General features: G+C 40.2%; 4 protein-coding genes across 24 annotated transcripts in view; 3 read left to right on the top strand and 1 right to left on the bottom strand.

The window, feature by feature from the left end:
* BMPR2 (bone morphogenetic protein receptor type 2) overlaps positions 1-23,382 on the top strand; it is a 111,135-nt gene extending 87,753 nt beyond the window's left edge. The window contains exons 6-14 of one of the 4 annotated variants that reach the window (XM_063340935.1): positions 1,085-1,315; positions 5,335-5,449; positions 7,089-7,249; positions 9,004-9,151; positions 10,117-10,253; positions 14,892-15,064; positions 16,165-17,444; positions 18,833-18,913; positions 19,184-19,315. In XM_063340935.1, the coding sequence (XP_063197005.1) occupies positions 1,085-1,315; positions 5,335-5,449; positions 7,089-7,249; positions 9,004-9,151; positions 10,117-10,253; positions 14,892-15,064; positions 16,165-17,444; positions 18,833-18,882 (2,295 nt within the window). In that variant the 3' untranslated portion in view covers positions 18,883-18,913; positions 19,184-19,315. Of the gene's footprint in view, positions 1-1,084; positions 1,316-5,334; positions 5,450-7,088; positions 7,250-9,003; positions 9,152-10,116; positions 10,254-14,891; positions 15,065-16,164; positions 17,445-18,832; positions 18,914-19,180 lie in introns of all 4 variants that reach the window. The other 3 variants (XM_063340934.1, XM_063340933.1, XM_063340931.1) reach the window with 3 other exon arrangements.
* A 13,941-nt stretch (positions 23,383-37,323) lies between these two features.
* FAM117B (family with sequence similarity 117 member B) lies at positions 37,324-68,178 on the top strand. The gene is made up of 8 exons (XM_063341854.1): positions 37,324-38,130; positions 45,799-45,950; positions 50,858-50,950; positions 51,453-51,566; positions 57,676-57,819; positions 58,880-59,105; positions 59,945-60,065; positions 62,272-68,178. The coding sequence occupies exons 1-8, from the start codon at positions 37,527-37,529 to the stop codon at positions 62,588-62,590; spliced, it is 1,773 nt and encodes a 590-aa protein (XP_063197924.1). The 5' UTR covers positions 37,324-37,526; the 3' UTR covers positions 62,591-68,178.
* Positions 68,179-91,707: 23,529 nt separating this feature from the next.
* Positions 91,708-101,389, bottom strand: WDR12 (WD repeat domain 12). Its single transcript, XM_063340391.1, has 13 exons — positions 101,205-101,389; positions 101,021-101,115; positions 99,754-99,848; positions 98,927-99,033; positions 97,901-98,016; positions 96,961-97,115; positions 96,125-96,170; positions 95,226-95,311; positions 94,894-95,034; positions 94,684-94,789; positions 93,912-94,044; positions 93,006-93,078; positions 91,708-92,248 (listed from the first exon to the last, which is right to left on the bottom strand). The coding sequence occupies exons 1-13, from the start codon at positions 101,243-101,245 to the stop codon at positions 92,171-92,173; spliced, it is 1,272 nt and encodes a 423-aa protein (XP_063196461.1). The 5' UTR covers positions 101,246-101,389; the 3' UTR covers positions 91,708-92,170.
* A 98-nt stretch (positions 101,390-101,487) lies between these two features.
* On the top strand, positions 101,488-139,152 carry CARF (calcium responsive transcription factor). Of its 18 annotated transcripts, XM_063340385.1 has the most exons (20): positions 101,488-101,588; positions 106,292-106,412; positions 107,402-107,673; positions 108,779-108,899; positions 109,328-109,378; positions 110,393-110,522; positions 112,089-112,173; positions 116,695-116,884; positions 119,199-119,319; positions 120,220-120,363; positions 120,804-121,037; positions 121,437-121,599; positions 122,600-122,675; positions 126,088-126,218; positions 127,236-127,602; positions 134,189-134,232; positions 135,644-135,764; positions 136,256-136,309; positions 137,511-137,671; positions 137,799-139,152. In XM_063340385.1, exons 3-17 carry the CDS (start codon positions 107,464-107,466, stop codon positions 135,695-135,697), a joined length of 2,121 nt encoding a protein of 706 aa, XP_063196455.1. In that variant the 5' UTR covers positions 101,488-101,588; positions 106,292-106,412; positions 107,402-107,463; the 3' UTR covers positions 135,698-135,764; positions 136,256-136,309; positions 137,511-137,671; positions 137,799-139,152. The 18 variants fall into 18 exon arrangements, with proteins under 18 accessions (XP_063196455.1, XP_063196454.1, XP_063196445.1 ...); XM_063340384.1 differs by having other exon boundaries at positions 136,256-137,671; XM_063340375.1 differs by adding an exon at positions 129,133-129,828 and having other exon boundaries at positions 135,644-137,671.
* Positions 139,153-143,293: the final 4,141 nt, after the last annotated feature.

The following is a 143,293-nucleotide window of genomic DNA, read 5'->3' as shown; positions in this document are numbered from 1 at the left end:
TTAAATCCTAAGGAGCTGACTCCTCACCCCCAGTCACAGGGTGTTGCAGAACAAATTGTCTTATCCTGTGCTTGCCTTTTCACATCTCTGTGGGTAGAATACATTCCAGCTTTGTACCTTGAAGGGACTCACTGCCACTTTGCAATCCACTGACATGGAAGGACTAAGAAATGGAAAATCTGTCTGTTAATTGGTACTTTATTTGTTGAAAACTTTCCTGTTAGACAATTTTATCATCTTTAGAAGCATTACTTTTATAATCCCTTGTGCTTTCCATTCCTTCTCCATTTGTAAGTATTTAAAAGGTAAAGATACTGGTCCATGAAATCCTTACAGTTTCATGTCTAGGTCTTCCTGAAAATTATTTGAATTAAATAGATGCTTACATTCTTATATAGTTAGAATTTTTTGTGCTTTGGGAACTAGGACTTTTGCTGAAGGTGGTCCTACATTTTGGTGTAGGGAAGAGACTGCATCGTTCTCCAGTTGCTATGGAGATGGGAAAGGCCATTCTGTGAAGATGGTCTAACATAATGGGGGCTAGAATAAAGATTCACAGGTAGTAAGGAATTAATTATTCCTTTCTGTTAAAACCTGTTTACCTCCTTTGGTGTCTATTTTGCACTACAAATGCATATATTGTTACTACTAACCTAATAGGTACAGCTTGTAAAGCTATCCTAAACCTAAAATGTTTAGCTTAATGTCTGTGATCTCCGGAGTCAATTAAAATTGATCATAGAAAAGCCATAATATAAGAGAATTAGCAGCACAAAACACATGGATGTTATTGATTCCATATAGAAAATGGCTGAATAGGCTATTTATGATTTATTTACTGGGTATTTGGACCATAGATCAATTTAGTGAGATCTAAGTTGGCCTATGCTGAGGTTTCCAGCTCCAAAATAGCTTTTTATGACAGCATTCTAATTCTAGTTTTCAATACAAAATATTCACTATATTCACTATTTTTTGTAGTGTAAGTCAGTATAAAAGTTGGTGTTCAATCTTTGTAGATTGAAAACTTGGATTTTGTCTTCATTTATTACTTAGTGAACTAATTATTTACATTTTTTTGCAGTTGATTGGCCGGGGACGATATGGAGCAGTGTATAAAGGCTCCCTAGATGAACGTCCAGTTGCTGTGAAAGTATTCTCTTTTGCTAATCGTCAGAACTTTGTCAATGAGAGGAATATTTACAGGATTCCACTGATGGAACATGACAACATTGCCCGCTTCATTGTGGGGGATGAGAGATTCACTGCGGACGGCCGTATGGAATATTTATTGGTGATGGAATATTACCCCAATGTAAGTGCCTCAAAGAAATCAATTGGATTGGTTTAGATTCCCAAGAATAGCCACATAAAAAGGATGTACTTTAGCATTTGCTGTGTTTTTCGTTGCCGCTTCTTGCACAGTAATGTAAAAACAATCCATATAAATTACAATTTTAATGAACCTTAGTATGGGTTACTGTAAAACCCTTTAAGATTTCCCAGTTAGTGCTACTAAATGTAGTCTTACAAATTCTTAGCTGCAGTATTTGCTCTTGGTTATGGTGCAGGTTTTTTTAGTCAACTGTGCAATATTCAAGGACAGAATTTGAAGAGTTGTTTTTACTTAAAAATAATTGAATAAATTTAAAACTTCTTAGTTTTAAGACATTATATCTCTATTACAGAAGTTAGGACCTCACTCAGTAGCTGTAAATGGTGGGGTTTTTTTACAATGAAACATAATAGATCCAATATTGTTGTCAAACTGGTTTGTGGTACTGTAAATCATATTGGCTTTTTATCCTGTTATCTTCTTTAAAGCTTTCTGTGGCATACCATATTTATTTTGCTGTACCATGTATTGATGATGTAGGACAAGTGTTAAGAAAGCAGCTTTACTTTCCAGAACCATGTCTTCAAATCTCCTTAGCTAACCGAATGCTTACATCCCTCAAATTCATTAATTTGAGTTCCTGACGCTGTGTTTGGGTGTGTACACATGCATAGAAACAAAAAATGTTTTAAAAAATACACAACATAAATGTGAATTACTTTCATGAAAAATTATAAAATGTAATGTATGTGGGGATTATATATATGAAAATGCAAAAAAAATGTTTCACAGTTTGTCTTGAATGTTTGGTGGTTTTTTTGCTTGTGTATGGGAAAGGACTTCAACTGTTCAGTTAAATAATTTTTTTAATGAGCTTTTTGGTCTCAAGTGAGTAAACTCATATTGTATTTCCTCCAGCATGTAAAGGTGATAGCTGAAGCCTGATTTGTTATGGGGACAGTAGGACAAAAGCTGCTTATTCAAGTAGCAAAAGGAAACAGAACAGTAATAAACAGCAGTAATGATGGCCTGGTTTAGGGTGTTTTAGTCTCTACATATATGCTCATGTTGGAAGTTAAATGCATAGGTGTATATAAATATCTAAATATATATGCAAATTTAAGGCAACATAGCACTTCACAAATATGTAAAGAGTATCTTAACCTAAACTTTTAAGTGAGAGCACACTTGATCATGTCAGTCTGTAAGAGATGGGCATCTAAGAAGAGATTGCAGAGACTAGAAATGACCATAGAAAAAGCTCGGTTGTGCCTATTCCAGATGGACAGTGGCAAAACACGTCAGCTCTGGCCTGCTCTGGCAGAGTAGGCTTATTTTCAGCTAATTGAGTTGAGTGACATCAAGTGAGTATTCTACTCCTGGGAGGGCATAGCATAACTGTCTTAACAGGTGATCTGGTTTTGCTGTTTTCTTGAATGAACAGATTTTCAGCTGAAATGTAATTTGATTGAAAGTTGTGTCTTGTTGCTTATATAAACAGGATCTGTTAACAGTCTGATTAAATGCACAGATGAGGCTTATGACAACATATTATCAGGTTTTTTTCTCAATATGGTATTAAGAACAGCACTATTAGTCTAAAATCAATCCACCGGTGGCTTGGAAGCCACTGGAAAAAGTGCACAGCAGGTGTAATTAATGCACAGTGTGATCCTCAATTCAGTGAGCAGATGTTCTGCTGTATGTAGAGCCAACTGCAGAGAAGGAACCCTGCTGGGGCAGCCCTACTAAAAGGGAATTGTAGTGTTCAAATCGGAGCCATAAATCTTATTTCAATAAGGAGTAACCCATACAAGATGTGCAGGTGAAATACTTCCCATCCAAACATCATTCTCCTCGAAATACTTTCCTTCTTGGAAATACGAACACACAAACCAGAGCATTGTTCTTGGTGTTGCCTCAGTGAAAGCAAGACGGATGGGTTTGACTCAGTGTGTTATTATCTAAACATGCTTTCAGAGCGAAGAAAGTAGGTGAGCAAGTAATAAAAGGAACGATACGTGTACTTATCAATCAGCATGGAGTTCTGATGGTACTCTGAGGTGTGACAGGTGAATAAGCAGTAAGTAAGAATCATCCCCCCAGTAGTCAGACACTCCTGTCCTTTTAGAACAACAGAAAAATTGTTGTAAAACGCATAGTAGAATCTTGTGATTTGTTAAAAGAAAAACATCAGTTTTATCAGAAGTCATAATCAGAACAAATGTCCCCAATTTATCATGTAACTCTGACAAGAATAATCTCAATTACAAATATATATATATATCTCTCTCCAAATTTTGACTAAAAATTTTCCTGGTTATCATTTATATTGAAGTTCACTAAAAGCATAAAAACACAACCCTCAGCCAGCTTAAAAAAATATCTGGTGGCTAGCAAGCTCTGCAGCCGAAAGATCTTGAAGTTGGTTTGAGGTCTTTCATACAGTGAGTGTTTCCCAGTCACACCACGACAACGGAACTGTGTCTCCAGTAGAATGGGCTGGAATCTCAACCCACTGAGCTAAGATGATCCGTTACTGCACCCAAGTTTCTGGCAGATGGAGGCTAGTAAGAGTGTTTGTTTTTCCTAAAAAGCTTTAAACAAATTTAAAAAAAAATTAAAATTCTGTAACTCATTTTTAGGTGGATTCTCAGCTGGTTTGTTTTTTTTAATTACCCAAATCTATTTGAAGTTCATATAACAGCATTTTAAGCAACGAAAAAAAGAATGCTGATATAAACCTGTATGAGTGACATTTGGTCTGTGTTTTCACCGAGGAGGTTATCTGTTGATGGGTTCCTTGTTCTGTACAGGCTAAGTCTGAAAAGTCTGTAAGATTTTTGTAATTCTATTAAGAAGTGTCAAGAACATGGTTTTAGTTCTAGCATTGAATGTAAGAAAAAAAAAAAAGGCTAATGCTTGGATCATTTTAAATTACCTTATCTATGTGCCCCCATCTGAACTGTGCATGGGTTACCTACCTGCATGTCAACTCCAAATGGACTCGGATGGCACGTAGCAGAGTTTTTTGAACCAAATGTTACATAGCTAATTTTGCAATAAAGTGTTTTTAGTTGCAGCTGATAAGATGTTAGACATTGGTGCATCTTCAAGATTACAGATTTAAATAGGCAAAACCAGGGTAGTTTGTAGTCATAAATAAACATTATGTTGTAGTATGCACGCAGAGACAGCTGGACGACTTGTACTTCATGCATGGGGATTTAGTTTGTTTAAACTGAGTGCATTGTCACTGGGGACTATGTGCATAAAAACTGCTCAAAGGTGTCATAGTTTGCAGGATCTGGCTCTTGTTTCAGAGAGCCGTCTCAGTTTCTAGAATATTTCAGTATCATCACTGACACCCCTCTGGTTGTCTTGGAGATTCCACCACAAATTACTAAAAAATCCCCCATATTTCACATTTAACTTCTCTTTCAAGAAAAGAGGAACATGACATTCTTTTTTCCTGTTTTTCAGTGCGTGTGGACTTGCTCCTATTCTGAATTGCCTTTGGGTTTATTTTGTTTTGATATATAAATAGATTATAACAGGGGAGATGCCAGTGAGAGATGTTGAGTATTCTTCTGTACGTGCTAATGGTTTAAAGACCACTATTTAGTAACCCAGGCTGTTATGTCTACAGTTATATTTCTTCTGTTGTTCAACAAGAATTTTTTCAAAGAATAAATCAAGTGTATGCTATACTTTTGTTTTATAATTAATCTCATTATTCCTAAAGGCAGTCCCTGTTATTTTGTGATAAATTTTCTGTTCCATTTCTTTAGATAAACCAAATGGCAGCACTAGAAATTAATGAAACTTTGGCCCGATCTTGTGTTTCAGAACATCTGGGTGAACACAGAAGCAGTAGCAGGATTACACCTTTCAGAAGCAATGGATAAAACTGACTCCTAAAGATTTTGAGTTATTGAACTGGGAAATGGTTTTAATGCAGTATTTATGGTTTTGTGTTTTGTTTTTTGGTTTTTCAGGGTTCTTTGTGCAAATATTTGAGTCTCCACACAAGTGACTGGGTGAGCTCCTGTCGTTTGGCACACTCTATAACTAGGGGCTTGGCGTACCTGCACACGGAGCTACCTCGAGGAGGTAAGGCCAGGAAGGGATGCCGGGATGTTCAAGATACTCTTATTTCTATCAGGTGGTAGTTTCCTGCCTTTCTTTTTAATCCGTGACAGTACGGTAAGTAGGAAATAATGAATGCAAATAGAGATTACTCAGAACTTCTGATATGTTCTTTCCTTCTGAACAATCCCATGTCGTGGGCTGCGTCTGTGATGCTTGTATGAAAACATGGAGCAGGAGCCAGCAGAGCCCCAGAGAAAGGCAAGAGGAGGCGGCAGAGCTGTGCGGTGCTGCGGTATCATGGCAACAGATGACTGAAGACCTGGAGCACTGGGTGTCTGTCTAGCAGAGAGCAAACAGATGGGGTGCTCTGTTTGTTTGTGCAGTTCAGACACAAATCACCAAAGCAATTTTTAGTTTGTGTGTGAACTGTATACACAAAGAGAAATAATTAAATCTTCTAACTCCACTGTAGTTTTATTTATCATATCTCTTCATTTTTGTCTAAGGGCGTGGGCCTAGTCTTTGCTGTGTACAAATGATACTGCTGGACTTTTAGTGTTCTATTAGAGCACAGGATATGACAACGTATTGATTTATATCTTTATATCTCTGCTTGCATGCTTGCATTTCAGCAGCTGAAGTATCACGATTATAAAGCAGATATCCTGAGATCTGTGATGCATCAGGCTGCAGAATATGGCCTGGCACTGAAGCGTTAGCTTTTTGGCAGTAAATATAAGGGTGGTGATGTTAATTCTATGTTAAGGTGCTAATGTTTGGATTAAAATTCCAAACTATATATCTCAAATGCTAAGCATCAACTCTAGCGAAGAATGACAACTATGATTCTACGAACTCAAGATGCTGTTAAAAATGCAAGGCTGAAAATACCTAAATCAGTATTCCTATGTGCCATTGAAACTGCAGCTATCATCTTAACTTCATCATTCCGAAATGTGCAGACAGGTGTGTCCGTTAGCAGCCAGAAATTGTGTAAACTTCCCATCATAAAGAAGAGACAGCCATAGGCTGGTCTATGAATGCTAGGAAGGAACTCTTGGAGTAGAATAAATTCTACAGTAAAACTGGTTCTGTAGTGCTGGCTGCTTTACTAACAAAATAAATTGCTTATAAAATAGGAACAGCTGAGATAATTCTTTGGAAAAGATCAGATCCCTTGCAAGATGAACATGTTCAGACTCTCCGGAATAATATTACCTACATATCTTCTGAATAGGTTCCAAACCAATCATTATGTAAATAGTTGGTGCCGTATTTGACATAGGAGTGTGGATGTGAGAGCGAGCATTTGGAGTAGCTGTCAGGGCTGTGGCAGGAGGTCTGTGCTTAAGTACATGCTATCTCCCCTGCCAACGTCATGCTGAAATATCCCTTGGAAAGAAGCTTATTGGCAAACACTAAAACTGTATATAGCAGTAGCCTAATATATTGTATAGACACAGTGAAGCTCTGAATGCCAGTCAGTTTTCTATAGATAGCATACCGTGGAGCTCATTATAAAGAATCAAAAATGTTAGCTTTCTAAAACATAAGTTGATTTTCTGTTTATAATAACTGAGCAGACATAATGAGGTTCTCTCATTTTGCCAAACAGTAGAACTGCTCAAATAATAACAAGCACTTCCGTATGTCCAAATAGACCATTACAAACCTGCGATATCCCATCGTGACTTGAACAGCCGCAATGTACTGGTAAAGAATGATGGAACATGTGTAATTAGCGATTTTGGACTCTCCATGAAGCTAACTGGAAACAGACTGGTACGCCCAGGTGAGGAAGATAATGCAGCCATTAGTGAGGTAAGTACAAATGAAGATAAGCCAGTGTATAAAGGAAGACAAATTAGTATGGAGGTAACACTGAGAAATAGTTGGTTTTGTCGTTACAAGGTGATAACGTTCCTGTAAGGGGGAATTGCTGCAATATGGGTGAGAAGTGGCTGAAACCTTGATAGGATGAAACCGGTTTTAGTCTCAAAACACTCAAAACCAAACCTAGCATTTTGAAAGGTGATAGATTGGCAACCCTGGAGACTGAAGTTTTCTGTGTGAGATATGAGAAGATGCAAGGTAGTTCCCTGTTGTTTGCGATGATGTGGTACGGGTCCCTACGCTCTGGTACTGCAAGTATTAACTGAAGACCAAACATTCTTCAGTGGTTTTTGGTTTTAATTTTTCCGAAATGGTGACATAACATATTCAACACCTTACAACCATTTCTCTGTGTGTCATCTGCAATTTTCTGGACTTTAAATGGATACATCTGGGAGAGTAAGTGTACGTAGAAAGACATGGACCAAATAACAGGGGATGCTTGAAAAAGTACCTTTTGGGAAAAGATGAAAGAACAAGGATCGTTTAAGGAAGTAAAGACAGGGACAGGTCTTCAAATATGTAAACAGCTGCTACAAAGAGAAAGGAATAAACTGTTTGCATTCAGTGTGGATAGAACGAGAGGTAATGGAATTATGTTGTAGGAGGGAAAATTTAGGTTAGTTTCAAAGAAGCCTTTCTAGTCTGTAGAAGGCAGCCAAGGTCTGGAATGGACTGCTGAGGAAGGCTATATAGAATTTGCATCATTTTATGAATTTAAGGAACAGATTGGGAAAACATCTGCTAGGAGTGGGTTAGAATGGATTCTGGGCAAAAAGAAGAAACCGATTTCTTAAGCTTTCTTTTTTATGATGCTGTGATTCAGAGAATGGGTTTTTTGTTGTTTTCATTTTGTATAAGCATAGATACACTGTTACCTGAATATAGGCTACTGAAATACAGTGAGACTATTTTAAACAGAGAATAAAATTCCCTAATGGTTCAGTATATTTGTCATCTTTGTGCTTCTACAGAAAACCTTCACATTTCATTCAAAGAATGTGTTTCACAGTGATAGTCCCCTTCCCTTAGAAAGCAAGTGCTACATTAATAATGCCTAGTGCCCAGGTCCTCTTTTTAGGTCTCCCCTTACTGAACAAAGAACAGGGAAACCAGTTTAAAATGCGAGGATGTGGAATAGTTCTGTGACAAAATACTGTCCTCAAAGTACTGATGAATGATTGCTCTGATCTAACATATTTCCTAGTGGAAATGTATAGGTATCTTCTAAGGCTGTTAATAACCCTTGACCATGGAAGATGTAGGGGAGTGCTTTTCTGACAGTCTAAGAATAAAGAGAACAAGTTCCTTGTTCAGCAGCATCCTCTTCCATTATGACAAGTACCTTGGTGTTTAACAGAGTAATTTCAGGGAAAAAACAAACAAACAAACCAAAAACATTCCTGCTGTATCGTATTGCATATGAGAACATGGGAACATATGAGTAGGGGACAAAATTATTTTGTTTTGGTACATACAAAAAAGTGACAGAGTAGGGGAAGGGGTTTATTTTGACTATGCTCCTGATAAGAAGCTGAGGACATGGATTAGAAGGGAACTGCATTTCCCTTAACTGTAGAAAATATCAAGCAAAGTAGGGTACTAAAAGAAAAGAATCTTCATAATAAATTGAATTTGGAAATCGCTTCCTGATTTGAAGCTTTGATTTTATGTTTTTCCAGGTCGGTACAATCCGCTATATGGCCCCAGAAGTGCTTGAAGGAGCAGTGAACTTGAGGGACTGTGAATCTGCTTTGAAACAAGTAGATATGTATGCGCTAGGCCTTATCTACTGGGAGATATTTATGAGATGTACAGACCTCTTCCCAGGTAACTAAAAGAAGTGGAAAAAAAATTAGTAGTAGAAAGGTACCAGCACCCAAAGCTACCTCCTAGCCCTAGGTTTTTAAAGTAAAGAAGGGAAATAATTTTCTCAATTGTTTTTGCCATTAAGTCGGTGCCATCTAGTGTTCAAGATGGTTGTTGTCAATGCAGTGTATTGTATATGTCAATGCAGTGTGGTGAAAGATCTGTTTAAGCAGTTTGCGGGGCTCATAGTAAGTGCAATTTGAGCATTGTTATTATTATTGTCCAGAGTTTACAAACACTGGGAGTTGGGCTGATGGCAAAGGCAGTACTTTCAGTTCTTAAAACTGCTAAAAGTGCCTGAAGTGTCTTTCAGACTTTCTTTGTGAAGGAATGGATGGGAAAGTGCTGTGATTTAATGTAGTCTTTAGTCAGTCATACTTTTATTTATGGTAGTCAGTCGTACTTTTATTCATGCTACTGATATTGCAAATTCAGGGAAATCCTCCATACCCGTAACATAAAACAAGAGGAAGTAGACTTTTAGCATGTGAGATTGTGTCGCCACCACCGTCTTCTTCCCAAGATACAGCATATAGAGTTAATCTGACGTGCAGCATTCTCTCTGTAGTCAAACAGCTGCACTTCATGTGCAGGGACTTGTAATCTCACTGGGCTTCCTCCCAAATGAAGTACATGAATATATTCAGTCAGCGACGTTTCACAGAAATTAGGTGTCGTCCTCAGGCTCTAAGACATTCTGAATGTGCCACGCAACCAGCAAAGTTTGAAGATGCTATCCTTTGAGAGGCTGCTGAACAACGCTTAATTCATTTGCAGTTAATTCAGCTTTTTATGTGAAGTTAGACTTTGGGGGAACGTGGAGAACATCTCGATAGACAGCAACTTTGATACTGCCTTTCATCACCCGAAAGCCCTTGCTCTGCCTTTTAATCTGTGATGTTTTTCTTTCTTTCTTTTGCTAACAGGGGAATCAGTGCCAGAGTACCAGATGGCTTTCCAGACAGAAGTCGGAAACCATCCCACTTTTGAAGATATGCAAGTCTTGGTGTCTAGAGAGAAGCAAAGACCAAAATTCCCAGAAGCGTGGAAGGAGAACAGCCTGGTGAGATAGAATATTTTCAAAGAAACAATCATTTAACCAGCTATAGGGTATACTCATTTCTTAAAAGCAATTTTTGAATAAGTCTTTTTTTTTTTTGTCTTTTTTTTTTTTTTTTTTAATTTTTGTTAGTGTTTTAAGGATTGGGACCTGCTTCTGTCTGGACTCCTTAAATATTGAAGCAGTTTTTCAAAGGCCATTAACATGAAAGCTAGATTTCTTTTAATGAAAAACACTGTGATTCTTATCGAATGCTGAAGTGTGATACACATAAGATAACTTGTTATATTAATTGTTAGACAGTAGCTGTAGTATAATGCATGAAGTGCACATACGTTCTCTGTATGCTGGATGGAAATATAAAGGCATTTGCTGCCTTTTTGACATCTTATATACTAATAACACCCTGAAATAGTTGGCAAAAATGTAAATATACTCTTCCAAAACTAAAATCTATAAACACTGTAATAAACTTTTCTGAAGTTGTATAGTCCTCAGAATTTGCAGGGGCTACAGCTTCTAGCAATCATTTCATTATAACTACATTAGAAATTTTATATGGCTTCATTTGATCTCCAATTTTTATTTTCAAGACTATAAACATAGTAACGTTGTTTGTTGTTTTGAATTAGTATAGCTATGGCTTAGAGCCTTGCTTACTGCTGCAGGCCAACAAGTTCCAGCAAGTCAGCTGAACTCTGGTAGGAGTCTGTGTGCTTGCTTTCATCTGCAGCAAAGGCAAGGTAACACGAATCCACTTAGCTTGAAGGGGGTTGTTTGCCTTTTGTTACAAGCAAAGAGAAATGCAAACAGTTACTGGGTTCCACCTGATACATGGTAACTTGTTGAAGCTAAAATAGCTTGATTGGGACTAGGAAAATGACATAGAATCATAGGAGCATACAATGGTTAGTGTTGGAAGGGACCTTAAAGATCATCCAGTTCCAGCCCCCCTGCCATGGGCAGGGACACCTCCCACTAGAGCATGCTGCTCAAAGCCCCATCCAGCCTGGCCTTGAACACTTCCAGGGATGGGGCATCCACAGCTTCTCTGGGCAACCTGTTCCAGTGCCTCACCAGCCTCACAGTAAAGAATGTCTTCCTGATATCTAATCTAAATCTCCCCTCTTTCAGTTTGAAACTGTTACCCCTCATCCTATCGCTATACTCCCTGATAAAGAGTCCCTCCCCAGCTTTCCTGTAGGCCCCCTTTAGGTACTGGAAGGCCTCTGTAAGGTCTCCTCAGAGCCTTCTCTTCTCCAGGCTGAACAGCCCCAACTCTCTCAGCCTGTCCTCATAGCAGAGGTGCTCCAGCCCTCTGACCATCTTCATGGTCCTCCTCTGGACTCACTCCAACAGGTCCATGTCCTTTTTATGTTGGGCATCCCAGAGCTGGATGCAATACTCCAGGTGGGGTGTCACCAATGCAGAGTAGAGGGGCAGAATCGCCTCCCATGACCTGCTGGCCACGCTGCTTTTGATGCAGCCCAGGATGCGGTTGGCTTTCTGGACTGTGAGCACGCATTGCCAGGTCATGTTGAGCTTCTCATCAACCCACACCAAGTCCTTCTCCTCAGGGCTGCTCTCAATCCATTCTCCACCCAGCCTGTCTTTGTGCTTGGGATTGCGCCAACCCAGGTGCAGGACCTTGCCCTTGGCCTCGTTGAACTCCATGAGGTTTGCATGGGCCCACCTCTCAAGCCTGTCCAGGTCCCTCTGGATGGCATCCCTTCCCTCCCCCTCCAGCGTGTTGACCCCTCCACACAGCTTGGTGTCATCAGCAAACTTGCTGAGGGTGCACTCAATATTTGACTCTTATTTAAAAAGATAATTCTGGTTATTCCCTTGCTGAAATTACGCCCTTCAATCTTCAGAGACTTTGCTAGATGATAAGCATGTAGCTACTGTGCAGATAATGGGCAGCCTAAGGCCTCATCTATGCTGGTACTTGTAAATATGTATGAAACCATTTTCAGAGAGGAGCATAGCCTCCAGTATTAACACTGTTGTAAAACATGTTGTAACTGAGTTGAGAGCTTCATAGAGAGGTTCTTTTATTACATAGTTTTGGCCAACCAGTCAGGGGAAGGGGAGACAAAAAAGAAAAAATCCACGCCCAAATTATATAGGAAATCAAGAAGCAGCTGTTTTAACTATAGCCGTGTTGGCAAATGCAGTGTTGAAAGAACCGAGCTTGACAGCTGTTTTTGAAGACAGTTATAACTAAAACAGTTCAAGAAAGTTTGTTTTGTTTTGCAGACTACCGTTTTAAATGTTAATTATGTCCTAACAAGCTGATGGACTCCAGGATTATTAGACACTGAGCTAGTAATGATCCCTATATTTAAACTGCTTAAAACATTCTACGTGTCGTCACTAATTGTTTTAAAAAATTCAAAATAATAACAATAATGATGATAAGTCCAGCTGTAAGGATGGACCTACACCATTGCTTTAAGAAAAAAGAAGAATAAATAAACCATCTGTAGTTCTCTCGTTTATCAAACAACCCACTCCACCCTATGCCAGTCTAGGATAACAACTGAATGAGCGCTCTAGGGGAGATACTGTAGAAAACTAAGCTCCAGACAACCTCACCCTGGACCCAGGTCCTAACCTCCTGTGTCTAATACATAGGATAAAAGACTCTGTCTGTTATTTAAAGCTACGCTGACATGTTGGGTTATAACACTTTCATGCAAATTGATCTATTAGAGAAATGTTATTTGCCCTTTTCATGTGTGAAATAAAAGTAAAAGCAATGTTTTATTTTTTAGGTCACATGATTAAGGCACTCAAAAGATGTGGAATCCTAAATTTATGGTTACCTATGCAGTCTCAGTTTGCTGCTTGAACATAAGCATTACGATACAGACCTTGATTAGCAGTATTGTTTTTCACAGTATAAATCAACAATCCAAGCAGATGATGTGCATAAAATAATTCTGGGGCTATAAACTGAGTTGAGGTGTTAGCACCATTTTTGTGTCATTTGCCAAAGCCAAGCAGGGCCCAAGCTTGACTTCAAAGGTCAGGACTGAAGGATATTAATAGAACAATGCAGATTTCCTGTCCCTTCTGTCTTTTTTATGAGTGCTAGAACTTCTAAATAGCGCATTTTAGTATAGATATCTTTGAACCTGAAATTAATAGAAAACACATTACTGTGGTAAATGTGAAGCTCTAGGACGTCAGTTTTGTTAACTATCTGTACAGTCATCACTGTGCTCCTTTCATGATTCTTAAAACATCAAAAGGAAAAGATCTGCTAGAAGAGAGACAATATTCAATTAAACACTGGTTAAATTTACTGCTGGTGAAACCTGTAGGAGGGGACACTCTTACAGAGGGGCAAGACAGGAGATTAGGGTGTCCGCTGACTTAGATGCGTCTAAATTGTGGCTAAATCAAGTCCTAACAGCCAAATGAAGGCTTATTATTCTGGGAGGGAAAACGGATCCAGTACGCTATCCTGCCGTTGTCCTTGAGCGTGCTTTTAGACTCGTGTCCCTCAGCTAAGAGGGAAGTAGCTGCTTCGCCCCTCTTCGATCCACGGTGGGAAAGGAGAATAAAGGTTTGGTTGTGTGGGAGCCTGTCCCCACCTGTGCAGCCGTAGCTGCATCACGAAGCAGCAGTCACTTGCCAGATGCAGGTGATGCCAGGAGCCTGCTCTGTGGGCGAGGAGCTCTTGGCCGGCGTGCAGAGCTCGTCCTGCCTTTCCCTGCCAGAAGCGAACAAGGCAGTTCTGGCACAGAGGCAGTCGGAGGCCTTAGTGCCCAGCTGGAGCGATGCACAGTCATTGGTGCTGGAGAGGTTAAAGCTGGGCTGTGGATGTGAGATGTTCTGGCAAACCGCGTCCTATCCATGGGCCATAGATTGGCAGCAGGGGCCAATAAATGCCTGCCTGGTTTTTGTACTTTGGATGCAGTGGAAGCAGAAGCGTTCAGTGCTCGTAATTTCAGCTGTCTCCTCTCCAGATCTCTGACCATATGGCAGCACGTTTTTGAGGTCTTGAGCTCTAATTCTGACTGCACCATTCACCCCACAGTGTGATCCCTGGAAAGTGTGTCTGCTTCTGTTTCTCCATCTGTAAAACAAGGGCAGCAATAATCTCCTCCCGTAGCGCAGACAAATTCACTGGTATGTGTGAGGCATTTGGATGTTAGTGTTGAACAAAGGAAGAAAAGCCATGACAAAATGAGCAAGGCTGTGTTATTTTGCATACAGTGCAGGGAAGCAAGGCAGGGACCGTTAGCTGAATTGGGGGTATAACAATGACAGCATTTCCAGAATATCATCAATCCTTAGTACACAGCTTTCATACGGCAGGGAGAGTGAGCTGAGCATGCAGACATCAGTGAGGGCTGGCTGAAGGTTCTATGGACAATAGTGAATGTAGCTTTTCCTAAATAACGGTCTTCCTAGTTGGTGATTGTGTGTGGGGTATGATAATATTAGTCCTGCATATTGCTGGTTTTAGGGTAAACTAGCTTTGAAAGAAATTGCGTATCTTCCATTTCTCACCAGCTTGTGACTATTTTTATGCATACAGAATGCTGTCATAAAGCAGTGAATTAGAAGAACAATATAAAGGGAAAGTCATTTAAGATAAAGGGGTTTTGTTCCTTTGTCTCCTGGCAGGCTGTGAGGTCGCTAAAAGAAACAATCGAAGACTGTTGGGATCAAGATGCTGAAGCTCGACTAACAGCGCAGTGTGCGGAGGAGAGGATGGCAGAACTCATGATGATTTGGGAGAGAAATAAATCAGTTAGTCCAACAGTCAACCCTATGTCAACTGCCATGCAAAATGAGCGGTAAGAAGAGAAAACATTTGGTTTTAGTCAGCAACGAACGCCCCACGCAATGCTCAGTTCACTCCAGGAAGGAAGCTAGAGCATGCTGCTGGCTTAACGTTGCTGCAGCCGTTAAGTGGGTGTGTGTTACGTGAGCTAATCTGCATATGGGTACGGTATGACATGATTCTGATTGCTTGCGCTCTTCAGATCTCCTTATGTGTCCCCAGAATTCAGGCAACTTTTATGAAAGCAACTGTACTTCTCACAGAGGGGCCTTTTAAGCTGAACTTAGGCAAACTGTCCAAACACGTTTGCAAAGATGTGAAGTGACGATGAATTGTCTTTGAGGACTCTTGCTATATGATGCGTAAAACTTCTGTTTAAAATGTTCTCCTAAAAGCTGTGAATTTGCAGGCAATACGAGTTCAGGAAATCACCAAGTCTCAAACCTGTAGCTTTTCAGTTAAAGAACTGCAGGGCCATCACTTAAGTCATTGTTATTCTGACCCCAGCGAGAGAGACGCTGCGCATTCTCTGCTTGTATATTGATCCAGAGGGAGCGAGAATTTGCAGAACTGACGTTAGTGCTTAATAGTATACACTAGAGATGTGGATTTGAGAGAAGAGTAATGTTGCTGCATGTGGCAGTGTTTACTGTAATGAAAAAAAATTATGTTCAAATCGTAGACTATCTAAATTGTTAAAATAACAGATTTTTCATGGTTTAGGACCTTGTGACTTTTTCCCAGCATCACTTTCTCCGTTCTGTGTGTTGAGTTCTTGTTGCCCTCCTTCAGCATCACTTCTCTGCAATTAAAGCAGTACCTTATCAGTGAAGTGGACAAAGAGCATATTGGACAAATAGAAGAGAATTACTGTTATCTGACCTAGTTGTATAAGTAACATCTGTGACGAAATTGCTGTCCTGGTAAAAGCAATTTTCTGCTACCCAGGATTTTTTAAGGAAGTTAGTGAAGGATCTTAGTTTGTACAGTATCTGTCCTTAGCTTATGCATGAAAAGAAGCAGAAAGACATTCAGCTGTCTTAAATTAGAGGCTTTATGATATGAGGTGGTTTTTACATACATGATCTTAATATGACTTGTTTTTTCTTAAAGGAATCTGTCACATCATAGGCGTGTGTCAAAGATAAGGCCATATCCAGATTACTCTTCCTCTTCCTACATTGAAGATTCAATCCACCACACTGACAGCATAGTGAAGAACATTTCTTCTGAACATTCAATGTCCACTACCCCATTGACTTCAGGGGAAAAGAATAGAAACTCCATTAACTATGAGCGGCAACAAGCACAAGCTCGCATCCCTAGTCCTGAGACGAGTGTCACCAGTTTGTCCACCAATACTACCACCACCAATACGACTGGCCTCACTCCTAGCACTGGCATGACCACCATATCCGAAATGCCTTATTCGGATGAAACAAACTTACATACTACAAATGTCATGCAGCCAGGTGGGCCCACCCCTGTTTGTCTGCAGCTAACAGAGGAGGACTTAGAGACAAATAAATTGGATCCAAAAGAAGTGGATAAGAACCTGAAAGAAAGCTCTGATGAGAATCTGATGGAACATTCACTTAAGCAGTTTAGTGGGCCAGATCCACTCAGCAGCACTAGTTCCAGCTTGCTTTATCCACTGATAAAACTTGCAGTAGAGGTGACAGGACAACAGGACTTCACGCAAGCTGGCAATGGTCAAGCATGTTTGATTCCAGATGTCCCATCTGCTCAGGTCTATCCTCTACCCAAGCAACAGAACCTTCCGAAGAGGCCTACTAGCCTCCCCCTAAACACCAAAAATTCAACAAAGGAGCCACGGTTAAAATTTGGTGGCAAGCACAAATCAAACTTGAAGCAAGTGGAAACAGGCGTTGCCAAGATGAACACTATCAATGCTGCAGAACCTCATGTTGTGACAGTTACCATGAACGGAGTGGCTGGGAGAAGCCACAGCATAAACTCTCATGCTGGCACAACCCAGTATGCCAATGGGACGGTGCCATCTGGCCAGACAGCCAGTTCGGTAGCGCAGAGGGCCCAGGAAATGCTTCAGAACCAGTTCAGTGGAGAGGATAGTCGGCTGAATATTAATTCAAGCCCTGACGAGCATGAACCCTTGTTGAGGCGGGAGCAGCAGGTTGGCCATGATGAAGGCGTTCTGGACCGCCTAGTAGACAGGAGAGAGCGACCACTGGATAATGGCCGAACAAATGCCAATAACAACAACAGTAATCCATGTCCAGTGCAAGACACAGCTACAGTCAGTATGCAGAATGTAGCGAGAAATCCTGGGCAGACCCAGACTAGAAGAGCACAGAGACCTAATTCGCTGGATCTATCAGCCACAAATAGTTTGGATAGCAGTAGTATGCAGTGTAAGTGCCTGCAGGACTTGAACACTTTCCCTGATACTTTTTTACTTAATAACTACGTATATCTGCTTGAATAGAAAATAATTCTGTGTCTCCTGTCCCTCCTCAAAGCATACTTACTAAATCCCATATAATTTTAATTTCTGTCAGCACAATTTCAATCTTCTCAATTAAGTCCTGTCTCCATCAACTCCAGCACATGTTAGGTCACTGTCTTCCTTCCACATCCACGGAATAAATCTGTCCCTTTATAACCTATCTACTCTGACTCTAGAAAGGGAGTAATTTCTAATTTTCATTATTCCTTGCAAGGCACCTAACTTTGCAACTGCAAAGCACGTTGAAAAAGCTTCCTATTTCTTCCTTCAGGGGCACATTATACCTTCTTTTCCTTACTCTTCCTCATTCTCTTAAGGGTAGCTGTCTTTAAGATGTATTGATTAAAATAATTTATTATAATAACTATTTTATACACTTCTTTACTTTTAAAGCAACTGATTTTACTGTATTAGCCCAGCCTAAATGGATGGTCTTTGCTATCTGAGCTCCAACAATTATAGCAATCCTTCATCGGTTTACTATGTACATACTAAAAATTAATCAAAGTAGTTAGAATCTATTTATTAGACTCCTTCAGAGTAACTGCCTTAAGAGTTTTATGGCAAAGATTTAAGAGGTTACAATGGGGCTCTCCTTTTTACAGTAAGAATGTAATCATGTAGTTAAATTAGGTGCACCCTCTGAGTTTGTCTTTGGGCCTGTTGGAGCTGTTGGAAAGGCTTCCTGTGTGCATTTTTTTAAGCAAATGTATTTCCAGAATGCACTGTAGTCTTTGGAAGGTGCTTGCAAACCTCCGACTGTGTTTAGACAGACGCTGTGATACAAGTGAAATAATCTGGGGTGCCAGGCATGTTCGAAAAGAAAAGGTTTAGAAACAAACCAGAACAGATCTTTCAAGAAATGGAGTTTGAATATTCAGCAGTGGAATGTTTAAGTCTTCCTTTTAAGTAGGAAACCTTAATTTTTGCCTTAACATGTTGAGTTGAAAACTTACTGAGGTAAAGAAAAAAGATCATTGCAGTAACTTTCTTTAATTGAAGGTTAAGTTAAAAGAAAGGGTTTGAAGGTTGTGTAACGTGAAAGTTTTTTTTTAACGATCAGATTTCTACTGCTGAAATTCTATCATTATTAAAGTTGGTTTTGCCAGTTTTGCAACCGAACATCCCAAATCCTGACTTATGATTTTAACAGAGCTTGGACCATTTTATTTCCAGGTGAAATGGTTTGCCAGGTGAAGTAGGATTAGGGGAACTATGATTTAATTATGCTATTAAAAGTTCAGCCTTTGCCGTCCTGTCGTAGCGACATTTTTTTTGTGCCTCCCATTACAGGTAATTTAAGATACTATGATTGCAAAAGCCCCTCAAATGTCAAATGCTGATTCTGCTGTTTGATGCCAATGTGCATTCAAGGTAACACAAATTACTTCGCTGAAGTAATTTCTGACAGAGAACAGAATCTGACCCCTTGTTTTAATGGCAGCTACTGTAGTTGATATAGCCGTCGTGCCTCTGCCACACAGTTGCTTTTGTGTGATAAGATAAGATTTTGTTCTTTTGTTCTGTTTTGCATGAATAACAGCCCTGGACTCTCCAGTCTAATCTTACCTTCCTCGTAATACTGTTTTCTCCTCTGTTTTTGTTTTTTGTTTGGTTTTTTGTTTGTTTGTTTGTCTTCAGTAGGTGACTCTTCACAGGATGGCAAATCGGGCTCAGGAGAAAAGATCAAGAAACGTGTGAAAACTCCGTACTCGCTGAAGCGGTGGCGTCCTTCAACGTGGGTCATCTCCACCGAGCCGCTGCACTGCGAGGTCAACAATAACGGCAGTGACCGGGCAGTTCACTCCAAATCCAGCACTGCTGTTTACCTTGCGGAAGGAGGCACTGCCACCACAATGGTATCTAAGGACGCAGGAGTGAACTGCCTGTGAAATTCTTCAAAAGCCGACAAATGACCTTTTTTTTGCATTATTTGAAATAAACATGCAGAAGACATTTTAAAAAAACTGCTTTTTCCTCCTGTCAGCAACCCCTACCAAGGACTCGCTTTAAATAGATTTCAGCTATGCAGAAAATTTTTAGCTTATGCTTCCATATTTTTTTATTTTGTTTTATTTTTTGAACGTTTTTGCACTTTTATTTAGTATCGCTAAAGTTAAGTCTGTCTGTTTTGACCACGGAATATATATATGTGTATCAAAAATGTGGTCTTAAAATATTTTTTTAAAAAAAGTAACAAAAAAAAGTATTGCTGATAATCAGTTCGGACCAGTTTCTTAAGGTCTCTAAGATCATGAGCAGACTATAAGACAGGTTTGACTGCAGTGGTGTCTTGTAACCATGTTTTGATTTCTGTGCACAAGCTAGTCTGTATATTTCTATGTTACAAAGTGTATCCTCTTTTGAACCCCCCTATTTTTCTCGTGTCATGTTGAAATGTGCAATAGTCTATAGTTCACAGTATGCTTTATTGAAAAGTGTGTTTCTAAAACTGCCACATGTTCCCCTTTTTGTATTTGTTAATTTTTCCCTGACAGTTGAGCAGTCAGCCGGTCATGACAGTGAACTTTGCACACCGTAGCCAGCTTGAAGCAGCTGCCTATATCACTTTGTGCTCTGAGGTGACAATGCACGAAAGGGCTTTCAAAAAGAAACAAGAAAAAAAAAGTATCTGAGCTCAGTACGTTTCCTTTGATCCTTCCAAATCAAAATGTGTTTCCTTCATAGTAGTAGATGCCAGCCTGTGAAGTTCTGAATAACAAAACGTTGAACAAATGTAAGGTAACAGTCAGCCATTTTTTCCATTTTATTTTGTGTGCAGTTTCACCCCCTGTATTTATTTAAAACCTTATTAGGTCATTAATGATGTACATTGAAAATACATTTTATTCAGAAATCTTAATAACTGTCAAAAGCTCTAATGAAGATAGGTTGCAAACAGATTTTGTTTACGCAGAGGAAAAATCATTAATCTTATTTGGCACAAAACAGGTTTGTGATGAGTCACAAATCTTTCCTGATTTACCTCCTTACTGACAATCTGGGGTAAAATCAGCCTGATTACTTATGCAGGTAGGTGCATCCTAATTGACTGTTGTTGCTGAGTTGAGTTGAAACTCGTCCTCCCTTCAGAGTTTCTAGAGCCTCTCAATCATCTTGTTAAAATTTATTGCATGCTTTTAAAATTCATGGTTATGAGTGTTTGCGGGGGAGGGCTGGGGTTTTTTCCCTCTGCTTAGACCCTTCAGTTTGTATGCACATTGATTTTAGATGTCAGTGAACATGAATGTAGTATCTATTGAGATAAAATGTTTTTTCACAATCTCAAGTAAACCTTACCTTTTTTTAGAATGATTGTTTTTACTGTCTACTGAAAAAATAATTTGCTTATTGGCCAGGACCTCCTTCTGCCTAAGAAATATCCTTCCACCGGAGACATTCTTTCTGATTGAAAACACTTCAGTAAAAACTACTTAGATAAAAAAAAAAGATATAACGCACGTCAGTCTTTGGTACTGAGTAAAGTTTTATCACTGTATCTGAAAACTGGTGATGTTCAAAGAAAGAAAATCAATTCAGTCGGCCTGCCAAACTCCTGTGGCAGGATACTGGCAGCAAACAATTGCCTCCCCCAGCCTGTCTCCTTTCAGCTGACTGAAACAGATGCTCTGTGCTTTCAGGCTCATTTGTTTCCTTGCTGTTATATTATTTTTTCCCCCAGAGGTAAACGTTGCCAACCTCGTTCTTCTATATCTGATGATACAACTAGTGTAATACATGCCTTGCTACATCTGATCCTTGCTGTTTCCCAGACTCCCTTGTTTATGATTTTCTCTTGTAATGCTTCTTAATGTTTCTTAGATTCTCCTAGATATCTCCAAGAGATAACTCTATAAATCCAGACTTTGATTAAGTGTAGTTGTAGAAATACAAGCCATGAGACACGTTTTGGGCTCCCTGTGTTCTTTAAGCACCAGTTCAAGTAGTACCTTTTGTCTCCGAGGGATAAATCTGTTACCTGCCTGTATAAGTACACAGTTATATCTCCCCTCTTCAAAAATACAGCCTTTTTCTGGTTTTACTTTTAATTCGCTCTCCGGCTTCCCATCTGCTGCAATCTCGCGTCCCAGATGTTGAAAACCTGCCAGTTGCTCAGCTGGGTTTCAAGACCTGAATCAGAATTGTTGGCATTCTGTTCGTAACGCTGGCTGCGGTTTTCTTCTCTTGGCCTTCTTTGAGTCTCCATTTGAAGTACGGTCTGTTGTTCTGTGATGATCACCGTATCGTGCACATTGAAGGTTCTTCCCTCCTTTCCCAGTGACTTTTTGCTTTGCCTTGCGTGTATCATCCGTCAGCATTCCAAAATGTGGGCTGAAAAGCATATTTAGGACACTCTTATCTAACTTGAAACGCTCTGGGGAGAGAAGAGTTATTTGCTCTGGCTACTGCTTCTTTCTGCTCAGACAGATTTGCACCAGTCTTCTAGCCTTTCTTTTCAGGCCAGTCTTTTCTAAGAAATCCAGCTTTCTCATGCTCAATGCAATCAAAATCATTTTAATACCAGATGAAAATGTTCTTCTCTAGTTTTCCTTAAATATTCTTAAAGCAAACGTAATACTTTCTTTTCCTTTATCTATTTCTGTCACTGGAAGGCCTTTGGGATGAATTGTAATTAGTAGAAAAGTATTGGCTTTGTAATCTACCGTGGATAAAAATAATTTGTAACATGATAGAAATATGTACTTTATCACACAATACCTTATAAATTAATTAGAGGAAAAAACTATTTATTTTTAAAGGTCTGTCAAATCAAACTCTCAAGTAGGTACCAAAATACTGTAATTCTGCAGAGCTAGATGAGCAGGTTTTGTTTTAATGCTTAATTTAGTAATGCCCTTTTTTGCTCACAGCACATAATCCAATCTCCACAGAATATTTTCTCTGTAAATTAAATGATACTGACTTGTATCTCACGCCGTGGGGAATCATCCTTAACCAAACAAAATTACGTGTAAGAGAGAGAATTCTACAGATCGGACACATGGATAGTTGATAAATGTATTATAATGAGGGCAGACAAAGGTGTTTTATTTCTTTGTGGTTTGTTTTTTGTTTGGTTGGTTTTGGTTTTTTTTAAGAAAAAAGAATAATGATGAAAATTGATAATTTTCTATCAATTTTTCATGTATATTGCAGACAAGATAAATATAGCAAAATGAACATAGAATGATAGTGTAAATACCTATGAATTGTGCCACTGTCAAGTAGGCAACAGTAGAATATTTGCTATGGTAATTTATAATGTATAATTCAAGTAAAATGTTAGAGCAAACATTTGTGATGTTTGTATATATAAGCCAAAATCTAAAATCTTTCTGGTTTTAGAAAATGACGTATTAGTAGAAGCCAGAAGAGTTGCTTAGGTGAATGCGTTGTCTCTCTTTCTGTTTCCTATAATAGAGATACTCACCAATGTAACATGGTTTTTAGAATGTGAATTCTAACCATTTGAACAGACATGCCTCACAGTCAGATTTATTTTGTTCTAAAATTGATATTTACAAGTTGGATTATCTGCAACACTTCCCCTGAATTTGCTTATAATGCCCTATAGCTTCATGTGGTAAACAATTAGTATTAAAAATGCCATTCTTGAAATTTCAAAATGCACTTCAATTGCACAGCTAAAGGTAAAGGAATTCCTCATTTAAAAAAAACATGTTGATATTGTCATCTTTAGAATATTCTCAGAAACAGAACATTTCTGTTTGCCTTTTGCTTTTTCACTGCTGTTTGTGTCTTGTTTCCACATAGGAAAATACCTAATTTTCAAAGGCAACACAGTTTCATTTTTTTTTTTTTCAGTGCACTGGGGACAAAAACCAATGCAAGATGGATGCTGGCAGGTTTCAGGAAACAAACAAGAAAAAACACCCACGTTATATATATGTTTAGAAAGTACATATCTTCCCACCTGTCAGCGTTCTCTAAAAGAAATCTTTAATCCTACCTGCCTCAGAAAGGAGAATAAGGAAGTTCTGTATTTGTATGGAATAGATTACTGGGCCAAAGTTAATAATAACAAATTGTTACTTTAAAAAAGTATATGTATACATTGTACATGCCATAGTTTCACTGTCCAGTGCATTCTGCTCTAATGATATTCCTTTTTTAAATGTTAAAAAAAAATAGTCCACTAATAGCATTACTAAATGTATGTTCAGGTTATAATTTTCTTTCATGAAAAATATTCAAACGATCATAGCCATTCTGCCATTGAAAACGTTATTATGGAAAGTTCCAGCCTAATTAGGGAGATTTTTTAAAATTCACATATGCAGTCGATACAGGAGAAACTAATTATGCTGTAATTTTTACTTGTATAAAACTGATGGCAGTTCCTATTGCTGAAACAGGCTGTTCTGGTTCTAAGTCATAAAAATAATAATTGCTGAGCACAGTAGCATATACATGACCTGATGCCTAATTAGAAAATTTGGAGCAGCTTATCAGAGAAAATTGAAATAGGACTGATTAGTCTATGAAAGTTGGATTATAGGCTGGACAATTTAGTATTTTGCAAAAACTGGGATTATTTGAATTTTTCTGTCTGGTCTCCCACAATCCATTTTAACGGATGAATATATTAACCTCCTTTTTTTAATGTGCTCGTTATTTTTTGTTCAAGCCTTTCTTCAGTGAAAAAGCTATCCATATTGCAGTGAAGCCAAATACACATTTTTATGTAAACTCTGTATGTATTTAGATGCATATGTATGTTCTGCGCAAATTCCAGGATTAAATTCTGTGAGTTACAGCATCAGATGGTAGCACTGGTAGCAAATATAATGTTCTTCTTCATATGCCATTTTTAAGTTGTCTTTAGCACATCACAGTAAAATTGGGATCTGACTGTGACACACAGTCCAGTAGTGCAAGATCTCCCGTGACAGACGTGTCACTGATTGTTTAGGTGGAGTGGATTTATGTGAGAGAGAGGGAAAAAGCTGGGAATGCATGTGACAAAATTTATCTGAAGCTGAGTAATTTTAAGGTACCCCTCTTAAAGATCAAAAAATAATCCAAAATGTAATTTTTAGAAGGCTTTTTTATGTAGTAGTTATAGTTATGTGCGTGGTTGCCATTTAAACATAGTATTTCTGTCCATTGAATCCAATTACATTTTAGGCTTCTATATCGTCATATAAAACTATAGAATCCCTTTTTTGATCCCACCACCCACCCACCCCCCAGTAGGTTCAGTTTTTATGTGAAATAGTAACAAATCAGATTTCTCATTTCGAGGCTTCTTCTGTACTGACTAAAACTGGTAGCAGAACTTCCACTTCTGCAGGTAATGGATTTGGGTACTCCTCCGAATCGGAATGGGGGTTGTGTTTGGTTTGGCACAAGCCTACCTGAGGAAATCAGCATCTCATCGGTTAGATTAGACAGCGCTTGAGCCGAATGCTGTTGAAATCGAAGAGTCGTCTGCCTTGAGTATGGGCAAAGGAGGGTTGGGTTCTGCTGGCAGTGGGTTTAAAAATTTCGTGGGAGGATTAGGCCTGGGAAAGCAGAGGTGGAATGTGGGACCAGAGGGGTGAACCCCGGCCGCTGGCGTCCCAAGGGGCGCTGGCTGATGCCTGGGTTCAGGCTGGGTCGGTGCCGGCGCAGCCGTGGGAATTGTCAAGGAGTGGAACTGCACCAGTGGGAGGGGAAGGTTTCAAGAGAAATGCTCGCTTACACCACAGCCCTTCGGTGTCCATCTGGGCATCGTGCAGGTCTGCTGTAGTGGCTGCTGTGGCGCGTTACTAATATGAATTAGTTTTTATGCCCATTTTTATTTATTTTGCGGTGGTTTTAATCTACCTTTGTGCATAATAACCAGGAACTAGTCAAAGTTACATTAATTCATAATCTAATTGTCAGTTATTTTTAAAAGCCTGTTGATCAGCAATCGTGTAAACTTGCAAGTCATTCAGTTGTTAACTTCAATGCGTCCATCGTGTTTCAGCAGACGCAGAAAAAGTCACAGTAAGGAAGGATTTCTTCAAAGTTCTTGCAGGCTTCTGCAGGTATATTACAGGAGCATACATCCATCCGTCGGGGGCATAGCATCTTGCCCGGTAACTGTTTTAAACCAGAAATAATTAGACTTCGTAACTTCTAGTTTCAGGGTCTCCAAAAAGTCAATTTTTGTAGCCCATTCACAGAGCAAAAATGCATGAGGTTTATTTCTAGAGCACTTGATTCACTTTTGTTGTGCTTCAGAACTGTATCATGAAGTATCACACTTCAATCTTGTTTATTCAAAAGGAAAGAAAATAGTTAATGTTTCTGTAGTTTGCAAAAAGTCACCAGAACAAAGAAACGGGCAAGTCCAGGTTATAGCTGACTTCAGTTTGTCACTTGAGTTTCCTGATTTGTGACTCTCCTCTCTCTTTCACACTATTGAAACGTATTTAAAAAGGTTTGTATGTAATGTTTCTTGTCTGCTTTTTGTCTCTAGAGGAAAGTGTGCTCTGTTCACATTTATATAAGCTGGAATCATATTTTACAATCGCTGTTGATTATTTTCCCCCCAAATGCAGCATAAGAGGAAAATGAACATGGCAAAGACTGATTTCTAGGGTTTGGTCTTCTGTAGAAGCTGAAATAAGAAGATGTGAAACTGCCATTTTCCTTATGAAAGACTGTAAAGAGCGCATTACTTTCTGAGCGAGCTTTTCTGGGGAAGAGGGGGAGAAACCCTAGAATATGGAGTCTCATCAGAACCCTTTTGTTAACGGGTATTTTTGGTTTTTCTCGCAAATGACTGAGGAAATATCATGTATGAATTTATAAATAATTGCTTTCAGTTATTTCTTTTGTATAAGCTGCCCAATACCCTTGCTATGCTGTATAAGTTGTGTTTCATGGAACAGTGTGAGTATGAAATAAAAAGCTAATTTTTGTTTTTTAATCATCTGTGGATGCCACTATGAAAGCTGACATTGTTAAAGCCACTACAGAGTTTTCTATGAATACTTGTAAGAATTGCTTTGTTATATATAAACCTAAATAAAGAGATTGTATTGATACAGAGACATTGGATAAGAACATTTAAAAGGCTATTCTCTAGGTCTACAAGAAAAGGCTTGCTGTAAAATGGTGCATTATTCCATTTATTAAAGATCATATTAATGACAAAAAGCATGGTCTTCTGTGGGTTTTTCATGGTACTGGCCATGAGTAGTAAGACATGCTCGCAGGAATGAGAGGAAGACCCCTGTTGCAGCTGTGTTTTGTTGGTCGAAGGATAAGGAACTCCTTCATTACTGAGGGCGGAACGGGACCTTCAGACACTTTCAGCATGTGACAGATCGCACACTGCACTCTTACCAGATAACAGTGAAATAATCAGGGCTTGCCGTTGCTACATTAATGCTGTGCCTCTGCTTGCTTTTTTGTCCATTCTCACTGGTCAGCCAGTTAAGATGCTTGTATTGGCAACTAAATACAGTTTTGTAGGCATTTCAAAGCAGTAGGCCTTACATTGCCTCTTGCACACCTCATCCTTCTGCTAAGATTTTAAATGCATAAAAACAAAAGGAAGAAAAAAAAAACAGAAAAAAAGAAAACAGGAGAAAGAGGCATTAAACTAAATACTTTTCTCCTTCACTTTTGGTTGGGCTGCACTTCGGTAGAATGCAGGATTGATGGCAACCAGGCATGTGGGAGGAACACAGCAAGCAAGAACCTTTGCAAGTGGGACAAGAATTAAAATAGCAAGCCCTTGTCCTTCCCACACAAACTATTGCACTCTTTCCCCTCACCGCGAGGAGACAATGTCATGGCATTCTTACAAGCAGGAGCTTTCCCAGCCCAGAGCTGCTGTCCTGTCCAACAGAACCCAAAGAAATGGATTAAGTCAGTAGAAGGACCCAGCAAATTTCCCCTGGGGACTGGCCTGAGCCAGGAGTTTGCCTGCTGTGCCTCCTGAAGGTGAGGTGCTGGGAAGTGACAGGTCTCTTCTCCACTGCAGTCTCCTTTGGTTTGCTTCCTGGTGTTTTTCAACTCCTGATGCAAGAACGTAATTTTGAAGTTGTCGTCTGGGTTTTTTCACTTTGCAATGAAGAGGACTTCCTCTAGTTTCCCTTCTTCCAGTCATGCTTATGGGGAGCTTCAAGCTGAGCCATGAACTGGAATCACCACCATACAAATGGTAGATACACTGTACCTGAACACAGGTGATGCTGGTCATTTGATGTCTTCTTTCTCACCTCCTGTGAGACCATTGGTAAGGGTGAGAGGGAGTTAGTGCCCCATGGCCTGATTGCCTCTAAGGCAGGCATCAGGATGCTGAGGCTTTAGGACAGGGATGCTTGTCCATGTGGAGAACAGAGGGAAATTAATTCAAAAAGGTCCCAAGAATGGAGTACCACCCCCCCAAGTCACCTTCTCTTCCTGACCAGAAGGAAAATATTAAATCTTCCCTTTAAACAAGAAACAAGACCCATATTTTTTTCCCTTTCTAGCCATCCAAATGCTAGCTGAGCTCTGAGGCAGCCATTCTGCCTATGCATGTGGAGGGAACTTGGTTCTCCTCAGTTTTCTGCCTGGAGCACAAAGAGCCGTGCCAGCTTGGGTCACGCTATCACCGCGCTGCAAGCTCACTCGCGCAGTGGTCACCACAGCTTTAAGGCAAAGTCTTACACAAACTGCCACTAAACTCGACATAATGCCATGTCACCAGAGTGGCGAACTCCTCTTTTCTTCAGCTCTGCTCCCAGTGTTCCTGGGTTTGCCTTGGCCTTGGGAAGGAGTTCCACATCAGCACCAGCTCCCCAGCATCCCAGGCCCTACAGGGTTGCAGTACACATCTTGCACCTTAAAGCACCGGATTGGTGGGACCCATCCTACACCTCAGTTGGTTCAGTGTTTATATCTCTCCTCCTTACTTAATTCTTGTTAATTTATTTTTCTCTATCCACAGTGATGATTTTTGCGAGCAAACAAGAAAGTGGTGCAAGTCTTATACCTCTGTGGCCAAAGAACTACCTCCAAAATGCAAAGAAAGAAGGGAAGACAGAATGAGGAGCTTCATTTCTTGCTGTCACAAATGAGGAAGCGATAAACTGAGGCAAGTAGCATATGGGTTGAGCCCCTGCCTCTGTGGCAAATCTCTGCCCCGCAAATGAACCCAGAACCCCCTGGCTACGGGGAGGGACCATGACAAGCCTTGCTTCCCCGGCGAGCAGGAGGCAGACTCCATGTTCCAGGCTGGATCTGCAGCTACCGTAGGGGGGTTCTGCCTCAGAAAAGGATTAGCAGATTAGGACAGTTATTGACAAGGAGAAGGTCCCTGCCTGAAAGAGAGTTTACCTGCAGTGGCTTACTGTTGGCTCAAGATGGCTGAGCAACGCCAGCTCACAGGAAAGAGAGGCTGGCTAGCCAGGTCTTGTCACCTGCACGTGGGGCCTTAAGGACAGGCCTGGCCTACAAAGCTCTTTGTATCCAGAGATCTCAATGGCATTGGTGGGAGCCTGCGACCTCTGAAGTCCTCCCAGGAACAGCTCCAAGGAAGTCAGACTTCCCATGAGGTTGTAGCCAGGGAGAGCCAGTGGGGGCCAGGGACACCCGGAGTGGTGAGAACCACATGAACCTCTCGTTTCCCTGGGGCACGACAGACCCCTGCCCTGCCCCAGGTGGCTGCTCTGCCTCTGGAGCAGGGGAGAGAAGCTGGTGGCAGCGCTGCAGGGAGGGATGCTGACCTGATCAACACACAAATAACAAGAGCTCCTGCACGCCCATTCCACCTTCACTAGTGCCCTGGACGGAGGGGCTGCTGCTACCAAGGCAGGCGGCGGAGCTGTGACAAAAAAAGTACACCCCACCACCCGCTGCCAGCAGTTATCGCTCCTTGCCAACAGCAAGAGCAGCCAAGTCCTGCCCTACCCCGGCAGGTGTGGCTGAGCTTTACCCGCAGGGACACTGAGGAGCCTTGACTCAGCTCTGCAGCAAGGCTGGTACTGGTGAATTTTACCCATATATTTTTCAGCGGGTGCGTGAGCTACTCAGGCTTAAGAAATAGTCTCCTTGTCGATTTTCCTGCGTGACCTCATATACTCACCTCAGCCAGCTCTCTCCTGCAGAAATAACAACCACTTTTATTCGGCTTTTGCTTTGCTAATGGGAAATGAAAGTAAAACAACAATAATTATATTCCCCTTTGTTCCAGAGCAGTGATGCAGCTGCAGAACGTACTTTGTGGAACACAGCCACGTCAGTCTTCCGTTTGTTTCCATTCAGGGTTTTTTTTCCCCATTTACTTCTTGCTAATTCTGATGTTATGGAAATTCTCCACGTGCAGGAGATTATAGACATCTGCTGGCTGCCATGACCCAAAGCACGTTCTATTGGATAAGAAGGTTAATTTTCCACAGGCTGGAAAACTCGACTATACCAAAATGTTTGTATCTGTATAAATTCAGCTTTTCATGTTAGCCTGAAAGGTTGGCATTCTCCATCCAACGAAGAGCTGAAATGGTTCGATTCCTAGAATATAAATGGCACACTCGGGTCTTCGGCTTTTATGTGGGGGAACTTCCTCTCTTCAGCTCTCAGTACCACAGGGAAAGTCTGCGAGAAATCCCCAAATGGCGATCTGAGCCACAGCCACGCTTTGGGGATCGCTCGTGCCTCTTTTACAAAGGGAACAGATCACGCTGCCTGAGGGCAGCTGGTAGGCTCTGGGGCAGCCCTGTCTGTCGGGAGTGGTCTGTGGAAGACGATTAAGGAAATCAAGTCTGTATTTACTATGCAGCGTCTGAGAAACAGCATTTCCAGGTGAGGCTTGCATGGGCGCTGGAGAAATGTTAAGGATGCAAATATTGGGAAAGGTTGGAAACACCTGATCCAGGTGCATTTAAATTCCTGATGGGAAGGACAGGAACTTTCCAAGACCCTCTATCATGGTGCATGCACCTTTGGAGAATGAGGACATACACCCAGTACAGAGCAGGCATGGTTTGGGCAGATGAGGGGCACAAGCCAGTGGGCAGCACCTCAAGTGCATGAGGTGGATTTGCGGGAGGGGAAGGAGCATGGGGGAGGGTAGGGATACATCAGCAACATGGTAGGACTCAGCATTTGTCTTTGGCGCTGTTTCTTTGTTGTCCCTGCCAAGTGCTAATACAAAAGGATAGTGTGATAAAGAGGGTACAGAGGTTGTATAGCTCATTTTACTACTGCCGCTGCTTGCCACAGGCCTGCAAGCAGCTCCTAGGAATGGTACAGGCTTTTTTTGCTTCCCCCTATCACTTAGTGCAGCCTTTGTTTGCAAGAAGTTCATGCCACGGGCTATCAGATTTCCGAATCGGAATGACCAAAAATATGGTTTTCATAAGGTGCTTTTATGTGCATGGAATTGCACGCATAAGAAGTGAGGTTAGTTTGTGCTCTCTTCCTGGTTTTGTTACTGATGGTTAGTCTGTATTTTTTGCAGAGACTGGTATTTTACCAGTCTGTCATAATATTGAAATTATACCTGGTTTCTGAATTCCTTTCTCCCCCTCCCCCATTCCTCTTCCTGGAAAGGCAGTAATTGACCCCTGCAGATATGTTGTAAATGGTAAATTCTAGCACCTCCAGGTCTCTGGATTAGTTAAAAAATCAGATCTGAGGCAAACCGTTGCAGCAAGTTGTAAGTCTGACTCCAGTCAATGAGGTGGGTGCTGCTGCTGCTGCACACGTCAGCTCTACTGGTGCAGCCCAGGCATGTATGGGTGGCCAGAGAACCTCCTGCAGGAGCGAGGCCCTGCTGGATCTCTGCTGAGCTGGAAGGTATTTATTGGGAACCTGCATTTCTGTTGCCATGCCAAGAATTTTCTCACAGGACCATTAAAAATTCCGAATCGGGCCTCCGAAACAGCTGGCTTAAAATCACCATTAAGCAGGCTAATTTTATTTATTGTCTGGTTCTGGAAAGCCAGAGTGCAAGTAAATCATGTGTTTGAGCTTTACCCTGTGATCATGAGGGATAGAAATGTGCTTTTAAGGCACAGACAGGCAGAAGTTCCCATCTGCTCACATAAGCCATGAGCAGAGACTGTAAGTGAGACGTGAGGTATTTGCAGCCAAACAGAAGCAAGCAGAGGTACTAAAAAGGCTTGATTTGGGCAGCGTGTTAACCCTGGCAGAGCAGCCAGCCACGGGAGGTGCTCACACGTTCTCCTGCTGCCAACAGCAGTGGGGCTTGGGGCTTTGCCCAGCTTTCCTTTTCTCACCTTCTCAAAGATCACATCCCCTCTCTCGGTGATGGCTCTCTGGCTCTCCTGCGGGCAAAGTCAGGCTGAATGCGAGGTGCAATGCATGAGGACAAACTGATCTCTGGTTGAGATGTAACCAAACTAGTTAAAAGCTCCCCTGCCCCCCACGGCTAAACGCAAGGAGGATTCAGACCACTGCTTGATCCGTTCTTTCTAAGTAGATATTTTCCCAAATCAGAGAATGCCATGCTCCCACTTCATCACACACTCTGCTAAAGTTAATTAGCTTAGCTACAGGGGTAGTATATGTATACGGAGAGAGAAGCAAAATCATTTTGTCACTGCCTCTCAGTGCATGAATACGCCATGCCAACATGCTTTTCACAATCTCTTTAGCTTTTCTAAATGCTATGAAAACAAACAGAAGCAAAACAAGATTGTAGGCCTGAATCAGAAGGACCGAACTCTCTTCTCTGCTCTCTAAAGTGAAAAATGTCTATAGTTATATATGCCTATTCATGTAGGCATGTACACAATGTTTATCATCCTACAATATGGCCATAAAATCTACACTATTGAAAAATTGTCATTTATCAAATTAATTGATGTCAACAATTGAAATAAATATGTTACATTATTTACAGTATACAGTTCCATTATACTCACAGTACAGAAATTGTGCCAGTGGCTTGTAGGAGCTATCCCTGTTTAATGTTTCTAAATCAAAAGTTTCCGTCTATAGTTCATACACATTCTTCTGCCCTGAGACTAGAAATACAGAAACACGTTATCTCTCTATACACAACAAATACAGAAAAATCTCTGTGTTATATTTGCAAGCTCTGTAAATATGTGCTAAAAATATTAAGGTTTTGGAAGATAGTTTTAAAGAAAAATTACTTGCTTCCTAAAAGGAAGGAAAGTTTTATTGTTGGAGGGGAGGAATTACGTGCAAATTACCACTCAGCATCTTTCTTGCAGGATACCTAGGGGAGAATAAACTGTGTCTTGTTCAAATGAACTAGGCCGCTTCTCTCAATGTTACCAAAACCAAAGATTCAGAAATGTGATGGACAACATGCCTTTTCTGCTGCTCATTCTCTTCCCTCAACAGAACCCAAGAACAGTTGCTGTCACCGTCAGCTGGCGAGAGCTCATGTTGGCGAACCAAGCTTGGCTCCCGTTGCCCCACTCCTTGGGCCGCACAACGAGGTTGCTGCTTAGCGTTGCTGCTGTCATTTAACATGTGTTCAGAAAATTGATCTGTACGTGTGGGAAAACACGTCGCATGTCGGTGAACTTAGCACTGAGTTCTAAAGAAATTAACCACATACTTCTCCCAGGTAATGATGTGTGCCATGAATGAGCAGTGGAAACACCTCTCAAGCCTGCAGTTAAGCGTTGCATTGAGGAAAATGTCAAAAATGTGTTATCTTAATGCATTGAAGCCTCAGGATGTTATTTATATGATAACTTTTCTTAAAGATTGTACTTTCATAAAATGTGGCAAGAGCACATTTTGCTTAAAGTTGTCTTTTGCTTATCGCATGTAGTTTGATTTATGTCCAAGGTCCCATCTGTTGTTTTTTATTGTTTTAATCTTAATACCTTATTTCAATCTGCTTTCCTCCTCAAATCCCCCCAGATATTCTGGAACATTAACTAGGATCTTACAGGTTTTGTGTGAAGCAAATTCTATTATATTTGTCCTATTTTTTTATTAAATGTCTTTTTCGCCTGTTGATGTTGAACACCCACATAAACAAGAAAAACAAACTCACTCTGCAGGGGAGAGATGAGAAATGCAGGGAAATATCCTGGGGCATAATCCAATGTTTAGATTAGACTCCCAGAATCTTTAATCTTTCAATCTCCAATCTCACTTGCAACAACTGTAGGTAAAACAATTTCAGGCAGTATACTCCTTTATGCGTCCTGATTTGCATTCACTTAATTTTAGAATAAGACAAGAACACATCTGAAGCTCCTTGGAGCACAGTCCTTTTCCATAAGGTTTGCTATTATTGATATTATTTTAAACAGTACGCTTTTCTCATATATATTACTATGAGCAGTGAGCGGTTCTACTCATAAACTTTCAGTCCTTAGTACAACAAAACTCCCTAAGTATTAGTTGTTTTGATAGCTGTACAGTGAGATTTGGGCCTATGAACTCAGTTAAACCTCTTTGATCCTTGTTTCTCTGCTTTTCGTTCAGGGTTACTATTTTGACCACTTCCCTGACTTGTTTACATCCCTATTTTCAGCAGGTTGCAGATTTGTTCATGCCGCTCTGTGCATTTTATCAGTCTGCCTTTGAGGGCACTCTTGATATGCTTCCAACATTGGGATCAATTTGTTTGTATCTGCAGCTTTTACTACACACCATATGTTAAGAAAGAACCAACACCTTGCACCTAAGGGGATGCCTGCAATACCTAGATTTAATCTCCCAACAATGCCTACAAAGCAGTACATTTCCGAAGGCCTCTGGCTAGGTGCCGAGTGCCTCCACATCGGTGGGAGGTGGGAGCGCCCATCACCTCCCTGGGGTGGCCCTTCAGGGTGGTATGTGAGCATACCCAACAACGAGTTTAAATCTGATGCAGAGAGGAGCTGAAGACGCAGAGATGGATCCCGTGTGTGTGTGTGATCCTGTGTGACTCCGGTGGAGTCACTAAAGTGACTGAGGTCACTAAAAGGCTGGTTCAAGTGATACCAGCAGGAGGCTCACAGCCTCTGTGCTGATGATTTTCATTCCTATTTTTTTTTATCATTGCTGACACCATTAACTTAGGTGTTATGGCCAGAGTAAGGGTGTCATGGGTGCAAAAAACCCACAGCCTAAAGGTTCCACATGAAACCGTATGAAATGTGTTGTTCAAAGTTGCCTGGACAGTGTTTGGCAAAGTCCAAAGGCAGTAAGGAGTGTGACAGCTCAAACAAACCCAGATCTTGGGAGCTGGAAATTACAAGGAGAGTCTGGGGGGATCTGGATCCAAGTTATTTGGGGCTGGGGTTTTGTTTTAGGGTTTTTTGTGTAATTAAAAAAAAGTTTCAAAACTATTTTCAAGTAATTCATAATCCTGCTTTAGTAGTTTCCATTATTTCCATAAGGTGTGGGAGTAAGATCCTGTTGTAACACATTTGTTACAGCTTAAACAAATTAATGCATGAAGTACGCTGTTTGATTAGGTCTGAGTACATGACTTTACATGTTGAACTTTCACGTCTAATGTATGTAAAGCAATACAACCGCTGATGAGCAGTATACATAAATGCTTTGCTTTATATTCTCATAACAACTCTGTGGAGCAGTGCCATTTTTGCAGTGTGACAATAATGTGGGAAGTTCTATAATTGTCATAGATATCTTCTGTATTCAAAGTCGTGACTTGGCTCCATAACGTGCATCATGCAAATAAACATGAATCAATACCTTTCATTTTTGGCCTCTTCAAAACAGTATCAAGAATTAGTATGTGTTCAGAATATTTTATGCCTTAAAATTATCTTTATGGCACACTGCTTCCAAACAACCCCAGTATTTCTGAGGAGAATAAACTGTCCAAGGGGTGAAAGCCTGATGAGCAACTCTACTGGCACCGGCAGCGGGTGCTGTCACAGCAGGAAGAACTGCAAAGGGATTGCATCTGCTGCTCTTGACTGAAAACTGCAGCAAAGAAGTGAAATAGATGCTGCACAGGTTAACTTGCTCTGGGATAACTGTGTGCTGTCCTGGGCTGCCAACAAAGCAGAGACAGGTTCCGTTTATTTCTCCGGACGTGCCGGGGTGCTGGTTTTCTACCTCCTGGGCATTTACCTGTGGAGCACTGTGAAGCTCAGGTTCTTTTTCAATATATACAAGGAGTGACCAAGGGAATTATGAGATTCCTTCACCTCCAATGCCGGCGGTACACAGACCATACTGTTCTCTGCCTCTCGGCCATTCCTGGTGAGGAGAGCACTGTCTCCTGGACATTTCACTAATTAAGTGAGTTATCTGGGATTTTGATGCTTTGCCACATTGTACCAGCAGAGCTTGTGATGGCTACAAGAAAAGGATGGGGAAGTGGCCCCGTATGTCTAATTTATACGGTGACTTAAGTAAATTGCAAACTTTAAAAAAGGGATACAGTAGGGCTGATGGTGACCTGCCAGGCTTCTGGTGCCTTCCCTTGACACAGATACTTTCAGGGGTAGCCCAGGATAATTCTCAACACCGGGCACAGCCTCTTGCAGCCTGTTTTGGCTGACCCATCTGGCTATCCTGCAGGCAATATTACTAGTATTTGCAGGACCTGTGAGCAAGCATAATGTCCTTCAAAAGAAATTTAATTAATTCAGAATGCAAAAGCTAACTTCATAACAACCTCATCACCAGAAACGCATCCGTCCTGTTCTCTTTTGCCAGTTTGATTTCTCATAAAAAGCTCTTGACTCTGACAAGAGCTTTAACCTTCAAGGGTTTAGGTAGACCAGTGTCCAGGCATCCTTAGGAAGGGCCTATGCACATAGTCTTGCTTTTCAGGTTTGTTAAACTTGTCAGCCACAATGGAGCTCTTCAAAGGGAAAGTTGGGACTTTTTAAGTGAAGTAAGCTTCAATCAGAAAGGAGGGAAAAAAACAAACCCAAGCACAACCCAGCTGAAGAAAAGAGAACAGTATGTAATTTGTTGTCACACTATTTGTATCATAGCAATGGTATTCAATTGCAACATGCAACTTGTAGAGCAATACTGACAAGAATTTGGGTAAGTTCTGGTAGCCCAGAACAGGCATGTGCAATAAAGACAGAGCAAGGATTTATTGATTCCTTTGTGTCTTGAAGGTGCTAGTGTATTTACCTTCTATTTAAATGATCCAAATACATGAATTAAGGCCTATTCCATGCATGTGTTCATGTCTGTAACGTATAAACCAGGGTAAGAGGATGCCAGCAGTTAACAAGCATTTGTATAAGATGGCCATGAAGACGCAACTAAGCTAATGGAGAAGAGTAAACACTGCAACTAAGGGAAAAGGGGGTCAGGTCTGCCTGGATATTACCCCTGTATCTGGTGCCATCACCGGTAACGCCAAGCTGGTGGCGGAGAGATTGGATAAACCCCTGAGAGCCCTCGTCCTCTCCTATAGTGACTGTGCTTAGAGATAACACAGTTGGGCAGCCCTGCGTCTCACGTACAACCCTTTCCTTGGGACGGGCTCCGACACGAGGGGGATCCGCAGCCGCCATCCCTGCCGGCTTCCAGCCTTCCCGCCTCGCCCAGGTCCGTCTGACGGGACCCCCAGCGCCAGCCTCGCCGCTCCGACCCGGGGAGAGCGGGGGTCGCCCTCGGCCAGTGGCCGCCGCGGCTGTGCGGGGGATGGCTGTAGCCCGCCCTCCCGCGGCACGTGCCCGGGGCAGCGCGCGGCCCCGCCGGCCGCCGCGTGTTGCTTTAAGCGCTGCCCCCTCCCCTCCCGCCCCGCGCAGGCTCGGCCACTCCGGAGCGCGCCGTGCAGCCAATGGGGGCGCCGTAGCTGCGCGAGCCGAAGGGCGGCGCGCCCAATGGGAGGGCGCGGGGGGCGGGGCGAGCGGCCAGGGCACTATTGTTGATGAGGCGGACGGACGCTGCGGAGGCAACGCGGGGTATCCCGGGCTGGGCACGGCGGCCAGGAGGGCACGGGGCCGTTGCTGTTGCCGCCGCCTGAGGTGTCGGGCCCCCGCCAGGACCTGCCGGCGTCTTCCGCCTTCCCCGCCACCGACGGTCTTCCGCGAGCTCCGGCTCCCCGCGGACAATGTCCCACCAGCGCGTGAGGCGCAACGGCTCCCCGACCCCCGCCACCTCCTTGGGGGGAGGAGGCGCGGCGGCGGCGGGCGGCGGCGCGGGAGCCGGCAGCCGCCTCCAGCCCATGCGGGCCACGGTGCCCTTCCAGCTCAAGCAGCAGCAGCAGCAACATGGCAGCCCCACGAGGAGCGGCGGCGGCAGCGCGAGCGCCCCGGGCGGGGGTCTGCCACGCGCGGCCCCCGCCTCGCGCAGTATCAGCCCCACGCGAGCGGCGCCCACCGGCGGCGGCGGGCGCGGCGGGCCCGCCATGGCCACGCAGACGCCGGGGGGAGGGGGAAGCGGCGGCGCCGCCGCCTCAGCGGCCGCCGCCGCCTCCTCCTCGCGGGGCAGCCCCACGCGTGCCGGCGGGGCGCGGGGGAGCCCCCCTCGACCCCACCACCTACCGCCGTCCCCGCCGCCGCTGGGCTGCGGGCCCTCACCTTGCTCTTCTCCGCTGCCTCCCCTGCCGGAGGGCAGCGCTACGGCGGCGGGCTGGGTCCGGCACCGGCGGCACTCGCCGGAGCAAGGCAGGAGCTCCCCGGAGAGGAAGAGCCCCAGCTCCCCCGGCTGCAAAGGTGAGCGCTCCTGTCATTCCGCCGCACGCCGCGCACCGGCGGCCTGACCGGGGGCGACTGCCGGGGTGGCGCGGGGTGGGGTGCGACCGCCCGGCCGTTACCTGAGGGAAACGGGCGGGCGCGCGGACAGACCGTTACTGAGGGGAGAGCGGGGGGCGGCTGGGCTCGGCGTGGCCGAGTTTCAGTCGGCGCTTAACGGGACGTGAGGGCCGGGGTCGGCGATGCCCTCGGCCCGGTGGTGTGCTGCCGGGGACGGAGGTGAGGACACCGGGGCTTTGCCCGGGCTTGCGGCCGTTCTGAGCCGTCTCCGTCTGGCCGCAGCGCTCGTGGAGCGTCTCTGCGTGGAAGGGCTTGTTGCTTTTGTTGCTGCTCTGCTGCTTCCTGGCTCTCAGAAGAGGAACGGGGAAAGCCGAGCATGCCATGTGGGGGATGGCAGCCACTCCTGCTTCTGCGATTGCTGCCAAAGGTCTCCAGATGAGAGAGAGTCAGTGGTGTAAGAGATGTGCTTAAGAGACTGTGGTACAGGCTTGAGGCGAATTTGGTGTTTGGGGGCTGTTGTGATCTTCTTCCCTTTCTGTGCGTCTTATGCCAGATGGTACGTGCTTTTGACCCACGCGGTGTCTGCAAGCTTGCGATTAGAAAGCCAGCACTGTAGGCATTGCACATAGATATAGGAACAAAGTATTCAGCATCTCTCTCAATAGTTCACTTTCAACGTGGACCCTGCAGAAGAGTGATGACAAGCTTGCACTACAACAAAGGTAGAAAATAGCGTTGGGAGTGGCACACGTCTTGTATCAAACTGCTTTTTAAAGTTTTTATGTAATTAAAACATACTTACTGGGAACACTGAATTTTAAGCAATATGTGGTATCTGGTTGAGGATAATAGAGGCTTACATATGTAAGTCCTTCTAGGGATAAAAGTTTACTCAAAAATGCATGAGTGAGGTTTCGTGTTAATGTTCTCAAATCTGGAACGATCTGTAACTTTTAAGATACAAAAGCTTACAGCTACTCTTTTTTTCATGAAAGTATATGCGGTAATCTAAACAATAAAGTTGAATAATATGTAGAAGCGTATATGCAGAAATCTAGGACCAGCACAATTCCCTTTAACATTTTTACTTCTCCTAATGTTGCTCCCCCTTTCCGAAATAATGACTATAACCAGACTACCATGTTGGGGTTTTTTTCTGTCCTGGCTCTTGAGGAATGATGCTGCCAAACTAGACAGTCATAACCAATTGGTACAGTAAGAAAGCTAATGTCTGTGTGACTTAATATTATTTTTTTGTTACTTCAGACATACCCCTTCAAGATTACCATATGCCTGCTTGTCTACAGTGTAAGAGAGCACTGCCACAAAGGCATTTAGGTTCTGAATTTGATTTTCTGCTTTCCAGATAAGAGTAGTGTGGTTTTTTTAAGGTTATATTCTGAGGCTTTGTATTGAGGAATGTATGTATTCCTCATTTGAGATTCTTGTTAATCAGTAATCTCAAAGACTTCATACACATCACAAAATCCTATCTTCTTCCTGTGAACTTTATAGAAACTCTTGCCCAAGATGCAATCTCCTGGCCCAGAGAATGAGGAACAGGATGGCTAGCCTTGAGCTCCAGGTTCAAGAGCTGTAAATGCATGTGTCAGACCACTTCGGGTGGAAAAATTGCACTGTCCTCAGATCATTGCACAGAAGCCTCTTGAAACCATTCTACTTTACTGGATCTAATAATTAGCATATAGAAATAAACAAGTCATTTTGATTGCTCTACTGTGTTAAGATAACTCCACTAGCTTTTTACAAGATGTGTGAAAACAGAAGAGTAGTGTCCGTTTAATTGCTTCTATGTGTTTGCATTTCTGAACAGTGCTGGTATTTGTCCAAAATGCAAATTAAACCTGTTTAATATTGCTTCACGTTTGTATTGTGTAGTCCAGTGCTTGACAGAGACTGAGTTAACTTCAATTTTTTTTCTTCATCTAGATGAGAAATCTTAAAGGTGAGAACATGGAAGGTGGAACTTTATTTTTGCTAATGAGGCTATGTTTGTGAAGCCATGCAGGCCACTTCAGGGTATCAGTCAGAATCTACTGCAAAATAACTTGTGTTTTCCTGTTTCTTGTTTTCAGTTGATGATGGCTTTTGTTCATTCCTACAGCTGCAGCCATGGGTTTTTTTAGATTAAAATGAACCTTGAGGTTAGACAAATGATAGCTTTTTCTGAACTCGATATGGGTTCTGTAAGTTGTATACTTTAGACTCAACTTCATGTTTTTCAGATTTTCTTTTCTGGGAAGCAGTTGGATAATTTTGAACATAGTTTTTTCATCATCCTGTTTAACACCTGAGAACGACAACTTGTGGGTTACAACTATGACTTAACAGCTTCTTTTGGGGTTTTTGGTGGTGGGGTTTTTTTGGGTGTGGTTTTTTTGTTGCTGTGTTTAGGGTTTTTTTTTTTTCTTGTCTTCTGAACTGAATTGCAACTAAATGTTGGAAATACTAAACTGAATTTTCTGTTGATGATGGGGTAACTACAAACTGAAGATTCCATGGCACAGTTTGTAAATTTCTGTGCTTTTCTTACCACTTCCCTCCTAAATATGATCAAGAGCCTATATCTTCCTGCTGCCCAGTTTTCATCTTTTACTTTGCCTCCCTGCAGTCTCTAGCACTTATTTCACAGCCTTCAGCTTCTACTTGTATGTTAACGTGCTCTGTCCTTCCCATGGCTGGTGTGGCGTCATTTGTGCGCTGCACGGTCTGCCCTGCAATCTTCGGTTTTAGTTCAGTTTTCACATGTGCTTCTTTACCTGTCTGCAGACCACCCCTGTTAGAAGTTGTTTTGACCTACATGTAGACTATTGCAAAATGAGATAGAAACGTGTATGCTCTACCTCTATTGTTATTTTTAGCTTTGTTTATCTACTGAGTAAAGACAAATATGATATTGTTATTTGTGTTCTTATATAAAACATGTCTTCTCAGAAGATACTCAACTCCAGAAATGTTCTAATGCACCAGGCTGTGTAAAGAAGGTGGTCAAGACCAGAGCCATAGCAGTTGTTTACTGAACCTTTCAGGTGCCTTGAGCTTGTGAGAGATTTCTCTACTGGATGCTGAATTTCATGGTATATTCCAGTTGACTGCATTGGACATTTAAACTCGCTCTGAAAATTAAGGACAAAAATTGGTTAGTTTTATCTGGAACTACATTTGCCTTTTAATTGTTTAGAATGGTATATTGAAGACTGATATGAAACCCTACTTGTGTGAAAGGAAATGATGAAAATTGTTATGACAGTATATTGGAAAGTCTCAAAGATTTCAGATGTGAGCACCTCCTTTGGGTAGGGAGGAGTGGAACTCCATTACACTCTTAAATTTCACCGTAGAATTTATTTATCTTAAGAATTTGGTGAATGACACAGTAATAGCTGCAGACCTGTCAATGTTAATTACCAAGGTTTTGCAGTAGTTATAAAAGATACTACCGTAGGATAAGAGAGTACAGAAGGCTTTGTGTACCATTATGTGCCTGCTTTGCTTACCTAAGCTGGTTAACAAATGGTAGGTGTAAAGAAAGTGGATTCATTTTTGCAGCATCACGCTGTAGGTTTCTTGTGGCTAATGCTTCAGGGGAATTTATTTGGTTTAAAAATGTTTTTGTTCACTAGAATTAAGTAATTTGAACATCTTGGGCTTTCTCAGGTTTGGTTTTGTAAAACAACATTAATTCAGTCATTCTCCTACTGAGGGATCATTTTGAATTACTAGAAGCAAAACTGTGAGTAGCTCTTTTACATTTATGTGAAGAGAATAGCCAAGATTGTCTTCCAAAGGGAATGTACACAGTTGTGCTGTATGTCTGTTCTTAATACTGACTGAGCCTGTTGAATACTTTCAAAGAAACATAAAAAGTAGGTGTAGCCCCTGAGATCAGTTGTATTTGTACGAGTTCCTGGGAAAAGACAGCAATGCATGTGAGAGATCCCATGAATGACCTTTCTGAGGAAAAGGCTGAGCAAAACAGAACAAAAAAGCTCAGCTGTATGCCTAGGTGCCAGAGAAGCTAGTTGGGTTCTACTCTTTCTCACTTCTTTTTTTAAATATCCTTCCTGTATAAAAAGCTTCGATTAGAACTCTGTCAGGGAATTTTGTGAGGTTAATAGTGTCCTATGCTTTTCCAGTGGCTCTTTCTGCTGCTGCTAGTTTTGTTTTGTTTTCTCATGGTGTCTGTTAGAAGATGCTTCTTTGGAGTTTTTATTTTCCTTTCTCAAAACTTTGATTTCAAATACATAGAAAGATATCAGGACTGTAAGATCAATCTTCAAGTTACACTTCAGCAGTAATCCTTATTTTGCAGTTCTAACAACAGTTCTGAACTTTTCCTGAAAAATTGAAAGATGAATTTTCTGAGTGTTTTGTCTCTTAAGACTTCCTTATGTGTAAGACCTTCTCTCTTTTTCGTTCATTCCCTTTATATATAGCAATTTTCTCCTCTGAGGTATCCAATTCAAAGGTACGTGTTCTCACGCTGTAATTTCCTTTTTTCAGTTGTAGTTGTAGGACTTGTATGTCAAGGCACAACCCCCTGCTCCACCCCCCCACCCCCAAATCAACGCTCTCTTTCCTACCTTTCATTTAGTTATTGCTGAGTATCTATATTTGTTCAATTTTGTTCTTCAGTGACATTGTTAGACTGCCTTAGCTTAAATCACCTTTGGAGGTGCCTGGCTTCACAATTGCAATAGATGTGTGTGATGCCAGTTTACCTGTGGCGACTTCAGTCGGTCAGTTGTACTGCGATGACTTGTGAAGACACGATGACTTGCTTGTTATTTTCCCACATTATGGACTTTGTTGATTCATCTTGTGTATGTTCTGCTTATGTTTTGTTCTATTATTTTGCTTTGCTGCAAGCCAGATTGCAGAAAGACTTTGTTTCTAAATAGATTTAGAGTAGTGGTGGATGGCTAGGAGGGTTGATATTTATCACAAATATTGGTTTAAAGAGATAATCGGGCCAATTAAAACAAATCTAATATTTAAGAAGCGTCTATTTGATGAAACAGCCCCATTGTTTTTCATCAGCCACAGCTGTTGTAACTGTTATCTCTATGGAGGCAGATCTCTTGTTATGTAGGTCACATCAAGGAAAAATAGCAGCTGAATGTTTGCTTCAAGTATTGTAGAGGGAAATGCAATGAAAACATTGCATATGTTCCCATTGAACTGTTTTGAAACAGCAAGAGGAGTCGTGTTGTAGACTTCTGCAATTTGTATTAAGACATGTTGTGAAGGTGGAAAAACTATCCAAACATCCTTGCCCCATCTAAATAAAAGTAATTTGAAAACAGAATTCCTTGAAGGAATTTTTAAATCAGAAGAAAAGAGAATATTTAGAGGCTTTGTGCCTTGGGATGAGCAGATTCCCTTGGAACTTAAATAGTAAACAGGCTCTTCAGTTTTCATTCTCTCTGTTTGCCCAGCAAAATATTCTTTCCAATTTTTGGTGGGGGAGGGGAGAGCATAATAGCGTAATATTTCCTGCTGCTTCGGTTTTGAAACAGTCTGTTGCAGTGGCTTTGCAGATGCTGTGAGTGACTACATATACTTCCTGATTTTTAATTTTTTTTCACATCCTTTCTGTTTCACCTTGGTAAAAAGAGAGAACCTTCTTGAAGAGGAAGAAGAATAATTTGGAAGAAAAAGAGGGAGAGTACGGCAGCTATTTCTGAGACAAATAATGTGTTTTATCCAACTTTGGAAGCAAGTGAAACTTTTAAGGAATGACATGTTGCGTTAGCATGCCACATTCTCTCATGGTACGGATGAAAGGAATAGTTTCGAAATCTTCTGGTACAAACAGACCCTTCAGTGTGCTGTATGGTGGTAGTAGCAGTCAGAGAATTTCTTTGATACAAGGGTCTTAAGTGCATGGTAACTCCAAAATTGAGCTTTGCTACTGTTCCCTGAGAGCAGATCTGCTGTGAGCTCAGTAGCAAGATTCTATAATTGTTGGTACTAGTAGAAATAATAAACCAGATGAGGTTTCTGGACAGCTTTATGTGAATGTTGCTGATTATAGTGCTAATAATTATTTCCTTGTAGTTGAATTGAAATATTTTCCACTCTTTTAATGTGTACATTTCTAATGTAAAATTTGCATGAGGATATTTGGTATAGAATGTCACTAGACTTGCATTTGAAAGACTGGTGTTCTATGAGACTGAGATGTCCACACCACTGAAATCTATATCTAACAGGTTTTATTAATATTTATGTATCTTTAGTAGATTGAAGTGGCTTAGAAATTGGAATTCAGGACTTCTGATTGCAACGTTTTTAGTGTCTGACTGCTAGTTGGAAAACAATCAGGCACAACTTCATTTGCCTGTAAATGAATTTATGCAGAATACAAGTTGCTGTGTTATTTATACTTTTAGTGCAGAATTTATCTTAAGGCACAGTCAGGAAGGACAGATGACTGAGTTTTTTCCATTGCCTTTGTAAAGCTTCCATCTGATCTCTGTATCATTTTCTGTGTTCTAGACATTTGTTTTAGGCCTTTGTTTTCATTATAGGTAAGATTAATACACGATTCTTTCAGGTATAATTCTGTGGCGAGCAGATGAATTGATAGTAAGCTTAGATCATTATGATCTCTGGATTTACATTTTACATCTAAAACAGCTAGTAACAAATAATGTGTGAGCATACACATATCTAAACACTGGGTCTTTCCTGCTTGTCAGTCTCTTTATTTTAATAAACTTCAATTACTATTTTGAGGAACCGTTCTTCAGAGTGTTTACACTTATTAGCTTGCAGTGTGGTCTTTTACTGCCACTTTAAGATATCACTGACAGATGGGAAAGATACAAGTTTTTGGTTTTAACCATATTCTTCCTTTTCATGTTACTTCCTCTGCTTGTTATAGTTAACGTTTTTCAGCAGGGGTTCCTGTTAGTATCTAAATTGTTCTGAAAAGTGATATCAATGTAAACACTAAAAATGAGGTGTTGCAGAAGGTGTAGTGTCAAGCAAATAGGAATGTAGTTACTAAGTAGGATGTAAAGGGAGGAGATGTCTTGATTATCTTGTAAAATGTAAATCATTACCTTACCAAAGTTGACTTCTGGATCTAAGGGTTAGACATGACTCTCTATGTATCTGCCATATGTTGTATACTGGGTGGTTAGTAAAACATGTCAGTTTTTAGTGTCCCTTGAATTAAAGTAGGTGAAGGGTAAAGGGCTAGTGGGATGAAGTTTAAACTCGGCATTAAAGTGAGAAAGTCCAGCACAGATTTTCTTTGTTAGCCCCTATGTATGAGGAACCATAGCTATTTTTATTTCTTCCAAGCCTTCATCATTTAAGAATCCAATGACTGTTGTACCTTTGAGTGAATAAATGGTGGTGTGTGAGTACTGATGCAACATTTGTGACGTAAGGATGTTTTTAAGGAAACCATCAAAATGCATTTCATTGCTTACTAAAACTGAAAAGAGCCTGGAAAAGCAAATTTAATTCCCGTGGTTAAAGTATCTTTGTTGTATACTTGATAACATAGTAGTTCTGATTTGATATGATTTCTTGTAGGCAATTAAAATAGTCAAGCTATCTGTCTGGCTTTCTAATCGAGTGTTCTTGTTCTAGCTGACAAATCAAGACCACCTTCATCAAGTCCTTCCAGTATTATTCGCCGGACTTCCTCATTGGATACGCTTGCTGCTCCATACCTTGCTGGACAGTGGCCTCGTGATCATCATGGACAAGCTGCTCCATGTATGAGAGACAAAGCCACACAGGTGGGACAGATTTTTGTCTTTGGTGTATTTAAATGTGAAGACAGGATTTAAATGCAAGAAGTTTTTCCCTTGTAAACATTCATTTTAGCTGTCTTGCTTGCAAGTTCTTATTCACTTTCAAATTGCAGGAGTCCTACCTTCGCTATTACGTATGTGAATTATTTGCATTATTCTCTAAGAAAAAGCTGTAACTGTAATATCTGTTAAGAGTTCCACTTTCTTCTTGCCTTAGAAAAACACTAGTGTATTGCACAGCTGTTTTCTCATTGTTCTTACAGTGTACAGTACACTAGATTGCACTGGTGTTAAGTGCTATTTAGTTTAAATGTGTACAAGAGAACTTGGTGATTCCTTATGTATGTCTGTCTTTGAATAAAAAAAGCTTCTGTAGTGCCTGTATAAAAGTTATCGTAGCCCTTTTTGTGATAAGCTGTTCATCCTCTGATTGTAAAAGGTCTTCAGTGTTCACCTTGGATCTAGGCACCAAGTATAGAATATATACACTGAAGAGCTGCGTCACTGAACCATGAATGATATTCAAATTTAGCTCAGCTGGAAAGTATTTAAAAAGTACGTGACTTGCCAATAAACTTCAACAACTTGACAAAATTTCACAAGTTTTCAATGTCTCGGTTATATGCTGCCTGTAAAAACAGAACCAACAAACAGTTGAATCAAGCTGGCGTTAAAAGAGTTACGTGCTTATCGTGACAGGTATTTTATAACTTGCTTTAAAGGGAGCTGTTGTTACATGCTATCCTACTGTATGCAGAAGTGATTTAAGATGGATTTTTCCATTTTTCACTTCTGCCTCTGTGGATGCAGTCTGGCAGTGGTTTTCTCTAACTTGTAGAGTGAAAGAAAAAGCCAACAATATCAGATTTTAAATCCCTATTCTTAGAGCATGGTTTCAACAACAGGTCTCCACCAATTCCAAAGAACATAAGCAAAATGCAGTTGGAAGAGAAACTGACAGTACATGGGACGTAGTTGAGTTTGAGCCTGGCTTAGGTTTGGTAACAATAGAAATAATATATGGCCACTTAGGTTTCAGTGTGCTGTCTACTCAAATGTGTAGGATGTTGAGCAGATGATATCTGCAGTGTTGATTGCTACTGTGTAGCCTTCTCAAGATCCACAACACTTTGCAGAAAGGACCACAATTCAAAGAGCAGATCAGTAGAAAAGTAAGGTGTTTTGAATGTGCCCATGTGGATAAAGTGGAAATAGAAACTGGTGAAGAAAGGAGAGCTGAGAAACAAGTTTTCTGTGCGGGGAAAATGAATTGGGAAAAATGGTTAGAAGATGGGGTGAAAAAGGTAAGCAAATCATAGTAAGAGGAGGAGGATGATGGAAGGCTTATGATATACAAGGAGATGCTATTCATGCTTACGTCTTAAAAGGCATCATGAAAGGGCAGAACTGAACCAGGGTCGGTGCTCTAGCTATTTATTTTCATATTTGACGACTTAGGATAATACTTTTCTCAAAATAATCATATTTCTATGCTACTGCCAAAGTATTTGCTATATTCAGTTGATCTCTTTCAGCTTAGTTATGATTTAATCTGAGTCATGGTTGGTTTTTTATAATCTGTGAATTTTGTAGCTGGATTAGATATCATCCTTTTTGGTTTACGTTTTTCTTTGTCTTTTTCTTCCAATTCTGACACATCTAGCTGCTATCTATGGTAGTTGAGCTTTCACATACAAGGAGAAACGTTTGCAAAGATTAATAGGAAGACTATATTATTATAATAGGGCATTGGATATTTCTGCAGAATGAGTATGTTTAGTGGTGACTGATGTTCTTATACTGCTGAGGAAAATAGAATGATCTGTTTGCACTTCCTAATTTAAAATTTATCAAACCAGTAGAAAATTTTGGAATACAGACATACATCTGTATGTCCAAAACTTGTGCTTATAGGACATTGGTGAGACATCATTGCTGTTAATCTTCCTAGTGTGCTTGAGAAGTAACCATTTGAGCTTGGGACAAGTTTAAAATGTGAGTTAAAATAGTTAGTTTCCCGAGATAGTATAGGCTCTCCGTTTGTATTGTTTAGCCTTTCTGAAGATGTGGTGTTTGGATGAAATCTCACTTACAAGATATTCTGGCTCCACTGGGTAGTGTCAGATTTCACAGTCTGGTGTGAAATGGATGTGTTCAGACTTCAAAAGTTTAGTGAACAGGAACTGAATCTGTTAAGATACAAAAGATGTTCAAGTTGAGTAAGCAAGGTATCTTGATTCTGCAGGTTATGGCATAGGGAGTATAGTCATTCAGGAAGTAGACTGGGAAGAGATGGCACTTAGTGACACACTTTGGCTTGCAGACCTTTGTAGAGGTGCCCGTAAGTCATAGCTGAGAATTGTGTGAGAGATTCCAGGTCATGCAGAGACTGTCTGTGTATCAGACTCATGCTTTGACTGATTGTTTTGATGAAAACGATCTATAAAACCAGACTGAACTATGTACATGCAGAATGTTTGTTGGCTGATGAATAAGTGTATTATTGAGTGTCCTGGGGTCTGGCCAGAATTCATCACATGCAGATACTGTTTTAAGTGCCGCTAAAACAGGCATTTGTACTCGTGTCTTTTTTCCTTTGAATCAAACCTGTTTGGCTTTGCGTGGAGATGTTTGAAATACAGCTGTGTCAAAATACAAGTTGAAATGAGACAATTGCTTTGCTTTTTTTTTTTTAATTCTTAAAGAATATTCTTTTAAACTACAAAGTTTTTGCCTCTAAGGCTTTTTTTTTCCTAAAGTGTTCTACGAGCTGTGATAAATTTAGCCTTAAACTCATTTCTTTTTGTAATTCTAGAACAGGCAGAAGGATGTTGTGAATGGTAACAACTAATAAGCAAGTAGTAGTACTTTAAGAATGTAGAGAAATAGAAATCCCTCTGTCTATTGGTTATTGTGTTTAAGTTTCTTGAAAATAATTATAAACAAAATATGAGGAGTAAGTAAGAGGAGACTTGCTAAAATAGTATTACACTTCTGTCTTGATACAAAGTTTTCCTATAATTGAGTGTCTTATACCTACTCTTGCTCTAAAAAGATTTCTAACTATTTGTTTTGAGGATGAGCATAAAAGCAACCTTTAATCCTTTAAAATGAATCAGATATTAATTTATGAAATAAGCCTTGAATCTTAAGTCAAAGTCTTGAATATAAATCAAATGCAAAGACTGATTAGGGTGTTAAATTAGATTCCTGTAGGCAAGTGTAATGGTTGTGTTGAGCTGGGAAGTTAAGAGTTAGCAGCTAAAGCTTACTGTTCCAGAACCTAGAGGACAGGATGAGACTCTAGATTGACATTTGAGAATTGACTAGACAAAGATTGGTACTTGGGAATTGGGGTTATCAATTATCATATTTTATCATTAATATATGTGAGTGCTTTTCTGGAAAAATATATTCTAATGGTTTCTAATTTTGCTATGGAATAGGAATTTCAAAGCAACCCTACTAGCTTTATTATTCAGATGTGCCCACATTAGTTTTTTAATTGAAATGATGAAGGTTAGAAACTACTGATAGTGGAGGTTTCGTTTATGTGAAACTTGTATCTGTAACTGAAGATGATGGGAGTTGCAACCTGTATGTTTGGAGTTACACCTCCATTTTCTCTGCAAAATAGGGATTAATACCACAACACTGAAGGCCTCTTGAGTTTCTGTGTTCTGAGTACAGAGAGGGTATGTAGGTAAGGTCAGCTTGTGGCTTGCAAGCTGTTAGTCTCAAATATAAGAGCAACTGTTGCACACTGTAGATGTGAAGGCTTTGAGGCAAGCAAAGTTCCTGTCTGTAGGAGAATGTGAGATATCAATGACTCCTAAGGCTGAGTTAGCTAGATCACCGCTGTGTGCTATGAACTGCGCTACAGCAACAGTGAATTTAAAGGAATTTGCTGTCTTTTTCAGTGTGTAAGCTGCTTCCAGAAATCCTTCCTCCTGCTTCATCAGGTATATATCTTGTGACTGCAAGGAAGTTCCTGATAGATATTATTATCCCTTTTCTTAGAGTGTTTACAGTTCACTGCTTTTGAAGGCCATTCTGGACACGGTTAGGTTCATAAAGCCTGCAGTATTATCACACGGTTGTCTGAGCATTTTGTTACCTTAAATAAATACAGTTTGTCTTAATAATACTTTGAATTTCTCAGAACGTTTTCACCGCAGTACGTCTTCAATTTCCTTTATTAAATGTTAATTACTTTCTTGGTTTAGTGAAACTAGCTTAATCTGTGTTGCTTTCTGCTTGGCCTGAGACAACTATGAATCTGATACCCTTTGAGGTGTTGATAAATTAAGTCTCTGCTTTGCAATACCTCTAGTGGTGCTTATATGCCTTGCCTTCTTTCTCATTTTTCTGAGGAAGAACATGACTGTGAAAGCCTGCACCAGTACAGCTTCAAAATGTTTACACCAAGCTATCCTTGCCTGTATGTCAGAAATAACAAGGTCAGCATCTGTGCAGGAAATAAAATATACCATCTCCCCCAAATTCAGCACTGTCACACTGGTTCTTCAGAGCTCTGTAGCAGCTTGTGGTACATCTGGCTGTTAATACTGCCTTACGCTCAATAATTTGGAAAGGAAACTAGCACATTCCTTTATTAGAGTATGTCTTAAAGTTGGGGTGAGGTTTTTTTCTCTTTTGGGTTGTTTGTTGGTTTTGGGTTTTTTTGGGTTTTTTTTAAATTATATAGTTTCACTCTACTTTTTCATACTTTACTTGTCAGGAAGGCTTCTAGTCAGTGACTGCTTTTCAGTCGCAGTCCTGAAACTAGCAAATCTTAACGCTTTTCTCCCTTCCAATTTATCTCAAAATACTCTGCCAGAAAGTAGGAATTATCTTTTTTTCTAATTAATCCTGTAATCTTCTTGCTGCAGACAGAAAGTGCCTGGGCTGAAGAATATTTAGAAAAGAAGAGGAGCTCGCACAAACGTTCAGCATCATGGGGCAGCAATGAACAACTCAAGGAGGTCAGAAATGCTATTATTTGAGATACCTTTGGATTAAATTTTTTGCACTGTTACTGTGAGTTTTCAGGAAGGCATGAATATTGTACTGCTTTGTCTTATACAGATTGTGGGTTTGGGAACAATAAGAAATAGCTGTTCATTTGGTATTGATTTCATATAACAATGCAGGACTATTAAAACTTTTAATCTGAGTGTGTGGGAAAGAAAGTGTCAAACGCAGGTGACATTCTTCATCAAAGGAGGAAAACCAGTAGTGGCCAGATGACTTCCAGACTTCATGTATTTCAAGTTCTTTCATTAAACCTCCACAGGTATCTTATGGGCTTCAGATGAACTGGTAGCTAAACATTACGTTTGCAATAACTGGAGTCTAATTTAGGGCTGTCAATTGTGAAAGTTGCAGTAGTAACGAATTTTAACTAACCGGTGGAAGAAATCGGTGAAACTATATGTTTGCCTGAATACATCTGGTGGAATCTAATGCGAATTTTTTCTTTATTAGATTGCAAAATTACGTCAACAATTGCAGAGAAGCAAACACAGCAGTAGGCATCATCGTGATAAAGAAAGACACTCTCCCTTTCATGGTAACCATGCAGCCATTAACCACAGTCAGGTAAGGCTGTGCTTTTTATGGACATACTGGGTAGCTAATACTATTTTTAACTCCTCAGGGTTGTGATTTGCCTTAAAGGGAACTTAGAAATACCATGCTGTTAAATATGTTGTAGCTATAGGTGAATTCTACAAAACAGATCTGTTTCCTTTGACTTCCTTAAGTGTATGGGGTCCTGGGTCTCTTTGTTACTTGGCTAGATTGGCTTTGAACTCCCACTTTCAAATAATTTCAGACAGATAGATCCTTTTTTAAAGCAAGACTTTTAAAGTGCATTCTGCAGACTCTACAAAAGGATGACAGATAAGTTTAATCTAAGACCATAGATTATCTTTTTCATTATGCATTGCTATAATGTTTGGGAATTTGCATGTAGAATATGTCATGGAACAAACTGGTGGTAAAATGATATACACTCAAATAAAATTGAGGTTTTTGCTGATCATGATTTGTGTCTTGACAATAGCACTTGTTTAATCCTATGATGAACTGATTTAGAGAGCTTACCAGACAAAAGGCTATTCAGTGGGATTTTTATGTACTCTATTAAAAGTGTTTATACTCTGATGGCTTCATTCAGCCTATGTAAGATTTTAAATTTTTTTCCTGTCGCTTATCATGCCTTGAGACTTTAAGTAGTAATCACTTAAAAAAATTGTGATGATTAGGCCACCACATGTTCTGTGTGCAGTTGCAGTTTTATCTCAAGATTGTTAATGAGGTCAGGTTCACGGAGAGGTAATATTTTTAGCTCAATTGAGAGCAGGTGGAAAAAAATTCCAGGCTTTTAGAGACACAGATCCTTTTTCAAGTCTGTTTTGCTTGAGTGACTTTAAGAAAATCAATATGAAACTTTGGTCACTTTTTCAGAAGCATGCTCATGCCCCCCCCCCCCCCCCAAAATATCATGAATGTATATTTGATAACACACAAAATTTTTTTTAACAGTTACAAAAAGAACAAATCCCTCACAATTGCCTTGCAAGCCAACGCAGTTGAAAGACACTGTGAAACTGTTGGTATTGTGAACTGAGAAAGTACTTCAGCTGTGAAGCTTCTCTGCAGATCTAATCATATTCCCAATTACTCCTGAAATGCAGTAAACACTGTTCTAATAAATACTGTACTTTGGTACCAGTTAATGAAAACTTGTTTCCTTTCTGTTGTTCCATCCTTTCAGAAATAATTTAGGCCAGGGAGGGAAGCTCTTGTGACAGCATGTGTCCTGCTCTACAGGTACTTAACCATTCTGATAAAAGATGAAATAAAAAACATAAGTCCAGAGTAGTGAGGTTCTTTCGTAGGTAGAAGTCAGATGTCCCAGTGCATTTGTTATGCTTCAAGACTGGAAATAAGAAGGTAGAACAGTGTTTTGAATTTCTCCTGCACTGTTGTTCTTAACTCCTGCTTTGTATAAAAATCGATAACGTTTTTGTCTCAGACTCTATTGATGTAGTTCATTTAATTAGGAGTCATGAATTTTCAGGACATAAGTGCCTCTTGAATTCAGGTTGTTATTAGTTTGAATTCTGTGCTACTGGAAGTATTGTATTTAGGATATTTTTAGAATTACATTTTTTTGACATAAAAATTTGGGAATTACTTCTTCAGACTCTTTAAATCTTGAAACAGAAACTGTTTCCTCTTCCTCTTCTGTATAGCAGAAGAACAGTCTGAACTCGAAACAGGATGACTAATACGAATTCCTACATTTTGATCTGCTTTACCGAAGTACAGGTGCAGTGTAGCATACTGTTACTGCCTGCGGTAGCTCAAGTCAGAACAGTCCAAAATGATGAAAGATGACAGTGAAATAAATGACACAATCCCTTTCTAGGTTTTTTTTTTTGAGAAAGCTTATGAAAATTGGTGAGACGCGTTGGGAAGAAAAAAATTAAATACATCACAGGTCAAAATACTTTATGCAGGTATTTTATCCAAATTTGAGTAACTTATTTGAAGGTTTGCTCTGTACTTGTGGGCAATTGAGCCATTTCAACCAAAAAAAAAAAGCGTACTGAGGAACTTTTGGTGTAGGCCTTTCAGTACACTGGAGAGTTACATGCAGTCCAATGGGTTTGGCTTGGTATTCTACAAATCTAAGTTTCTGAATGCTAAGCTATTGTCACTTCAGCATAGATAATCTTAGTGGTTTTTAATTTTGAAAATGAACTGTGATGCTACTGCTCTAAAAAATACCTCCCCCCAAATTATGTATATAAAAGTGTTTGCATCATAATTACTTTATTACGCTCATGAAATTTTGCTGCTTCTATGGAGGTCTCTTGCATTCTGCCAAATTTTAGAGTATGTGAATAAAATATTGCACAACAGATAATTAGGTTTTGGGCTTGTGAAACAGACTATAAAATATAAACTGAGGCAAAGCAGCTTTTCCAGCATTGTGTTACAAAACAAACCATTGTTTTTCTTGGTAAATTTTGTGCCAGCTGTGTTGAGCTACTTGCAAAGGGGTGAAGTTGCAGAAGGCTTCAAAAAAGAGTAAGCGAAGTATTAGATTAAAGGCATTTAGAGACTGCTTTCAAAGTCAGAGTGAAAATCTATAACTGTAGGCATCAAGGGCAAAGTTCCTAGGCTTTCTCATTCCTTTCTAGGGAGCTCAGTTCCTGCAGGATTTGTGGGAAGGGCTGTGTTGCAGCCTTGCAGTTAGCACTTGCAGTTAGTGATTAGAATGTTTAGAAATTTTTTATGTTCCCAACTTGAAGGAAACTTGCAGTTGTTGACTGTAGAGAGTCATACAAAGATTTCTGAGCTCAAGGAGTAGGATTTATGACAAGACTAAGAAAACGTGTTAGGAAATCGCCTTGGTAGTCCCTTCGTAGAGACCAGGTAAACTCTGTTGAACACTTTGGAAATGGCTTACCCTTCTAGTTAAATTCATTGAACTGCTGCTTTTAGTTTTATTTCCTCTTTTATTCCCTGCTAATAAGCAGTTAAGCTTTTCCACATTTTTTTTGAGTTTTACCAACATTTTGAAATGGTTCTTACCACCTAAGCCTCCCACTGTTTGTACAGTTGTGCTTCTTTCTTCTATGATTGTTTCTGAAGAAATCCACACAATCTCTACAGAGTAAGCTTCTTAGCTATTCCTGGCCCTCTACTTAAAATCAGGAAATAGTTGGTGCGGAACTTTGTCAAGTCGTTGCTGCTAATTACATTTTTTTTCCAGAGCAATTGAATGTTCGTTGTTTTTTTTTGGTTTTTTTTTCATGATGCCAGAAATGTTCCATTCTGCCTCTCTTTGCAGGAAGAGAGGTATGCAAGAGGTCATAGCCTCCTCAGGTGATCTCAGAATGCTTCTGAGAATGTTGGATTTCGAATTAATTCCATGGTACTAAATCTGTAAACAGGAGTCAAACAAATGGGGTCTTCCTTTATGCTCAGTGTTAATATAATAGAGAAGTGAGAATTGAGGCCGGAGCTGAAGCCAGACAGAAGAATAAATGGATTAGGTATTTCAAAATAATCTTTTTTTCCTCAGTGCACTTGGCTGATGTTATGTTGCTAGCTGATACCATGACCCATCAAGCCCCCTCCTTTCATTGTACTGGAAAGCATGTGCCCTTAATGTCTTACCGGTTGGTTGATACTTAGCAAACACTAATATTGGGGCCAGCTGCATGCAGTTTGCAGTGGATTTTTTTTTTTCACTCTTAGCACCTTACCATAGGTAGAAGATCTCCTTTTTAGGGTAGAATTACTGTGATGCATTCAGCCTTGAGGTAGTGTGATGTTAATGTCCAAAAGCATCAAAAGACCTTGAGTTCTATTTAAAATTCTGTTGCTTGTTGAGAAATTGGAAGAGCTTAGAGCATTTTTCTAAAACGCTTGTGAACAGCTTAGATTTGTCATCACCCATATTTCGTAATCTCATGAGTTTATGCCATGCCCTTAAGTTTCAGGACTCTTAACTGTCCTGCACCAAAACTCCCTGACAGTGTGTTATTATGTGAGCACTGTAATTATTATCCTGTGTTTAGCACCTTGCTTCATTTTGTGCATTCCCAAATATGCAGATGAGTAGTCAAAGGTCGTTAGCCTATTCCTGTATGTCAGAGGCCAGCTCCATGCAGACATTTGTGAAGGCAGTATTTCTAATATAGAGTTTGTTTTGAGGCTGGTTGTTCCACCCCTGTAACGGTACCTCTTTCCTTTTCCACCCTCCAGCAGTCCAGCTTAACAAGTCATCCTCAGTCATGCGCAGAACACTATTTCTCTTGGAAGTGAAACATGCTGTATTGAACCTTAATGAACTATTGGAGCAACTTGTGCTTTTCTACTTTGAGCTCTTCAAATAGTACTATGGTTCTAAGAATTTCTGTGGTAGGCAATCGTATTTAAAAGATGGACAATTCCCATGTTTTGCTAATGGCTGCTGAAATCTTAGACAAGCATACTTGCATTCTGCTTTCTGCTTTTTAACAAGTTCAGTTTGTCCTAAGAACATGTATATTTAATAACTGGGTGCATAATCTGTCTTTATTAGTGCCTAAACTAGTGCTGATGTACCTGTATTACAACTGGATATTGACCTGTATTAGTTTACTTGCTTGTTGATCCAAGGCCTTGTTTGGAACAGAATTAGCAGGGTTGCTTTCTCAGAATTTTTTGTGCTCTTCTCCAGTGGTTTCTGTTCTCTCTTTTTCATCTTCAAGCAAGATTTTTTTAAAGTCTTTCCGAGTTTGACCATTATGAGAATGTTTAGTTTTTGTTGACATAAACGCAGTCACAGGCATTTCCTGAACAGAAGCTTTTGTAGTCCTTGTGCAAGTATCTTTTTTTAATCGCTATCCTGATGTTTTGGTAAAGAAAAAACAATATGATTTGTAAGTGTTGCTGCCTTAGAGATTTGTGAGAATAAGTCTGTGTTATGGTCTGCACTTAAAATTCTCTTGTTTACATTAATTTTTCTAAGGTAGGTTTTCTTCCAGACAAATCTTATGTCATTTTTGAGAATTTGCACGCAAAGTAGCAATGCTTTGGTGTCTGTCTGTGCACAGTCTTCTACTTAGAGGAAAAATAAAAAACCCACAAACAAACCATTTTGAAGAGCAGGTGAGAATGGGACTATCCTGCAATCAGTAGAGGAGATGTTCTCAATCACAGCACACTAGACCATAGAGTCTGGGACTTCTACACAGGCATTCTACTGTAACTTTAAGTGTAATGCTGTTCTTTGAGTTGAACTAAATGCTTGCAGGAAGCATTCCATTTTATCTGTAGTAGTGCCCTGCATAATCAGCAAGAGCCTGTGTTGAAGTTTAGGGCAGAATCTCCTAATGTTCTGGTAGCATGATTTTTAACAGAGGGGAGGATGCTAATGGAGGGGATGGGAAATCTCAAAGTCGTGGTGTACTGAAAGGGTCTTTGGAAAAATTCAGTAAAGTGTTTTCTGAGAGTGGAAATTTCATGCATATTTTGAAATGCTGGATTTTTACAATGTTGATCTTCATCTTGAAGCAACTATGCATTAACATTTGGGTTTGGGATTTTATTCTTTCTGTGTAAGTCTTCCGAAATCATTTTGTCAACCTTTTATTCTGGTTTAATATATTTACTCTGTTGGTCTTCATTTCTAGCATAGTGCGATCTTGCATTTGTGGAATAATTTTCCTTCTATGTGTCATGTTAATGTAGGTGACAGCAGACTTCCATTAAAATATAACTTTAAGTAATTTAGAAATGGTAAATCCAACAATGAAGGAAATTGAATTGTGGTGTGGCTCGCTTCAGAAGGAAGGTGAATATATTATAAAGGTTTCAAAATTACTTAGATTTGACTGATTGCTGTTGAATTTTCACTTGTAAAGCAATGTCAAGCTGGAGGCAGACCATATCAAGGGAAGTTTTGAGACTAGGTTGTTGAAAGCTTTTCCTGCTAGGAATTCAATTTGAAACAAAATTCAGGATGTTTGTGTCTTCATTTAAGGCATCCATTTTAACACAATCGCTATAGTTTCGTATAAATCCTTGATAATGAGGTGTAGATATTTTCTGTTTAAAGGTTTGCTTTTGAGCAGAAATAGTAACTGTGTTTTGTAAGTAAATCTACATTGCTTTCTCACTGGTTCTGTCTCTGGTTCTTCAGGCTCCCGTCCCAAAGAGTGCTCTTGTTCCTGTGGTACCTATTGCCAAATCAACAGGATCACGATTCCGAAACAGCATAGAAGGACTAAATCAGGAGATTGAGATAATAATTAAGGAGACAGGAGACAAAGAGGAACAGCTTGTTGTATGTATCTATCACCATGATTGCTTTCTATAATTATTTTGGGTTTGCTTTGAGCTTTATTTTGTACAGTTTTTGAATTAAATATGTCTGGAACTAATTTTGCTTTCTTTAGTAAAGGTAGTTGAAAAGTCTCTTGGAAAGCAGAAGGATTGAATCTGAACCTTTTTCCTCTGTGGTTACTGTGATGTAATTAGTTTTCCAATAAAATAAGAAATATCAGTAGAACAGGGAAAAGACAAAAGGTCTGTTTTGAGAGTTTTTGTAGTAATTTTTTCTTCTTTTTGCCCGTGCTGACCTGTCCCCATCCCAGTTGAAGCATAAGTTGCCCGTTTTTAACTTTCATTTTATTTTTAGGTATTTTTAGAGGTAAATTTAGTAATAAAGTATCAGAAATACAGGCCATGAAGATGATTAAGGGACTGGAACATCTTTCATATGAGGAGAGGCCAAGAGAGCTGGGACCGTTCAGCCTTGAGAAGAGAAAGCTCAGGGGATCTTATCAATGTGTATAAGTATCTGGTGTGCAGGAATGAGGAGGAGGAAGCTGGACTCTCTTCAGTAGTGCCCAATGACAGGGCAAGAGGCAATAGGCATGAATGGAAAAAAAAAAAAAAACATTAAATTAAATCTGAACACAAGAAAAACACCTTTCTCCTTTTCTTTTTCTGTTTTCTTTTAATGCATGAGGGTGCTCAAAACTGGAGCAGATTGCCCAGAGAGGTTGTGGAATCGCTGTCTGTGGAGATATTCAAAACCTGACTGGACACAGTCCTGGACAGACTGCTCTAAGCTGACTGCTTGAGCAGGGGTGTTGGATTAGGTGATCTCAAAGAGGTCCTTTCCAACCTTAGCAACTCTGTGATTTTGTGAAATCTTGCAAACTGTTGTCCTTAGTTTCTAAACCTGGCTTATTTTGTTTCCTGTTGGAGTCTTGTGTAATGAGTAAAATTTTCTACTTCAAACAGTTTTGTGAAATTCAAAAAACTCCTCAGCATTACTGGACTTAAAGAAATTCTTAAGCAGACAAGAGCAGCCATCTGATACCTTCTATTTTTAACAGCCTCAGGATATTCCAGATGGGCACCGCGCACCACCTCCATTGGTTCAGCGTAGTAGTAGTACTCGCAGCATTGATACCCAAACGCCTGGTGGAGCAGACAGGGGCAGTAACAACAGCAGCCGCTCCCAGTCAGTATCTCCAACCTCATTTCTTACCATCTCTAACGAAGGCAGTGAGGAAAGCCCATGTTCTATAGATGATCTTCTTGCTGATTCCAGAGATAAAGGTACTGTGTAACTTTAAAAGTTCACCAATGCTGAACGTAACTCATTGTTATGTGGATGAACAAGTAGCAAAAGAGAGATTTTGTTTCTCACATCCATGGAGAAATGTTAGAACTCTTTTTTCTAAGGGATGTATTTTTTTTAAAATGCTTCCACATACCATGTGTGCACACATATATAGTGCTCTGTAATTGCAGCTGGATAGATAGGACTGAGGAATGTGCTTCCCAAACCAATTTTTGTTTTTAAATAATAGATTCTTCAAGTACTTTAAGCTCATTGAAGAAGCAATAGGGTACAGCAACAGGTGGAATAGCAAAGTAGTCTAGTCCTGTTGCTTCTGTCTGGTATTTTTTATGATCTTGGGCAAAATGGGTGACCTTCCAGCATTTCATACGTGCACCCATAAAAATTTAACTGTTTGAGTTTTTTTTAATTACTTTCTTTAACCAGAAACCTTCTGAAATATACCAGGTGAATTTTACGATTTAACAGTAAACCTGTTCTGGTTTTTAAGGAATATGGCTTCTGCCTATTTCTTTTGGCTAAGTGGTGACAGTACAGGACCATAGATTCACGTTTACAGTTACAAACTGAAAGTGTCCAGGAATGAACAGAGATTGCAGAGGAGCCTGAAAACTGTATAAGGAGAAATAGAAAGGAGGAAAGGGATTAAGATAAAGAAGCTCATTTGCAAATGAAGACTTGTAGGCAAATGAAAATGTTTCTTAATTTCATAGCATTGATAATGAAGTGGGTTTCTATTCAGGGAACATTTAATGATAGTTATTGTTTTTTATAGTGTGACACATTTAAGTAATGACATACTCTGTTCCTGCAGAGAATGGGAATAATTCTCCCTTGCCAAAATACGCTACCTCACCAAAACCCAACAACAGCTACATGTTCAAGCGTGAACCTCCAGAGGGCTGTGAAAAGGTGAAAGTCTTTGAGGAAAGCTTGTAAGTTGATCTTTACTACATAAGAAATAACATTTAATGTTCAGAGTTACCCATTGGTTTATTGATTTTTGTGTCAAATGAAAATTATTAGTTCGGTTACTAAAACCGTGCTAACAGCATGATCTCTGTTTCATGTGACTACATACTGGTATATACATATGTAACTTTTTGCTGGAGTCTTGTGTTAAAATCAAGACCTTGAGAGACTTTTTTTTTTTTTTTTAAAAAAAACAGCATAACTTGAGAAGACACTCTCACCTGGCAGATAGTGGGGTAGGAACTCAAATAATCAGGAACAGAGACATGGACGAAGAAGCTTTAACGCAGGTCGATCATCTAGTATGTCACAGTTTTATAGGCACATCCAGTAATCTAGGCTCTGAAGACCATATTCTTTTCAGCTACATCTGTGTAGTTGTGAAACTTTTAGTGACAAAGAAGTGTATTTGACCCTGAGTATTTAATGCTTTGGTTATTCTGAAGAAGCCAGCTTTTGTCGTTTGGAATATTCTGTGGTTTCTATGTTCTTATTATTATTTACAGTGGAGTTCTTGTACCCTTATTATTGCACCCTCACTTGGATGCAATAATCTTAACCTATAGTTAAAAATTTCATTTAATCAGACAAGGAGTATCACTTGGTTATAATTCTCTTATGCCTATATTATCTCAGCAGTGCCATCTAGTATAAGTAGTAATTAAAAACATTCTAGTTGCCTTTGCATGTTTTCTATCTCTGATCACTGCAATTGGATTTTGAGAGGTCTCTATTGTAGAGTGTGTAAGCTGTTTCCAGTTGCTCCAAGAAAATATTCTATTGTGATTTGACTTGCATCTGCGTTTTTTTTTTCTGATGTTCTTGCTACGTAGCTGTAGGATTGTTCTGCTGTAGGGTGAAACAGGCTTCTAGAGAAGTTGTTACCTAGCTATGGCAGTTCTTAGACACTGCAGTCTCATGCAGAAATCTTTCTCACATCTGGTACTTGCATTCCGCATGTATGTGAAATACATGAGTGTAACTGTTTAAAGCTCAACCTTTGTTTAACGTTATTTCTACTTGAAGTTTACAGGACTTTCATTTGGGGGTGGGGGGGAATTATAAATGGAGCTGAATTTTCCAGATGTTTGGAGAATCAGCTAACAAGGAAATGTACCCTATTTCATGAACAGAATTGCTTTTCAAAATGGAGTATCTCCTAGAAGAGTAGACTCAAAGATTGGCTTGCTTGGTCTAGTAGAAGACAGAGGTGCACATGGCTGTCTTACAAATACATGGAAGAGGGAGAGGTTATAGGCTAAAGGACAACACTGTCAAAAAGAAAAACTGAGTGTAAATTTCTGATGGTTATTTTCCAGCTGGGAAGAGAGGCTTTGGAACTGATTCCTGTAGTCTGGTCTTAAAGTAGAGTTAGATGAGGTTTGCAGAGTTAGAGGTAGACACAGAAGGCATTCCTGTGCTATCCATAGTATCCCTTCCAGCTCTGTCTTTTATAAAGCATGCCTCTGAGTTGATTGAATTGTATGCTGAGATGGCAAAACTGCAAGTCAGGGTCTAAATGTGTGTTCCATGCCTCCTTCCCAGGTTATAGGTACTTGATCATGAATGCCATGTTGGGAATACTACATTTTACTTTCTGCATTGATGTTTTTAAGTAAGACGGGCTCGTCTTTTACAGAAATTCGGGCCATGCTCAGGTGAACGTGCAAAGGAAGCAAAAGTATAGAAAAGGGCATCCCTCTGGGATCGTGAACAGCTCTAAGATATACGATATTAGGAACATTGCTATGCCAGCCTTCTTTCACAGGGCTTGCTTTGTGAAGGGTGTCTGTATGTGGAGCAGAACTTCTTGCATTGTGAAAGTTTCTGGAGAACATGATCAAGAATACTTTCTCATATATTGGATATGCCAATTCATGGACAGGGTTTGTAATCTGCAACACGAAGTTAGTGTCTTCCTTTGGTTTGGAGACAGCCTGCCCAAAGAACATGCTGTTTATTGTGCAGTATATGTAAACAAGCAGTTTAAACCATCTTGCCATTTGCCATGTGGTGGGAATGTCATTAAGGCACTATTGAGTACCTGAAATACTTCAAGTTTAAACTTCAACTTGTTTCTGGTGATGTGTTCAGCAATATATGCCTGCCATTGACAGAATTTGATTGTTCAATTTAATTTTAAAACTGTTGTGTGTATTTTATTTCTAGGCCAAAGCCATTGCATGAAATTCCAGCCTTCTACTGCCCTGACAAGAACAAAGTGAATTTCATTCCTAAAAGTGGCTCTGCTTTCTGTCTTGTCAGCATCCTCAAGCCACTTCTTCCCACACAGGATCTTACACTTAAGGGCACTGCACACAGCCTGACTGTTTCCTCCGGCATGACATCCAGTTTGTTACAGCCCATTTCTATGGCTTCCCTGTCTACAAACACAGATCAAGACAGGATCTCTCGTGGAACCAGTACAGTAATACCACAGACCTCTATACTCCAGCAATCGGCACGTATTGAGGAAGCTGAAGGATAGATTTAGATTGTCTGGACGTTTTTCTGGGCAACTACTGGGAAAAAATTGAACCAGTTGACTGGACATTTGTGATCACACTATTTGCATTGTTTTAACAATTTATGACACTGTCATAATTGAACTGTTTGTATATTTGACAGTTTGGTAGCACATTGAGAAGTTCAGGAGGATGCAGCAGCTGATACTCTGTTGCACTTTCTGCTTATGAAGACTCCAGTTCTGTTTCTCTCCTGATTTTTTTAAACACTGGTGAAAAATAGACTGTCATAATCCTTTGCAATTTAAAGGACCAGTTGTTGTGATGCTATGTGTCCTTTGACTTTTTTTCCCATTAAAACAAAAATCTCAAGACCCCAACCAGCTGATCCCATTTACCGTTGTAACTGCAGAGGGGGGGTAATCAGATGGTTTTGCAAGATGTCTTTTGTATGAAAATGTGTATTTTGTAACAAAAATTTGCCTTTTCTGGTGTGTAGCAGATGGTGTTTAGAAGACACTTTCCTGGTAACGATATTTCTCTCCCTCCCCGTCCCCCCCCTTTTTTTTTTGTAGTGAAGGTTCTTTTTTACTTGGCTGTTTCACAGCTGCTGGGACCAAAGGATTGCTGAAGTATTTCAGCAGTCTCAAGTTATGTGACCTTGCTGAACAGCCTCAGCCCTAAACAAAATAAGTTAATATGTTTGAAACCTTTAAAACAGAAGAATATCCAAAAAGCAGTGTTAGCATATAGCATATGTTTTTTTTGATATCAGAATTTTGTGCTTCAGGTAAGTCACATTCTTAAAACTCCTTCCTTCACAGAATTCCCACCAGTGTTGGTTTATTGGCCGGAAAACTGCATTTTAAAGCGCTTGCCCCAGTATTGTTCTATTTGTCCATAGGATTTTTGTGCAGGGGTGGGGAAAAAAAAGGTTATCCTCTTGCTCTGTATTCTTTCTTCCAGAAAATATGCCACTTGCCTCTTACAGGCTTGTTTGGCTACTTACAGAGTTAGTCAGCCTGAATCATTAATCACTCTTGACACAAATTTGCTCTGACTTGACTCATCACTGTATTATAGACCCTGGCCACATGATACTGAAATATCTGTGCATGATTTCCTTCCCCTTGTCATAGTGGTGTTTTGTGTGTCCGTTGAAGGTGATGGTTTGCCAGGCATGGTATCTGTTACACGGAAGTTTACAGCAGCAGATACATTCTCCTTTTTTGACTAGCAACTTAGACTGGCATGTAGAACAGAGGACTTTTTTGACACCTGGTCTGTTCTGATATGCAGCAGTTTATGATCCTTTTGAAATAATAATAACAGATGAAAATGGTGGGGGGGAAGGCAGTTGCAAACGGAAACTGTTCAGGAACCTCACTGAGGTTTCTCCTGTGTTCCTGGAGCGTGTTACTTGGGTTTGAGTAAATACAATATAAATATGCAAAAAAAACTGCAGTGACCTGAATACCAGTGTCTTACCCATTTATAAAACAAGTTGACCTTGTACCTCTCTTACAGAGTTAGATTCAGTAATTTCAAAGTAAGCGTCATCATGGACAGTCTCTGGGTCTGAATATTGGTCTGTTACACATGAACAGTTCTCGCTGGCTTGCATATACGTAGATTCCATGGATCAGTTGCATACTCAGGTCCCTTCATAACTGTGTCTATTTAAAGATGATACTGCAAATATAACAATTTTCTTCATTGCTTAATATGCTAAATTTGGTTGCAAATGTTTTACTTGGGAGAAAAGAAAAAAAACCCTTCATACCTGTGCACATAATAGTCATAGTTTTGCACATTTCTTGTTCCTTTAAATCCTACCTAAATAACTGATAGCAATGTACTTTACTCAGTAAGTAAGTGTAAATCATGCTAGCATGCACAAGTCCTGTATTCATAGTATAATGAATCCCTTTTTAAAACGTTACGCAAAAATTCAGCAAATGAAAAATGTTCCAGGAAGTATTAAAATATTAGACCTGTTAGACTAGCAAACAAGCAAACTTTGGTTTACTGTCTGTCTTCCCATCGAAATAGATAGGATTGTGCAGGTGGGACTAAAGAACTCTGTTTTGAAGTAACAGCTCTGATTTACACTGAAGAAGTTGTTGAGGGACAGAGTTTTAAAATAAGCGTCTTTGTGCATCAGACTCAGTAATTTGGCCAGTTGATAATTCTTTTCTAGGTTTTGTGGATGTTAATTAGTTCCTTCTGAAACGGTGCGATTTGAAGTCTAAAATTTACTGCTTTAGATAGGTTTGTTTAAACCTGGTATGACTGGATTCATGGAAGATCAGATCATTCAGGTGCAGGAGTGCTTGTAAGTCTGTTTTCTACTTCTGTAACAGTAGCATGTAAAGAGCTTCTCCATCAATGCCAAACTGCCTAGTGCTTTATCAGGAGATCTTAACTGAATGGTTAAGAACTAAAGGGCTAAAGTTAACAAATAGCCTTTACTACAGCCTTGAGACTTCACCAAAACTGCATTCTGATGTTTGTTTTCATCACAGAGTGACTCTCCCATATAGCACTGAGCTTTCTTTTGCACCTGTTGTAGTAGTACTTGAGCATCTTTTTGGTAGTTTACATTGTATGTTATTGGACAATGTGCTGTACAAATTAGTGAGCTGCTCTGATAAAAACCAAATGTAAATGTGTGAGGTTTTTGCTTTTTATAAAAACAAACTGCATTCAGGACAACATTCAGTCTTTTTTATATGTAGGACAACTCTACTATTGCTGTGGCAGCTCTACTTTATTATGAATTCACACTAAAGACTCAGAATTAAGAAAATATGACAGCTCTTGTTCCGAGACCAGCTTTTACATGTATGCATACAAAAATTAGCCTTAAACTTTTTATGTGCTGTCTTGCGCCATAGCAGAGCTGTTAGATAAAGTATTTAAATCAATTTCAAAATAGCTTTGAGAGTGCATGGAGCTTTTTAAAAATTCTTCTATGTATAGAGTGGGATATTCAGGTTTTTTTGGGGGTTGACCCACGCATTACTCAAGCACAGTTTTACTGAAGGAGTTCAAGTTCTTTTGACATACTTTAAATCCTAACTATGCATAGACCTAGTCAGTTCCTTGATTGCCTACTTTGTAGCTTAAGAAAAATTAAAGGTCTGTTTTTATGCACAACTTGAAACACTTGATACTCTTTTTTTCTCGGTATTTTACACTTCTAGCCACACTTAAAGGCTGGTGGCAGCGTTCAGTAACACTGACAGTTGATTTTTGAGATACACTAAATGGTGTTCCTCCATTTGCCAATTCTATGTAAGTCACAAGGAAGGAGGTCATTGTTGTAATGAAGGTCTGTGATGGCAGCTATGACTACTGGAATCCTTTTTTTTTTAAAAACTCAAGGCACAAGGGAAGAGGACTTCTTTGTTAAAGTTTGACCTGCTTCAGCTATTCTTTCCTTGCTTGGTGCCATAATCCTGTAGCAACAAACTTAAGTACTTGGAAAAGTAACAGATAATACTTGAGTACATGTATCTTGGAAAGAAATTATTGGTTGCACGTACATATCCCAAGTGAGGAAAAAAGGGAGTAAAAATGAAATATTGCATACTGTGGAAGTAAATGATTGCTATGTTTGATTTATGTAAAGCAATAGCAGCTCTTAAAAAGTATGTTTACTCTCAGGGCTATTTTTTGGTTTGTTCTAAAATAAAATTTACTGGAATTCAGAATCTGAGATTGTTGGAAAACACTGAAGCTGAGCCTTTTGGGAAGCAAAAACAAAGTTGTATCCATTAACCTTTCTTCTGCCTCGGGCCTAATGCCTTGTTGCATACTGAGTTTAACAGGATTCAGTGGCACAGCAATAATTCCTTGCGGAAGTATTATCTGTTCTCTTCCTGCCATCTTTGAAATGCTAATTGATGTCTTCACAGTAACTCACTGCCAGTGATGTCCATAGTTCCTTCCTGAATGTTTCCTTGCTTGCCAGCTTCTCTGCGAAGGAGAATGTCACCAGAGACTTGCAGTTACAAAGACCAGTGCTGCAGGGTGACTTGTTAGGTATCTCGATTTAAGTTTGGCTCATCGTGTGCATGCACACATACTGTCTGTGTAGGTCTGCTGCTTTTTTCTTTATGGTTTGAGGCAGGACTGGTATTTGTAAGAATCTTTCTTTTATGGACAGACTTGCACAGCTGTTCTCATCCAGAACTGATGCGCCTTTACACATATCTCCAAAGCAAAGCTTGTGTGTCATTCTTACTTCTCATGAAATTATGTCATGAAACAACATAAAAGCATCCAAACCCTTGAGAATGTCAGGACTGCTTTCTCCATATAATTCCATAGTTTAAGTGTGTGCCCGTCATCAGATGTCATTATGGCTTAGACCCAAACCAGGCTGGCATGTATTAAAACAAATATGTTCGCTCTTAGAAAGGTAATAGAAGATACGCCTTTTGTAACCTAGGGAGGTGAAAAGCACTGTGGAAGAACTGGTTTCATTGTGATCAAAGGGTTCTTACGGAATTGTTTTTCTATACCTGATTATGCAGGAAAACGAAATGACCACTTATTGCAAGATGTACCTGTATATTTTCTTGATGTGAGTTTCAGAGTGTTCAGCAACTCTGAAAAGCAGTTCTGCTCTTAGCGTTTTGTTTATACAAAGAATGACCTAGATGCATTGTTTTGAAACTGTTACTTTGGTGTCGAGTCAACTGGAGAGAGAATGTTAACTATTTGCAAGTGTTTTGTGAAATTCCTGTCCTGTACCCCAGCTGAACTGCAACAGGCTCTTTCTGAATGCTCCAAATGTAAGTGGAGTCCTGTTACTGCCTGACTTCATTGCATGTCATCAGTAAATACTTAAGGTATGGTCTTTGTTTAGTAGTTCTTCATTGGGATTTATATTTGACTACAGAAACTTCTGTAGTGTTGACAGCTCTATCTGAATTGCGGAAGAGGACTTGGCCTGATAACACTGAAAACTAGCATTTCCTACACAATATCCTTTTGAAACGACTCTTTGGGAAAACTTAGTAAGCTAAAAAAATGAAAAACCTTTCTGGACATCTCATCCACCCTAATCGTCAATATACTGATAGTTAAAGAAAAATATTGCTTGGCTTTATTCTAAATTATTTCATTTATGGAAATGTGCCATTTTTGAGGCTAGCAGTCAAGGGGTGTCTAAAACTGCCGTTAGATTTGCCTTTGTATGAAATTGGCTGATATGTTTTCCTCTGTTACACTGTGATAACTTGTGGAGGTGTTCCTGCGTATGTTGTACTGATAGGTTACTTGTTGCATGTGAGGCAATTTTTGTAAGCAAGAGGAATTCCAGGGATGTTGTGCAAAAAGGGCCTATTCTGAGGTGATGTACACTGGTGTAAAGCTGGAGCAGCTCAACTAATTTCAATGGAATTCTCGATTTACACTAGTCTCTTTGCTATGTGTAGTTATGCCAGTACTATTTTGCACAATGTTATTTTGAATCTTGAGTTCTGACTTGTGAACTGTTTCTACTGAAAACAGTGGAAAATTTTACAAACTGCAATAGTGGAATGTTGTTGGGATTTATTTTTTTTTTTTTTTTGCCTAAAATAAAACGTCATCACTTTGAGCTATGGGTTGATCTTGGATTTATTTATAGAAGCAAGGGGTTTTGTGTGCTCTGACAGCCTGAAGGTTTGCCTAAGGATTTATCTTGAGGGTAGTAGTCATTTACTTCAAGTAAAATAAGCACTTTTAACCCTTTCAGAGTAAATTAATCACGGTGGAAACCTCTGTATAATCTGTACCCTTATTCCTCCAATGCATCAGAATAGTCCTGAGAATCTGCCTTTCCTAATGTTCATCTGCAGTAGGTTTGGTCAGTGCCTGAGCAGTTTACAATTCCACTATTAAGGGAAGCTGCCGCAAGTCCTGGATTTTGGGAACAGAAGCATTCGGCATGTGTTCTCTTGGGAGTGAAGGTTTGGGAACAGGACTGAGAAAAATGACCTGGATTTCTGCTGGTAGGTTCATGCTGCTACTCGGTGGAATGCAACTGCTGAAGCCTACCCAGGAAGGTAGGTAGGCTGTCTGTTGAAATAGTTTCATATTCCATGTGTTTCTGTTCACTCAAAGCAAGCTGCTTTCCTCACGAGCAGAATTTGGAGCCAGGGCTCCATTATGCTAGAAATAGTGAGCTGGATAAACCATGTATTTGGGGGGTTTCTTGCTGACTCTTTAATTTGTCTAAAAGACTTGGAGCGACTCCCCTTCTGGAACATCATTGTCAGCTATATTTCATTCCAGAATGAAGAGACAGGTAGGAGATCTTCCTGAATCTTGAGGAACTGAAGGATTTCCAGTGTGTACCCCTCAAAGCAGGGCTGGCCTGTGCTCTTCCATGGGTGGAAAAGGTTGGGCCCATAAATGAGACAGCAGCATCAAGTTCTCAAGACTTTGCATTTCACAGCAGGGTCTGTGGGCAAATTTGCACCTAACTCGGAAACTACATGGTTAAAACGATAAAGAGGATTTCAGACATTGAAGTTTGCAGCACATTATAAGAATCTTTTCTGTATTTGATGCTTTCTCACATTTTATTCACCTGCTCAGTTGTCTGCAGATGTTTGCCTGTCTCCAGGTGAACAGGACCTAATTTTTTTTAATAGGCTATGACCCCATTCTCCATTAAACTATTTCTTCACCACTAATTACAAATCTAGTATTTATGGTTTCATGCACGTAAGGAGAATTTCACTGTAAATAGATCTGGAGTCTAAATTCTTTTTGCATCTTGTATTACCTGTAGGTAAACTTCAAGACACATTAAGAAGCTGATGAAGGTCGTGTTTGAAGACAAAGGGAACTGAAAGAGTAGCTCTATGTGGTGAGCATGACAGTCGTCCAATTCTTGATTCACTGGTTTCATTGTGAGCAGTTACGTTCTTCAGTTAAGTATCTGCTTGTTTTGTTTCTTCAGATGGTGAGAGAGCGAGCCAGGCAGGACCCCAGCTAGGAGAATTTCTCGGGTATCTCAGGTTTTTCTTAGTTAGGTCTGACCGCGTCGCAAATTGGTATAGGAGTTGTAAGCCGAGCCTGTATGTGTTTTATCCTATCCCCTTGTTGTCGTCTTGCCTCCTCTTGTCTCTCTGCTCAGCATTTGGAATCTGTATAAGGTGGCCATCCCACCCAGACTTTCAAACTTTTCAAGTGCTGCTGTCTTAAAATATTCCTTCTGTATACAGCATTTACAGAAGCACCGCTCAGCTGCCAGACGTGTACTGGTTAAGCGCTGTGTAGGGCAGACTTAAAGTTAGAATGGGGCGGAGGAAGTTATTCAGGTGAAGTTCTCCCACGCTTGAAATAGGCTGGGTTCATCACCACCGCGTGTACGCTTTTCCCAAGTCTTACTCCTGCCAAACAAGCCTTATCTGCTTCCTCCTGCACCGTCTGTTTGCAGAACCCCCTTTCACATACCAGAAGCCACGGCCGTGTACCTGATGCTCATACTGACACAGGAAAATGTCTGCAACGAATAGCACTTTCACATTGTGGTGACATTGCTCGTAGGAAAGAAAAAAAATCAGTAGTAGATTAAAAACTAATTACTGCAAGGAAAGTAGAACAGTGTTCATTAATTCCTACACTTCTGAGCATGGCTACGTAACTGCTCTGATTAAGCTGTTGATTGAGAAACCATTTGTTACGCAGTACCTCATGGATGCCTTTTCTGACTGTAGATGTGTAGCTGACCAGTGGAAACACTGCTTCACTGTGAACGCTAATTTCGCTGTTGATGTACACGGCTGTTGGGGAGGTTTCCCGGTTTCCTGGCAGCGGGTGCTCCACCACAAGTTTGTGAACAGCGTGAGCACTGCCAGAATTCATCTTGCTGGGGGTGCCAGGCAGGCAGGAGGTGGGAATCTGTTCTGTTTGCACTTTGTCGTCTTTCTGAACCTCTGCAGTTAATTACAGAGGGTAAGAAGGCAGAACTTGACCTACAACACCTTGCACTGGACAAACTGACAAAAAGGCTACATCCCGGCCTAGCCCACATCTTTTGTGTGGCTTTTGCAAATTAAAGATTCTAATCGTGTCTTAAAATATTCTTCTGTGTATAGGATTCATAGAAGCACTGCTCAGCTGGAAGACACGTTCAGGCGCTGTGTAGGGTAGAATAAGAGCTACAGCAGAATTTGATTTACAATTTGCAGGTAAAATTACCTGTAATTGCTGCAGTGAATATAGTTAACATCAGCTGTGAAACTACGAACTAAGCTGATAATTATGAGTTACTTCTCTCTTGAGATGAAATTTTTGTTTCCATCTTCTGTCTAAATAATTCGGTTTGGTTAAAAAAAAAAAAACAAAAAACAAACAAAACAAAAACAGAACAAAACTAACCCCAAAACCTAGACCATTCTCAACCTTTTGTGAGCTGTGGATATTGAATCCCTCGTTAAGAGGTTGCTAGCAGCATGCTCCTGCAGTATGAACGGAACAGTTCCCTTTCCCTGCACAGAAAAGGAACTTTCATAATGTCTTTTGACGCAAGTTGTAAGCCGTGTCTTCAGACCATAAGTTGACCTTCAGGTTTCTGGGAGCTGTTTGCTGATTTCCAACAAATTTCTTCAAATGCAACTGCAAGAGGATGTACTTGCCTGAGAGTAGGACGGATGGCAGCATTCTCCTGCAGCTGCGTAACAGCTGCCATCCCAAATCACCGATATCCATCCACACTGTAAGCCAAATACACGGGGGGCGGCAGGTCACTTAGTTCAGGAGTTCTCTGGACAGGTAACGCAGCTGTTCAAAGACCATAATTTCACAAATGTGTCGTCAGTTGTATTGCCTCTTTAAAGCAGTGCAGCCTACCTGCCTCTTCTTTTCTTCCACAGCACCTTCATTTGTGCCGTACTTCTCTTCGGAGCCACACCACCGGTTAAAATAGCCTTTGAAACCTACTTCTGTGCAGTCAGAACCGACAGGATCTGAAATTCAAGAGCAGGTGTGTTTCTTTGGCAATATCGAGATTTTAAACATGGGATTCCCAAGTGTCCTCAAGTGTAGTAGAAGCAGTGCAAAACCTGTGCTCAATCTCACCTTTGTTGCCAAAAAAGGTCCTGTGGAATTGCAGATAGCCAGCAGAACAATTCTAGAGCTCACAAAGTGCGGTTAAAAATGAAAAGTCATGGCTTCTTCAGGGTTGGGAAATGATACCCTCATCCTGTCCACTTCTGTGTCCCAAATACAGTTTTGCTGTCTCAGAGGTGTGAGTCCGAGGCATGTGATTTCCTTGAAGATAAAACAATTAAAAAGAGCGCATTGTATGCCCTGGAGTATTTTCCTGGAACTAGTATTTGCCTGGTAACCCCAGAGATTTTATTTTTAGAAGATCATGGGATAAAAAGTAATTAGCTAGATCTAGTTCCACCACACACCCCCCTTTTTTCTCCCCTTTGTGATGCATCAGAAAACAAATCTTTTCTGCATTGAACTGTACCAGCTTAATAGGCTTTCAAACAGCTCCAAAATATCCCAAACTCAAGGTGTTAGAGACTGATTTTCTCTCAAAGCTCATAGTAGGACCCTTTAAAGCTGTTCTCCTTGGAACTGAAGCGCCTGGTGTATGACGGTGTGGTGATGGTGTATGTTTGGAGCAGGATTTTAAGCATTCTTTATCATGGTAAAATGAAGTCAGTCTGTTTTGAAGACCACTGTAATGAAACACCGTAAATGTTTGCCCATTGGATAACTCTGTTAAGGCATTCCTCTGCTGAATATCCAGTGGCATCTGGATTCAAAAGGAGATCCAGATCTGCGAAAAGACTGAACCATGTTGATACAGCTTCAGTCATGTTCTGAACGGCTACAAAAAAAGATAAAATGAAGTAATGTTCTTGTTAAATCTAATTAGACCTTTTAAAATAATAAAATACTTATGTTTAACCTCAGGATATTTCTGTAGGCAAACAAATAATAGCTGAAGCGTTTTCTTGTCTCTCAGCAAACCAGAAACGCTGCCCTGACTTGAACCGCTTGGTATGTGCGATGAGGTGGGAGAGGAAGTTCCTTCACAAGTTGAATGCGACTTAAAGTATGTTACAGATGATCTGGAATGAGGGATTTACTGAAGTAGAAACTGTTGGTGTTTCTGACAAAAAAATATTTCATAATCCAATATAGAACACAATCTGCTTAAATCTTCCCTCCCTGCCTCAGCATGAGTTCCGTAACGTGAGACTGAGTACAGCCAGAGTCAAATACTGTGTGATAACAGTGTTTATGTTACTTTTTTCTCTTCTCTTACTGGCACGTTTTCTGGCACTAGTGGAACTTGAAGTATGCAAAGTATAGAACAAGTTCTCTCCCTGTGCCAAGAGTGTGGCACTGCTGTCTAACATTGTGGCGTCTAGCGCTTTCACTTTGAAATGCAAAATGGGGTTCACCTCTGAAAGAGAGGAATGGATTTGCGGTAGCTTCTCAAGTAACAGGAGTCTAAAAGGACAGTAGTACTTGAGGTCGTGTGTTTGGTTTATTTTTCCATTGGAAATTCAGATGTTGTTATCACTTTTGCTGATTGACTTTTTGAGAAGTAATGAATTGGAGATCAGGTACAAGCTTAAGATGCTGTAAAATACGAGCTATTAGATCCAGTACAAGACACAGGCTACACTGTGGTGATTCAGTTGTTATAAATTAGCACTTATTCCAGTTGTTTGGATTTTGCCTTTCCTTTGAGCAGCTTAAGGAAATAATTTCCAAGTACGCAGCATTGACTGCATCAGGTATTGTCCTTTTATGATTTTTGTGTAGTGCTGGATACCGCATATTTCACACTTAAAAACATGCTGTACAACAAGACCTACAATTGTTGTCAGAATTAGAGATGGTTCGTTTTGCTTTTGGCTAAAGTACTGGTACAGCTTTAAGGAACTATAACTACCTCTATATTTGTTGCGTGCAAGACAATATCACCCAAGTTTTAAAATTTATTTTTTTAGTGGGTTTACTGGAAAGTCTACAAGAATTCAGTTTAATCTCTTCAATCCAAGCCTATGTCTGAACCTTATTTTCTTTTACATTAACAGTCTAGGAAAAGCAGCCTGGATGAGTATTTTAAAATGTACATTTGAAGAGTGTGCGTTCAAACTACAAAATCCTGAACCAAACAAACTTTGGAGAAGTGTCTGAAAGAAGGCAGTGCTGTTCCTGGAGGAGAGGGCGTCCCGCAGGTGGCTGTTTCCTGGTCGTGTTAGTCAGTAGTGGAGAGGAAGGCGCTGAGGGTGCGGAGAGGCCCGTGCCTCTGTGCGTCTCGGGTTATGTGGTGACTGAGCAGCTCCCCCATCTGCAGCGACTGAATTCGCCTCTAAATATTTTGGCCTTCCTCTCAGCATGCAGTTAGGGCCCAAATGGTACAAGTGTTGCTGTGCCGTATCACGATTGCTTGGTCGTGTAGATTTGCCCCTAATAACGCTACAGTAATTTTAGGCCAAATCATTTTGCTTGCTGTTGTTTTCAGTGGAAGTAAGACCCATCTTTCCCGCAGAAAGTAGTCACAAGCCTGGGGTATTTTGCAGGTGCTTAATCCTGACATTTTCAGCGGTGTGAAGATAGGAAGCCGGAGGAGGTGGCTGTGCTTTCTGATCAGGCGACTGACTCCTGAGGTGGCTGCCGACCTTGAAGACTTGTGTTTTCATTTCGCGGGATGATCTCTCCAATACTGAAAGAATCGTGACTTCAAGGGATACAGATTCCTGGAGTATTATTAGCATATATTGTCCTATTATTTCAATTTTCTGGTTGCTCATACATAACAGAATTTTACTTCTCATCCTTTAGTTCTCCAGTTGTCTTCTCTCCTGCAAAACTTAACGATGCATAAAGTAGGACAGTGGGATGTAATGTCTTTATGTGTAAACTTATTCAGATAACTGCAGTATAACCTACTTTCAGGAAGAAAAATTAATTTCTCTAAGTAATGAAGTTTTCATTTGGTTGTTACTGGATTTCAGATGGCATTTCTTAAATGAGTGCGTGTTCTCATTTGAAAGTCCAGGGTCTTTAGAAATTTTTTCATGCTTTGGAGTAACTAGTTCTGCTGGTAGCGTAGAACTAGTTTGTCGGCCGCTACAGAGAGGAGAGAGCAAAGTTTTTGCTCTCTGTAGCTGTATTTGGACATTTTAAGCCATAGTTGGTTTGACTCATCCTAACATCGCGTGTGTCTGTAAGGCATTAGCCAGCTGTTCCTCTCTTTTGCAGAAGATTATCACGCGTGTGCTTCTGAGGGGGAAGCATTTGAAAATGTGTGCTGGAATCTCAGGTTGTGCAACTCGTGGTCTGGCAATTGCAACGCCCCCTGTTCCTCCTCCTCCTCCTCCTCCTCTTCCAGCACTTTGTGTGGAAAATGTTAATGACATTAACATGTTTCAGTACCCAACAGTTGGGTTTTTCAAACCATCTGGGCTACAGGTGAGGAATAATGATTTATGTGATGCTTCTTGTTGCTGCCCTACCCTAGGGTATTTATTAAGGCTGATGTCATGGAAAAGCTGCTCCATCTGCCCTCTCTTCTGAAGAATAGTAATAAGAAATGTCAAAAAGTAATTCTGAGTGTAGATGTCTAAGGCATTTTTTTTGTTTCTTGGATTTTCTTACCTTTTTCTGGGCTTGAAAGCTGAGAATCATCAGGCTTGCTTATCTGCACATGGTTTCTTCCTTGAAATTCTGTCTTCTGAACTTCTGGAATAACTCCAGAAATAAAAATAGGCCCGAGCTGAAAAAACACTGCCAGAAGAGCTGAAAATTAAAGCCAGCAGGCCAGAAAAAATTCTCAAACAAATATGTATGCATGGGGTGGGTCAGTCCCATCATTATTTCTTAAAGAAATAATTATATAAAAGTTAGATGACAAAGTATTTACAGTAGTATTGTTTAAAGGTTACATCATTCTTGCAAAAATTGGGTGTTATATTTCGGAAAGTTCCTCTAAAAAGGATAATGAGAGATTTGACTTTGAGTCTCCATTGTTTGTAATATCCTCTTTCAGCATGAAAACATTTTCCGTTCCCATCAGTTTTGTCGTTTTTTTTTTTTATTTGGCAAACATGAATATTTTTCCTGAACTTCAAGTAGAATGAAAAGTCATTATTTTTGTTGGCTTGCAGGCATTGTAGTTTCTCCTCCAGTGAGACTGGCAGATTTATTTTTAGAGATGTAGTACCAGTGTATGTTACCCAGTTATTTAGTGAAAGCAGATTAGACGAGCCTGCGGAAAAGGTTTAGTTTAGGGTTTGGTTGCAAGATTTGAGAATGAGCTGTATGTGGCAGAGAACACAGTTTTTTGTATTCGTGAATATGCAGTAGGTTTTACTCCATGATTACGCCGCTATCTGCTTAGTGCTCTTGGCTGCCTCCGTCTCCCTCTAATCCAGCTCCAAAGGGACTACTTCTGACATTCCAAACTGCTGAGCAGCTTTCCGACAGCTGCCATTGAAATCGGAATAAAAACAAAGCTGTTTTGGTTGCCTTCCTCCCAAGTGTGGATCAGGTGAAAACAGGCGGTTTCTCGTGTGTGCCAGCTCTGCCCCACCGCTCCGTCCCTGTGGCTGGGCTGGTCTCCTCCGCGTGCAGCTCTCCCCCTACGGCAGCCAAAGACTGGGAGTTGGAGTTGCGCTTGGAGAAGGAGCAATACCTCATGGGCTTTGCAGTTCTGAGGCCAGTTCTAAGACGTGGGCCCCTGCGTATGGAGGGGACTCCTTGGCATTTCTGGAGCGGTGCTGCTCTTTACCGCACCACCGTGGCGCTGGGCCTTAACCTGTAGTATTCAGGCCTATAGAAAAGCTCTCTCGGGTGCCTTCCAAGTGTGTAATTAACTCTATCCCAGCTGAAACCGGGACAATAACTTAAGTTCAAAATTCCCTGTTTCTGCTAACAAAGTTTAGCAAGTAAAAGATTAAATTTGTGTTTTCTGAAAAAAAAAAAAAAATTAAAGAAAATACATGACAATAAAACTGCTGCTCCTTTGCCTTTCTGGGTACTTCCATCCATTTGGTCTGCATTATAATAGGTGCAACGGTCTGGGCACACCTCCTGCAAAGATCTCGCTTCGCTGTAGCTTCTCTGTTGATGAATCGACACTGCCCAGCGCGCTTCTGGCGTGCCTCTGGCTGCTCAGGTGACTGTGTGAACCGCTGAGATATTGCGTCAAGATTATTGGCAGAAAACTGCCCTACGTTCATGTGTCCTATCTATCCCAGTTTCTGTTGTGACAGAAGTTTCTTTAATGAGATTAACCTGAACACCATAAGAATGAATTGATCAGAGGGTGCTCACGACGCCGGTTCTGTTGAAATCGTAAGGGGTCTGCGTGCTGTACGGCAAGGAGAGCCTGCGTCTGTCTCCCTCCTGCTGCCTTTGTATTTGGCCAACTCCAGCCGCTTCAGCGGAAACACCTCTGACTTTGTACTAACATCAGGGAAAGGAGGTTACCACTATGAAGGTATGTAACTGGTTTCTGGTATTTTCAGTAGATATAAACTAATGAATATGTCATCATCTACGCGTGTGACATAATACTACCTGCAACGCTGACATTTAACACTGTAGTGATGTGAAAGAAGATGATACTTATGCTGTTTTAACTAAGGTGAAAAAGAAGAAAAAAAGAAAGACTGCAAGTTGAAGGAAAAGATCAGAAATTAGCAAGTTGTCTTTTTTTAGGTTTGGGGTTTTTTATGAATTCTGGGAAGCAGCTATTTCCTTCCTAATAAAACACGTACAGAATGTTTATGATTCTTCTGGACTCCAACTTATTTTTTTGTGCTTATTGATATTTCTGGAAATGTCATCTTCTCTCCGCATTCTTTAGTGGGGTTGTTTAAGGGAGACTTCTGTGATGACTAGAGAGAAAAAAAATGTTTCTTAAGAAAGAACACAATGACCTATTGTTCCGTCTCTCCGATTTATTGATTTGTACAGTGCAGGCTATGTAATGATGACGTTCTCTCAAGTGTCTGCTTGTAAAAATAGTTTCAGTAATGTGTTTAGAAACTGTTACGGAAATTCTGGTTATACTTCATAACACTGGGACTGTTTATATTTCCTCAGGAAGATGATGATATGCCAAAATTTTGGTCACACTTAACAAGAAGATTCCATTTCTAAGTTAGAATGCTGCGTAGCCATTTATTAATTTAATCAGATTTTTTTAATTCTATAAAAATACTCTTGTATAGGTAGAATTTTAATATACGATACGGGCAAAGAGGTTTAAAAGGGGAAAAAGTGAGGGAGGAGGAGGATAAATGTTTCATACTTCAGTATCGATTGGCAAACGAGCACAGGGAATGGCCTGGGACGTGCTGAACGCATTTCAGCTGTTGAATTCCAGATTAAATGATCATTCTCCTGTTCTGAAACTTTGCATCTGTAAGAATGCCGTTGTCTTAGCAGGGAAGAAATTTACCTCCTGTGCAACAGAACGGTACGGATGGAAAGGGGCTGTTCAAGGACTTTGGGCGTGAGCTGAGCTATTTTGCAGAAAGGTTTCTAAGGGAGGCAGAGAAGTCACTGAACAAGTTCACAGCTGGCTGCAGGGTGCGTTGTTGTGGAACTGTCTCGTTCTACAGTACGTGGATCTCAAACAACTGGCTTCCTGTTTGATTCACTTTTTTAAAAAAAAAAATAAAAATGTTCAAAGTATCTCAAGCTTGAAAAACACAATCCAGTATTACAGCCACGTCTTCATAAAGCTTCACATATTCTAAAATTGGAAAACTCACTACTGAGCGTGCAGTTCTCATGTCCAGATACTTGTGCATGGGATTTTTGGATAGAAGGTTAATTGGAAGATTCAAGAGTGATGAATAAGTGTGGAATCTTTTACTTGCTTGGGGGAAGACAAGGAATTAGGGCTCAACCTTTCCTTATGGTGCTTTGCATAATTTTTCAGATTTTATTTTTCAAGTTGAAAAGAAACTCTTAAATACTTAGTTACGTTTGCTCTCTTTCACCGAAAAAGATGAGCAATGCGTGCAAGACTGCTGTTCGGGAGTGGTTGTTCCAGAAGACAGACAGACAAAGGCAGCAGGTCCGTACCTACCGTGGTCAGTTGTAGGCTCGGTCGTGGGAGACGGGGGAAGGCAGGTGAGCACGAGTGATCTGGTGCTAGGGTAGATACGCGATAGACGGCCGGGGAGTGTGACAACAGGTTACGGTGACTGGCTTTCAGCAGGTTCGCTTTGTCACAGGCGCCCCTTCAGCTTCTCAAACTTCATAACCCTTGCATCCACCTGTATGTAAACCCGTGCAAACTGGAAGACGCAACAGCAGAGATCAGTCTTTGCTCCTTATTATACAGTATACTACCTGAAATGGTTTCTCGTTAGAGAATCTACAAATTCAAACCAACGTAGAAATCTGTAGGACTGGGACATGTTCCATTGTTACGAGGTATTTTTTTAATGGACTTATATAATAAGGTGAATGTGCCTGTCCCAGGGAAACTGGTCATCTGTTGGAGAGAAGTGTAAAAATACTGAATAGTAATTATAACCCCTTCACTTCCTGAAGGCGAAAACACACGAAGACATGCAGGTAATCTTGTGTGGTAACCTGGCACTTGACGCGTTGTTTTGAGTTTCATTCATTTTCTTTTACAGAATTTTAACTCCATGCACTTTGCACGTAACTACAGTGTCATCCTGGAGGGAGAGTGTTTCAGGCAGAAAAGAGAGTTAAGTTTTCCTTCACGGTTTTGTTTGCTCAGAAAAAGCACTTAAAAGAGCAGCTGCTGGAGAGACAGAAAGTGGAGAGACTTCTGGAAGGCAAGTATCTACGTGAGTAGGAAAGTTGTTGCACAGTTCCTGTTATGGTGACTTGTTTGTGGTGATAAGCACATTCTTCTATTTTAATAACAAATATAGGGAACAATAGGTTTTTGTTCTCCAGATGTGGAGGAGATTCTTTTTGTTTTGTTTTGTTTGGTGAGCCTGCTCATGAGATACACTTTTTAGCTACTGATACATACTGTACTAAGATGACACGTCTTTGCCTTCACTTAAATCATGGTGACCTTGCTGGCAACCGATACTTCTTCTAGTGTTGATGGTACTTGTATGGATGAGTGAAAGTTTACTTTTGGGAATTCCCCACTTTGCTTGCAGTTCCCAGGATACAGCTCCTGGCATCATCTTTGATCCACAGTGATGCTCCTCTCTATTCCATGCAGGCTTGCTCCAGAGGGTATCGGATATTGTAGTTTTATGGCTGAGTGCTGGTAGTTCCTGCCAAGGAGACAAGGGCCAATCTGAAGTTAAAAGTCATAAAATCAGTAAAATACGTGAGATCCCAAGTGAGCAGAATATTCTGGGGAAACACGGGAGAAGTGGACTGACTGTACCTGCAGCATAGTTAAAATTAGAACTTTGGCCTTCATTTTTTTTATCAGCATTCACACGCGGGCTGTGTCTCATTGCCGTCTTACCAAATGGCAAGAACAATAATAAATGCTGAGCTAAAAGTTGGTACATAAAGTTGATTTTCTTCCATTCTATGCCCCAAAGTGTAAAAGCTCCGGGGAGGCATGTTCCTCATCAATGCAACCTGGTATTTACAGCAGTGACAGGAACCTGTTTGCCCGCTCGTGGCCAACAGAGCGCCCAAACGCTGCAAACGCTCGGCTCAGGTGATGCCCGTTTCCTCTCTACCTTCTATGTCGAGAAGCAGAGCAAACCTCTGGGATCACGAAGGGTAAGGGCACACAGTAGTTATTGGAATTCCCAGCATTCTGAATATACATAGAATTAAAATGCCATAGAGTAATAATGACTCTGACACTCTTGCCAGCTCTCAGAAGGCAAGTGGGTGAAGGATCTGGCCTTGCAAGTGAGGTGTGGGTTTGTCTACCCATCAGTAGCGTTGAACTCGCCTTCAATCTTTTGACTGAAAATGTCTCAATAATAGCTTGAGTGTGTAACAGCAGCTGTTAATTGTTGTTGCCCCTTTAGCAGCAGGATCCCTCCTACACAACTGCATAGGGCTTTGCCAAGCGTGAGCCTATCGGCCTGAAATTTTGGATTTGGTAGGTCTCTGGGGATGGGCTTGTATTAACCAGCGTTCTGTCCGAGGTGGTGTGTAGCCCGATCGGAACAGGAGAAAGATGTATGGGAAAGAAATAGAGCAGGCACACAGCCTGAACGGTCTTGGGGGATGGGGATGACGAGAGGTGTGTAGAGCTCCCTTTTATCACCAGATCGTCGCCCCCTGCTAGCGTGTCCTTTACTTACATCGGAGTTCCGGGAAGTGGTTTTCTCTTCAGATATAAAATGGCTTTTGCTTTTGACACGTGTTCCTCCAAATACCCCTGCAGCGTATAAATGCACATGCTCCGAATCATACTTTCAATTGAATGAACAGCAGGGCATTACCTGAGTGAATGGGGGTATTAAAAAAAAAAAAAAAAAAGTTGCAACCCTTTGTTGGGCAGAAGGAAGAAGAATCCTTTTCTTGACATCTTTCCTTTTTCCAGCTTCACTTGCGTCCTGCTCTGCCTGAAACATGAATAAGAGCCCTAGCTTATTTTCTTCCTCAGATATGGCTGTAAAAAGAAGGAATTGAAAAATAAAATGTGCGGCAGTTCCCATTTATTGACTATTTTTATCATTAGTACTCCGGGGGTGGCAGAACAAGCACGTCGTTCAAACAGATAAGATGCATAAAAAGACCTTCAGGTTTTGACATTTGCAGTTAGATGTGGTGTACGTGGGGTTGGGGAGGCATTAATTAAAAACCAAGTCACTAATGTCGGTGTCAGACTTCAGGAGGAACAATGGCGAAATGCTGGGCGTTGGGAAGAAAAACTGGCTGAGGGATATGTGGGCATGCTACGAGGGAAGACAAAGGTGAATATTTTATGGTATTATTACATCTGGTATTTTTGCCTGGTTTTCTACTTAAGTGTCTTTAATTGAACTCTGGGGCTTAAGGAGGCATTCCTAGCAGTGTATCATTTCCAGGAATTTTAAAAAGGGAAATTTTTCTGTTCTTTTTCTTGAGACTTATGGAAGCTTAGAAAAAATTATAATATCTGTGAGAGATATAGATATATATAAAAAAATAATTCCCTAAATAACAAAATAATGCAAAAAGTTGAAAATTAATATGAGGGAACATGTATATATTCACAAGCATTTTGAAAGAATTATGAAAGTTTAATACTTTTGAAATGCTCATTACAAACAGCAGACAGCATTTTGAAAGGCTATGCAGTTGTGATGTAATTCTAAATTCTAATTTCCAAACCATTTCCCACAAATGTTCTTAGCCTATCTGTAAAATACTGATATTACTATCCCAAGGTGGCTTTCGTTTTTTGGTTTGTGGTTTTTTTTTTTTTTTAAGGATCAAGGGGTGAAGGTGCAGGGGAGGGGGAACTTCTTTTCCATAAACTCTCCATCTTAGTAGTCCTGCTACGCTCTGTGATTTATAATCAATAGCACACTTGCAATTAGATACTATTATGCCAGCATTTAAATTTGTAATTGGAAAGACATAAAATCCTTTTTAATCCATAAAATATATATTATTTTTTTTTAATGTAAGGCGCCATTAAAGTCTTCAAGGATTATAAAGTTCTTCCTTCATTACAATTATAGCTTTGGTAATAGGCCCTGCGAAGTCTAGTTAGGTTGAATATTTAACAAAGGGCTTTGTTTTCTTCTATTTGTGAAAACTCAGCATTAATGTATTTTTTCATGAAATCTGAAACCTAGTCTCTCAGTGGTCAATCTGAAGCAGTGATTTCCTCAGGAAACCATAAATATTTTAATATATCCCCATGTTATAGACTATATAAATATATAGTCTACGTATTTATATCTAGATATATGTATTTATATCTCTATATATTTATATCTATTTATATACTATATTTATATATATATCTATTTTTATATTTATATCTGTATAAACATATTTATATAGATATAAATATATCTAGAGAGAGACTATATATCCCTAATGTTACAGGTTCAGTATTTATTGAAATAATAGGAATGCTAAAAGAAGGAAAAAGGGAAGAGCAGCCTCAAACTAGAATAAACTTGTCACTGCGGTGGTACCACGAAGCCCGTATCAGTATTCTTCAGTGTTGCGCTACTCAGTAGTAGAGATCTGTGCAGGCCATCTGAATGGAACAAAAATAAAAACCCTTCAGAAAGAAATGTTGATTTCATTATTTTGTGGATAGAGTAAGTTGAACTATAACACTAAATTACATGAGCTTACGAATAAACAATATGAATTTAAAATTTTAAATCTTTATAACAGCATTCTTTTATCTCAGAGTAATCAAGCTTTCCAGCAACAAAAAGAAAAGAAGTGGCAAGTCAAGTTGAACAAAATTCCTTTTAGAGGTCGCATTTAGAGGGGTATTTCTGTTGGAAAGGTCTCGCTTCAGTGCAGTGTCTCACTGGGCGGCCGTGCAACCGAGGCACAATCACAGCCAAAGACTAAACCAGATTTCATCCTGACATAAGCGGCTGACGTTTCTGTTTGAAACAAGAGTCCAACTTGACTGCTGACAAGCGCCGAGTGTGCACCTGTAGACAATACATGAAATGTAATCAAGACGGAAGTCACGCGCACGCAAAAAAGAGCGGCGGTTCAAGCGCTTTGCGCCTTTCGTCGAAAGTAATTAGGACCGCAGAGGCGGCGGGAGGATTAGCTGCTGGAGGGTGGGCGGCGAATTCAGCTAGAGGGGTGGGGAGGTCGGAGGGTGCCCGCGGAGCGCGGGCCGTGGTCCTTCGCAGAGCCCTGCTGCTGGTGCCGGGGAGGTGTGAGCAGCCAGGGCTGCTGCTGTCGCCTCAGCATCGGCCACGTGTCCTCTCCGCTTACCCCCTGCGCTTCAGGCGCTCGGTAGTTCTTCTGAAGGTGGTGGTGGGGAAACGAACAGCAGAGGCCTCGCAGAATAAATGTCAATGACAAAAAGGTGTGTCAAAGGTCAATACTGCCCGCTGTAACAGCCCTAAGTGCCATAACGTATGTGGGAAGAGAAACAGAGCGGCAGTTCGGCACCCGCAGCGCCTGCTGTCGGGACAGGTTAGCCTGAAGGTCCAAACCTGATATATTTAAAAGGAGAAAGATTTTTGCCTCCTTGATCTCAATCCTCCCGTGAGGAATAAGAAATGAGATCTTTAGCCGGTAAAGCATGGAGTGGGTGGCAAAATAAGGAGAGTAAATGGCAAAAATTATTTCCCTACTGCAGAGGGAAATTAAAAAAAGCTTATATTTCTCCCTTAACTTTTTACAGCCCTACAAATGGCTGTGTCATAAATTGTATGAAGTAATTAGAGAAGGCCAGTGGTGAAAGCAATACTTGAGCCAGCTAAGCGAAATGATTAGCTTCCAATGTGTCTGCCAAGGTATGAGAGATACAATTCTGACATCCCAAAACTGAAAATATTTTTCATTTTCTGCACTATCCTGCAGCAACCTGAGAAGAGATTGGAAATAGAGATTTCTTTAATTAAAACAGACTTCTCTGGTACATAGCCTAGTATTGGTCCTCTTGAGAATGATCTGGTCGGGTAAAATTTTGTATCTCAGAATCGTAGAACGGTTCAGGTTGGAAGGGACCCCAAAGATCATCCAGTCCCAACCCCCCTGCCCTGGGCAGGGACACCTCCACTAGACCAGGCTGCTCACGATCCCGTGTTTACGTCTAGCAGGCAATATGATAGATGCTGCGGAGATTCAGAAGGGTGCGTGGTGGGACGGTGCTCGGGTTGTAAACTGCTCTCCTCGCAAAAATGACGGCTTCGTTTTAACGCGACAGTCCCGACTTTAAATCGCAGCAGAACTAGAGACTGGTAAAACTGAAACAGGGAAACTGTTGTCCCTTCACCTTTTCGTCTGTGGTGAGTTCATGCTGGATTCTGGGGTGCCGGTATCTCAGGCAGCATTTTTCATGCTAAACATCTGTTGTTTTGATTCCTCTGTTTAAACAGATTGGATTAGAGAGAGAGAAGAACCATCATCTCCTCCCCCTCACCATTCTGCTCCGAAGCTTAGTTACTATGAAAACCATCCTTATTTATTTCATTCCAGAAAAGGCTTTGCTGATGTGCTATATTTGATTCTTTTGGAAACTGGTTCTGACTCAATTTTCAGCTACATCAAGATACAAGATCTAATTATTGTAAATTGCGTTCAGATAGGCTGCACCTAAGCTCCTCTGTAAATCTATATTAAATCCATTGAATTTGATAGGCTTCGCTGCCTTCACTGACGTGCTCTGGAATTACAACAGTGTAACTGAAACCAGAATCTGCTTAAATCTGTGCCGTTTAGATCTAGGAAACATTTTGTTTAGTATTTTAACTGTGGGAGATAGAAAACCATACTGTGGCCGGTAGTTGAGAAGCAACAGAGACTGTCCTTTGAGCGTCTGTGTATGGCCTTAAACCTAAAGGCAAGACTTTGTTATTTTTTAATTTATTGTTCTTTTAAATCCTGTGGATACATTGAGAGGATCACTTGCCGTCTTGATACGAGATGGAAGAAGGGTAGTTTGTGTAACACCAAGAACTATATTTGATCCCTGTCCCAAGTATTAAAAACCTCCTGCCAGCAAATTCCACAACCTCATCTTACGCATAAACAAAGTCCACCAAAATAGTGAACTAACAGTCCAAGATCTGCAGAAAGATAAGATCTCTCATCTGAAGTTGAGAGTGGAAGAGTCAAAGATCACTGTGATCTTACAAGCACACAAACAGATTCTGGTCCCTGATGGAACTCAGTAAAATTATGACAGATTTTGATTTTCTTCTTTGGACTTTATTTTTTACAGACTTTTTTTGACCTTTTAGGTTTGTTTTTTTTTGTTTTAAATTTAAAGATCAAAAGGAGTTGCGAAATTTGTATGAACCTTCCAAGATTCAGGCTAAAGTTGATGCGAAACCTGAGGGGGAAAGGGTGGGAAATAGATGGAAATTTGTGCTTTTTAGATTTTAAAACAATTGACTGCATTTACTTTAGCAGGGGAGATTAGAAAGCAGATGCTCGTTGTGGATCCAAAGCACACCGTCGCATGAACAACTCTTCCTGCTGAAGCACCCCCACGCCACACCTTCCAGGACTTTGTTCAAAGTAGGTGTTTTCCGCAGATGCCTCCGGGTGTCTGCATCCACCCTTCGATCCGGGGTGTGCCTCCGGGCTTCGAATCACACAAACGAGGGATTTGTGTCACCCAGCAGCCTTCGATGTTGCAGGTATTTCAAAAAAAAGGAGAGTGTAGCTTGTTTGTTGTTGTCATCCTCCCCATCCCCAAAAAAGCCCCGCGTGACAGAAAGAATCATGGGTCTGGCTGGCAGACTCTGTGGTAACACTTTGGCGAGCGCAGTGAACTCAAAGCTGCTGATCTGTTCCACCAAACCGCGAGGGTGTGCAGGGCTGTGTGCACAGACACGGTATTGACACCATTTAGAGTGGAGAATAATTTAAGAAAGTCCTCCTCTTTGATATTGAACGGATTCAGGAAACAATAACGCAATTTCAACACTAGATACCATTTTTGGGCGTCTCAAATGATACAAATGACAGACTGCCCTTGTTGAAAGTAACTAGTACTTGTTAGTGGCAGGAAAAACGCCATTTTCGTGTATTCCTATTTTACATATAAATTCATACCGACACCGCTTATGATCCTTAGGTTTATCTCTAATTTAGCATCCAGCTCTCCATCAGATGTTACCACATACTCATCTTTGTTCTTAGGTGAGCTTGTGTCGATTTTCTGCATTTTGTCAACTCCTGGCTGGTCTTTTGACCTGTCTTGTGTGCGGAAATCCATGAGAGAGCTCTGCGTGTCCGTGCGTGTAACAAACTCAGCGTTTTTCCACCACAGGGATAAAGAAGAGCGATTGAGTGAGTGAGCATTTCCTGAATGCTCTTCCAAGTGATCTCAACTGTCTGTCACACGCAGTTTACAGCAGCTGTGGCCTGAAGATCAGAACTTCCCGAATCTAAATTTATAGACCATAGACAATAGAAAATGTGATGAGGGGACCCTTTTGGATAAGCCATCTAGATTATTGGGATGTTTTACTATAATAAAAATTGGCATACTGTATTTCTCCATACAGCTTTTCGGGAATTCTGCTTTGCATTCAGAGATGGTTTCAACCATTTAAAGAAAATTCTTTGCTTAAATGGTGAGCTGAAAGCCTTAGTAGCAATCACGAGGCGTTTATTTCGCTGTTTGTTTAGTTTTGGAGACATTTAAACTCGTACTGATCCCCTGTTGGTCACAGGCTACTAGTTGCCCAATGGAATGAACTGCAAAGATATGCAAAGTTGACATTTCGAAGTTTTGAATATGAATATCGGAACTGATACGGAAATTTACATTTTTGTGGCTTGAGATGCGTTTTCAGCATTCCGTACAGTAAATGTCTTGGTTTGGCCGGCTTGGTAGACTCATCCAGACTGAGCAGCTGTCTCTTCTGAACCAGACTCAGCAGCTGAGAAGCCACTTATTTCATGCAATTTACAGGATGATTTAAATTGGGTTTTCATGACAATTAATTCTAACCCAAATTTGGCTCCTAATTTGAGATCTGTGCTGATGCCTTACACCGAACATAATTGGTGATTCTAACTCAACTGGGCTTTTTTTCGGCGTATGAATTTTGACATAAGCTACTATAACTTGTTGCTGTCTAGGGAAGCAGTCTGTGCACCTCGATGTTTCTGCGCGTGCTTCTCTCGCCCGAGTTAGCCTGGCGGGAGGCGGCTGCGGGGGAGGCTGAAGCCGGTGTTTGTGCTAAACCAGTGAAATGGTTTGACATTTCCTCAGGTTTTTGACTACCCTACAGAGGTACGATGAGGATAGCGTGATAGGACAACCTGACAAAATTAGGCATTCTCAAAGGATATTTAATAAAAACTTATAGGTAAGTAATAATTAATCCTACTAAATGTGAATATCTTAAAAAACCAACCAAACAAAAAAAACCCAACCAAAAAAACACCCCAAAACCCAACCAAAGGGTGCAATAAAGCAAGTACTAAGTGTCAAATGAAGCAGGGTGATACTCCATAAGCTGCGTTCACCCCTGGACTGGGTTGTGTAAGGACCAGCTCGGCAGCCCCATTCTGACAGAGCAGAGATTAAATTAAATTAAAGTGCGGTGGGCTCCTGGTTCACACTAAATATTTAATATCTGACCAAACCTTTCTCCTTTCCCACGGCAGGGGAAAAGAGCACGTGCTGAAATTTTGAAATTTCAGTGAGTTCATGGAACAGATCTGCCCAAATCTGATCCACACAATCTTGGAAATAACTTTGTAGCCTCCATTAATTCACTGTGATGAGTAAAAACATGAAAAATTCTGAAATTCTTAAACTTCTAAAACTGATATCCACATTTAAGTAACAAGTTGATAACTGATAGGACTCAGATACTCTTAAGAAAATGTGTATTTTTCCTGTGGGAAGTATCTGCATGTGCCTATCTAGTGCTTTCTGCTGTGGAAATGTCATGGAAAATGCAGGAAAAAAGCCTTGTATCTCAGGAGTTTTCATGGAAAGTGTATTCCTTTTTCTACACAAGTTTTTCTTTCCAAGCTCCATGAAATATTTCTGTTTGAATTGCAGAAGTCATTTGAAGCGTATGTAGTCACATCTCCTTAACGTACATGTGCTGAAATCCAGGGAAGTATGGTGAGTTTATACTGGAGATTTGTCAGCCTCTGCAAAACTCGCTTAAATTTGATATTAGCTTCTCTTTAAGGAAAAAACCTCACCACCAGGGTACATGCTGTACGTTGAAAGGAGTACTGCAGATCTGCATCCTTGCCCCAAACTCATCAAAAGCGCAGCGTAAGCAAGCCAGGGTCTCCCGTCAGCCTGTCCTCTCCTCTCCAGAGCTATGGTTGCTCCTCAGCAGCTCATGCTCAGGGAAGAGGGTCCAGTAGCAAAGCTTTTGACTAGGAAGGAGCAATCATCTGAGGTGTTTTGGGGGTCTCAAAGCCATGACAGGCACGTAGGTCGAGGCTGCCGTCCACAGAGCTGCGGGTGAGCTGATGTGCCATCCCTGGTGGAGGGTCTGCGTGCCTTAGGGAAGAGCTGGTGGCCCTGTGGGTGGTACCACGGCGAATGGCATTACCCACACGTGCTGATTTAGGTTGTATCGTGTTCCCTGGAACACTTAGTTTCCTTCCCCCTCCCCTTGTTTTTAATTCAGTCTCCTAGCTGAGAGATGGCTGAGAAATTAAAGATTGAAAAAACCCAAACAAAATGCCAATAAGAGAGGAAAAAAACCAGTGCTCTGCCAGGGCTGGCTGTAGGAAAGCGATGGCGATCATCCAGCAGCGAAGATGAAAGTCTCAAAGCAAGAAAGAAGCTGAAAGCACCAGCTGGGGAAAAGCAGCCATGTGAACAGACAGCGCAAGCGTGGCAATAAACCGAGGCCCGTGCAGGTGAGCCCTCGTTCAACGAACACTTGATGTATGTCTTAACGCGTGACGTTGTTTGAACCGTATTTAGGGGCAGCGGATGCGCGCTGGCAAAGTTAACAGTTTATGCCAGGTGTCAGTGCAGAATGAAAAATTAAATAGAACAATTAAGGGCACAACCTCTTGAAAACAAACCCACCCCCGTGGCTACTGATGCAGAAAATGGGTAAAGCTTGCAGTAGTTGACTATTGTCTTCATTCCCCTCACTTGTAGTATCACTTTAAGGAAAACCAGCTGTCAGTAGTTCGGTTCTATAGAACCGTTCTTTACTGTTCTATACTATGCTACCAGGGCACTAGAAATACGTAGATATTTTTTGGTTGGTTGGTTTTGGTTTTTTTGAGGGGGGGGAAAACCCTCACATTTTTGTGAGTAGAATTACTGTCAGCATCTTGGTTCTGGAAGAATAAGTTTGGTTTTGCCTCATTTCTCTTGCAATTTTGAAATCAACTCACGCTGGCCATTCTAATTTCACTTTGTTACTTTAAATGGAAGAACTGCGTGTTTGGAGCGAAACAAATACTCTTATTAAAATATTTTAATTAAGATTACAGATTATCCAAAGTACTGTCAGTGAGCCAAATCTAAAAGTATTTTTGTATGTTCTGGGATACTTTAGATCAGTGGTAATACAGATAGATGCATTTAAAAATATGTTGTACTTAAGGTGGCATCACTTTATAACATTAATGTGGTTCACTTTTAGTTGCTTCCTGTGTCTGACACAGAACTTTTCCTAGTAAGAGAACCCAAGGTGAGAGAAGAGGGTAAAAACCCTCCTGCTCCTGAAGCGCAGTCCACCAAAACCGACCTTTCTAGTTACACTCTGTGTATTTACTACAGGCGTAGTAAATGTAGTAGATCTAATAGATTCAGTGTTTGAAGTGGGAACAATTAATGCCAGCTGGGATTTCTGAGGTCTAAATAATAATGTTTTTAAGCTGACAGTCCAAGCAACGACCTTTTCTAAAAGTATTTTTTTAAATCTTTCTGGGAAGACAAGAGGACTGTATTAAGGGTATCTACTTTGCATTCATGTGTCTTTAGACATATGCATATGAGAACGCACTTATTTTCATCAACTACTTAATTGGCTGGAGGTGCCTCACAGCTATCTGACTGTAACGTACCACAGTAATTCAAAAGCTATGCTCAAGCATCATTTATCTGAAAGAAAAACTGAAGAGTAATAAAAAGGATGTATCTTATAATACGCAAAATAGCTCAAGACTTTAGATAAAATGGTCACGGGGTCTTGAAAGGAAATGAAACAAACCAGTTTTCAAACTTCCTTCCCTGTCTTTCTTTCCATTAAAAATTCCAAAGTTCTCCAAACTTTACTTGGTTACGACCTCCAAACTCAGGTATACTGGATTAAGGATTACCTAAAAAGGATATTACTCTGTTCTGTTTTTGTACTTAAAAAACTATTGAGAGATTTTTTTTTTTAAAAAACTTTTATGACTATTAGGCCAACAATTGCGTGAATAGACTGGCATATCCACAAATGTTCACGTGACATTATACAAATTTGTAATAGTGGGGAGGAAGGAATGCTGCATGTTCCAGCACATACTAAATTCCTGCTCAAAAATGCTTTGTATTTTTGGTAGGTTTACAAAACAAGATAAGATATGCTGTACGTCATGAACGCACACCATGCTTGCAAGTTCCAGGCTGTGGAGCAAATAGAAGGCAATGTTTTAAAGGAATAGTTTAATAGGAAAAAAAAAATTGTTCCTATTTTAAGGTACGAACAGTGCATACTCCTTTAGAAAGGATGAAGCACATATTATCCATGTGCACATTCTTAATAGGATGACGGCAAGACAAGTAATTCCTTGTAAGCAGCATTTGTAAATAAAGGTTAGTCTATTAGTTGCGGTACATTACTTGCAGAGCCAGGGGATCAGAGATCTTTCCCCTTTACCCTTGCTGTTTTCTCCATAGTTTTGCTGGTTTTGGTATTTCTTAAACCATTTACTCAGAACTTGTCCATATTGTAAACCTTGGAGGTCAGAGTTTTCACTCTTAAAAGAAAAATTATTAACCTTGTACTTCAAGCATTTGACTTGACTGTACTGTACGGGCCTTACGTTTATTGAAAGCTAAGACAGTAGTGAGGATATTCAAGTTTGGTTTCCACATTGTTAAACTATGTGCTGGTTTAACATCACATATATGGCATCTAACATACTGAAGTAGTAACTTTTTCCTTTAAAAGCTGAATTAAAAGCAAGACCACCAGCAGAGAAACTGAGCATGTTTGGCTAGTACTTCTGCCTATTGCAACTTTTTGTATCCATTCTTCCTAGGAACAAATTAATTTCTTCTTCTTTCTCTGTGTGAGCCTCCACTTGTTTCTATACATCTGCTGCTTTTTAGGAGTAAAATACCACCTTAGTTGTACTGCAACGTAACGTACTGTGGCACAAGGCAGGCACATTCTTCTATAGTAATTTACAGCCCTAACTTACCAGCAAGAAAAAAATGGACTATTTCATCTGCCAGTAAATCTGTCAAGTTCCTCTGTACCATACCATTTGCACTGCAAACATACATCTTCATCCCAGAAAGAAGACTAGGCTCATCAACTAAGGACCTAATCTTAAGAACTGCCAACAGTCACACTGAAAGGAGAGTTGAAGTCTGATTTTTATTTGAAGTGAGGCACTAAAGCGATGAACTGTAGGTAAAAGCTCTTTTTTTTTTCCCAAGGGAAAGCAGGTAAAATAAAAAAAAATAATTTAGTCCAGTTAGTAATTTTTTTCTAAGTATCAGGAACAGCTTACTCCTTATTAAAAGGGCTATACAAATAGCCATTTAAAAGATGTTCATTCAAAGCCATCAAAAAGGGAGGAAATGCCCTTTGTTTCGCACTAATCACGTTTGTAACTGCATGTTGCCATGTTTCTGTGACAAATATGGATATAGGTTACCAATACAAAAAAAACCCCACAGGAACAACAGTGTTCTGAGCAACACAAACTCCTTTCTTCACGTGTTGATTGTGTAGGGATGCCAACAGAGAGTCATTGCTGCAAAAATCTTTCTTTTTTTTTTTTTGTTTAAAAAAAAAAAATCTCCTGTCTGTTGACCTTCACGCTCCAACATCAGAGGCTGTAGCCGGGTATCTGTAGCAATACAGTTTGTTGTCTGCACCTCCACTCAATAGCAACTGATGAGAGGAAAAAAAAAAACCTGTGATTAATATCAGAACTAAGAAAAATAACTACACCAAAGGCGAGGACTCTGATTTTCTTTCCTTTGAAGAAATAAACAGAAGTAATGAATAATGAACTGTTAAGGCATGACTAAAACCCAGAATCAAATTGCAGAAGCAGCCTTGTCTCTTACCCACCTCCTAACATTAGAAGCCAAGTTTTTGTGGGAAAATTAGTAAAGCTTTTCCGACCTTTTACTGGGAACAGGAGCCACACTGAGAATCTTGAACACTAACAAAATGGACTTTCTCCATTTTATACATATGTGTACCTCTACAGTAGCAGAACAGCTTGCTATAGAGGATTATATAGTTTCCCCCTTCTACATGTAGTGCCATGCCCCAGCTGTTAATTCTTGCCGCTCCTTTAAGTCTCCATGGCAGCAAATGGTACCTTGGAACATGTATTTTCTCAGTGAGGTGCGTGGTACTGTTCTCGTGTCTCTCCTTGTTTGGAGTATCAGTGTAACGCCCACTTAATGCTACAGAGCTTCAACTCCCATCCTACACCTTTGCACAGCAGCATGGGAAGTGCTGCAGTGCGTACGACAATAACACCTTCTCTTCTAGGCAGTACCAACCAAGCACAACTAAAACTTCCTGTTCTATTCTATCTTTAAGCATAAAGGAAAAAACAACTCCATGACTGCTTTTAGCCCTCTTCCTTATCACCATGCACATAAATCGAGTAACTTGCTCTTCAGATTCTTACCCCTGCTTCTGTCCAGTCCACACACAAAACCTTGTCTTCATGAGCAGCCAAGTCGTACAGAGGAGCCTTGCAACTGGTAAAACACAGGTATTTACAGTCACATGCTTGAAGTTACATGAGCAATCACAGAAAACAGAATTAGTCCCTGGAAAAAATATTATCATAATGCTATCGAACAGATCTGGTCTAGCAGTTATAAACACTTCCAGAGAGTACAAATATCTACCATCTTTGACATTTTTTCTGCTTTATCCAGAGCTGATTACATCAGTTTTAATCTCTCCTACACCCCCAAAGAGGAAAAAACCAGCAAAAATTTTCACCTGCTTGCAAACTACCTTGAGACTGAAATTCAATCTATCTGCTTTTTAGGAACAGTTTATTATATAGTTTCCTACTTCCATATGTGGATGCTGCTTGACTGTGTGTTTTCCAGAAAAGCCATTTATGTCTTCTGAATGCAAACCATTTAATTGCTTGGAAACTTGTAATGAAAGGTCTGAAAAGAGTTATCAAGTGAAACTTCACAGTTAGGCTCATTCCTTAGAAAAAGAATGTATTTTGTTCCTTAACATAGAGGAATGGATCGCAGACCTTATGCTGTTCCTAATCCCAGTAGCAGCAATGTTATGGTTGCTGCTTTCTGCATTTCGACCAATGCTGCTGCTAATGCCAGGTAAGTCCTGTGCTGGAACGCCATACAGCTCTCGCAGATGTTCAGCCACAAGCCCTCTGGTAAACTACAAGTGTTTTTCTCCCTTTTGTTATATGCTTGACTCTTAAACCTAGAGAATTTTCACAAACACCACAGGAGTTCCCAATTAATGTCTTGGGCTGCTTTTGCTGCTTCATAGATTAACTGACCCTGTAAGCTTTACATGCCTTTGAAGAATGCGTGTTTTTTACCTCCTTGTGTCCCAGAGCTTCACAATGTTGTCCAGAGAACCAGAGATCAGCTGATGCTCATGGGTAGGTGACCACTTCACAGATGTCACCCAGCCTGTGTGAGATGTCAGAGACAGGAGAACCAAGGAGCCATCTGAACAGAAAAAGAGAAAAAAACCCAAACCATCAGTAGACGCCAGCTGAAACCAGCACTTTTAAGATGCATATAAAATCCAGTGAGAAAAGCAGTCAGCAACATATTTGTGTTCAAGAGAAGTGTTTCTCCCACCAGTAATTCTAATTTCAAAAATCCAAATGAACTTTAAAGAAAGCAAACAAAAATATAAGCTACACAAGTTCTGGGTGAAAAAAAACCCCAACACAAATCAATCTGGCTGCCTCAGTCATAAATTATCCACAATCCTGTCAGACATGGCATTACTGTGCCGTAACAAAGTGACCACTATTTCACTTGCATGATGGTCTGACCAACTTAGATGTGAACCTTACCAAAAAAATTCAGGTGTGCAACTGAACAGTTGAACATTCATTACCGAGTTTGAAAAAACGAAAAAGCCTAAGCTGAGTTCATTTTCTAAATTATTAGGTAAGAAATCAGAAGAAGTCTTCCACCAGATTATGGAAAATAGACATAATCTTTGTATTTAATAAAAGCCCCCAAGTGGCTTGTTTCAAGCACAGGGACCAGAAGACCGTTTATGAGATGTCTTCCAACAGGGAGAAGTTCCGATTTTGAAAAAAACAACTTCGCAAACATGCATATTTAGCGCACCTTTGCTGCGAGGATCCCACAGTCTAATATGTCTGTCAGTGCTCCCGGATGCCAGGCGACGACACAGTGGTGAGTAGGAGACAGAATTAAACACTTTGTTTCCTGTCTGTCAGAAAAGAAAATAGTAACTAAGAGAGGAGCTACTATTTTTCCACAACCTTTTTGTTTGAGCTGGGCTTTATCTGAACCTACAAAGTATAGTGATCTCACCAAAGTTGATTTGAGATCTCCAGTCTCAGCGTCCCAGAGCTTGATGGTGTGGTCCCATGAGGCACTGCAGATTTCTTCAGTGTCTGACCACAGCACGGAGGAGATGGCTTCTGTGTGGCCAGAGAGGGTTGCCAGGGGGGTCTAGAATTTAAAGGTGGCGGGAGATTCCATTGAATATTGCCAACAAATCTATTCTTTCAACAAATAAAAATATGTGTCTGATCAGCCTCAGATGTATCATCAGAAATTTTCATGTAGTCACCTTTAACAAAGAAATGATGTTCTGTGGCCACACTTTTAACTGTTGCGGACAAACCTGGAGCTCATCTTACCCTTGTTAGTCCCAACTGTTCAGTTTTCTGCTTCTTCCGTGGTCTGTTAGCTGCTTCTTCCATTTCATCCTCTTCATCCGTGGGTACTGTGACAGAAGACAGTCAGACTTGATCTAGAGGTTTTTTAATTGCATTTCCATAAAAGCAATTAAGCAAACCTCCATGTTTACAGTACCTCACCTGCCTATGATGCATGAATATTTTAACCGTACACCTCTGATCAGATCGCTACTATCTCCATTGTGAGCATGAGGAAACTTGAATACAAATTAAGTGATCTTCTCCAGATCACGCAATTTCAAAATGAAGTCACAAGGAATTTTTAAGACTATCCTTACTCATGGAAAATGCCAACGGTAATCCAAGTGCATGATAAAACACAATCATTCTTTTAGATATATATCTATACTCCCATACGGAAAGAATATGAGTTGTAACAGTGAAAGAAAGCCTTCAGACCCAATGGAATTAGTCTACATTTGTAGAAAATACCTGATTACCTTACTGTCCTCCATATTATGGGTTAATAATAGAACATAACCCACAAACTTTTGACTTGCAAGAGGTCTCTACGCAAACTTGCATATTTATATAAATTCATTAAAAATAAGTAAAAGAGACAAAGTACTGTATTCTGAATAAAATAAACATCAGCAGGCAGCTGTTAACCATACCTGAAATTAAGTACGGTCTTTGTTACCAACCGAACAGTAACTTAAGACAGCGATGGACAGTTGTGATTTTGCGAGGAAAAAAAAATAAAAGTTTTATTTTGCTTTTAATATTACAAATTCAAACTTTCTTACAGAAAAAAAGTATTCAGGTATCCATCTTTCAGGTTGTCATTAGGCAGGGTTTTTTTGAAGACAGCCAAGAATCCCAGCTTATACTTATCTTACCTGCAGACCAGATCTTTAACATCTTATCCCAAGATCCACTGCAGAACTGCATGAACAGAAACATTTTGTTAAAAGTTGATCCAGGTATTGTAAGCCATACTAAGTACACTCCCTGCTTGAAAAATCAACCACGGAGTTGTAACACGTGAAGAACAGTGCTGGGCTCCTCAAATTAACATAGAAAAAGAAGTTTGGTATAGATCAAATTATTCTTTTTCCTTTCTTCGCAGGAAAAAATAGCTACAAAAGATCTTTTTATTTCCTTCAGCCCTAGAAGGTTTTATTTTAACCTGTCTGATATTAAGTCAAGCTGTGAGGGATGACTCCACTTTTGGGGTGTGTGTGCTTTTAATTGTTGAATTCCTGGATAAAGGGAAAGGACCTCTTCTACCACCTGCTTTTTCTTAGTATCACTCTGAATTATTTTTTTTTTCCCCACCAAAACCTACTGTTAAAATTTAGGTCAAATTCGAAAATAGTTTATTATAACGCAAAGTTCACATGCATTAAAAGCAAAATTTACTTAAAAATAAACATTCAACTTAACACTTAAGTCAAAAGTAGTGGTATAATGGCTTGTGCTATCTTAAGTCACCTTCAGCTTTTTGTTCTGTTAGAGGTTAAGTGCATTGCTTTGTTAGAAAAGAGGGCCTAGTGTTGATGTGTAGCACTCCTAATCCTCAACAACCACCATTTATAACAAGATTGGAAATTTATCAGTATGTTGGTCATAATAACATGATGACTAGTATCTATGCAGGAATAAAAAGATGATTTTTGAGATAAGGGCTGGTAGCATCCCAAAAGACAAAGGTTTCTTTCCAGGAGTCACTCACTTTAGTTCCTGTGCAATCAACAGCTATGGAGTCCACACTCCCAGCGTGTCCCCTGCAGCAGTGGAGGGCTTTCACTTTGTTTTTCTCCACATTCCACTCCCACAGCAGGATAGTTTGGTCCATAGAAGCACTGAGTAACAGGCACGATAAACTATCTGAGGAAGAAGAAAAGTCACACTCGCACCCACCTCAAATTTACATAGTCTTTATAGTAATTATTCTATCTGATATTTCTTCTTTGACTAGATCGAAACCCATACGTATCTCAGTTTACATCGCGTTACCCTGCAAGTACAATTAATATAAAAATACACACCAGTATTTGCTAATGAAGACTGCAAGGTGGATAGCTAACATACATATTAAACTAACTATATTCACTACTGTTAAAGGACTGTTTTACTCACACCATTATTTCATTTCTAACACCACTAACAGAGATTGAAATAACCGTAGCACTTAGATTATGAAATATTCATGATTGAGGAATGCTGGTATTTCTCCACCAATAATTCAAACTATCACAGAATCACAGAATGGTTCGGGTTGGAAGGGACCTTAAGGATCATCCAGTTCCAGCCCCCCTGCCATGGGCAGGGACACCTCCCACTAGACCAGGCTGCTCAAAGCCCCATCCAGCCTGGCCTTGAACACCTCCAGGAATGGGGCACCCACAGCTTCTCTGGGCAACCTGTTCCAGTGCCTCACCACCCTCACAGTGAAGAATTTCTTCTGATATCCAATCTAAATCTACCCTCTTTCAGTTTGAGGCTGTTACCCCATGTCCTATCATTCCACTCCCTGATAAAGAGTCCCTCCCCATCCTTCCTGTAGGCCTCCTTTAGGTACTGGAAGGCTGCTGTAAGGTCTCCTTGGAGCCTCCGAGGAGGCTACTACTCCCCTAATATAAATTTACTACTCCTCTAACAAAAATACTGACCTTGCTTCACCCATGCCACGTCCTTCACCACTTCTGTATGCCCAGCTATTGTCATGATGGATTTTCCTTCCAAAGACCAGATTCGAGCAGTCTGATCGTAGCAGCCAGTTAATATCCTACAAGGTACAGAATGTGAAACATTCTTGTCTTTAAAACTAACATTTTTATGAAAAAAAAAAAAAAGCTTCAACCAGAAACTTAGAAAAATATTATCACAGTAACTGCTTAGTTGAAACGAATTCAGAGTATCAGAGTATAGCTACTTTGTGTTTTAAAAAACAATAATTTATTTTGGAAAAGTAAAAAAGCTTTTTGTTACAAAGTAAAGCTTCATTAAGGCCTGCAACTATAAGGCTAGGAGAACAGGACAAAAAGAAAAGCAGTGAGAATACTGCATATTCTGGTAGGTGAGACTTAAGATTGCATACATCATTTAAAAATAAAAGATCATTTGTTGTTCGCGGTATATTACTAGAGGATCTCAAAGCATTTTCAAACCATTACTTAATATAGGAACATTGCTGAGTTGATTGGAAAATTTATGTGAAAAACCAGTAGAAAAGGACAATTATAGGTGTGGTTTTTTTTTAAAGAAAAGCTCTACATAAAGGTACACTATTATATTTGTTGCTAATGAGTATCACATTTGAAGTCAAGGGTTTAAGTTAAAAATGAGATAAGGAAATCCTACTGTCCTTTAAGAGAAAGGGTAGTAAACGGTGTTTGTACTATCCATTTGTATTAGCAGTATCTCATGTTCAGTGACTGTAGCTCCATAGCTGTTTTCTACTTGTGTTAAAGTTACTGTCAGCACAGAATAGAGGTGTTAAAATGGAACTGCATACAAAAGCAAGTAGCTGACTGATTTGACAGTTTAAAAAAAAAAAAACAAAACACCACCACCAAGCAAAGAGGAAAAAAAGAAAATTATTAGAGAGACAGAATACCACTCCATTTGACACCACAGAGTCCTCTGCGCACAACAGGAATAAGCAAGACAAAACTAGAACTGGCTTAGTGCGGTACCATTCTTCAGTGGCTCGAACAGAACTGATCCAGTCATCGTGGAAGATGCATTCCTCTGGCTGAGGGGCCATGTATTTCTCCACATATTCGATTTCCACCACTTCTTCCTGAGCTCACAGACAAAATACACAGTTAGTGTGATTTTATTTTTTAAAAATCAATTAACAGTAGTATTTAACTGTACTGTGGTGCAAACATACAAGTTTATTGGGCAAAGATCTTGGTATCCAAAACCTTTGCCACATTAGTGGAATTAAAGCCTTTAGAGAAAAGTGTCTGAATTATATTGCTTTCCACATTTTTATCAAATTACTACTAATAGCAATCTGGAAGCAAAAGCAAATAATTTCACCCTTCTCAGGTTCCTCTTCTTTTTAAACTAGTGTCTAAAACACTTCAGTGTTTTCTAGAGGTAATACTAACCTCCCCCGTTATTCCTCAACGTAACTAATACAGTAGGAGACAAAAATATATTAATGACAAACTGAATAAGACCAGAATTTCTCCTTTGAACTGTATACAGGCAACACATTGGATAACGATGTTCCTTGCACTGCACGGTGCCATACTCTCTATTCACTCTGCAGGTCAGAATGGATTTAAGCATATAGGAAATGCATGCAGGGGGGTTGGCATGAGATGATCTTTAAGGTCCCTTCTAACCCAAACCATTCTATGAAATTTGCCTGGCAAAGTCAGAAAAGAAATAAAACTAAGCAAGGATATCTACCTAGTCAGGATGACAGTGTAATACCTAAATCAAACTGAAGGAAACTGGCCAAGTCTGTTCTACTGTCCAACGTGGGGAGAAATTGAGTATGACTTACTGTGGAGATATTTTCTGTTTCCATATGCGTGACCAGCGGCATACGCAAGAACTGGCCATTGATAAGGAAATCAAATTCCACATATTTGTGATCCGCTGAAACAAATTAGGAAAAATCCATGGTCAAGTATCAGTATTTATTTGATGCCATTAAGAACAGCATCAGTCTGTGGCCAGTTCAGGAGAACAGAGCCAGCAAGAGGTTAAAAAAACAAATAAACAAAAAAACAAACAAAAAAACCCAAACACACCCCCCCACCCCAGGAGAACAGTTGGTTTCTTCTCCCAGTTATAATTGGGCAGCCCATGAATTCCACAGGATCACATGACTTAAGAGGGAAGGAAAGTTTTCTGTTGGGGTCCAAAGAGTTAAGTTTGCCTCATTGTTAACGCATTCTTTTCCAAATCGTTTTCTCTGTAGCTACATCTAACCAAACCCCAGTGGTGCTTCATCACTGTTGTGTATGGAGCTTGCCACTGACAGCACACATCTTTATCATCACCAGCTAGAGCCCTGTATTTGAGGCAGCAACAGGAAAATCCTAAGAATTTTTGGCTCTATTTCTTTCCTCTTGTGATGGCACAGCTGCCAAAGGCCCCGCATTTTGACAAGACCATTGCACTGTGCACTAATTTTTGTATTCAAGGTTGTTTGCAATTTAAGGGGTTAAAAGCAACTTATAGAAGCCTCGGTAGGTTAAGATACAATTAGTCTAGTTTCTTAAAGAAAACGAGATTTTTCAACAACATTGCACAGGTGTCTCTCCCCTGCAAATCTTTCAAGTCATTCAGGCCCATTTTGGCTGCATGGAGAGAACGGCTGATCTCTTCTCAAAGGCTATCGCAAAACCCAAAACTCTGGTTTCTTTTGCCAGGTTTGGGGGAACTCTTGTGTTCCGGTTTGCCAGGGCAGCTCATTCTGTTGGCGCGGGGCACGCACTAATCCAGCCTTCGGAGCGTTTCTCCCGGGGCTGCCCACCAGCACCGGGATTCAGAGGGAGTTTCGAGAGGCCCTTTCTTGGGACAACCAGACCGAAACCAAAGGGCGGGCCGGGCCCAGGCTGAAGCCTGACCTCGCTGAGGGGTCCCTGGGTGCCCGGCTGCTGCTTCTGCCTTTGGCAGCACCGTCTTTCGGCCGGGCCGGCCCTGAGCCTGCGCCACCGCGGGATGACACCGGTGGGGCTCGGCCACAGCGCGGGCCCGACCCTCGTGGGGCAGAGCCGCGGGCCGCGGCCTCACGGGGGGCTGGGGCGGGACGTGTCACCTACCGTCTGCGGCCGCCAGCAGCTTGTTGATGAGGTGGCTGAGGTCGGTGGTCTCGGAGGCCGCAGGCACCGAGAACGGCACATCCTCCACGGCGTACCTGCGGGCACACAGCGCCGTTACCGCCCCTGCCCAGGGGTCCCCCCGCTCCCCTCCTCCCCCCCCCCCCTCCGCCGGGTGCCCCCTCACCTGCGGTTGTCGGTGCGGAACCGCGCCGTGAGCTGCGCCATGTTGCCGCCGGCCTCGCCCCCCACCACGTGCCGCGATTAGCCGCGCCCGCCCGCGGGGCGCCGCCTCTCCGCCCGGCGGTCGGTCGGCCGGCCGCGCACCAGGCCCCGCCGCTCCCCTTCCCCCGGCCCGGCTGGGCCCACTGCGGCCGCCACTGCCACTGCCCCCACCGCTGCTCCCGCTGCGCCACGCGGCCGGCGGCGCGTCAACGCGGAGACTACAAGTCCCAGCATGCTCCGCGCCACCGCCTTCCCAGCGCGCCCCCCCGGCCGGCAGGGAGTGCGCGGCGGCGCGCGTGCGCCGAGGGGCGGTGTGCATGGCGGCGCCTGCGGGAGGCGAGGCCAGGTTGAGTAGACTCCTCCGGCATCCTCCGCCGCTCCCCCTCTACCCTGCCCCCGGGCCAGGCCGCCCTCTTCACCCGGGGCGCGGCTGGCGTGGGGGGCCAGCGCTCCCGTGTTCCGCTCCCCGCCGCGGGGCTGTGGTGTGAGCGCTTTGGTGGGGGGGGAGCGCAGGGTGATGGGATGAGGCGATCTCCCCGTCCCCCTCAGGGCTGGGGGCTGCGTTCCGTGGGGCGGCAGCAGGCCCTGGCAGCGCTGGAGGGGGGTCCCGTGGCTCCCCCTCGCCGGGGCGGTGCGGGGCAACCGGCGGTACCGGCTTTGCCCCCGTGGGCGTGGCGGCGAGGGGTTCCCGCCGTGGGGGAGCCGGCGGCGTGGCGTGAGGGCTGTCGGCTGCCGGTGGTGTCTTCGTGGGGTAACTCGGGTGGTGTTCTTTGCATGGGAAGCGACACATCAACGATAAACTTCCCGCTAAAAGTAATAAGGCCAGCACGTAGCGGACTCTAAAAGAAGCTGTAAGCGAATTTGCTTTTTGGGGGGAGAAGGCTGCTTGTGTGAGTACCTGTTGTGTGCTTGGTTTATGTGTATTTTTTCCCCGCTTTTTGACAGTTACTTGTGGCCTCTTGGGGAGGAGCTGAGCTTTCCCTGTGTGGTGATTCAGGTTGGGTCAACTTGTTGGAGGGGGCAGGTGTTGAGTCTTGGTGTTTTGTGAGGCTCTAAAATCTCATCTGTTTCTTAAGTGTACTTAAAAAATCTAACCTTGTGTGTCAGTGTAATTGACACAGGTGCATTTTCCAGGTACTTGTGCTAGCTACGCAAAAGTGACGTACTTGAGAAACCTTTTAAGAAACCTTTTAAGCAGCAGACCCCAAATCTTCCGTGCATTCTTAACAGTATCTGCCTGCTCCTCCATGACAGAGATAAGCTAAATCTCAAACCTGGTACAAGTTAATATAAAGCTAATTGTAACTCATTTACTTGAGGCTGTCACTATGCCCTAATTTCCTCCTTGTTATGTTTTACTGTAGTTTGTGCCCTTCATAATGGTGATAAAGAAATATCATCGGAGGAGGCTTTTTTCAGAGAGAGTGTTTATTTGTTGTAAGCTGTGCAAGTATGTTAAATCTTTTTATAAAACCTGTAAAACATTTAATGGAAAACCCAAAAAAGATTGCTGGTGAGGCATTCAACTGTGTGTATTTCCTGTCATGAAGTACAAATTAAAACCAGAATGGGGACTATTGCTGTCAGAAATGCTAAAAACATGAACTTGTGCAGTCAAGCTTTTATCTCTCATTTTTTTTGTAATGAGCATGCATTGAAAATTTGAAACTTGAAAAATGTAAGAGAATTCCTTCCCTCCTGCCTCAACAGAGTACTCCTAGGTAGAATGTGCTTATTATCACAATGGACTTACCCATTTTTTACAGTTTAGGTTTCTTCTTATGACTGAAGCCTTGCACTGGTGACTTAGTGTTAAAATAATTGGCTCTGGGATTTTGAAAGGCAGCGTTTCCTTTTGGAATCTGGCGGCATGTTGCCTTCACAAGGAGGCCTTGTAACTGAGGGACTGCAGAAGCAAGCATTCATATGAAACCTTAAAATTGTGTCTGTCTAGACATGTATTTTTAGGGACCACTGCTTGCATACAGGTATTACCATAGAATAAAGAATCAAGGCAGAGCAGAGGTGCGACTAGTCAATACATAATTTTAAAGTAACGATGGTTTGATTTTTCTGTTAGTCTCTTTAAAAGTTTATGTATTAAGAGGCAGTATATGGGCTTCTGGATTAGAGAGGAGATTGCAACTGTTATGAGAAAGGTTCACTTCAGAGTGGGCATTGAAATCCTGTTCCTGTTGAGAGTTCCTGACCTTATACAAGTTGTCCCTGTGGATGACAGCCACTGAGAACCAAGTGTTGCAAAAGATGCCCCTGGCTTTGACAGCCTTGTTATTTTAGGAGTTCTTGATGGCTAAATAAATTGAGATTTCACTGTCTTTTGTGTTTTGCTAAATGATCTTTAACTGTCAGTGCGTTTGTTTTTGGAATTAAACCGCTGATGGTAAGGTGTAGGCTAGATTGCAGTGCATAATGTTTGCTCTCTTGAAGATCATGTCTGTAAGACCCTGCGTGAAATTCTCATCATGCTTATCGTGTTTGCCTGTGCTCGCAGTCTCTGTGGCTGCTTCTCTCTTTGTAGAGTTGAACCAAGGATAGCAATGGCTATGGATTTCCCTTTGTTTTGAGTGAAGTGCTTCCCGAGTGAAGGGAGCAGTCCTATGGCATTAAAATGCGTTAACCCTCAAGTTGGAAACAGCCTTGGTGTTTGATGGACTTTGCCGAGAGCAGCCTGTAGAGTGGTTTGGCATTAAGGCTAAAGCTGGGCCATGAAGAGCTGCCTGTTTGATACGTGCACTGACGATACAGCTGTTGATCCCGTTTTACACTAACATTAAACTCCCACGTTACTCCTTCAGCCTGTTGCTAAATGTGGGATACAGTGGTATTACACTGGAAACTTTTGTGGCATTTATGTAAAGTGCGAATGAAAAGAAGAGATACTTCTATGGTATTTAATCATTCATGATAAAGTGTCCATGTATGTATATGTATACAGGATTTAACTGTTTTGTGAATTTTTTAGTAGTATTTATACAACTGTAAAATGTATTAACGATATACATACTTGTATGTATCCATAAAAGTGTATTTCTTTAAGACAAAAAAACCCAACAACAGTTTTTTTTGTTTGAGGTTTCACAGCACTTAGGTTAATGAAACCTGGATGGTTAAACCATGTAGTTCGTTGTCTGGGGTGATGTGTGTGCTAACAGTTTGCCTGGGTTAGAATAGTGATTAGACAAAGTCACAGGGCAAAAATGTACTAAGGGTGTTTTTTAAACACAAAGATAAAACTTCAGGTGTTTCTGGGCCGCTTATAAGAGGAAGCTGGATAAATATCACTTTATATTTACCCTACTTCTGTGATTTTTCCTCTGAGCTTTATCATTAACCAGTGTTAGATACAGGATATTGGGCTGCTTGGACAGTTGGTTTGTCCGGATACAGCCGTCCTTGTGTTCCGTGGTCGAGTTCCAGCATGCTCAGGGTATGCGCTATCAGTATCTCTGGAACAAACTTCTTCAGTTTATCTCAAAGAATTAAATGTGCTGCTTTGGCAAAACTGATGTATCTTCTTTACATCTTTTAACTGAGGGGAAATGGTTGAGTGATGATGAAATCTAGTTTTCTGTCTTTTTTTTTTCATTTGTTGCTAACATGCTTCAGACATCTTAAGTGAAACATCTCATAATTGTTCTCAGATCCAAAGCTACAAAATATTTGGTAGACGTGAGGTAACTTCATTTGGAACTTGGAGTGTCATCACTTGAAAATTGAATGGAAAAATAAATCTGCTTTAGATTAAAGTATTTAGTATATTGAGCATCTGAGCAGCTTAACTTCACAATGTTGTTTGTATCAGCAGGATGCTTTATTCAGCTTCAAAAGCCAAGGAGATGTGGATTTACTTTGCCTGTGGTCCTTTATATCTTTGCAAAGCAAAATAATTTTGTGCTTCCAGGGTTGTACAGTCCTTTTCAAGTGACTCTCTAGCCTTTTACATTCTCCTTACTAAAATGGTAAGCATTGAAATACCACAGCCAAGAAGGTCCGTCTCAAGGAATTTACTGTGTGGTGTGGTGAGGAAGATAAATGCTGGTAGGACTCGTGCTAATATAGCATTGCCTGTCTTTAAAATAAATACTGAAGGGAAAAATCCTGAAGTCCTTTCGCCCTCCTTTACCCCAAACTGTAGAAATTAAGTTTTCTTCTATTCAGTTTGGCATATTATATGTTTAGTCTAGTATATACGCACTTTGGTAACGTAGGGGCCAGGTTAATTTGTCATTTTTTCTTATTGCGTATGAGTATTTGTGATTGGTCACAGCTTTAAAAGGCATACTGTCTGGGTGAAAGGCTTATCCTGTGGATGTGGCAATTCACTGTCTGGTGTTACCTGTTTGCTTGAAGGCTTACAGTGGGCAGCTGAGAAGTACTTTTCTTTGGGATAGAGGTAGATTTCCGAAGTGTCATGAGCTCTGTCTTTCTGTGTTTCATCACATGATTCATGCCAAATTTTGTTTCAGATATCTGGTGTTTTTCCTGCCCAAAGCTTACTGCTGTAGACTAACAATAGTAATTTTATTTCATTTATATGCTGTTTTGTAACCCTTTAAAACAAACGTAATTTACTTCAAGATGGCTACATGACAGAGTTGGGTAACACAAATCCTGTCTGTTGATTATGGAAGTAGATGACTAATATTTTTGTAGAGCAGTGCTGGCCTATCTTTAAATATCGAGTGTTCTCTAGATGTGTATGGTTGTTAGTTGAGTGCTTGCAGACATAGTTAGATGAAAATCATGAGGGTGTGTATGTATGTTTTGTATCTGTGTGTGCAATGACAAGTCAAGCAAATTGTCTTATACAAGATGTTAAACTATGCTCCTGGAGCAGCACACTGAAATGTTTCTGCAGTGAGTAGTAAAGTGATAAAGAACCAAGGATTTCTTGAGGGCTTTGCCGTTATCTTGCAATGGTCTTAGAACTTGTAAGGCTAAATTTGTAAGACAAAAAAACCCCTGCAGTGATGTTTTGGTTGAGGCTAAAGTACGAAAGGCTGAAATAAACTTCTGTAACTTTTCCAGGTTATCTTGTAATGGAAAAAATGGAGCTGCCCGTGACATTGCTATGGAAGGATCTAATGATTTGTTCATAGGCAACTGTAATAGTACAGGAGAGTCAGAAACAAATGATCGGGGTGTTCAGGTGAGGTATGAATGTCCTTTCTTTGTAGATGCATTCTTTACATTCTCTCTGATGAATTTACAGTATGATATTTTATCAATGTGGTTTTTTTCTTGCCTTTATAGTAATACATTGTGTCTTTTAAACAAGTAAAAAAGTTCCTTCCCTTGGATTCTTGTGCCATTCAGTGTTGAACTGATGAATATCCAGGTGATACATGTAATGACAACGTGTAGTAACTATATTAATAGATCCTGTTATGGTCCTGAAGAAATACATGTTTTATTGCGTGAACAAAATTCTTTAATAAAAGAATACTTGATGGCATGCCTTGGAGTAGGAGGGGTTCAGAACACTTGAAAATCAGGTCAAATTGCTTAGTGACCAAATGTGGCAACAAGACATGGATATTTGTGCTTAAACATTTAAATTTAATGAAAATGGGGTGTGCTGCAAGACCTTGATTCTGCAAGCTTGATGAGAGTAAGCTCTGAGTATCTATTTTTTGACTTGCAAAATGTGATTCTTGGTCTTGCAGTGTATAATTGTTGGACTTGAATCGGTGGTTTTGTGTTGCTTGTGTTTTTCTTCTGTGGTAAAGAATTAAGAAAACATTCAGAGATTTTTGTCTTCATAGCTAAACACATGTATCTAAAAGCAAGTAGAATAGTATCTAGGATTTCTTTTGAGGTCAAATCAAGATGGTGGATGTTTTACAGTTTAGTTTTTGGTGTAAGTTCTCTCAGTTTCTGGGTAGACTTGAGGTGTTTTAAAGTGATGAGTGGTTTTGGGGAACAGGTTTTGGACACAAGGGGTTTTCTTTCCCCTTAGTAGAGAGAGTTTGTTCTAGGAAGCAGAAATACTAGCACGTTTTCAGGATGGAAATAGAAAAGAAAAATAGAACTGCTAGTGTTAGCTAGTAGCCCCTTGATGAGACGGACAAGAACTCCCTCAGAGTGTACAATACAGCACATTGGTTTTAAATGTTCTCTTCTTTTTTTTTTTAATAGGAATTGCCGCTCAAATTAAAGTACATTTTACTGTTTTTCCTCTGTGAAAGCATCTAACCTGCATGGATTCCAGGGATCCGTTGTTCGGACAGAGTGACTCCCCTGCAGCTTTGCCCATTGCAGTACGCGTCTCGGGCAGTTCTCCATCATCAGCTGCGCCTTCACGGCCACCCCAGCCACAGCCTCACTCTGCAGAGGAGTTCCAGCTGGTAGACCAAAGCGGGCAGCCTCTCTATGAGCTGCAGCCCCTCAGAGGGCCCAGTGCGCAGATGGTGAGTGTGTCTGAAACAGGGCAGGTGGTGTATTCACAGACGAGGGAGCTCTTTGAAGAACTCTTTTACGTGGTGCTTGTCTGTCGTAACAGCAGCTGATTCAGACTTTAGCAACAAGGTGAAACTTTTCAGTGGTTCAGTTCATGCTCCAGTTGCCCTTCCTCAGGTAGGCAAATTCTGCCTCCAACCGTTACTAATTTTATTAAACAACAATTTATGTCTTTTGTCATTATCAAGCCTGGATGTTATTGTGTGATGAGATCTCCTACTTCTACCACTGCTGCTTTCTCTGTATTCCCTGGATAAGTCTCTGTGGTTTTTTTGGGGGATTGGAACATTAGGAATAAGCTAACACATTATGTCTCTCCTCCCCCCTGCAATTAATTTGCTTAAAACATGGCTTTGAAATTCTTAACACTTTTTTTGTAAAAAGGTAACTCTCTCACCCAGAGGTTTTGGTTGGCATGTGTTGTACTGGCACTAAAGATGCTTCACTCATTTAAAGTGTAATAAATCAGAAACAAGATGATATTTCATGTTATTCTAGGTTTTATAACATTCCTGGGAACAACTCCTTGGTAATTACAGGAAAATTTACCATAAGGAGTTTAAGTTTTCCAGAATTCTGGGAGATTTACTTTATTAATTTTTTTAAAGTATTGGAGCTTTTCTTCTATCTGCTTTTGCATAAATACTGCCCATAGAGGTCAGTTTCTTAGAAGTAAAGGTAAAAAATTTTATATGTTGCGATTAATTCTGCTTGTCCATGAAAGAGGTTACAGTGAATCCAACTATGAATGGGTTTTGATAGTTTTAATAATAGCATTGTAATTTTCAAATAAATGTGTAATTCATTGTAGAATCCTGTAAGTTTCGGGTTTTTTTCTCTCCTTTAATCAATTAAAGGTCTATTTTAAAGGGGGAAAGTAATTTTAAGAAATTGATGGTAAATAGACAGTTTCCTTATGTGAAATCAAATTAATTTACAGGTCCTAATTGCAACCAAAATATTTCCTGTTCTGGTAATAAGCAAGCCCAGTCACGCTGCATGATGATCACCATACAGACTAGTGCCATACAACGGTTTTGTGTGATTGCCTTACAGATGATTGTTGCTGGCCAGTCAGAAAATGGACAGGTGCTGCATGTCATTCCTTCTGCCCAGCCAGGAATGGCCCAAGTGATTATTCCGCAAGGTCAGCTGCTCGATGTGACCAGCACACAGGGTGAGTTTGACCTGTGGGACTTGAGGGTGTGTGTTTCTGTGACTACGCATAGCCTGCATGATCTCTTTTTTTAAGAGCTTTGTTTGTATGTGTTTCCTTTCCTTAGTCAGTTATAAGACAAAAATACATACTTTTTTAATCTGCTTTCTGATTGTGAATCTGGTACCTCACACATGACATTTTCTGTTGGACAAAAGCCTTATGAAATAAGAGCTGTTATGCTCAATTTAGATATGTGATGGATAAATTGAGATATCAAGCACAAAGCTGCTTCTTGCCTTATTTACCATTAATAATGATATTTCTGCCAAGTCAGACAGCTGTAGTATCAGCTTCAAATTTTCACTGTCTGTTTACTTCATTTTGAGTGAAATAGTTGATTCATGTAGTGCAAATAGAAGAATTAATGTTCTTCTGCTCTGTTCCAGAGATCACTGGTCCTGATGCATCTTTTGTGAAACCAGGAATGAAGTACCTAGGTAGAAATTCAGTTCCCAGTGAAGAAAATGAGATGTATCTTTCACTCTATTGCTAAGTTTTTTCCCCTTAGTGTATTAAATGTCACATTTTAAGTATGTGGTGATATGCACAGCTAGAAGCATGAATTTTAAGCTTCTCTCTAGAAAAGGGACATACTGAAATCTGAAAGCATTGATTATTTATCTGCAAGCCTTGCTGGGTGGCAAAATGCTGTGTACTAGTTTATGTTCACAGAATAAGACTGAGAACTAGGTTGGCACAGGGTTTTTTTAAACTGTTTTTGCATTTTTTGTATAAAATTCTCAAAATTTGAGCAAATTCTCAAAACCTGAGCACTAGTTAAGTGCTTCTGTGGAATGAGAGCTCAAAAGTAAGTCTAGAGTCCTGATGCTTGGTGGATACAAAAAAGAGTTGGGATTCAAGTCACAATCCAGCCTTTTTAACTTGCAGTTGGAGTATGGACCTTGCTTTGAAAGGCTTGAGCTACCCTGATGCTTGTCTTTCTGTCTCTCTCCACCTGCTCTTGCAGGGGTAAAAACACCATTTGGGTCCAGTGTAGTCTTAGGTGACTTTAACCTGAGACTTCAGTTACTAAAAAATTGCTGCTACTGCTGCTGCAGTATTATAATCTCCTTTTTTCTTATTTTTAAAAGCAACCAGTGTGTGATTTGCAGATGAACAAAATAATTGTATAATCCTATCTGGATCTGTGGAAATGTAAAGCTGAATAATTTATGAGTTCTTCTGATTATTTGCTTTGTTGTGGAAGGATTCATTAGCAGTAACATGATTACCAAAGTCCTTGAGTACAAACAACCTTATCAAGTATATCTTCATATGTGTGCCTAGAATTTGAGTATTGATTCACAACTGTTAAACTACTCGATCATCTAGAAATCTTATCTCATATGTCAAAATGCTTGCTTTTCCAACACACAAAGTTTAGTCATAGCTTGTCACTTCCTCATTCTGAGTTCGGTTATTAACCAGGAGGATGTTTTATTTTTGCGAAGATGTTTCAGAAGAGAAGTGTGGGGATGGGAACTTGCAGACTGTGGCGGTGGCTGCTATAGCAGACAGTGCAAGCAGTTACGTTCTACATCCACAGGCATCTCTCACCGTATCGAAAAAAACAGCCACCAGGTAGGTCAGAAGTTAAAAGGATGAACAATTGCTTTGATCCACTGTTAGTACTGTCTTTTTTTCTTGCGGTTTGTTTTTGTAATGGTTATCACAAAATTAGCATAGAATAGAGGATATGAACCCTTAGTATTAGTGAATGATGTGTAGCTAACTCTGAAGGCAGCTTTTGTGTGTGCCAGAGCAATGGAAAAAGTGATTAAAGTACCTGTATTCCAGAGACAGTTGAGTATATTCTGGCCAGAGCAATAGGTGGGCATTTAAAGTAGCACAGTGTGAATTACTGAAATTACTTGAAATACTGCCAACCAAGAGTTGAAAGTGATCCAGTGAAGAAACTGCAGGGAAAGTTGAAGTGTGAGGGAGCAGTTTCTTGTGTGAGTATGTTAAAAGCTATATAAACCATCCTCCCACAAGAAGAGATTGATTTTTTTTAGATAGAGATTCCAATAGTTGGCATTAACACTCTTAACAATAGTTGACATTTAGGTAACAATTAACAACAGTTGGCATTAAATCTTTGTTTTCTGGATAGCTTCTTCAGCTTTTTTTGATAAGCCGAGGAAGTAGCTGCAAACAGTGTGTTTCTGTGGAACACGTAGACGAGCAGATTGGTTAGCAAAGTTTCTACAGTTAAAACGGTTGTTATGTCTTTCTTTGCTTGATATCCACCTGATTGTGTCCCTGTGCTAAGTAATGCCTACTATTTTAATTCCAGAATACTCTGGGATTCTTTTTTTGCTTAAAAAAACCCAAACCAACCAAACAAAACAAAAATACCAACCAAAAAAAAACCAAACCCAAAGGCAGTGTTTGCTCTGTGGACTGCGGGCTGGATTTGCATTGATTTATGCACTTTTGAAATCGAGACATGGAAGACATTAGAATAATCTCACTACAGCAAATGTTCAAGAAACATTTAAAGTGAAGAGAAACAGTTTGTGAATGGATTTAGTGAACACAATCTGTACACGTTAGAAAAATAATCCTGGAAAGTAGACAGATTTGCGTGGGCAGGAGGTGATGCACTTAAGTTTTGAAATAGTGAACATCGAGTAAGCGCTGTTTCTGCCCCAGGTTTTGAGGAATGGAGAAACTACATACTTAGTTAAAATAGTTATTGGAACTTGTTTTCAGGAATTTAAAGTATACTGAAATGTGCAGTATTTAACAAGTGTTTGGTACTGGTTTTAATCTTTAGTATTTTAACATCGGCCTGCTTAAGAAAATTATCAAAACAATCAACTCGTCTGTTTCACTATGGTTTTTCTGTTGTTGTCAGGCAACAACACTGAGAATACTGAATGCTCAGGGTCTCATTGAATGTAGAAAACAGTGGGCTTTTTAAATACTTGTATTTACTGTGAATTATTTTAACAATGATATTGGGAATATGGGGAAAATGAACCCCAGGTTTTTAAGGCAAGTTGATACAATATCTATAGTTTGATCATATGCTGTAGAGTTATACATAATGCACTGATTTGATATGTTATCTGTAGTTTACATTAAATTGTTACTTTTCTGTATGTCTGTGTAGACTTTTACTATATTTTTTTTATTTTTCAGGGTAGTGGAAGATCCCTTTCCCATCCCTCTCCAGCCATTGCCGCCAAATACACCTGCATGGGCGTGCCGGCTCAGGAGCTGTGAGGTGGGCTGTCAAGAATTCTGATGTGATGTTTTATCACGTAGATCTAAGATATTGATCCTATTCCATGAAAGGAAAAATGTTCATAGTTGTAGAAGTTGGTTCAAGCTTCCTGGTATTACAAAATAGCTCTGGTACTACTTGCACATTTAAACACATCAAATGCTATGGAATCCTTTACTTTTTGCGGAATACTAGAATAACTGGCCGTTAACAGCTCCTGAAGAAAAAAATGTGCTTCTGCAATCTTGATGCCATACAGCACTGAGAAAAGCCACTGATCTACACTTTGTATGCCATGTTAGAGTTCACTGTTGAAATACAGTGCAAGCTCTGCTGTCTTCTGCTGAGCAAACTCGTTTTTTGTTGCCCTTAGCGATCCATTAATTAAAGAATAAAATTGCTTTTGCCTGGCCTAAGTCTGCAACAGTTCATATTAGTTTGTGTTGTCAATTAGAAATCAAAATCCGTGTGACTCACCAGGGTCAAGTCTGTGACTTAACAGAGCACCTTAATGTCAATGTTTTACTGAGGATTTCTATTTTAGGTATTCTCATGGATTTTTGGTTGGGTTTTTTGTTAGAGTTTTGGGTTGGTTTTTTTTTTGTACCAGTATGGTTACCTCTGTGTGTTTTCTCTTTTGTTAGAAAATGCTCTGTCTTTATTCCCTGTGACGGCTTTTGACCTAAACAGAACTCTCTCTTTATTTGCATATTGTTAGATGTCTGCAGAACTGTCCTGATGACTGGGATGATATTAACAGCTAGAATGCATCATAAATCATTTAAAAGGAAGGGAGGGGAGATGGGAAGATTCTTGAGAGATCACCTACCCCTTCCTCATGCTACCAGACTCTTCCTGATTGACATTTATTTTCCTTTCTCTTAATACTTTTTAAAGGAAAACTATTATCTCTAGCTGGTTCATTTCTTTAGATATCTCTACCATTTGAGGTTTTTCCTGTTGGCTTGGCCACTGATAACTGAAAATTGCAGTTGCAGGGATTTAGAAATGGAATTTCTTTCTATATCCACTTAAAATATTTTTTTAAATTAACTAGATATGTTAATCTATTTCTCTTTTTCTTATATGCCTTTTATATCACACAAATGGTCATAAAATTAATAACACTAATTCTTCCATGGTGGAGATACTGTTTTCACAGAATGAGTCATTTCATTCAAAAGTTAGTTGTTAGAAGTCCAGTAAGATGTATAGCCCCTGTTACTGTGCTTTTAGCACTATGTGGCACATACTTTCCTGTCATAACATCGACGTAACTTACCTGAATCCTTATTGTTTTCATTTTGAAGGAGGACTTGTATTATGGTCTGCTTGATCTATCTGAATCTATTACAAGAAACTTCACCTGCTGTGTTTAAAATTCACAGCAGCAGCATTTATAGAAGAGTTCTTATATTGGAAGAAAAGAAAGTCAAAATACTGTGTGTTTGAATGTGTTCTGAGAATACAAAGGTCTGCTTCTGCTGTTCAGCAGAACTATTGCCTGTATGCATTAATCCTCCCTGTTCCTTTAAAAAAAAGTATTATTTTGTTGTTGTTCTCCCCGCAGAGTCAGCCCATCCAAGGAGGAATAACCAAAATTCTCTTCATCCTTGTGTGTTATCAGCAGAGTTGCTTTGCTGAGTTTCAGTTACACAGTGTAAATCCGCAGGAGACTGCTAGGATGCGTGTGCCTTTTCATGGGCACACACTAGAGACAATGGCATTTTGAGGTGTCATTTATCTTTCAGGTGTAACTGTCTTGCAGAATGTATTGTTACCAGCAACAGGATAGAAGACTCCAACTGGAATTTGGAGATCTAGTAGAGGGGCAGATAAATGTGGCAACTCACAATTCCACTCTTTCAGTCACTTGCCAGAATAGAAACAAACAGTGCTGAGGTCTGTGTGAATTTCACAGAAGATGCCAACAGTTGAAGCCATGGCATAGCCTCAGTACATGCTGCCAATCTGTTAGAAGAGACTTAACTGAAAACTACAATTACTGAAAATAATATCAGTTCTGTTTTAGCTCAAACCAGGACCCAATTGTATATCCCAGGGAGCTGGCCAAGACTGAACTCCAAAGGGCAGTGATTTCTCTGGCAGTTAGTACCGCAGGCAAACACAGAGCAGTAAAAGCTGCAGCTGTCCAAAATTAGCACTAAGCTCTGTGTTTGGTGTTGATTCCCTGACTGCCATGAAATGTTCAGCTTACACTTGCTGTGCCTAGGCAGTGTAACGCCTCTGGTATCCTGCTGCTAGCTCACTCAAGGAAAACTGCAGTCTTGATATGTGTGCTTCAGTGTAAGCTTTTATGTACGCTTGCTGAGATGAGGCCAGGGGACAGAAGAAATTGCTGCTTTTTTTGGCTTGGAGCTTGTCTGGAGTTAAAGGGTTGGAAAGTATCAGGTTACTTCAGGGTAATTACATTGTTAATAAAAAGTAGATTTTAAATTTAAAAAAAAAAAAAAGATATTTTCTATAACCTACTTAATTTTCAGTGGTCTGATCGGAATGCATTTCCAGCATGTATTAGCATACTGAAATAGAATGTAATTAAAAACTGCATTTGATTAATTAACTGTACAAAACTAAGTTCATTTATTTGTGTGGTGCAGATGGTCTCATTTGTCCATTTGTTCGTACTTGGGAAGCTCCTAGAGAGCAAGGATCCTTTGTGCTATATGGTTTTCTTCTTCTAATCTTCCGTCCTGCCAGTTTTGGAGAAATGATCTGTCTTGTACAGAACTAAAGCCAGAGTAGCAGACAGTGCCTTAACTGTTATCGCTCCTTTTCTGGCACAACAGTTTATCAGTCTTCTCTCGTCTCCCTAGAATAAGGTCAATGACCTGTTTTTAGTGACAGGTATAAGATGTGGTAAGAAAAATGCTGGTCACGCAGTATTCACTGTGTGGAGTGGTACTGTAATCCCTCTTGCAAAAGGGGGCATCCCAGGTTTCTGTAAAGAAGGTACTTCTGGTACTTCTCAGGCTGCTTTGCTTCCCCTGGATGTTTTTCAGAGCAAGTTTTGGACAGAAATGTTATTTATAATTTCTGGCTGAATGATTGCCAGCTTCTCTTTCTCACCACAGCTGTATGAGTGCAGCCTGTGTAGACTTTCTTAACTGCTGGTTAACTGTGGTGAGCTGCCAAAGTGTCAGCAACTGGGATCTCAGAACGACTTGTGCAGTCGGTGCATACGCAACCTTCTGCTTTTGGGCTTGCGCTAGCAGCAGCACTCTGTTGGCCCACTTTGTTCACAAGGTGTGCGTTTGTTCTTTCTTGACTTTAGGTCTTGCTAACCACAGACATTTTGTTTTTCTTGGGTGACCGTGAGGCAGGTTTTATGCAGTTGTCACTAAAGTATTTGTGTAATAATAATTTTGCAGAGAGACTGTTGCTGCTTTTGTTGTCAGTCTTATTTAAACACCTGGCTGCTCTGTCATGGAAGGTGGCTAAATAGATCCATTAGACTTTAGTACTTATTCACCATGCATTTGCCCCACACACATGCTCTAAGGCTGAGCTGGCAATCTGCTCTGGGTGTTAACTTCCAACTGCTTGGTCAGCCTGATCCTGAGCTGCATATGAACAGAAGGGAGCATGGCATTCCGAATTCAGATGGAAAGCTCTTTGCTTTCCCAGTGCTTTCACTGCTTACTGGCTGGCCCCGATAGATCAGCACTGAACCAGCTGTAATGACTCTGAGTAACTGAACAGGTGTCACAGGGGATGTTGCAAAGTCATCGAATTGTTTGTGGGGGTTTTTTTTGTTGTGTGGGTTTTTTGGTTTTTTGGGGTTTTTTTTGTTTGTTTTGTTTTGTTTTTTTTTACTTTGAGTCAGGTTAGATACAGTTTTTCTGGAGTTGCCCAGAGTTTAGCAGAGCTCATTGAAACCGCCATCACTTTGCACGTGGCAAATCTGGTATATTATGTTTCTGTATATTGTTGAGAATGAAGAGTGCCTTGAAGATTGGGAAGGGTTTTACATGAGACATTCAATTCAGAGTTAGTGTACTGAGTGAGTGAGGTGCTTACTGGTGGTAGAAGCAGGTTTATTCTGCTCAAGCTCAGTGCAGCATGTGTGTGTTGAAGTAGATGCATAGACATTTTTTAGTGCTTCAGAGATTTTCTGTGGGAGTCGAGTGAAAAATGTTCACATAAGATGAATTTGTCTAGGAGGTGACCACAACTGAAGTGTGTGGTGGGGGAAACGACAGGCGTGAAGTTGTCCTATGGAGTTGGCAGCAACTGTAATCTTTTCAGGGGTTCTTGGTGTACTTAGGGTCTTGGAGGGCTGGCAAACTCCTGACCTTGGTGGGGACTGTTCTGTTGTTAGGTCCTGTGGTAAACCTATTTGTGAGGATGCTAGTGTTGGGGGGAAAAAAACATGAAATGCCAGAAATTTGAGCCTGTGTCCTCACTTTGCCAGAGTCCCTGACTGCTTTTGTTTTCTTGTGTAATGTTCAGCAGTCAGCTGGGTGAATAATCCTATTATTTCACCTCCTTTCCATGCAGAAAATTGGGGACTCGTACCGCGGCTATTGTGTGAGCGAGACAGAATTAGAGAGTGTTCTAACGCTACACAAGCAGCAAACACAAAGTGTGTGGGGGACGCGCCAGTCTCCAAGCCCAGCCAAACCCGCCACACGGTTGATGTGGAAATCTCAGTATGTCCCATATGATGGGATCCCCTTTGTCAATGCAGGTAACTAACTTTTCTTTTAATAACTACTTTCAAAATTTCAACATCAATTGCCAATTGGCCATAAAGAAGGATCTTCATGGTGTTCCTTAGTGTTGATAAAGTCAAGGCAGAAACATAAAAAAAGAGTGGCTTGGATAACACAGTCTGATGGAGCTTATTTCCCTGAAACTACAGGCTTATGTTTTGTTGTGATTAATTCCTTTTGTTCTTTAGAAATAAATTAGCTAAGTATCATTTGGTGGGGGTTCTTGTGATGAGATCTTTAGATGGAGGTCCCATCTGCTCTATCAGGACGTGAATGTTCTCATAAGGGTAAGAGCTTGTTCGAGTATTCTTGCCTAACTTGGAGATCCTTTGAAGAGTTTGTTCCACAGGAGCCAATAAGCTATTTAAATGGCATACTTTTAAAAAAAAAAAAAAAAAAAAAAAAAAACCAACAAAAATCAACATACCTCAGTAGACAAATTTATTTAAAAAAAAAAGAAACGTGCGGACTTCACAGGTTGGTAATTACATACTTAGCTCATGCAAAGCGCAAGTGAAATTACTAAGAGTTCATTCGGATATGAGATGGATAGGTTTTAATTGTTACGCAGAGATCGTGAATGACTGGAATGTAGATTATGTGCTTGACTTTTCCTTTTCCTTTTTTTTCCTGAAAATAACTGAAGAAGTGAAATGTTAGGACCAGTTTCAAAGTCTCAGCTGTAAACTGCGAGGTGTAAGAAAGCTAAGAACAAAGTCAAAACAACTTACACTTTTATTTTTTCCCCAAAATGCCTATGAGACATCTTTAGTTTCCTGTAAGATCTACCTGATGAATGAGTTGCTCCACAGTAAGATATTTAAAACAAAACCACGCATAGATTTTTTTTCTTTAAAGTGTTGTAGACTAATAGAGACTCAGATAATTAAGTTGTAATATTTTTTTGCTTTACTCAGATCCGCTAACAAGCATTATATATGTTTCTAATGGGTTCCCTTTCCAATATGTTCAGTTTTAGTTTATAACTCTTCTATGAAATTCACTAAAATCCTTCACACCTGTAGGCTGTAAGTATGATTTACTGAAGTGCAGCTTAAACTCCAGATAACTGAATTCTAAACTGTGGAGGACAAGGAATTTATTCCTTCTGCATAAGTGGAACCAATCTGTAATACCTTCCCTGCTGTGCTTCAGCTGTGGGGAAATATAGAGAAGCCGGGTAACTCCCTATAGTGTAAAATACACACTAATCATCAAAATCTTGATTGTTATATGTAATAAGAATTTTGGATACTTGATACTTTTGTAAAACAAGGGCCGCATCAAAGTGCTTTTGAGAGTCTCATTAGCAAGGACTAGTTTAAAGCTGTTGAAGTCTTTTCAATCCTAGAACTTCGATTTTAAGTTTGTTTTTAAAAAAGAGACAAGATGTCTGTGTGTTATACATAATTCTTGTTTAAATTTCCTATCTATTTATTTGCATTTTTTTATTTTTTTAATTATTTTCTAAAATGTCATACTCTAAGGCAATAGATCATTGGATATCTTATGGAAACACATTATGTTGCTGTTCTGATACTTAAAAGGTCTTGGTTACATCACTTGTAGTACAGGCAGCTCCTTGCCTGCATACTGGAGTATATGAATTATAAATAAAAGATAATTAAATATGATGTGGAAGAAATTTGGAAGAAGTTCCTTTCTGGACCACTTTAATGCTATGCCTGTTACCCCTTTTGTTAGAGGTCTGACTGGAAGAAGTCATGTCAAGTTTAGAGCTAAGGAATTTTTCTTTAAGCCTGTCTGGCTTTGTGTGGGTATGGCATGCTGAAACAGTGTTATTTAGCAGATAAGATAGGTCAGACTTGCAAATAAGAATTTATGGGACAGCATGGTCTGCAGTATTTTCTAGAAGGCTGGAAATAGTTGCTGACCTTTGATTTCAGCTGTGGATTTTCTCACTTATTTTGAGGATTCTGCTTCTCTTATGTTTATTACTAGCATTGTGCTGCTTTGATAACTTGCAAGGCTGCTCATCTTGGAACGTATTGGTGTTCATCAGGGCAGAATCCAATATTTTGCCTTCATATATATGGCAGGAGTGTTGTAATAAGTTTGGGGAATGCTTTGAAAATGCTCTGTGTTCTTTACATGCCACGAGAGAAGCATTTGCACTGTATTTGAATGCTTGCTACACTGAAGTGTTCTGCCTTCTGTAGAGTCTGATGGTAAACAGAAGTACCAGTTTTGGAGCTCTCATCTTTTCTGTAGTTACTGTGTTACTGTACTGGCTTTGATTAATAAGAGTGCATTACTTTCTCTTCCCAGGAAGCAGAGCCATTGTAATGGAGTGCCAATACGGGCCAAGGAGGAAAGGGTTCCAGCCCAAAAAAGCTGGTGAGCAGGAAAACACCTCTGGCCCTCTGTACAAAGCTACTTGTCCAGCAAGGTAAGAATTGTCTATAAAGCTGGAAGAGCTACTTAGCGTCTTAAGAAACCATTCTTTCTGTGAGCCTTACCAGAGCACTGTTTGGGGGTGGTAGCTGATAACACACGGTATCTCTTAGCTTCGTCTCCTTGATAGCTTGAGGTTGATAAGTCATTTAGAGGGAAGGAGGAAATGCTGTTCTGTTAAACTGAATAAGGCTGAGATTTGCTAAGTTGCCTGGATTCAAAGTAGCAGTACATCAGGAAATGAAATGCAAGTGGGAATCATTCTCTACCTGAGCATTAGTTAGTTATGGTGGTCACCATTTTTGGTCATGTTTGTTGTTTTTCCTTCAGGCTTTTAATTGCACTCATATCAGTCAATCGTCCTAATCTTGCAGATGTCCTATCTGCTGACGGAGTTCTTCCTGTTCACTGGGGACTTTCTCATTATCCAACACTAATGTTTTTGTTCCTTGTCCTTGAGCATCTTCCTGGGTGCTTTTTCAGTTTTTACTGAACTAAGAGTGTTGTTACTTTGACGGTTGCAGCTAGGTATCTGTGTGCTCAATTCTGGCTTCAAGCTGGGTGAACTACAGCCTGTTCAGCAATGGTGGTGTGCTTTTACGATACTGAGGGGCAGAGGATTTTTTGCTCAGCTGCAAAGCCACTCTGACTGAGTGGCTTACAGGCTGGAACAGAAGAATGTCTATCTATCCATGTGCATCCATCTCTGTTGATGTGTCCTCAACAATTCTACAGTTCTCTTAGAGACTCCTCAGCCCCTGCGACACTCTGCTTGAACTTTTTCGATACTAGTATCTGAGATGAAGTAGGTGTGGGGTTTTTGCCTTCTCCCGTGAGGGCAAAGTGTACTGAAGGAGAATTTTTTTTTTTTTTATTTCCCCCTTTCCCTTGGAAGGATCTATATTAAAAAAGTTCAAAAGTTTCCGGAATACAGAGTTCCTACTGACCCTAAAATCGACAAGAAAATCATAAGAATGGAGCAGGAGAAAGCATTCAACTTGCTGAAGAAGAACTTGATAGATGCTGGTGGTGTCCTCAGGTGAAACTTCCACTTTTGTCTTTATCTTGACAAATGAAGCAAAAACCAGCAATAATTCAATTGGTTTGCTTTATTTTTTACTTAATCACTTTATTAAGGCTCTTGCTTTGAAAAATGCCACAGTGTCAGTAAGACTTCTATGGCTCTGAAGTATTTAGTTTGGTAAATGTGTAAAGCACCAAGCTGTGGAACTTCAGCAGATGTTTTCAAGCGGGGAACAGATAGAAGTAGTTGTTGTATTTGCGGGTTTGAGCTGGTTTATTTTGCACTGAAAGATGTGAGGGCCCTGAGTTCTGAAAGGCAGTATTGTCCAGTTCAGGGGCTGTAAAAAATAAAGTCACTCTAACTAGGTGTTTGTGATTGTCAGACTGTTCCCCCGATAGACTTATTTTTTTGCATTTGCTTGAGAATTGTGTGTAGAAACTCTTCCTTCTTGTCAGGTGGTATGTACAGTTACCCACTCAGCAAGCCCACCAATATCACGAAATGGAAACTTCCTGCCTCGCTTCTTCACCGTCCCATTTTTCTATATCTTCTCCTGAGGAGGAGGAGGAAGTTGTTCGAGATGAGAGCTGTACTCTGCCTTCCCGACTTCATCCTCAAGTGGCAGACAAGATCCGAGAACTGGTATCTCAGGGAATAGAGCAGGTCTATGCAGTGAGGAAGCAACTAAGGTACAGAACTGTCTGACGTGCTCTCAGTCTGTAGTGCTGTATCTACTTTTGCATTTGATTAATTTGGTTTGCAACTAAATGACAGTGCTGATGCATTACTGAATATATTTCCCGTATGTCACGAGAATCTGTTTTTCTTAGCTTTTGTCTTCTTTTTACATTTTGTTATAGATAGCCACTAAGAGCTGCTGTCCTTTTTAAAGTTAGTTGAATAAATGGGGATTTTTACTTCCAAACTCTGTAGCAGATGCACAAAGAACTGGGTCAGAAGATCATCTAGCTTGTTCTTGTCTTGTCATTGCAACAAGGGGACAGAAAAGGTAGCAGTGTCTGTAACAGAGGGAAACAGCACAATATATTTTAAATACACATGTTTTAATGTCCTTTAACATGTGACAGAAAGTATGTGGAAAGAGAATTATTCAAGCCTGATGAAGTGCCAGAAAGACATAACCTGTCCTTCTTCCCCACTGTGAATGACATCAAGAACCATATTCATGAAGTGCAGAAATCCCTGAGGAATGGTGAAATGGTGTATAATTCAGAAAGTATCCCAGCAACGGTACGTTGACTTTTGTGTTTCTTTTTGATTTTTTGGAGTTAAATACTGGCAATCTCACTTTTAATTATTTACTGCTTAGCTGTGGTTCATCCAAAATGCTCTATGATTTCCAGCAGCAATATTTTCAGTGGAATCTCTGGATGAGCAAGATTGGATTAATTGGGAATAAAACCTGTTGACCTCCTGACCTTATTCAGTATTTATCTCATGAGTGTTAGATTGCTATTAGTTGATTGACAAATCATACAATACTAGCACTTTATGATGACTGCATGAACTGGAAGCCATGTGGTGTAGAAAAATTGGCACGCATCAGAAGATTCTGTTTGTGGCTTTTTCATTGTCTGTGTTTTGGAGAAGTTACTACTGCTTTTCCATATCTGAAAAATGGGGCTGAAGTATGTCTTGGATGCAGTGTAAATTAGGGCTTGCAAAACATTTTGAATGTGTAAATATTAATAAATACACTTTATAGGAAGTAAAGTAAGCATGAAGGTAGATACTTCAGAATGCTCGGTAACTGTTAAGTGTTGTTCCTTAATTTTCTTCCACCTATTGAGTAATAAGGGATGCACAACGATCCTAATTTTCCCGATTATGAGGCTGACTGCTAAGGAGTTGCTAATTTAAGATTAGGTTTGACAAACTGTACCGTTAAATCCTGCTGTGTCATCAGTCTTTTCTTTCTCCCTGCGCTGCTCTTGGCCCAAGTGTGTGGGTGATACTTGTTAGTTAGACAAATGGCTTAACTATTTTCTATTTTAAAGTCTTTGAACTGTCATGACTAGACTTTAGCCTTCCTGGTATACTGCATGTTAAAAAATGATTTAGAGGTTTTTGGGTTTTTTTTGTAAACCAAGAGCTCCCAAAATGCATAGTTAAAGAAAATAAGAATGTGTAGTTTTAGATACTGTTTTCCTACAGGTCCTGTATTGAGCCTATGTTCCTGTAGTAGACAAACTTGCACCCTTTCTGAGAACTGAGGTCTTTTTCATTTCAGCTGCAGTGGACCACAGACAGTGGGAATGTTCTCACAGAAACAGTGACCGTTACGTTTGCATCGCCACCTTCAGATGGTAGGACTGCATTAATAACTTAGCTGTCTCCAAATATGATTTGTTTTATTAGCTATGTCACAGAACTTCAGTTTCCTTCCAGAGAGGTTGCTGTCATGTTCTGTCACTCAGCTGAACTTAAGAAGGATTCTTTTGACATGTCTGTCTTGGCATACTTTTTTAAAACTATTTGACTGCATGTGTGGAAAGATACATATAGTCGTGATGGGGTTGGCAGAAGCCTGAAAATTATAAATTTGGCTTTTAATTAATGTCCTCAAGCAACTGAAGATTTTAACAGGGTGGTTATGTGGAAAGAATGTTTTGCCTTGGATGAAGGTGCTCATAACACCTGTGTAGACAGAATTAAATTCCTACTGAACAGCTATATCTGTCAGGGCACACAATACCCAGGAGCCAACTGAGTACTTGAGTTCCTTGATGGCTTGTGCCTCACACATGCTTAAACATCTTGCTGAAAAGGACTTGAGTGCGTATTGGGATTCCTGCTTCTCACAAAATCATTAGCTTGATGAGTCCCACTGCTAGGATCAGGCCCTGAGAAATGAACGCTCTGTTTCTGTTGTCAGAATTGAGAGCACTCCGTTCCATTTTTCTTAATGCTTAGAATAGAAATAGAAACACAGGTGTTTAGTGCAACAGGGCTGTGAGATATGTTTCTTCAGTGCATTATGTGGTGTAACTTCTTTGTTAATGTGTGAAGCCAAAGTAGCATCTCTCCCCAGCAATTGCTGAGCCACTTAACGAAGTACTAAACTTCCTCCCACTCTAGTGCAAAACCAGAGCGTGCTTTCCTCATCCCTTGTTTAATAGGTTTGATATGAAACTCATCAGAAAAGTTGTTGACTTTTAGCAGGGATATGATTGCAGCAAGGTGGAAGAGCCTAATTGTTTGCATCCGTTAAGATAATGCTGCAGACTACTTAGATGTTTTTAATCCCAGTGGCACTGCCAGTTTGTTTCCTCATTTAATTGGAACATGGTGGTGCATACTTTTTGTTCCAGACAACTGATAGAGAAGTCTACAGGGACTAAAGAGGCACTGCCACAGTTGTCATGTTTAAAGATTTACTCGTGTCGACAGTTTTTTACACTGTGGTTCTTGCCAGAAGAAGTCCTGATGTGTTTGGGTTTCTTTCCTCCTTGGCCCCTGTCACTCCCTTTCTTATCTTTGTTGTAGCAGGGAAAAAAACCCTCAGAGGTTCAGTTCCATGTACACCAGTGCATTTACAGTTAATAAAAAGGCCCATGTTGGGCTTTGTTTTGTTTGGGATTTTTTAAACTCTTATTTTAGCTATTGCTGCAATGTGTCAATTTGAACTGAAAAGCATCATGTACGCTTGGTGTGCTTAGGGTAAAAATTTCAGTGTTGACAAGTGTCAGAGGACAAGAGGTAAATTTTTAGGCTCAGTGTGAATAGTTTATCTCTTTTTTTTTTAAGGAAGTCGTGTTTTTTAGGAAAATAAAAAAGGAATTTGCAATATGAGCAGACTTACTGTGCTTAAGCTTGCATGTCTACGTTAATATTTCCATTACTGCCCTTTTATGGAGAGACACAGAATAGTTGTGCCTTCAACAGCTGTGATAGAGCTCAGCAGGGGTGACTTTTGTATAAACTGTCTGAATGCTGGAAAAGGTTCAGGAAGACCAGTTCTTGTTTTCTTGTCTTTCACAGATAGTTTTCTAAGGCAGAGTAGCCTGTCAAATGTGTAAACATCCATCCAATGATATACTGAGTTTTAAAGGAAGCTAGAGAATTGGATTTGGTTAGTTTTCTGCACATGTACACCAGTTCAGTGAATATAAGCAGATACTCTAATTCCAGCATATCTTGTCTCCACTTAAGTATGTGGGTATGTGTTTATACACAATGCAAACACATGTTTGTAATTGTATTACAAGTCTAAGCAAAAAAAGAAGCCTGACTTTGAAAAAATCAGCTCTCATTCATGTCTGTGAAGTTGTAGCATTATTTTTTCATTTCAACTTGTGCCCAATGGCGACAAATTTACACTTAAGAAATCAAACAATAACAGAACTAAACCCAGCTGTTTGTTTTCTTGTGCAGAACTCCGTATCTCCATGTGATACAGCTTTCTCTGTCCTCTCCTGTGTGTAAGAATCACTATAACTATTAAACTTAAGTGTGTTTCCTTTTGCATATTCTATGAAGTATAATGACAAGTAAGATAAAGTACCCGTTTGGTTTTTTCTTTTTTTTCAACTTTTGGCATTCATACTGAATGCCCATGCAGTGTAAGGTGTGGGTAGATTAGGAACTTTATTGCTAGGCATGTTGGTGGAGAATACAACCTAAGTAAAGAGCTGCCATCTCTTCCTACATGTGAATATTCACGTAAGCATACAGGATCTCTGTGTAGAATTAAAAAGAGCCTGAATATTTGAAGTAGTTGTGTTCAAGGAGATTTACAGAGTGTATCTTATGGTCAGTTATGATAAAGAGTTAGAGTTTGCAAATCAGTACAAATGTTGAAAAATGTGTCTCCACTTGCTGAGATTGCTGGAAAGTTTTGTATGTTTTCCCGCTAGAAAGCTTTTTGTGATTGACCATTCTTAATTTTTTTCCATTCACTAGGCTAATCTGCATGCACAGGGCAAGCTCTTCTTTTACAGTTAAAGCAGTGAAATTGCAAAATAAGAGGCTAAGCAATATCTACGTGTGTCTGGATAAAGCTTATCCAAAATGTTCTGGGTGGCTCAAACAGGAAATGAAATGATTCCATGGAAAGTTTTCTTGCAGAAATTGCTACAAGTGAATCTCAATTTTTATAAGTCTTCAGGAAATGAAGTCCATCATTCTTGCATTAAATAAGAATTTTGAGGATATGATGTAATCTGTAGGCTGAAAGGCCTCCAGATAAATGTACTTTTGGTGTGATATTGCATGCAAGTTATCCTGATTCCACAAAGATGTTTGGAAGGGAGTGGTTCAACTTAGAGGATTTCCTGTGTAGATTTTTATTTTGGAAGACAGTGTTTTCTTTTGAGGCCTGTCTGTTACTGAGCCATTACTGAGGTGCGTCTATTGTCAAATTATTTGATTGCTGCTTTGATAGAAATGTTTCAGCTTTTATGTTATAAATAGAAATTAAAACTGCAGCCAGGGTAGCTTGCAATTACTTTGCTCTCCAAAATGGATTTATTGGTGCTTCTCTTTTCACTCTGAACAGGCACATACAATCTTCCTACAGTATTGTCTTTTTCCTCATACCCAGCCTATTTTTCCCGTAGCATCGAAGTTGTTCTGCAAAGAGAACAACATATATGTATATACATGTTTTTTATATGTCTATATTGAGATTGAAGGGGTTTGTTCAGTTTGCAGGGGAGGCTTTTAAATGGGAAGAAGAAATTTGTCGTAACTGTCTGCTTCCTCTCTGTGGCACTGCAGGGAGCTCAGCAGGGGAGTCAGTCACCACCAAAGCAGAATCCAACCAGAGCGGGGAGTCCTTGCTACCAGAAACTGCGCAGCTGTTGTCTTCACTCTCTTCGCTTCAGCCCAAGATATTTGCACAACTTCAGGTACAGTCAAGTTATTTACAGAATGTCAAATGTTCTGTGCTGGGAATGCGGAAGGCAAGCTGAGAACAGCAAGTTGCCTCACAGCTAATGATCCCAAACACTGGCTAGGTAACACGGACTTTGAAATAGCTGTCAGTTCTTACTTTGGCCTCTCTTGCACGTCACATTTAGCATATAGCTGTGGCGCAGGGGATCCCACTACCATCTTTTGACACACTCAAGTTAGGGTCTCTTGTGAAGGCAAAACCAAGAAGTTCAAGGTAGTGGGCTTCTGCCTCAAACCAGCCACCTATTAGTTTCCCAAGAGGTCTAGTAATTTCATAATGAAAATGTTGCAAAACTGAGGGGAGGTAAGTCAATCCTACTTACTCCTTTTAAATCCTCCTCCAGCCTCATAAGAAAATACGTTAAAATCCTAAAACTGCTCCCAGCTCAGATCTGTAGACTTCAAGGTTGAAAGGCTGAAGAGTGGGGATAAGAATGTCATACTAAAACAGCTTCTTCTAAAGCTCATCTCTCTTCGAAGCTGGCTCTCTTAGCCTTCTTCCCTGAATACTTCTTTGAAAAGCTGCCTTCATATTTCCTGAACCCCAATGAAACACATGATCCCTTCCCTAGAAATTCAGTCTGCAGTAAGGTGCTGTTCTTCTTACTGTTTCCCTCTCTTTCTGAAGACAGCCGGGGTCCACCTCACTCTCTTTTTTTGAAGCAGTATGCTTAGGTTTTAGTTGCCCCCCTCTTGTGGGAATAGGCAGTATTGGGGAATGATTTGAAACTGAGTATCAATCCAAAATTAGACTTTTATGGTCATTAAGTAGTATTCTAGATGCTGCTGGATACCATTGTCCCAATTGTTTTCTAATACAGCTTTAGCCTAGGGTTGCTGGGATTGACTGTTCAAAAGAGATGAAGTATAGGAAGTCAGAAGTTCCATCATGGCAAAAGACATGCCATTAAATGCAAATTCTTCCTGCTGCAAATACTGGTATGTTAGTACTTGTGCCTTCTCTTCCACAGGGATTACAGCTGCAGTCAACTTTTACGTCCACAAATGGATCAACAGCACTGATAGCTGTAAATAACCATTCCCCTCCCAGCCCTGCAAGTCTCCTGGATTCCATAGGGAGTGCAATAACCAACCATTCTCTAGTACTTAGTCAGGGACACAGTCTGCAAGCAGGTGCTGGCCTAACTCAACATAGCGCTGCTACCTCTGCTTTTGGGACTCCGCCTGGCTCTGATCAGAGTGTGGTCACCATGGGCCAGCTGGTAGCAGTTGGAGGGGTAGATGACTCCAGAAGCCTAGAAGGAGGAGTCCATCAGATTCTCCTGGGAGACGTACAGACTATTCCGGTACGGATTGTGGACAGCCATCCAGCACTTAGTAAGTTGCAGTCTTCCCAATTCTACATAAATATAGAAGACATGGTGGATTTTGTGCTGTGTGTCTTGAAGAAAGGAGAGAAATGTGTTAATAATGGGGAACTCCAGCATAGACTTCTTTCAGCTGATCCTAATTAGTTTATGAGTTTTTTCTGTGAAAACATGCAGACTGTAAACAAAAAAAACCAAAACAAAACAAACACCAACCCAAACCCTGAAATTTAGGTTTTGCTGTAAAAAGATGACTTCTTAGTTAAACTGCTTATCAGTTTCTTTGTCCAAATACCAACTTATTTCATGGAAACAATATTTTTGCCAAAAATCCTCGTATTTAGCTAAAATTCTGACTTCAAAATAATTTTTTAAAAGGAAAAATAAGAATATAAAATAACCATTACTGAATCTAGTTAGGACTCTTCAGAAAGAAATGTGGGGTTTTTTCATTAATTCTTTCTTTGCACCGTCCCAGCAGATTTCTGACATTTTGTAATAAACTTCTACTCAGATCGTGTAGTCATCAATATACTTTAGCAGCGATCAGTTGGAGTTGTATGTAATTGCTTTGGTTTGAAAAAAATTACAAAATAAACACCATAAATAACTTTGTCAAAATAGAAGGCTCCTTAAAACCATTGTTATCAAATATAGATACAGTCTTTGAATTCTCAACCATGGAACCTGATTGAGAATGAAAGCTTGCATTCTCAAAGAATGATTTCTAATTCTTGCTGAGGAAAACCTGTTAGGTATGGAGCGTATGTAGATCAGTGCAACATATCCTTTTGACTTTCCAGAGAGTCTGAAATGTTACCTGTGCAATACTTTATTATTTCTGTATTATCTTTTCTTGTCATCTATGACTTCTAAAAAGATGACCCTTGAGTAGTTTTGCAGGAACGTTTAGGTAAAGATGTGCTAGACCATAACCTACACCTTCGTAATGCCATAGCGATAATTATCTCCATATGTCCTGATGACGTTTGCATGTCAGCAAAATGTAATTTGTACTAAATTCTGTAATATTTTGAAAATGGAATTATAAGACTACATGAAGAAATAAAAAGAAAATAAAGGGTACATGAGGAAGTATACTGAGATTCGTAGGTGTTAAAGTAGTATTGAGATATTTTACTGTGGCAGTATTGTCAAACTTAAATTTAAGGAGTTTTCTGTCTTCTGTACTCAAATTTTTGTGTAACTGGTTGTTTTTCCTTTTATAATTGAATTTGACTTATCTCCTGAGAAATTCTGTTTTCATTCAGGGTAAAAGAATTTCAGAGAAATTAGAGAATTTCAGTAAAATTTAATTTTACTGCAGTAAACTCATGTCAACTTGTGATGTCTTATAGCACAGTGGATGACATAACTGACTGTCAAACTAAATGGCAGTTGACTTCACATGCTTTACCTGTTAGCTTGGGTTACTGAAACATTTTTCTTTTAAAAGCTTAAATAACTTTAAAGTTATTGGGGCTGAAGTATCATCAGTGGAGTGTGAACTTCAGTGTTTGATTTTTATTTTGTTTTTAAGCTGAAGAAAATACAGAGGGTGTTATCTGTGTGAGCCAAGTTAAACAAGAACCAAGAGAAAAAGCATTGTCTATGGAGCCAGATAAAATCAGAGATTGCCATAGTTCCTCACCTGTTTAAATCTGTGAAGCCTGGAAGGATTTTTCAAATCGACGAACTCTAAATGTCTTGGAAGGAAAGGCAGGTGCTCTCAAAGTAATGCGATTCTTCTTAAGTTGTATTATGACATTCAGACTAGGCATGTTTTATACTAGTTCTGACAGACAGCTGTTTTGATTTCTGACTGATGTGGCTCACTGCCAATTCCGGGTCATTCAGTTGCCCTGTGGAACACCACCTCTCTCTACTGTTTCAGGCTTTGAATAATTTGGATGCTATCCAAATGGCCCATTTTGGTTGACATTTCGGAAGGTCTTCCACAATTTAATTCCTTAGCTTTAGAATGTGGATCACAATGCTGGGTTTGCTTGTCTCCTTGAGACCCTCGACTGTTACAGCACTACAGAGATCATAGAATCTGCCAGCTCCAAGACCACAGAATCCAACAGTAAAGCATATTAATACAGCAATGTTCTTGTGACATAACGAAGGTCCAGGATGCTAAATTTCAAAGTGATGAAGGACATGGATGTGTAAGAAAATGCAACTCTGACCTGATCATAATGTTAAAGGTGTGAAGATCAAGGAGAGGAGAAAGGTGAGGTTCCCAGGTGAACTTAAGGTTGTCTGATGAAGAAAAGTGTGAATTATAACGGTGAATGTTTTCAACTTTGACATCTTTAAACTTATGTTCTGGCTTTATTATGGTGTTCATTGCTGCATGCAGCCTTTGCAGTGGTACTGTATTATCAGTTGCTCATAACAACTAAAAGCAAGAGTTTTGTCTCATCAAAAATGGTTGATGCTGCCATTTCAGCTCATCTACCTTTTGCTTTATGCACTTACACTATCAGCTCAGATAAATATGATTTAACATGCTGCTGTTTGTGATGTAGGCCTTATGGATACATTACTAACAAAGAGAGGCCCAAGAAAACAAAGCAAGTAATATAAATCCAAGCAATACGTGCAAGTGTGCTGTCACTGTAACATTCAGAAAACAAACTGATCTCTCTATGGTGGCAGCTTCAAGACTAAAGTGGTCCGTATTCCTTAAAATAATTACCAGGAACCTCTAAAAAAATGAATATGATAGAAGATATGAAAATCTTTTAGCAATATTTAAGCCAAAGCCATAATAAGTGACAAGCACTGAATTGTAATCTGTGACAGACATGTTTCTTTAAGAAAAAAAATACACCTACAAATAACTTGGAATCCCTTGAAAGCAGTAAATGAAATGAAACTGATGCCGATGTAGATAGCAAGTTAAACAATGTTGATGCTGAATTCTTAGAGCAACATTCAGAGTATTTTGTATACAGCAATATCTGCAGTTCTGTTATTAGTTGCTACTAAATGTTTGAGAACTTGATGATAAAATTAGATATTTTTTCTGCATGCTGTACAAGAATACAATCTGAGGACTTTCTCTTTTTCAGACACTAAAAAATAAAAGAAAACAAACAAAAAACCAAATAACCCAAAAAACCAAAACCATTAAGAAGATTGGTTCATTTATGTAGAGGAGGAAGTGTTCGGAATATCCTGTGAACATGAAGATTAACGTTTAAAATTGTTAAATTTGTTAACATACATTCAAGGCATTCACAAACATCATATAAACAGCAGCCATTTAAAATTCATTTTTAATTTTCTCCCGAGTATTTAAAGCTAAAACTCTCAAGTGTCTCAAATTGAACTTGGGTTCCTAATACCTTTATATGCAGCGTCTGTTAGGTAGGTGCGGTATCTTAGTCTTACCTTAAAATATATTAACTTCTGTGAGGTTAATTAACACTGTTAATGCTGTTCATTTAAAGCTAATGTTTATGAATTAGCTTAAATTAGAATTTTCCAACAGGGTCATGCTCTTATTAAGTAAGAGTCAATATTTTATCATGCCAAGTGCATAGAGAATCTTCAGTTCTTTGGAGTCTTTCATATTTAGTTTCTACACTGAGTTGTTTTGAGGTTTGCTGTACTCACTTCTGGGTAGGCAAAAATCCCACAAGATTCACCCTTCTGGGTTGTTTTTGTTGTTGTTGTTAATTGTTAAATGGATGTTCTCTGCTGCAGTCATAGTTCTGGAGCATACAGGCAGCAGTCACTTTTTCTTTTCCAACTCAGTAACTACATACCAGAATGGGTACCTCCTTCTACTCTGCTGTATTCAGTGATTCCATCACCTTTGGTTTTTCTTAGAGTTTAAACTCATGCATTCCGAAGTATATTGCCTTTCTCAATATTACTCATTTTTGGAGAATTGTTCTTAATTTTTGAGAATGCTTATTCTCAAAAGAATAAATTACAGCTAAAGATTACTAGCAAGAGGTTGTTTCAGCTTTAATTTTCTTCAAAGCAGATGACACATTTGTGGTTGGAGTAAAAACATAAGGAAAGAGAAGTTACATTTCCATTAGTTTTTGCTTAGTTCCCTCATTAACAGAGCTGTTCTTTAACAGTCACTGTTCTCACCGTGAGCTAGTCTCATCTTGTGCTGAACAATATTTCTGTTGGTACTTCTATTTTTGGTTTACTGCTCACAGCTGGAGGAAATACTCTTTTAGTCCATCTTGAATTGTAGGCTGTGAAATGAATTTTGTAATCTGCCCTGAAAACAATAGAACAAAAAGTTAGGAGAAATTTAAAGAAGCAGTAAATAATTAGTTGTTTTTAAAAGCTGGGGATGAGAGTTGCAATTCTGTTCATTGAAAAATCTTATTTGAAATGCTTCTTCAGCCAATACTCACATTTTTTGTTTTCAGTTTCCTTCTTTTTCACAGAATTTCAGCTCTTTGTCTTCCAAATGCATATTCCAATTTATTACTGTGTTGTGTTTAAATTTAGCATAATCTTTCCTCTTTAAAGAGTATGTTTATGTTTGTTTTGTATATGTTGCTAATGGAGGAACACAAACTCATCACCCATATCCAGTCTCTATATTCAGCTTAACACCTTAGTTCACTAATTTCCACCTAAATTTTACAGAAAAGGCTCTATTATGTATATGAAAAAATCACAAGTAAACAATACCACTTTCAATGCACTTAAATTTGTTTGCATAGAATACTCGAGGCTGATTTTTCAAAGAAAGCTGTGTAGCTTGGTGCAAAGTAGTTGGTCATTTGTGTTGGAATTGTAGATGTTTTTCTGATGTTTACTTTGTTTTCTTGTGGTTGTTATGTTCAAGCATTTATTTTGCAAACCTAGAAATCCTGAGCTTCCACAGTACTGTAAATGAACAAATTATTCTCCAATTTATCCTCATTGTTGGTTACCCATAACAGTGATTGGTTGGCTTGACAAGAAGGGGCTGCGCTTATGTATGTGCATGCAAAAATAATTTTTTGCTAAAATGTAGAGAAGACATAAAAGGGCACACGTCTAAAGCTCTCATTCAAGGCCGGCAACCTCTTGGATGGAGACCAGTAGTGGTAAAGAGTCCTCTTCACACAGTTCAAAAATCCAGACTTGTTCATGTGGTATGAAGATTGATGCAGTTTGTACAAAATTGAGACAAGTGTCTGTATATGTATGTCTATATATATATTTATATAGTAACTTAATGTATAATATTCCTATTCAAATGTAAACTACTTTTTCTTTTAAAGTAATGGTCTATGTTGTGGTTATGGGGGCTCATGGGGAGAAATACAAGAGCTACTTGAGGGCAGTGGTTTCTGGGGATGACGGAGATCAAGTAGGACAGCTCCAGGGAGACCATGTGGAAGAAGGTTCTGAAGATGTGTGAAAGGCAAGGGTCCTGCAGGGAAGGCTGGAGGGAGCTGCACTGGGGGGCAGTCTGGGGCCCTGGAATGGGATTGGGAGCCCATTGCAAAGGCTCAGTGCAGCTCCTGAATCTATGCCAGTAGTGGATAGGGTGAGTTCATGGTAGGAATTTTAAGGTATGGAAGAAAAGAAAAGTCTGTCCTGACCTCAAAACCAACAGAGCTGCTTGAGTTTTGGTGAATACTAGAGGCAGCTAAATGACTTCTGAGTCTGGTCTGAGACACCCATTCTTATCTTCTAATAAGAAGAAACTCCTCTTGGACCTTCAACCCAGGAGCATAGACTCCTTTCCTTTACGTATTAACAAGGAAAATATACCTTTTCTTCCCAACTGAATTAACTTGCTGCTCTCCTCATCCCTCTGACTGCAGCTCTGTCTATCTCAAGCATGCTCAGTATCCACCCAAGTCTCTCTTCCTTTGCACCTATTAGGGCTTCCGCGCAAGTCCCATGCCCTCAGGTCCTCCAGTTCTCAATGTTTCACTGTTACACTGTTGAAGCAGCTGGTGAGTTCACTGCACAAGTAAATGCTGGTGAGATGTGCTCCTGTCAGTTTTTCTTACTGTTTCCCCAGGGTCCTAAGTCCATATGTTCCATTTAATTTCATTAAGTTTTTTCCATGCTTGCTTTGTGGCTTTTCATCCTTACCTAGATGAATATTAGGCAGCCATGTTTCACAGTACATTTGTTACATTCACAGCAGCTGAAAAGAGTTGAGAAAACAAGGAGAAAAGGATAATTTCTGCCAGCTGTTAGGGCTTTATATTGAGCAATTGGCCTCTTTCCTTTCATACCCCTTGAGTTCCTGATTCTGGCTGTGGAAAGTAGCTGGCTGTTGACTTGGCTGTCAGTTGGCAAACTTACAATTTGTTCCCTTAAGCCTATTCAAACAGATCTGTTCTCAGAAAGTTAGGCAGGAAGAATCTGTTCTATCAGGGAAAGAAAGTGTGGTATAGCTGAGGATGATGCTGTGACAAGTTACTATTCTTCATGGATCTCTCATGAGAAAATCTTCTGTGATCTGCCCTTCCCTTCTGAACAAAGCTTTTGTAGAAATAAACTTCAGAGCCTATCCCATCAGTAATGACTGTCTTCTCCCAGCAACAGTGCACCTCATTAATGAATGAAAAAAGCATTGTGTAAAACAGGCTGTGTTGATTTTTTAGGTCAGAAGCTATCCAGCAGGTCTGTCCAACAAGCATCAACTAAGGTATGATCTGCGGGGAGGAGGAGGGGAAGGCAAACATCTTGTCACATGACAGGAGTGTATATGCATTTGTTTGTGGGGGTTTTTTTCCGATGTAAGCAGTTACACCTTCATATCTCACTCCATTTCTAATGCATGCGACAAATGACGTGTTTATTTTCTGAAGTGATTTGATGTGTTTTCTGGAGAGTCTTCAAAGGAGTGATCATAAACAGTACCGGTGTATTGTAGAAAGTATTAGTGGGTGTTTGTCATCTCGGGCCTCATCCTACTCTGGTATAGAAGGGATTTTAAAAGCATGGAAGGCTTTCTGAGGACAAATACTGAGTGTCCTTGTCCTAGGGAGTCTTTCCTGAACAGAAAATTAGGAGCATTGGATGCTGTGAGAGTAATTCTCATCAGTAATCCGTTAGCCTGCACTAGATAGAAGAAAACTTGCAAACAGCGCCCATATGATAACCTCTTTATGGAAGAACTGACCTTTGGATGTGTAGTAGTTCTAAGTGGTATATGCGTAAGGGATTGATTGTATTTTGAAACAAAAAAAAAAAGGGGGGGGAAATGGGGACATGAATATAGTTGTTTGCGTGTAGTTCTTTAATACAGCTTTAGCAGGGGAGTTGGAATAGATGATGTCTAGAGGTCCCTTCCAACTCTGAAAAATTCTGTGATTCTGTGATTACACTTAACTGCGGTTAAATGATACGGATATTTTAGGGCACATATAATCAGATCTTTTGATGTAGATAATTGGAATTCATGTTTTTACTACCATCCTTAGGTCTCTGCAGTGCAGCTCAGTTGGTCATTTGGCATGTACTGGGCTTCTGCTAATGACAGTCTGCTTGTTTAAACAAGAGCATGCTGTTCTAAGCAAATTAAATTTCTCGCTCTTCCTGATCTTTTTTCTAATAGAGATTGATAAGGCTCATAGGAGGATGAAAATCTGTTTGTAGTATAGTGATTTCATAAGAGTTAGTTGCTGGGTCCTCACTACGAAGAAACTAGAGACCAAAAACTTACATACTATTGGATCTGCCATTTGGTCATTTTTCTAATGTACTTGGGTTTCTACAGTGTGACAGTATCAATGGAGCATAAGCTACCACTAAAATACTCTTAAAATTTTAGCTTTACCTTTTGGTTAAATGTTGATAGTTCAGTGGGTTCAGGAAAGGTCAGAGACCTGCTCTTTGTAGAATAGTCTTTGTCTCTAGATACTATTTAAAATGTAATTAGGTATGGAAATCAAATGGCACAAGAGCCAGAAACAGAGCGGGGTGTGTGTTGGCAGACCAGTGGGAGAGGGAGGAGTTCAGTCCAAGTGTGCTTATTCCAGACCAACGTTCTCTGTGCTAGTCCTGAATGCACCCCTTGAGAAACAGTGATGATTTGTCTTTGTGTTCTGACATAGCCGTTCTTCCTGCTTGCCCATTCAAGAAGTTGTACAAGCCTGCAAACGGCATGAAGATCATGAAGAGAGTGTGTAAGATCTTATGGGAGGACCTGCAGGAATGGAACGCAGGAGATTAAAGGTTGATGACTCCTATAAAGCCCACATTCTTTGGTGGGAGAAAGAGGATTTTTCAATAGAGAACAAAAGTAAATCTTCCCTTTCTGAAGTATTAGAATTACTGTGTCTCTGATTTGCTTGACAGGATGCCTATTTGGACAGATGTTAGTGTTTTTATGAGTGTGTACCAACTTGTTAGTGAATACTTATCCATGCATTGCTGTCTTTGCATGTCATACTGAAACCGTAGGCCAGTGGAGCCTCCTGATCTTTGTATTGTCTGTGTATGTTTTCTTAAAGTAAATGAAAGCTTGTTTTATAAAGAAATAGTGGAGAACACTTGTTTGAAGTCCTTTCAGATACATGTTTTTACAGAGTAAGCTTTAACTTAAGGTCAACAATGTTGTATTTCTACAGAAATTTCTTATGAGGAAATACTAGTGTATACTTCTAACCCTGTGGTAACCTAAAAACAATCAAAGCCTTTTCCATTTTTTTTTTCTTTTTATCCAGAACAGGAAGCATACCAAACTGTCCTTCAAAACCATCATGTTCAGATCCTCAAAGGTTTGGCACTTTTGTTCCTGTTTGTAGGTGATCTTCCATCTATACTGCAAAGCACTGTGTTCAGGGTCTTCCACAAAAAAAGAACAGCAATTACAGAACCAAACTCACGTGGGTGGGGCGGGGAACAGGGATGATATCAGAATCCTTACTTACCACCTCTCCCATCACACAAGGGTACTTCCTTTTCATTTTCATAATCTGAGCTGGTCACTTGACAGCATGTAAATAACAATATCTGAAAACCATAGTTTGTTTATAAACATCTGTGTCACATCAAGTCTGGATGTGACAAATTTTCTTTGTGCTTGGAATTTGCATTGGTTTAGTGAAAACAATGGTGTCATAAATGGTCCAGTCTCAAGAACTGATAGAACCTTCAGCTGTGAATTTGGTCATAGTCTGAGCTTTAAATGAGCTAAGGAGAAATTCTGAGGCCGTGCCCATGTGGTCTGCAGTATTTGTTGAGCAGAAGAAAAGCCTTCAGTTTCTTCCAGCTCCCAAGAGCTGCATTTGTGTTTCTACCTGATGCAGAGCTGCTTGTATTTATCTCCTCAAGGATGGCTTTGTGGAATTCTGCTCTCCAGCGTAAGGGAACATAGAGGTCTCCCTGTATGAAAACTTGATGACCAGTGTACGTAGTCCAAGTGAGTTGGAAGCACCTAAACAGTCACCCTCAGGCATGCTGGAATTTAGGCTGTGTTAAGAATGGGAGCTGGTAGAAGGAACAAGCAACGGTAGAATGAATGGTAAAATTAGGCATTCTTGCTCTTCATTTAGTACCCTCCTCACAGAGTACCTTTTCTTAAACATCTTGAGAAAAACACTGGTCAGCAGTGGGAGGAAAACAAATCTCAATTTCTCCTCCCCTTTCCCCCGGACTTACCATCTAACAATGGTTTTGATAACTAGCCAGAAATTTGGCCTAAAAAAAAGAAAAAATCTATCCTAGATCTAAGTGTACAGTGTTTAATTCCTAAAGGACTATGCTAAAAATTCATTTGCGCTTTGTCAGGTCACTGTTCTTTTAGACATAAATTTAACTTTTTTTCATAGATGTTTCTCTTAAAGCTAAAATTAAATGGGAGAGGGAATTGGAAACAAATTATTTGTTTCTTACAGATGATACTTCAGTTTTCTGAAGTGTGCAGGTGTTTCCTCTTTGGCTTCTACGTCTAGCTCTTAGTTCACTGTGTTTTCTCAGGATCACTTAACCTCTGAGAGTACTCCAGATAACCAGCAAGAAACCAGAATGGAGAACAGAAGAGGAAGTGAAGTTTGTAAAGAGCTGCTTGCAGGAGACAGAAAGCTCTCACAGAGCTCAAGACTGCAGTTTCTTCTGACTGAAGTGGTTCCCTTTAAATGGTAAACTTGGGGTTTGTTCTTTTTAATATACAACTTTTTTATTGTTGACTTTGGTGCTATTTGTGCTCTGAGCTCACATCTAATAAAAGCTAGAACAGTAATTGTGTATATTTGCTTTTATCTTCAGTGCACCAGTTATCTTCTGAATGCAAACTGGTGTAACAACTCCATGTTCTTCTTGGCTGTTGACAAAGCTGTTATCACATCTGAGGTGTTTTGTATGTGAAAGGAGATGAAGAAAGTGGGATCCTTCTTGAGCTTCTTACTTCTACTGAGAACAGATGTGGAAAGAGAGCTTTACCAGTTTTAAATCAGTATCTTCACAATAATTTGGTGGGTGCACAGGTTTTTCATGTCAGATTCTAGTGCATGTCTAACTTTGAACATAATACAAGCCATAAAATTACTTCTCCCTGGCCTCTCATATTATTTTTTTTGTCTCCTACCACTGTACTCATACTCTGCGCTTTTTGGGAGTGGGGGGATTGTTTTAACACATTCTCATCTACCACTTGTCTGCTTTTCTCCTGTTGCCTTTTTCTCCTATCCAGAGCAGCACAGAAACAAAAATGTCTCTTTTTGAAAAAACTGCTCTATCATCCTCAGTTTCCCATGTTTGGGGATGAATTTCCTTTCTGCCAGCACAACTGCCAAGCCATGCTGATGAGAGCAGCATCTTGCACTATGTGTACCAGCAAATTATCAGCACAAATAACTGTCCTTCTCCCCCTTACATTGTTTTGAATCCAGATCAGTCTGTGGGTCTGGACCTTTGTGCACCCCACAAGTGACTCTTTCAGTACAACTTGAAGGGGAGCACAGGACCGGGTCAGGAAGTTCTTAATCTCCAGCTTTTTGGTTATGTTTCTGTACTGGGTGCAGGTGCCTAGTTACGCAGGACACGGCTGGTTGTGGCCAGCTCTGCAATGGACCCACTGCAGGACACAGCTGAGCTCATCAGTGAAGCTGGTGGCACCTCTGTGAAAATGTATTTAAGAGAGTGTATTTAAGCAGAATGAGGAAGAAAGTGAGAGAATCAGGCCTCTGAACACCAAGGTCAGAGAAGGACAATGAGAAATTGCTTTGGGTGCTGGAGCTGGAGCAGGTATTTCCCTGCAGTCCATGGAGGACCCCATGCCAGAGCAGATGGAGATTTCCTGAAGGAACTGCAGTCCACGGAGAGGAGCCATGGAAGAGCAGGCTTATGCTGAAGGACTGCAGCCTGCGGAGAGGACCTGTGGTGGAGCAGGGGAAAAGCATGAGGAAGACGGAGCAACAGAAAGGAGCCGTTACAGACTGACTGCAACCCCCTCATTCCTATTTGCCCTGCACTATTTTGGGTGGGGGGGAGGTAGAGGAGTTGGGGTGAATGTATGAAGTTGAGCCTGGGGAAAGAAGGAAGCATGAGGAGAAGGTGCTGTTTTAATTTGTATTTGTTTCTTGCTATTTTAATCGGCAATAAATTAAATTAATTTTCCTCACATCGAGTCAAGTTCTTTGAAATTTATATCTGGACTCAAGTCACAGTGGAAAATACTTAACTGATTTCTCTTTGATCACTGCATTCCAGTATTGCCTTTAATTTTTTAAGTAGGACACAAAATGGATGAAACTTTAATTTTTAAGAAATCATCCTGAATAGGAAGGAGTACACCTTGTTTGGCTCAGCAGTTGCATTTTTGGATGTATTGGTTAGGCCTTTCAAGTTCTGCTTATTCACTTTTTCACTAGAGTAAATCTTAGGCTGCAGAGTCAACTCAGGAACAGGTCTAATCCATTTCTTTTCTGCTGGAGAAGAATACCAGCCATATTTTTACCGGTTTTAGCACTGAAGAATCATTCTGGGGAAAGGATGCTGCAGCAGTTGATTCTACTTTGTCTACTTTGGTAGTGTTGTTCTTACAGATGTTAAGGATGCAGCATCTTCACAGCGTTATATCTAACTGTGCTTCAGAAGGGGGCAAAGTTTGGGCTGAGTGGCATCTTTGGTGAAAGTACTATTAATCTTAGAAAAAGAAATAAGCAGAGTTTGGGAATGAGATTTATGTTCCTGTGCTTTTCAGAGATTATTTTCCTGAATGAGAAGGGAACTTCCTTGGAAGGTAAGTTTTTTATGTGAGTTGTTACACGACCTACCAAAAATATTTGGCACTGGCCACCCAGGGTATCTAGACAAGATACAGGTGACATTATGCACTTAATGGTTTCTGATAGGGGCACTGTTTGGAGTGCAAAAATTGGTGGATAGTTTCCTAGTATTAGCTAAGTCAATCTTTAATTTCTTGCTCTCTTTGCACGTCTCACTCTGAAAGGAATATTCTCTGTTAAAAGGAATATGGTGAATTGTTAACTGTCTGTATGGAGGACACAAAGCTATTTGTGGTGGCTAAAGAAGATAATAAATTAGATGAGCTTCAGAAAGGATTGCACCATCGTTATAATTTCATCAAGTAATTTCTTCCAGTGATATCACTCACTTTTGATTATTGTCTTACTGTTTACTTACTGAATAATCTATTCTGTAATCTTTCCTGGCTGTGTCAAGGCCATAGAAGAAATGCATATAACAATTCTCTTTTCTCTTGAAGTTCCATGAAAGGGAAAGAATTCCCCATTTTGCAGCTCTTGGGGGCAGTCATGCTTGCTTAGCCACCAGCTGCTCTGGAAGAATACATGATGATCCGTGTTCCCTATCTATCAAAAAATCTTGGTTAAGGCAAAGTGAATTTGGCATCTAAAAAGGCAGGCAAACTACCCTGGAACCAAATTTAGCATCTTCAGGAGCTGCAGCCTAGGGTTTATCAGTTGCAATTGTAAAAAGATTGATGTTTTCATAGCAAAATGTATTTTTATTCAGCCAGTTCAGTCTGTGAAAAAAATGCCTCCATTCCTTTTATTTCAGATTTTTGGACTTCTTTGCAAAATGATCTGAGAGATCACTAGTGAGATTAGTTAATAACTGCAAAATGGAAAGGTTTCACTGTGGACAAGTGGTAACAAAAGGTACAATAAAGTCAGCGAGCATAATTGTCATTAGTAAGGTAAGATCTTTCAGACATTGGCCACAGGTTAATACTTTTGGTGTATATGCGGACATTTATTCTGATCCAAAGGTTAACGGATTGATTCTAAAACAGCAAGAAGGAATCCAAGTAAGTGCTGGTCAAGTAGCCAATAACACCATTACTTATTAACTACACTTACTACTCTTTGGGCAAATATGATAAACACTTGCTGACCTGTGCAAAAGTAGTTGTGCTTCAGGTGTCAGCCCTTGGTGAATGCTACGATTCAACAATGACAACATCAAAAAATTGTTTCCCTTCGATTCCTCAACATGTCAGTACTCACTCGCCATCTTAAGCCAGTATTGCCTTCTCAGCAGCCTTAATTCCATCTCTGGAAAACTAATTTTTATCTAGACAGCAAACTGTACTAACTTCTGTAAATCATCAAAGCAAGGGTACACAAATCTTCTCTGACCAAATTAGTAAACAAAGCTACGATACTTCACATCCCAGAGGCAGCACGACCACTAGAATGAATTAGTTAACCTTTGGCTACATGAGAAGTGGAATTTTCCAACCAAATATTTTGGTGGTCGTCTTGGTGACAATGAGCTGTGTCAGAGATTTCTAGAAGAGAAGCAGTGGAAAATATTGAAGACAACCTAACAAAGTCTGTATCACAAAGAAAATATGCACCAAAAGTAACTCTTCCTTTTGAAAAGCCCATAGAACATGTTCTTAAATCCTGGAGCATGATCCAAGCTGGCATGGTGGACCTGGGTATACTATCACCAATTTTCAAAACGTTCTCAGCAGCACCCACACAAGTTTGTTCCCCCGTTCAACCTGAGCAAGGAAAGGAGCCTCTAGTTAAGCCACATACTGAGTTAAAGTTAATTTATAATGTCATTTTACCATATCCCAGTTCAAATGAGTTGCTTGAGAAAGCAGTTTAAAAGCACCGATGCAGTCAAAAATTGAAACTCTATTTTTAAAAGTCTACGTTGGAAAAATAAATCTGAGTTCAAATTTGTAGTTCACCCTGTTTTGCATTAGAAGGGAGACAGAGGGGAAATAATACTTTCTTGACTATTGCTACTTTCTTATGCCTGTCATCCCTCCAGGACTGCTGCTGTGAACCTGGGCGTACATACTGGTTTTTTTCCAGTAGTAATTTTTTTTCATTATGACGAGGAAATGTGTCTATGTCCTCAGCTATTTTCACCTGTGTTTTCTTCTGTGGAATACACCCTTCAGATAAAATATTGAGAGTCTTTTCAAGCTTCCAAGATACTTTCATGTTTGTATATCCATTGAGTATAACTAGGAGTAAAATAAAACTCTTGTCCCCCTTTCAGTTCAGGTGAGAAGTTGTGTGATGTAATTACTATGATATTTAAAGTATGTTGACTGATTACAGCTGTAATGAATGCTGTAATCTTTGTAAAATTTATGCTTCCATGTATTTGGGAGGTTGATACTGTTGAAATGTGGTAATCAGAACTATAGCACTATGTTCTGAACGTTGCCAGGGTAAGCTGATTAAAGTTTTCGGTGAAACATGAAATAGGGAGTAGGGATTTCTGGCAAGGCCTTGATTGGTCTCGAGGGTTATTTTTGTCGCACTGGGCTTAAAGGTGAGTAATCAAACCATAAATACATGCTCTTCCATTACATTAAATCTCTTGAGAAATTTCGAGACCTACTTCCACTCGCAACAAGTTCATGCTAGAGAAATGTCTGTCTGGTACCTTAGTGATATTCCAGAAGCATAATGATCCTGTAAAATGTGGTCTTATGAAAAGGAAGACAGCTTGAAAGAGCCGATTAGTGGAGATTTTCCTCAGCTATATATCTGTGTAAACTACTTGTGGAGAAGTCTTACGCGTGAAGAATACAGGGCTGGAATTTTCCTGTGCTTAGATGTGAATCTGTTCATGACCTTAGCCGAGATTGGGCCGCTTGACCTGTGGAGGCCCCCTCCAGTGTAAATGACTCTGTTCAGTCAATCTGTGATAGTAAGAGCTTATATAAAATAATCTGTATGTGTATAGAGTGCACTGGCAAGATGGACACAGTAACTGTAGCTTCTGATTATTCCACATCCTTATCCTCCCATTAATGTAAAAGTCATTTATTGCAGAGTATAGATTGCAAGGAGTGCGCTGTATTGTGCGAGATATCTTGATGTAGGCTTTAGGGTTTTCCATTTTATTTGACCCAATTCTGTGCTTGAGCAATTAACACACTTCTAACATGCTGCTGTTTGAGGAGAAAAAAACTTATCCTGAGAGATTTCTGTTAAAATGTACCCAGAGAGATGCTGAAGTCTCTTACCTAGTACCTGGAAAGAAAACTGAGGTAATGAGGTGATGAACTTCAAGTGTCTGGAATGTATAAATTGACATGAGATTTGGCAAGAAACTGGGGACCTAATTATTCACAAATGCTAGGCATTTGTAATGTAGGTGCTTAAAGCAGCAAAAGCACCAAACTGATCTGACCTGTTTTCAGCTGTTGTGAATTTAGCTTCTGCTGTAATAGGTAAATTTGACAATTTTCATTCTACAGTACTTGTCCTTTAACAGAAAAATATTCTATTAATTTCTCAATA

This window comes from Chroicocephalus ridibundus, chromosome 7 (genome assembly GCF_963924245.1).
Source record: "Chroicocephalus ridibundus chromosome 7, bChrRid1.1, whole genome shotgun sequence".
Classification (NCBI taxonomy): Eukaryota; Metazoa; Chordata; class Aves; order Charadriiformes; family Laridae; genus Chroicocephalus; species Chroicocephalus ridibundus.
Note: the sequence above shows the minus strand (reverse complement) of the source record. Positions and strands in the feature narration are given on the sequence as shown.

Coding starts and splice junctions, on each gene's coding strand:
- WDR12 (XM_063340391.1), bottom strand. CDS start 101,245: ATGGCGCAGCTCACGGCGCGGTTCCGCACCGACAACCGCAG. Junction 98,017..98,926: donor GTTCGAGCCACTGAAGAATG/GTACCGCACTAA, acceptor TGTACCTTGTAG/GATATTAACTGGCTGCTACG. Junction 93,079..93,911: donor AAGCTCTGGGACACAAGGAG/GTAAAAAACACG, acceptor GTGTTTTACCAG/TTGCAAGGCTCCTCTGTACG.
- FAM117B (XM_063341854.1), top strand. CDS start 37,527: ATGTCCCACCAGCGCGTGAGGCGCAACGGCTCCCCGACCCCCGCCACC. Junction 38,131..45,798: donor CAGCTCCCCCGGCTGCAAAG/GTGAGCGCTCCT, acceptor TTCTTGTTCTAG/CTGACAAATCAAGACCACCT. Junction 45,951..50,857: donor TGAGAGACAAAGCCACACAG/GTGGGACAGATT, acceptor TTCTTGCTGCAG/ACAGAAAGTGCCTGGGCTGA.
- CARF (XM_063340371.1), top strand. CDS start 107,464: ATGGATTCCAGGGATCCGTTGTTCGGACAGAGTGACTCCCCTGCAGCT. Junction 119,320..120,219: donor AAAGCTACTTGTCCAGCAAG/GTAAGAATTGTC, acceptor TTCCCTTGGAAG/GATCTATATTAAAAAAGTTC. Junction 126,219..127,235: donor AGATATTTGCACAACTTCAG/GTACAGTCAAGT, acceptor TCTCTTCCACAG/GGATTACAGCTGCAGTCAAC.